The 121,896-nt window shown below is 42.6% G+C and overlaps 2 protein-coding genes across 4 annotated transcripts; one reads left to right on the top strand and one right to left on the bottom strand.

Annotated features, from left to right (window-relative positions):
- Positions 1–15,028: 15,028 nt before the first annotated feature.
- Positions 15,029–16,870, bottom strand: LOC129839586 (microtubule-associated proteins 1A/1B light chain 3C-like). Its single transcript, XM_055907120.1, has 4 exons — positions 15,961–16,870; positions 15,824–15,879; positions 15,628–15,734; positions 15,029–15,392 (listed from the first exon to the last, which is right to left on the bottom strand). The coding sequence occupies exons 1-4, from the start codon at positions 16,019–16,021 to the stop codon at positions 15,185–15,187; spliced, it is 432 nt and encodes a 143-aa protein (XP_055763095.1). The 5' UTR covers positions 16,022–16,870; the 3' UTR covers positions 15,029–15,184.
- A 37-nt stretch (positions 16,871–16,907) lies between these two features.
- On the top strand, positions 16,908–113,515 carry LOC129839585 (striatin-like). Of its 3 annotated transcripts, XM_055907117.1 has the most exons (18): positions 16,908–17,256; positions 65,607–65,710; positions 78,400–78,476; positions 83,028–83,109; positions 89,707–89,877; positions 90,383–90,518; positions 91,433–91,592; positions 93,950–94,060; positions 98,421–98,564; positions 98,879–99,015; positions 103,774–103,949; positions 104,403–104,450; positions 104,761–104,882; positions 105,262–105,429; positions 108,614–108,754; positions 109,221–109,322; positions 109,495–109,581; positions 109,868–113,515. In XM_055907117.1, exons 1-18 carry the CDS (start codon positions 17,035–17,037, stop codon positions 110,035–110,037), a joined length of 2,358 nt encoding a protein of 785 aa, XP_055763092.1. In that variant the 5' UTR covers positions 16,908–17,034; the 3' UTR covers positions 110,038–113,515. The 3 variants fall into 3 exon arrangements, with proteins under 3 accessions (XP_055763092.1, XP_055763093.1, XP_055763094.1); XM_055907118.1 differs by lacking the exon at positions 93,950–94,060; XM_055907119.1 differs by lacking the exons at positions 16,908–17,256; positions 65,607–65,710 and adding an exon at positions 75,315–75,420.
- The last annotated feature ends 8,381 nt before the right edge of the window (positions 113,516–121,896 follow it).

Below are 121,896 nucleotides of genomic sequence, written 5' to 3' on the forward strand. Positions count from 1 at the left end.
GGGGGGGGGGGGGGGGGGGCAACAACACTTGTTTGCTGAAGTGGCAGTATCTAGTTCGGCTCATTTGTAACGGGAGTCAGTGTGTGTGTGTGTGTGTGTGTGTGTGCGCGTGTGCGTGTGTGTGAATGCAAAACCCACGTGCCCCAAAGAAGGCAGCGAATTGTAATATAGGGTAGTCGCATAGAATAGTAAGCCAGAATAGTGATGTATAGTCACATACTCATGCATCCTCACAACATATGATAGTCAGGATAGTCACACAGAAGAGTAATAAGTAATATTGGATAATCGTTTGGAATTGTCGTTTAGAATAGTTAAAGTAGCCGCAAATGTTAGTCACACATAATAGTCTATAGTCGTGTAGGCTTGCCGCGTGTAATAGTCAGACTGACTCAGGCCACAGCATCTGTCACTGCTCTCCTGTAACATGCTCTCCTCTCCGATGACAACGTGGCGAGGCCTTGGCAGGTCATGCTCCGATCCGTGTAACCCTGCCCACGTGAAAAGGGATATTAACTCATTTGTTCCCCCAGTACCCGCTGTCCCTTTTCCAGTACATTCGCCCTCATTGGCAACAGAAACCCTGAAGAGGGTGGACCATTTAACTATTTTTACATTGGGCTCATATTTTTTGGGTGGGCAGCTTGGAGCCATTTCCAAAGGGCTGTTTGACAAACAGCAGCAGTGGACTGTGGGATCTAATACCAAGTCATGGAGGCTAGGAACATGGAGCCAATGAGAAGACACAGCTGTGAGATACTCCATCAAAGGACTCGGACCTACTGTATAGTGTTACTTCTGATGCTCAACCAGTCCAATATCAAAATGTGCCAATTCCTTGGTTTCTCAGTATCACACACGCATACTTGCATGAAAATATATACATACGGTCTACCTCTAGGTTGGCTGCACCATCTGTGTTTGTGACACAACGAACCAGGCCTCAAATTAGCCTAATCTCACCAAGGCGATCAGGATATGGGTTAGTCTCAGGCTAACGCTAATTGTGGTTCTCTACACAGCTGCGTATACCCCATTCTGGGAGAATAGCCAAGACTGACTGGGACTCTAAGCACAGAAAACAATGAAAGAATTTCACATTTAGCTGAAGATGAACGTTTGACTTTTGACCAAAGCGAGTACGGCTGAATACCACGGCTCAAGTTGTGGAGTCAGCGTTCTCAAAGAAGTATGTGGAAATGAAGCAACAGGGATAGAGCTAAGTTGTTTTGGAAAGGAAAATAGTGTTGCCACAAATGTTCACTCAGGAGAAGAAAGTCCAAATGCAAAAATTGTATTGACTCACCCTTGGTCTTTTAGAGCAAGGATCTGCATAGCAACAATTCTTTTTGAGTTGTATTTCTCAAAATCATCGCTCTTAAATCTAGATCATTTGGTCAAAGTCAAATAGCCTAGCTTGTCGAATACAAGGCAAGAAGATTGAATGTTTGAACGAATGTTGACCTTTGACCTCTTCTCACTACCTTGCTTCTTTGTCCTGTTACAATGTCTTCAATTCAATGCATGGAACAGAAATGCAACCTATGGCATCGACACCAAATCCACACACTACCCCACGCAATTCAAATCCCCGTCGGCTATTACTGTAACACACAAGTGGACCTTCTTACGCAATCTTCCATCCATTTTGGGAGAGAGGTGTGTGTGTGTGTGCGCGCGTGCATGTGTGTGTGTGTGTTTGAGGGGGGTGCAGTAGAGATGAACTCCGTAGAGATGAACTCCCGCAGATGTTTGAGCTCATTCAAGTCACAGAGAGAGAGAGCGGGTGGCGCTTTTACACATGCCGAGACCTCAGTCATCCGAGTCACACAACAAAGACAGAAGAACAAATAAAAGAGGAAGAAAAACAGACCCCCCCCCCCCCCCCCCCTTCTCTCGCTCTCTCTCTATTGGTGCTGTCGACATCAGACTAGGGAAGGAGGGAGGGACGGGAGAAGAGGGCAGCGAGTGCAGATTGCATCATAAGAGGGCTCGTCTCTTTCATTCGGCGGTGCCGGCCCCCAGCCATGTAAACAGGAAACAAGAAAAGGGCTGATGATGAATTTGAGAGGGATGGAGGGAGAGAGAGAGAGAGAGAGAAAAAAGGAGAGTGCCTTTCATCATCTCAGAACTTGGGCGGGAGGGATAGAGGGAAGGGAGGAGGAGGGAGTGAGGGAGAGACAAAGTAGGTGCGGTTCAGAATGTTTCCAATACCTCCCGTTCCCGAACATGCCCAGAAAACACCGCCTCGGGGCCCCCTTACGAAGTATCCCTATCCTCCGTAACATATAACAAAGACTTCAAAGCCTCCGAACACGATATCTACTTTACGTGCTCAGTTTTTTTTTAAACACGATACTTGGGCATTTTATTGCCAAATACTGCATACATAATGTATCGGAAAGGAGTTTCGCCCACCACCCAAGTCCTGTGTTTTTTGCAACACCTCAAGGCTATGAAATATGAGATACTAATGAATGCGTTTTGATTTCAATTTTCCTCAATAGGGGTTTGGTTACCTGAGGAAGTAAAGTGCGGTTTACATAGGAACAAGCCCTTAGCTTTGCCTTCACCCCCCTCAAGGCTGTCTGCTAACGCTAGTTAGCATGTGTCTGGAGGATGAAAAGCCAGATGGGTTACATGGCAAGACAGCACAAACAGATTTCCGACCAGACTAGGTTACATATGGATGTGGACACTAACAAGGCTGACCAATGCACTTGGTAATGCTGTAGAAGACTACAGGGTTGCTTAAATAACAGCAACATTTGTAGGAACATTTGATAAAAACTGATCTCAGATCATCATTTAGGGGCAACTTGTTTTTCCACCTCAGCTTCAGTTGCAAGAGTCTAGTGAAATCGGATATTGTGGATCTTAACTGTTGTTAAGGAGGTAGTGAAATGCTGGAGGAAACATCTGATTTCCAGAGTGCACTTTTTCAGCCTGGAGCAACAGTGCCCCCTGGGGCTGGTGTACGGTACTATCGTCTGACCTACAAGGGCCTCAAATCAGGTTTATAAGCAGAAATAATGAGTGAAACGATTTTGCACCTAAAGATGGGTATACTTTCTGAACAATTACATGTTTATATAAATGTTTGCATGTGTATCTATGTGTGAGCTTGCATGCAGAATTGGTGGATTTGTGTGTGTGTGTGTGTGTGTGTGTGTGTGTGTGTGTGTGTGTGTGTGTGTGTGTGTGTGTGTGTGTGTGTGTGTGTGTGTGTGTGTGTGTGTGTGTGTGTGTGTGTGTGTGTGTGTGTGTGTGTGTGTGTGTGTGTGTGTCAGCCTGTGTTTCAGCAGAGAGCAGATTGAGGACTGGGATGGAGGGGTGCTTCATCTCTTCTTCCTCTCTTATTCCCTCTTCTCTTTGTTCTTCCAATCTATCACACCTCTCAGAAGACTATCCCTTACAAGGTCGTATTCATGAGGACACACGATGCAAAACATTTTAAAAACGGAAAACAAAAATGTCTTATTGGACAAATCCAGAAAGTCCCTCCCTGTTTCAGTCAGTTTTCTTCCGTCTGGCCCAGGTCGGCTGTCAGATATTCTCCTCAAATGACAAAATTGGAATCCTATGAAGGGCACAGTTGTGAAGTTTAGCACCCATAGGCATTATCCACCCATATCATGAATGTATGGTGTCCATATTAAGACAGCCTCACACTAACACATGTCCTGCTGAGACTGAGACCGTCCTTATATGGGCATGCAAAGAAAATATGAGTAAAGGACGTTGGTTAATGGGATTTGATGTAATTCCTGTGTTTAACATTTGTATTGTCCATGTTTTGTTTTAATTGTGTTGCTGTGTTTTTGCCTCTTGGCTGTTATTGTAAATGAGCACTGGTTCTCGGTTGACTGGCCTGTTTAAGGAATGAAAATGCACAGATTAACCCTTTATAGTCCAATGTGACATACTGTATATGTAACATTTCATAACTTTTGATTAGGAGGTTAAAAAAAAATCTGCTTCATTTTCATGGTTTCTAGAGGTTAAAGTATCAATATTTTACAGGGTAAGATGCTAATTATGTAATATCTTGACCCTCCTTGGACTAACCCTTCACTGCCACTGACACACTGTTGAAGTACAGGTCTTCACGGTTACCATGATTGCATAAGATCCAGCTGATTGCACTATTTGCATTTGAGGCACGACATTATCAGTCGAAGACCTCCTTAAAGGAATATGAGGACCGGGTACGTGAGGTGTATCTTCATTTACAGTGCCTTCAGAAAGTATTCATACCCCTTGAATTATTCCACATTTTGTATTACAGCCTGCATCTCAACCCCATCCATACACAATACCCCATAATGACAGAGCGAAAACATGTTTTAAGATGTTTTCGCTAATTTATTGAGAATGAAATACAGAAATATCTCATTTACATAAGTATTCACACCCCTGAGTTAATACATGTTAGAATCACCCTTGGCAGTGTTAAAGTTGTGAGTCTTTCTGGGTCAGTCTCTAAGATCTTTGCACATCTGGATTGTGCAAGCAGATTTAAGTCAAAACTGCAATTTGCCCACTTAGGAACATTCAATGTCTTCTTGGTAAGCAACTCCAGTGTAGATTTGGCCTTGTGTTTTAGGTTATTGTCCTGCTGAAAGGTGAGTTAATCTCCCGGTGTATGGTGGAATGCAGACTGAACCAGGTTTTCCTCTAGCATTTTGCCTGTTTTCTTATCCTGAAAAACTCCCCTGTCTTAACGATTACAAACATACCCATAACATGACACAGCCTCCACTATGCTTGAAAATATAAAGTGGTACTCATTAATGTGTTGCATTGGATTTGCCCCAAACTTTGTCATCAGGACAAAAAGTTAATTGCTTTGCCACATTTTTTGCAGTATTACTTTAGTGCCTTGTTACAAACAAAATGCATGTTTTGGAATATTTCTATTCTGTACAGGCATCCTTCTTTTCACTCTGTCAATTAGGTTATGTGAGAGGTCAGCCAGATCAAGTGGTCCGACTGGGCCCTCTCCTACTACTGATGAGCTCAACTGCGGCCAATTGACTGATTACTGTTTGTGCTCTCTTAAGGACCTGACTGAATGGGCAGAGGGGGGAGAGTGGTTATGAGCTAGAAACTATGGTGAACTCCAGGACACACTGTTATAGGTTCGGCTCAAGCTGTTGGATTGGTGTTTGGTATCAACTGTTCGTTTAAATTTTTGGGGCTAGCCATTGGCCTTTGTTTGTATGGCCCCGGAGAGAGTTGAAAGAAGAACTCCCAATACCGTTTCCTTTTTGCTGAAGTCATGTCTCCACGTCTCATTTCGTGCTGTCCCGCCAAGGATTTCATCAGTGAATAGGTACGGGCTTTCACATTTAGTATTGTGGAGTAACTACAATGTTGTTGATCCATCTTCAGTTTTCTTCTATCACAGCCATTAAACTCTGTAACTGTTTTAAATTCAGCGTCGGCTTTATGGTGAAATCCCTGAGCGGTTTCCTTCCTCTCTGGCAACTGAGTTAGGAAGGATGCCTGTGTCTTTTGTAGTGACTGGGTGTATTGATACACCATCCAAAGTGCAAAAACTTCACCATCCTCAAAGGGATATTCAATGTCTGATTTTTATTTTTGTTTTGTACCCATCTATCAATAGGTGCCCTTCTTTGTAAGACATTGGAAAACCTCCCTGGTCTTTCTGTGTTTGAAATTCACTGCTTGAATGAGGGATCTTACAGATAGTTGTATGTGTGGGGTACAGAGATCATAAAAAATCATGTTAAATACTATTATTGCTTTTCTAAATGTTTACAAATGTATTAAAAATGCAAAGCTGAAATGGCTTGGGTCAATAAATAGTCAACCCCTTTGTTAGTCCATGCAACATATGTGACTTGTTAAGCATATTTTTACTCCTGAATGTATTTAGGCATGACCTAACAAAGGGGTTGACTATTTATTGACCCAAGCCATTTCAGCTTTGCATTTTAATACATTTGTAAACATTTAGAAAAGCATAATTCTATTTTGACATTATGGGGTATTTTATGTAGGCCAGAGACAAAATCTCTATTGAATCCATTTTAAATTCAGGCTGTAACACAACAACATGTGGAAAAAGTCAAGGGGTATGAATAAGGCACTGTACTTCCCTCTCCTCTGACACACACATTGATATACTGTGTGTAAACACTCACGCACACACATGTGCAGGTACACACAAACACACACACCACTTTAACATGGTGTTTACAACCCAGGGCGTCACTTCTTTGGTTACAATAAAAATCTCTTCATTACTTATCTTTCTGATATTGATCTCTTGGGACCCACAAACAATAGGAAACAACTGCACAAAACCTCAAGGGATAATCTGCTTACAGTGTAATGTGTTTGTGTTGCGATGGGCTGATTTTCTGTTGTGTATTTGAAATATGTGTTTTAATTACTTCCGAGTATTTGTATTACACTGGGCAGAACTACACTCTGTGTTTTGTTACAAGATACTTTCGAGAGCTGTGATTTGTATTTACAAAATACTTTTCTATACCATTTTTTATTTGTTTTTATAGCGGTTCACATTTTGTGGCCCCCTTTCACCCTGCATTGGAATCAGAAGTCTGATGGCACTATGGTGTGATAAGAGTGTCTGCTAAATGAACTAAAAATAAAGGTACATTGATTGTACAAAACACATTTGCCCTCAGAACAGCCTCAATTTGTCGAAGCATGGACTCTAAGGTGTCGAAAACCTTCCACAGGGATGCTGGCCCATGTTGACTCCAATGCTTCCCATAGTTGTGTCAAGTTGGCTGGATGTCCTTTGGATGGTGGACCATTCTTGATACACATGGGAAACTGTTGAGCGTTTAAAAACCCAGCAGCGTTGCAGTTCTTGACACAAACTGGTGTGCCTGGCACCCACTACCATACCCTGTTCAAAGGCACGTCTTGCCCATTCACCCTCAGAATGGCACACATACACAATCCATGTCTCAATTGTCTCAAGGCTTAACAATCCTTCTTTAATATGTCTCCTCCCCTTCATCTACACTGATTGAAGTGGATTTAACAAATTACATCAGTAAGGGATCATCGCTTTCATCTGTATTCACCTGGTCAGTCTATATCTGGGGTGGCAGGTAGCCTAGTGGTTAGAGTGTTGGACCAGTAACTGAAAGGCTGGTGGATCAAATCCCTGAGCTGACAAGGTAAAAATCTGTTGTTCTGCCCTGAACAAGGCAGTTAACCGACTAGGCCTAGGCCATCATTGTAAATAAGAATTTGTTCTTAACTGACTTGCCTAGTTAAATAAAAAAAATATATAATGGAAAGAGCAGGTGTTCATAATGTTTTCTACGCTGCTCCGCCCCTAAACAAGGCCAATAATAATACCCAGTGTGCATTGCAGTTCATTTTGGTATGTTTATTTTGATACATTAATCTGGTATTTTGTCATTTTTGCCCGTGTGTGTGTGTGCGTGTGCGTGTGCATGTGCGCGTGCGTGTGTGTGTGTGTGTGATGCCTCACTCTACCTTATTGCTATTCACCAAACATTTAGCCATCCGTCGATGAACCATTTATAGACAACAACAACAAAAAATCACATGGCAGTGGTTGATATTGAAGTCACATATGGATAGGTGGAGTTTTCTGAAGAGAGTTTAGGAAAGAATAGCCAAACTGATGCAGTGGCTGATGTTTTGGATATAAGAGAGAGGTATTGTTTTGAGTAGCTGGATTTGTAGTTTGGAGAAGTTTGTAGAGTTTGGAGAAGAATACACAAGACAAACTGAAACATTACTGTGGTATGTTGTGTTTGTTTACTCAGATAATAAGACATGTTACAAGTATGGAAGCAAAAATTCTATATTTGAGATGATCGACTCTACAGTCGTGGCCAAAAGTTTTGAGAATGACACGAATATACATTTTCACAAAGTCTGCTGCCTCAGTTTGTATGATGGCAATTTGCATATACTCCAGAATGTTATGAAGAGTGATCAGATAAATTGCAATTAATTGCAAAGTCCCTCTTTACCATGCAAATGAACTGGATCCCCCAAAAACATTTCCACTGCATTTCAGCCCTGCCACAAAAGGACCAGCTGACATCATGTCAGTGATTCTCTCGTTAACATAGGTGTGTATTGCTGCCAGTAAGATTGCACCTAAATCAACCATTTATCAGATCATCAAGAACTTCAAGGAGAGCGGTTCAATTGTTGTGAAGAAGGCTTCAGGGCGCCCAAGAAAGTCCAGCAAGCGCCAAGACCGTCTCCTAAAGTTGATTCAACTGCGGGATCGGAGCACCACCAGTACAGTGCTTGCTCAGGAATGAAAACAGGCAGGTGTGAGTGCATCTGCACGCACAGTGAGGCGAAGACTTTTGGAGGATGGCCTGGTGTCAAGAAGGTCAGCAAAGAAGCCACTTCTCTCCAGGAAAAACATCAGAGACAGACTGATATTCTGCAAAAGGTACAGGGATTGTACTGCTGAGGACTGGGGTAAAGTCATTTTCTCTGATGAATCCCCTTTCCGATTGTTTGGGGCATCCTGAAAAAAGCTTGTCCGGAGAAGACAAGGTGAGCGCTACCATCAGTCCTGTGTCATGCCAACAGTAAAGCATCCTGAGACCATTCATGTCTGGGGTTGCTTCTCAGCCAAAGGAGTGGGCTCACTCACAATTTTACCTAACACAGCCATGAATAAAGAATGGTACCAGCACATCCTCCGAGAGCAACTTCTCCCAACCATCCAGGAACAGTTGGTGACGAACAATGCCTTTCCAGCATGATGGAGCACCTTGCCATAAGGCTAAGTGATAACTAAGTGGCTCGGGGAACAAAACACCAATATTTTGGGTCCATGGCCAGGAAACTCCCCAGACCTTAATCCCTTTGAGAACTTGTGGTCAATCCTGGAGGCGGGTGGAAAAACAAAACCCCACAAATTCTGACAAACTCCAAGCATTGATTATGCAAGAATGGGCTGCCATCAGTCAGGATGTGGCCTAGAAGTTAATTGACAGCATGCCAGGGCGGATTGCAAAGGTCTTGAAAAAGAAGGGTCAACATTGCAAATATTGACTCTTTGCATCAACTTCATGTAATTGTCAATAAAAGCCTTTGACACTTTTAAATGCTTGTAATTCTTCAGTATTCCATAGTAGCATCTGATAAAAATATCTAAAGACACGAAAGCAGCAAACTTTGTGGAAATTAATGTTTGTGTCATTCTCAAAACTTTTGGCCAAGACTGCTTATAGCACAATATACTGTACAGGTTGAATCCCAAATGGCACCCTATTCTCTTCATAGGGAACTACTATTGACCAGAGCTGGTCAAGAGTAGTGCACTATATAGGGGATAGGGTGCCATTTGGGACATACCCTTAGCCCAACTGGCCTGACCTGTATGATGTCATGGTGCAGTAGTAATTCATCGCTTCCTGGCCAGAGGGCAGATTTGCTTGGTTATGTTGTCATCCTTCTGATCGATCATACTTGGGACTAAAAATCAGAGCCAGCAAGACTCTAGACAGACATCACATGAAGTAATAATGCACGGCTAGAAGCAATGCAGCAGAGTTTAGGATTGCATCTCAACTGGCACCCTTTTCCCGAGATAGTGTATAACTTTTGACTAGGGCTCTGGCCAAAAGTAGTGCACTATGTAGGGAATAGGGTACTTAGGCAACTTAGTAGACAGTCTGTGGGAACGTCTGGACTTAAATGGATGTCTACATAGCTTGCCTTCAGGAGAGACACATGATGAATGCACTCACTTTAGGACACACCCGTGCGCACATTTATGCATAGACCCACACTCGCACGTACACACAATGTATAAATGTCAACAACTACAGGTTGGGAATTCCACTGTGCACCACTGAGAATGCCAACCTGCCCTTGTTGATGTTCAAGTAGAGCGAATATTCTTATGCATATCATTCAAAAAACTGAGCGTTTTGCAGAAAACATTCTCAAACATTCTCAATCAGTTCAAATGTTCACCGTTTGAAAAAGCAGAACATTAATAGTCCTAATAAGTTCATTTTGTCATTGAGTGAAGTCATATAATTTTAATTAGACTCAGCAAACAAATGTATTAACTCATAAATCTTATTCTGGGGTTTGGACAGGTAATTTACACTTAGTGGGGAAAAAATGGGTCATAAATACTAACCTCACATTGATTTTTGAACTTTTATTTGGTGTTTTAGCAGTATGGCTCATACTTCATCATTGCCATATGGCCCTGTAGTCACCGAGTCAGTCTACATTGGGCCCCTATCCCCTCTTTGTAGCTCTAAGACTAAAACAACCACAAAAACTCAATTACAATGATGCATGGTGTATTTGGTCTTTGGCTTGATTACATTCATGAAGTGAAGTCAAGGCATTTTATGTTCCTGCCAAAAAGTGGTCCGTTAAGATCATACCTTGATGACACGTCAGGTTTTCCTGAAGACAGATTATGATCGTGACAGCGTAGTAATTATTGAAGCACTTAGAGACCTTGTGAAACACTTTTTCATGCAGCTAATTAAACTAGCATATTAATTAGCTTAGATTATATTGTGTTTTATTAAAAAGTGCTGGGTGCACTGTACATGAGTGATGCAAAAAAATAATAATTATAGAATGACATTGGGCAAATATAAAGAAATGTTCCTGGAGTCCTCTCCCCTGAATAGATTCCACAAGAGTACACAGTACATGGATCTGGGTATAATCATATTTCTTACACCCACTGTTTCAAGCCTATTTAGATCAGCGATCAGACAGAAGAGAAGACAATGAAAATATTGACTGTTTTGTTACACCCTATAGATCGAGGATCTTAATCCTGCAGCAACAGAAAATGTGAATGTTTATGTGGATTATAATTAATGGACATTTTTTTTGTAGGGGTTGATACATTGTTTAATGGCAAATCAAGTCTGAAATGTTAAAGTGGAAATCACAAACTAACACACTACAAGTTTGCATTTCCTGCCGTGCAGGAAAATTCTGAGCAACAAAAGAGTGATCAAATGAAGACCCTACATCTGTAAGTAATATGACGCAACACAAACAGAGTCTGCACAACAACAGCCTAAAGAGGTAGAGGCAAAGCCCTGATCACAAAGTTTGCTAAATGTTTGTATGACTTTTCCAACCTTGAGAAGCGACCATTTTCTCTCCTCCAGATGCTGCTTTGCCTACTTTCTCCACACACAGCAGGCTCCCTTTGGCCTGCTGAAGGGTTGCTATTACTGCTATGGCAGCTTGCTAATTACAGTTAGGTGTGTGTGTGTGTGTGTGTGTGTGTGTGTGTGTGTGTGTGTGTGTGTGTGTGTGTGTGTGTGTGTGTGTGTGTGTGTGTGTGTGTGTGTGTGTGTGTGTGTCAGGAGCTCCTGGGCAACCTGGCACTTAGGACAATTAAACACACACACCAGCAGGATGCCTGTCACAGTTCTCTCTATGACCTGTCTGCTGTGCTAGATCATAACCAAACAGCTGTATAAAGGGTCTGGAGGACATGGGATAACTGATCCCAATATCCTGAAATCCTACCGTGCTTCTAGATGGTACAACTAGTATTTTGTATATATATTTTATAGCCCTCTAACAACTCAAAAGATGATGACGGACAGACAGTACGACAGATAGACAGACTGGGTGCGTGTACGTGCATATGGCAATGTATGTAACGATCCTTTGACTGCGCTTAGTGAGGCACACTGCTTTTTATCTGATGACTAATAAAACCGGAACACTTACGTTAAAACCTTTGCCAGAGCAATGGGCCTGGCCACTCCGACGAATGAGACTTTGCAAAGTTAGTTTGGAACATTAAAGCTCTTTAGTTGAACAACAGGCCCCATTAACTTTCAGCATTGGCGCTCCAAAGGTCTGTGGCTGCTTTCTTGCTGATTGCTATGGCACATTAAGCCAGGATCTTTATGCCATTAAACAAATAGGTCTGAACGTCTCCCTCACCTCCTCCTTCAAAGTGGAAAAGGTTATACTCGCTTCCCTAGTCACCGATAAAAAGGCAGGCATTGGAAAAGGGGGTTTGTGGCGAACAGTGTGGGCGCGTGCGTGCGTGTGTGTGTGAGTGAGTGTGTTCATTGTCCCCTAACGAACCAAGGTAATTTGATCATGTAAACAAAAGCACCACTTGAATCAACAATGAGAATCATAATATAGTGTGGTCCTGATTGCAGAGAATCAAGTGGTTCTCTCGCTTTCTCTCTCTATGCCCCCCCCCCCCCCTCCTCTATATCCGTTCACCATGGTTCTCCCTCTCTCAAATATCGTACCCCGGTTCCTCGTTTCCTCTCTTCGACCTCAACACGCATTGTAGGAGAAGGTCAGAGGGAAGGAACCTTGGATCCTCTCTTCCAATGCATTTTGCAAGGGAGGCCAGGAGAGGATACGAGGAAAGACAATTGAGAAAGTACGATTGTCTGTCTCTCCAACTACTGTATTTGTTGAATGCTCCACTTTTGAGTTCTTTTAGATTATATTCCACAGAGCTTTGTCTCTATTTTTTAATCACCGTCCTCTCAACACTTGGTAGCATCCATGGCTAAACGTCACGAGATGTTTTTAATGTTGCAAAGAAAAGCCATTCAATACAGTCATGGACATGACTAAGCAAAATGAAAACAAACTGCTGTTTCCCAGTCAGGATGAGATGGTTGATATCGTTAGGACGTAATACATTTGGTTAATCCCATTTTGGTTAATGGACAATGCAGCACTGGGAGGAGAGTTCTCCACAGTCTTCAAAGGTGAAAGCAATAATGTAATGTGGTCTGATTCAAGTGTGAAAGCCAACAGGGCTGTACATTTAGAAAAATAAGAAAAACAATTCTTTACACATTTTGGGACTAAAATATCAGGTGTGCTGCAGTGCTGACTGATATTTTACTTCTTTAACCATCACAACAGCTCAACATATTCTATGGACCTTGGGCTCTCCCTTGTGGTCAGTGATATAGTCACTAAATAAAAGTCTCCCTGCAGAAGAAGCACATCCGTTTCTGTATTGTCGAGCAGCCCCCGAAGTGACTCTTATCAACTGTATGCAAGAATTTCCTGTGTTGTCATAGGGATTCAAGCATTCTCGGCGTTGACGTCTCCAACCCCCATTGTCCAGAGTTGACATCATGTAGGTCTGACATCTGATCGGAGGTTAACTTCACAGTGATACTATTGGTCAATAACTCAGATTTTGAAGCCAAACAACCCAGATGCTTATAAAGGGGTCTTAAAGCCATTGTTCTTTCTCTTTTTTTGTTCCTGAACTACTGTGGAGAGATCGTCTTTTTCTACACCCCATGGACTTTCAGGGTATGATTTCTCTCTCTGACCATGCTTAGGACAATGCCTTGTAATGCTTGTTAATGCTTTTAACTTAAGCTTCGTACCTTGTAATGTGAATCCATTCATTGTACAATGTTAATTAAATATCTGCCTTCTATAGACAATTCTCAGGCATTTTTTTATTGCCCATTACTGTAACAACTATGGTGTTCTTGGATATTGCTAAAATAATCTTTATGGAGTCAGACATTTCACAACTAGCTACAGAACACATTTTAATTGCTGCCTCACAACCTTGAAATCAATATTCACTAATATCCAGAAATATAAATGTACCTAAAATAAGCAGCTTTTAAATAGCTTTATTCTAAAAGGAAAACGTACTTGATCATGTCACTAGGACCCTTTTGGAAATGTGTTTCAAGTGATAGGCCTACACTCTTGGATCACATGGATAGATTATTTATCCCCAAAATAAAATGCAAATCAATCAGTTTAGATTTACTGGACTTAGTAAGGGCTGATTTCAAATTCAGAAAGTGATGAACATATTTCTGGGTTAACCCATCTCCCTGCCCTGATAAGGAAAGTGTCCAGTCCCTTGCAATGCAGACCTGCGACCACATGCTGCAACAATTAGGCTGAGCTTAAGAGCAATAAGACCTCAGTGAGTCAGTGAAGGTGCTACTGGGTCCAAACAATCCTGTTTGAAATACATCAGTCCAGTCAAATAGGCTAATTTACACTACCAAAACTTTTCTAGAAGTAGGAATGGTTCTCTTGTTTGTATACATTTGAGCCTCTAAACTAAAGAGCCTTCAAGTACTCCAGCCTTACAAGATCCAAAATCTCCAAACTCAAACCATGGTGTAGTCATACAGATTTAACCTGGTTGAACAATACTGCCACCTTCAGGAGGATTGTTCCTATTCATGAATACCACTGAATGCAGTCCCCTAACACTTCAATCTTCATCAGCCCTTGGTTCAAATACTTTGTTGTATAGCCTGCCGGGAGTGCCAGATAGGAGAGGGTTGTGGTTTTGGGGCTATTATATTGGTTCATTAAGCCAAGCACAGATCAAGTAGTACTTAAACAGAGGTCTGATCCCCAATAGGGCAAAAATGGACCGATATTGGATTGAATAGTTATGCGTTGACACAGGCAGACCAATTCTGAGCTTTCATCATCTGGTCTTTTGACCAGATATGTACAAGAACTTAGAGTATAGAAGTCGATGGAGGAATTGGGCAACAGGTCCTTCCTTGATAACCGATGCCTCAGAGTCCTTATTGAAGGCAAAGGCCAAGTCTACACATTTTGGGGAAAATAAATGAAGGAGCATGAGTGACAAAAGTGCAATATGCTGAAATCGCTGCACCATGTTTGCTAAAGTGCTAAGTTAGCCCAATTTGAGTTTGTGACCAAATATTGTACAGTGTACCACTGAAGTGTTCGCAGTTGCAGATGAGAACTTGTTCTCAACTAGCCTACCTGGTTAAATGTTAAATTAAAAAAGTCCCTTTTCAATAATGAAACATTTTCTCAGCTGCTTTAGGCTGGCATACAAACCAAAAAAGGAAGCAAAACCTCTAAAATAAAACACAGATCTACACTTCTTAAACATGTTTAACAAGAAAAACCTACACCTCCCATTTCTATGCGAATTCTTTTTTTTAGCCCAAAATGTTACATATTGCCGCTTTAAGCAATGTAATACAGAGCATGGGCGTCAAAAGTTTGAAACATTTATTACCTTAAAAACAATATACAAAAACATTGAGTAATATTAAATATCCATATATTGCATTTTATATCTACACACGAAGTTCAGTTATTGGGCCTGCCAAAAGCCGAGGCCTCACATTATCCAATCGTGCAATTTGTCTTCTCAAACATATCCAGCAATTGGCAATGACTCCTCATGGATTTCAACACAATTACCAAACATTTCTTGAGAAGCATAGGTCATGTAGAGAAAGCCATCGTCATCTTTATGGTCCTTGTAGACTTGCGCCATGGTAAGAGACATGCTGGCCAGGCCACTATTATTGATAAGCAGGTAGAACGCTTGACTCTGCATCAGAGACATACGATTTCTGAAACGAGAACGTGCAGAAAGTATTGACAGGACGTAATCAAATATAGAAATGATCTTGCACAAACTCAAGTAATGACAGTCGCGCGCGGCACTCTAGGCTGATTCATAGCAGGTGATAACCAAGTTTGAAATTGTGCACGAGTTCAACCAAACATTGAAGACATGATTTAAGTCATGTTAAGCCACGTTAAATAATCACATTTTCAGCAAAACGTTTCTCAAATGAGACAAACCTTATAATGGTGACAAACTGAGTCATGGAAAGTTCTTGGGGGACCAGGAATTTCGTTTTATCAAGAGGCGGCAAGTACTTCTCCCGTTGATACCTTTCAATTATCACCTGTGTGTAGGTGGACAGATCACTTTTAGAAGGTGCAAATTCAATGGAACTTCAGGGTAGAATACGGTTTTAGAAATAAGCGAACTTACCGGAATTTTTGTTGGAAACTTTGTTCGGATCCCCGCGACCTCCTGTTTTCTCGTGGCTGTTTGGGATGGAAAACGTGGATGAGATTATAAAGCAACGCATAGCCTAACACACGCAAAGCAATACATTCAATAATCACCAAAGCTTTTTCTCTGCTTGAAGGACTTGGGGTGCTGTGGTTTCTCAAATGGAGGCATCATGTGGGCAAGTGGCTCCTCTCTTCAATTCCTGCTGTCTGATCTAGGCTATAACATTTAACCATGTAGATCAGCCAACAGAAATTAAATAGTGTGGTTGCAGTGACGTATCACCTGATTACCAATGGGGTTGTGTCAGCACGCTTCATATGGCTAATGAATTGACCGTGCGTAATGACTCGGCTGTGTGTAAAACCAATCCAAATGGTTAAGATCTAATAAATGACCTGATTGTAATGTTTCATGTAATTGATGTTTGAAATAAGTCTGTTTGAATTACTAAACATTATATAGAGGTAATTTAGTAATTAAAATATCTTACACACAAATCATATATAGAGGCCTTGTAATCTTCCCACACTAAAGTAGGCCCTACATCATGTGTGGGCAACATTTTGTTTAATGTATTTTCGTGGATTTCAAAGGACGTGAAATTCAGTCAGGGGGTCGTGGATGATAGGCTTGGGTGTGTGTGCTATGTAAACAACTCGATGAATGGCTCTATGGAATGCATAGATACATTAATGGAATGTGCTATAATATATGAAATATGGCTACCACAGACACACTTCTGTAGCATACATTATGACATTTTCAATTTAAGTTACAAAAAAGTATACTCCGTAGGCCAATTAAAGAAAATGACAGTAAAAAAAAGAGAACAAGCGCATTTTAGGTTGAAAATGCAGCTATATCTTCTTTGAACTTCAAATTCCATCATACGTAGGATACAACAGTTGTCAACAGCGCATTTATATCCGGTTGGCTTATTCCAGTGTGAATCGTGTAAATCGACCAATGGGTAAAGAAAACACTGGATGTGGGTGGGAGCTGAGTGTGAACGTCATCAATTGACAGCTGGCTGCTCAGACATGAATGTGCCTGCCCAGTAGAGAGAGCTGTAGGTAGCTATTTCCTTTCCATTTCATATCACAGGGACGGTTAAAGGAAAACCCATCCGTCTGAGCACAGTCGTGCCAGCTTGTGCGAACTGAACCCACACACCTGGCCTGGGCATGGACGAACAGGCAGGGCCCGGCGTGTTCTTTAACAACAACAACAACAACTCGGGTTTGCCAGGCGCTGGCAAAGGACCGCAGCAGCCGAGCGACGTCGGTGGCGGAGAGGCGGCCAGGGCTCATTACAACATTCCGGGGATATTGCACTTTCTGCAACACGAATGGGCCCGCTTCGAGGTGGATAGAGCGCAATGGGAGGTGGAGCGAGCCGAATTGCAGGTAAACCACGTCAAAATGCCCTGCTTATTTTTGGTGGGGGGGTTACGGTGTTGAGTCCGCCCTAGGAAGATTGAAATTTGTGTCAGGAAGCTTACTCGCGCGCTACGGTCTTTGTGGCGAGAACTGCTCGAGCTACGTAGCTACTAGAGTAGTCTTGGTCGGATGACGTTTGTCGCTATAGCACAGGTTTCCCAACCTCGGTCATGGGAAACCCTGTGCTAAGTCGGTTGAATAATATAAAAAGGATTCTGATTAACAGTGAAGTTGATTCATGCACTCAATAGTCAGTGACATGAGTCTTTATTGTGCCTTACGACTTCTCTTAAATGCCATGTCGTAAATATATCAGAGGTAAGGCTTTTAGCATAATGTGATGTGCAGGCCTTGATTGAGTTGTAGCTTGCAGTGTAACAAAATAAATATAAACGCAACAATTTCAAACAATTTACTGAGTTACAGTTAATATAAGGAAATCAGTCAATTGAAATAAATTCATCAGGCACTAATCTTTGGATTTCGCATGACTGGTAATACAGATATGCATCTGTTGGTCACAGATACCTTAAAAACAAAAAGGTAGGGGCGTGGATCAGAACCAGTCAGTATGTGGTGTGACCACCATTTGCCTCATGCAGTGTGACATCTCCTTTGCATATAGTTGATCAGGCTGTTGATTGTGTTGATTGGCGGGAACTGGAACATACTGTCGTACACGTCGATCCAGAGCATCTCAAACATGCTCAATGGGTGACGTTTCTGGTGAGTGTGCAGGCCATGGAAGACCAGGGACATTTTATAGATTCCAGGAATTGTGTACAAATCCTTCCGACATGGCCGTGTATTATCATGCTAAAACATGAGGTGATGGAGGCGGATGAATGGCATGACATTGGGCCTCAGGATCTCGTCACGGTATCTCTGTGCATTCCAATTGCCATAACCCCACCGCCACCATGGGACACTGTTCACAATGTTGACATCACCAAACCACTCGCCATCACGTGGTCTGCGGTTGTGAGGCCTGCCAAATTCTCTTAAATGACATTGGAGGAGGCTTATGGTAGAGAAATGAACATTCAATTATCTGGCAACAGCTCTGGTGGACATTCCTTTAGTCAGCATGCCAATCGCATGCTCCCTCAACTTGAGACATCTGTGGCATTGTGTTGTGACAATTGCACATTTTTATTGTGACAAGTGGCCTTTTATTGTCCCCAGCACAAGGTGCACCTGTGTAATTATCATGCTGTTTAATCAGCTTCTTGATATGCCACACCTGTCAGGTGGATGGATTATCTTGGCAAAGGAGAAATGCTCACTAACAGGGAGGTAAACAATTTTGTGCACAATTTGAGAGAACATTTCTGGGATCTTTTATTTCAGCTCATGAAACATGGGACCAACACTTTTCGTGTTGCGTTTATATTTTTGTTCAGTGTATGTGAGCGCCTCCAAACATTGCTAACCAAGGCCAGTGCCAAGCTAAGTGCTAGCCTACGCAGCCAATAGTGCGTGGGCGCTAGATCTGCACAATTGTCTAGGCTTGATGTGCATTCCTGATAATACACTTGTGTCCACTGTAGACCGGCTCGTACATAAGGTATCCTTTATTCAGGCTGCGAAGGTATAGCTTTCCTACTTAACTAGCTTAAATGGAAAGAAGGTGGGGAATAAACAGGGAAAATATGCATACCTTAGTTATGAAACACAATTTTCCACCAACATTTTTGGATTTTATGACAATTTAGGATGTTGTACACCGTGTTCAGCCAAGGGTGTGCAACATCCAAAATTGTCAAAAAATGTTTCATAAAGAAAGTATGCTTATTTTCCAGTTTTATTCTACCTTCAGGCCATTAAAGCTAGATGATAGTGCATTGGCGCTAGATCTGCACAATCGGCTGCCTAGGCTAGCTAATTGCGCTCTCCAGAATGACTCAAGATTTCTCTGCTGCTCTAACCTATTACATAATTTACAGCACAACTTATGGCTTTTATGACGGTGCATTCATAAATTTCAATAGGCATTTTTTAAATTTTAAAGGGCAATGCTTCATCAGATTATAAATTAATTATGTGTAACTGTACGTGGCATTTGTGCATCATTTACTTTGAGAATGTTCTGCCTCAATCAAAGCAGGCTTTCATTTCTTTCTTATTGTGCCTTTATGAAGAAGAGCGAATAGGCCTAGATGTCGAAGTTGTATTATCGGTATTGCAGATACCCGCCTGATTCTGGAGTAGGTTTTTTAAATTTTCCTTCCCATTTACTTCAAGTGCTTATCAGTAGTAGAGGGAGCTCATTGGCAAGCGACAAATGAGTGTCAGAACTGCTCAACTGGCATTGAGCAGAAACCAATTTCATATCTTAATGCATTTGTTCTGCTACCATTCCATTATATAGTGTAGTAGTGACCCCGCATTCCATTAAAGTCTTAGCTGAGCAAATGTAAAAATCTAATAGGCAGGATATACAGTGCCTTTGGAAGGTATTCACACCCCTTGACCTTTTCCGCATGTTGTTGCAGCCTGATTTTTAAAGTGGAATTTTGTTTTCAGACATTTTTACAAAAATGTAATTAATAAAAAATGAAACACGGAAATGTCTTGAGTCAATAAGTATTCAACCCCTTTGTTATGGCAAGCCTAAATGTGTTCAGGTCAAAAGAAATGTGCTTAACCAGTACCCTAATAAGTTGCATGTACTCACTTTGTGCAATAATATACTGAACAAAAATGTAAACGTAACATGCAACAATTACAAAGATTTTGCTGAGTTACAGTTCAGACAAGGAAGACATGTCATTTGAAATAAATTCATTAGGCCCTAATCTATGGATTTCACATGACTGTGTGGGCCTGGGAGGGCATAGGCCCACCCACTGGGGAGCCAGGCTTAGCCAATCAGAATTCTTTTTTCCCCCACAAAAGGGCTTTATTACAGACAGAAAGACTCCTCGGCACCAAAATGCTCACTAACAGGAATGTAAACAAATTTGTGCAGAACATTTGAGAGAAATAAGCTTTTAGTTCGTATGGAACATTTCTGGGATCTTTTATTTCGGCCCGTGAAACATGGGACCAGCACTTTACATGTTTTTGTTCAGTGTAGTTCGTAACACTTATTTGAATGATTATCCAATCTCTGGTTTTACCCAACGCATACAATTATCTGTAAGGTCCCTCAGTTGAGTAGTGAATTTCGAGCACAGATTCAACCACAAAGACCAGGGAGCTTTTCAAATGCCTCGCAAAGAAGGGCACTTATTGGTAGATTAGTAACAAACAGAAAATAGCAGACACTGAATATCTCCTTCAGCAAGGTGAAGATATTAATTACACTTTGGATGGTGTCTCAATACACCCAGTCACTACAAAGATACAGGTGTACTTCCTAACTCCGTTCCCAGAGAGTACGGAACCACTTAGGGATTTCACCATGAGGCCAATGGTGACTTTAAAACAGTTACAGAGTTCCATGGCTGTGATAGGTGAAAACTGAGAATGGATCAACAACATTGTAGTTACTGCACAATACTAACCTAAATGACAAAGTGAAAAGAAGGAAGTCGGTACAGAATAAAAAATTGTCCAAAACATGCGTCCTGTTTGCAATAAAGCACTAAAGTAATACTGCAACAAATGTTGCAAAGAAACTCCCTTTTTTTCCTGAATACAAAGCTGAGTACCACTCGGTCATATTTTCAAGCATGGTGTTGGCTGCATCATGTTATGGGTATGCTCATCACCTGAAGGACTAGGGTGTTTTTTTGGATAAAAAGAAACCCGAATAGAGTTAAGCACAAAATCCTAGAGGAAAACCTGGTTCAGACTGCTTTCCAACAGACACTGGGAGACTAATTCACCTTTCAGCAGGATAATACTCTAAAACACAAGGCCAAATCTACACTGGAGTTGCTTACAAAGATGATATTGAATGTTCTTGAGTGGCCTAGTTACAGTTTTGATTTAAATCAGCTTGTAAATCTATGGCAAGTCTTGGTCAACAACCAATGACAGAGCAAGAGTTGACAAAATAATAATTGGCAAATATTGTAAAATCCAGGTGTGCAAAGGTCATAGACCCAAAAAGACTCACAGCTGTAATCGCTGCCAAAAGTGATTCTAACACGTATTGACTCAGTGGGGGGGGGGTTTGACTACTTATCTAGGGGTTGAATACTTATCTAATCAAAGTCTTTAAATCATATTTTGAAATGTTCTTTCTCATTGACAGAGTATTTTGTGTAGACCGTAAATATTTTATTTTTTATAATAAAAAAAGACAATGAAATTAGTCCCAATTTCTAACACAACTAAGTGTGGAAAAGGTCAAGGGGTGTGACGAAAGCGTTTTGCTTCTAGAAACTACTGGAGAATAATTGAATTGGACAGAGCAGATGGAGATGTTTCTGAACCTTCGTTAGGGCCCTACTCAAAAAGCTGACCTGGAAGTGCCTGTGTTAAAACGTGGGCGGGGAATGCCCACCACAGAGCCCTCAACAATGACTGCACTGAGAGCTTTTTAAAAATGTTTTTTAACGTTAGTTAGTCACTAGTATGTGGACACCGGTGGTCACCCAACTCTCTGTTTCCATGTCCTTGTGCTAGAGTGTTGTGACACACCAACCTGGTCGTATTATTTCGTATTCTTCTGTAAGTAAATCCTAGACACTATATTTAGTGTTATATATTCCGTTTTGTATGGTTTGTATTATTTTGTTGATGTGAATCACCCATTTCGTATGACACTACATGACCAAAAGTGTATGTGAACACCTGCTTGTAGAACATCTCATTCCAAAATTATGGGCATTAATATGGAGTTAATCCCCCCCCCCCCCTCCCCTTCGCTCCTATAACAGCCACTCTTCTGGCAAGGCTTTCCCCTAGATGTTGGAACATTGCTGCGGGGACTTGCCTCCATTCAGCCACAAGAGCATTAGTGAGGTTGGGCACTGGTGTTGGGAGATTAGGCCTGACTCGCAGTAGGAGTTCCAATTCATCCCGAAGGTGTTCGATGGGGTTGAGGTCCGGGCTCTGTGCAGGCTAGTCAAATTATTCCACACCAATCTAGACAACCCATTTCTGTATGGACCTCACGTTGTGCATGGGGGCATTGTCATGTTGAAACAGGAAAGGCTGTTCCCCAAACTGTTGCCACAAAGTTGGAAGCACAGAACAGTCTAGAACGTCATTGTATGCTGTATCATTAAGATTTCCCTTCATTAAAACTAAGAGGCCTAGCCCAAACCATGAAAAACAGCCACAGACCATTATTCCTCCTCCACCAAACTTTACAGTTGGCACTTCATTGGGGCAGGCAGCATTCTCCTGGCGTCCGCCAAACCCAGACTCGTCCTCAGTGTGCCAGATGGTGAAGCGTGATTCATCACTCCAGAGAACACGTTTCCACTGCTCCAGAGTCCAATGGTGGCGAGCTTTACACCACTCCAGCCAACGCTTGGCATTGTGCATGGTGATCTCACAATAACAGCGCTTACAGTTGACCGGGGCAGCTCTAGCAGGGCAGAAATTTGACAAAATGACTTATTGGAAAGGTGCCATCCTATGACGGTGACATTTTGAAAGTCACTGAGCTCTTCAGTAAGGCCATTCTACTGCCAATGTTTGTCTATGGAGATTGCATGGCTGTGTGCTTGATTTTATATACCTGTCAGCAACGCGTGTTGCTGAAATACCCAAAGCCACTAATTTGAAGGGGTGTCCACATACTTTTTCTTGCCACTGTATATATATACACAAAAGTATGTGAACCCTTTGGAATTACATAGATTTCTGCATAAATTGGTCATCAAATTTGATCTGATCTTCATCTAAGTCACAACAATAGAAAAACATAGTGTGCTTAAACTAATAACACACAAATGATTGTATTTTTCTTGTTTATATTGAATACATCATTTAAACATTCACAGTGTAGGTTGGAAAAAGTGTGTGAACCCCTAGGCTAATGACTTCGCCGAAAGCTAATTGGAGTCAGGAGTCAGCTAACCTGGAGTCCAATCAATGAGACAAGAATGGAGATGTTGGTTAGAGCTGCCTTGTCCTATAAAAAACCCCCACACAATGTGAGTTTGCTATTCACAAGAAACATTGCCTGATGTGAACTATGCCTTGAACGAAAGAGATCTCAGAAGACATAAGATTAAGAATTGTTGACTTGCATAAAGCTGGAAAGGGTTACAAAACAATCTCTAAAAGCTTTGATGTTCATCAGTCCACGGTAAGACAAATTGTCTATAAATGGAGTAAATTCAGCATTGTTGCTACTCTCCCTATGAGTGGCTGTCCTGCAAAGATGACTGCAAGAGCACAGCGCAGAATGCTCAATGAGGTTAAGAAGAATCTGAGAGTGTCAGCTAAAGTCTTACAGAAATGTCCGGAACATGCTAACATCTCTGTTGCCGAGTCTCCGATATGTAAAACACTAAACAAGAATGGTGTTCATGTGAGGACACTACGGAAGAAGCCACTGCGGTCCAAAAAAACCCATTGCTGTACATCTGAAGTTTTGCAAAGTTGCACCTGGATGTTTTGCAGGAGAATGTAAGGCTATATGTCCGCCAATTGAAGCTCAACAGAAGTTGGGTGACGCAACAGGACAGCGACCCAAAACACAGAAGTAAATCAACAACAGAATGGCTTCAACAGAAGAAAATACGCCTTCTGGAGTTGCCTAGTCAGAGTCCTGACCTCAATCCGATTTGCGATGTTGTGGCATGACCTCGAGAGCAGTTCACACCAGACATCCCAAGAATGTTGCTGAAGTGAAACAGTTCCGCAACTACAGAAAACATTTGAGTTTATTGCTGCAAAGGAGGGTCAACCAGTTATTACATACATTTACATTTACATTTACATTTAAGTCATTTAGCAGACGCTCTTATCCAGAGCGACTTACAAATTGGATCCAAGGGTTCACATACCTTTTCCATCCTCCACTGTGAATGTTTACACAGTGTGTTCAATAAAGACATGAAAACGTGTTATTAGTTTAAGCAGACTGTGTTTGTCTGTTGTTGTGACTTAGATGAAGATCAGATTAAATTGTATGACCAATTTATGCAGAAATCCTGGTATTTCCAAAGGGTTCGCGTACTTTTTCTTGCCACTGTGTGTGTGTGTGTGTTTTTCTCTGGGCTGGGTCCTATTCGAAATGGCTGCCTTTGTGACCTTTGCTGTCGGAGTTGGACAATAACATCCGACGATCACCGACAGGCACTGACTGGCCTAGCGTTTTGACCCCGAAGTACTGCTGTTGCACAACACTGGGAATCCAAGACATCACATGGAGTGTGTGTGTAAGAGCGGGTTAAAGAATCACTATGAGCTTCTCTCTGCCTTTGCTCCTCCTTTGCCCCAGAGGATGTCTGGCATCATCACCACTTTTCCTTCTCTATTCCCCACACTATAAATACGTTGCAGAGAAGGCTGAAGACGCGAGTTGGTGCAGAAAGAAACAACCAATGGGAGAAAGAACCGATCAATGTTCACCAGCTCCTGTTGGGAGATCTCACTGTTTTTTTTTTTCTTCTTTTCTACATAACCCACACTTCATGTAAGTGCTGGGTCTGAGGAAGACAATACATCGACCTGTTCAGCCTATTTCTTTGCCTTTGCGTGCACTAAGCAGCCCCCCCCCCCCCCCCCCTCCATCTGAGATGCCTGTCAGCATTTGGTACTCAACTCCCTCAGATATAGTCCTTTTCCTCGTTCCAGAGACTGCCTGCGTTGTTGGGATCTTTCTGATCTCACGGCTTGTCGTCTTCCGCGTGTTCTTCAACGACCCATTTTAAAAACCAGTTTGAGTTTGTTTTTAAGTGACCCATGCCACAGAGCTGACACTGCGAATGTCGTGGCTCCCTGCCCCATCGTTAAAACAGAGCCCTGTGTTTTTCACAGGAGCAAGCTCCCGACTGCCCAGGCTGAATCTCAGGCAGCTATTACCCAGTGCTGGTGAGGTGTGGGAGAGGGTGCCATCCAGTCAGGCATTTCAAACACACACATTCTTGAAATGCTGCCTCCCCAGCATTTTTTTTGTGTGTACATACTCCACCACACTGACTAGTATACTAGTTGGCGTGTTACGCCTTTTCTGGGTCATCACATTTTGTAATTTCCCCACAAGTGTTTATTCCAATGACTCCCTTCGACCGCCCGGGTACAGTATGTCCATTTGAGAATGTGTGAAAAAGTTCTCTCCTGAAGGAGAGTGTGTGTCTCCAATGGCACTCATTCACTATTTAGTGCACTACTTTTTGTCCAGATACGTATGGGTGCTGGTCAAAAGAATTGCACTTTTCAAGGGAATTAGGGTGCCATTTGGGATGTGGTCAGAGAGTGTTCTCTCAGGCGGTTGGGTTTACAGTAGCCCAGCACCTCCAGCCTATGAGTAATCATGTCTGGTATTCTAACGAGAGGCCCACCCTGCTAGCACTATGAACACCATCGGTGTGTTTTGCAGGTGTTTATATCGGAAGGTTCTGTCTGGCACCGTGAACAACTGCAGTTTTCATACTTGTTTTGCGGTGTTATTTCTTAGCATTTTATTCCACAATGCGTTGGCCTTCAGATTTTAAAGATTGCACTTCATGAGTTGTTTCACAACATGAATCATTTTTTACTTCAGAATCACTTTATTTTTTGTCTTTGGACGTTCAGTTTTATATGCTGTACACAACACAGTGCCAAAGCCAATGCCGGACCTCCCTCAGTGCGTGGATACTCAATCAGACTGAGCCATTTATTCAAAATGGCAAGAGGTCACAGGCCAATAGTTAGAACAGGTGGCATCAACCAACTCTGCAATCTCAATTATAATTCTGCATAATGTACCTTTCTTTTTCCAAATAACACCTTCTACTTCATGATTTGCAGACCACCGTGCTTTCAGTGTGTTTGCCGTCATATCATGCCACTTAAATTATGCAAAGTTATGTAAATGGTGATAGGCTACGGGGGGAATAAGGCCCGCAGGCTACTATTAAAGTATCACTGCTTTGGCGTGTAATTCCATTGCCCCTTTATCTTTTAAGTATTATTTTTCAGACTTTCATCTCACTAACTAAATGATTTCGTCAAGAGACCGCTGTGCAATAGCCTTTGCTGTGTGTAGACATGGTATGCCTAGGATTATGCATAACTGACTGCATGTCAAGGCAAAATCTGGACCTTGCTGTCATAGCGCATACTTCAAATTCCAGATCGCTGGTTTTACGGCTTTCCATCCATTATCCCATGTAATGAGGTAGTATATTATAAGACCAGACTATTATCATTCTGCTGTCTGAGGTATGTGTATCTGCTCAGACTTTGCACATTTCCCACCATGTGATGATGACAAGACACGGTGTACTCGCCATACATTCAGGAGATCAATTGACACCAGGCAGCAATTTGTCCACTCTGGGGAGAAGGTGTGGAGTCCATCAGACTGGGACTAGTGCATCTATAAGCAGTCTCTTGACCTCTGGATCGGTGGCGGAGGGGGAGAATTGAGACAGAGAGCGCCCCAGAGGCTGACGGCCTACTCCAGTGGAACTCATCTAGCAGCTCCAGAAATAATTTTGGCCCGCCACAACATGTCAGGTGTAAATATATCTCATAAACCAATTAGAATTTGGAAATATATTCTCCTGCAATTTGTGTAGTAAAAGTGTGACAGTACGAAGGGTACCTCACCTCAAAGCATGAGAGAATAGAAATAATCCAAATTAGCTAGGTTTCCATCCAAATGGCGACAGATTTTCATGTGAATATGATCTGCATCAAATAAATATGCGCATATTCCCACCAGAGGTGTGTTTCCATCAAACTGACTTGTTGCGGATAGAAGGCTAGGAGTTATGTAGTGCACATAAAAAGCTTTTTTTTCGCTTAAGTTTTCATGTACCGACTTTTTGTATTTTTTTTTACTCTGCCGATGGTTTTCTTACAAAAACGAATTTGATAAATAGCAAACTTGCCCAAGCTGGTTTTGGTGCATGCTCTCTAGACCAGTGGATACCAAACTGTACTGCATGTGGTCTGCAAATTGAGTTTTTTGTTTAGTTTTTTTTCTTCCAAAAAGAATAACAGTTGGGAATATTAATGGTATTATAAGCATTATTAGCATTACTTTTCACAATCTTAATTGTTTATTAATAGGCCTTTTAATTTGTTACATTCACTGCTATAATTTACAAGATATTTTGTTTTAAAATGTGAATGCAAATGGGGTCCTCGAGCTTTGAACAATGATTTGGTGGCCCCCGGAACGGTAAAAGGTTGGGAAGCACTGCTCTAGACAACAGTTCGCTGGTAAAGTGGACAAGGTATGTTGTATGATGAGACATGGATAAGATGTTTATTTTATTTTATAGTAGTCAGCCAAGCACCGATCATCGTGTCTTCAGCCAACAAATAATACCCTGGATATCTTTGAAATTTGCATTAATCATCACCGTGCACTAAACCACCATGTGAAGTTCATCACAATGATCCAAGATGGCGTAGCAGTGCAGACGTGTTTTGTCATTGTCCCGTGTAAATCCTGTGTAAAAAAAAAGAAAAAAAAAAAAAAAAAAAGAATAAATAAATAATAATAATTCTAACAAATCTTATTTTTTTGTATATTTTTCAGTCTCTTTTTCCATTTTTTTAATTAAATATACCTTCCAGCAACCCGCCTCACCCAATGTGATACGGATCTGCTATTTTTCGACCTTATAGCTAGAACTTCCATCAGATGCTAACCAGCTAATTAGCTACTAGCTATTTAGTCATTGTTAGCCACTGCTAGCGTCCTTTACCTTTTAGCCTGAATAATACCCACCAGTCTGCACAGCGCGATATCAACCCTGAGCATATCAGACTGCTTTTCTTCACGACATCACCAGATTCCTGCCGTAAGCTCTGGACCATTACCCCAGATCATCGCAGCTAGCTAGCTGCTACCGAGTGGCCCAACCGCGAAGCTAGTCCTGAGCCAAGCCCATCTCCCGGCCTGCTCAGTGGACCCTATGATCACTCGGCTACTCAGCTGATGCCTCCCGGACTCTTCACTAACACGACTAGAAGCCACTACATCTACGGGATTCCTGCCGTAAGCTCTGGACCTTTGCATCGATGTAATTCCGTCCGATGTACCCTCAACTGGCCTTTGTCGGACGTCGGTGAAGACGCTTCTGCTAGCCCCGGCCTGCTAACTTTATGAATCGCCGTGTCTCCCGCTTGTTAGCATATTAATGACTACCTAACGGCTTCCCTATTTCATCTAAAGCTGTTCACTGGACCCTATGATCACCTGGCTACATAGCTGACGCCTGCTGGACTCCATTAATCACTGTACTCCATTTTTTGTTTGTTTATTTTGGCCCCAGCCTCGAATTCAGGCCCTGTGTGTGGTTAACTGACCCTCTCTGCCCATTCATCGCCATTTTACCTGTTGTTGTCGTCTTAGCTGATTAGCTGTTGTTGTCTTAGCTAGCTCTCCCAATCAACACCTGTGATTGATTTATGCCTCACTTTATGTCTCTCTGTCAATATGCCATGTATACTGTTTAGGGTAGTTATCATTGTTTTATTTTACTGCAGAGCCCCTAGCCCCACTCAACATGCCTCAGATACCTCTTTTGTCCCACCTCCCACACATGCGGTAAACTCACCTAACATAACTAGTGCCTCCAGAGATGCAACGTCACTCAATGCCTAGGTTTACCTCCACTGTACCAGCACCCTACCATACCCGTCTGTACATTATGCCCTGAATCTATCCTACCACGCTCAGAAATCTGCTCCTTTTATTCTCTGCCCCCAACGCACTAGACAACCAGTTTTGATAGCTGTAAGCCTTATTCATGCTTTTCCACGTCATGGTGGGAGGACAACACAACTTATGCTCTCGTGGCGCCAAGTTTACCTCGACATGTTTATTATATCAATATTCGCTTCCAACGCAATTGTCGAATCGATTTCACCAGCCAGAAAAGTATCTTGTGACTTGGGAAGGTTGAAAACCAGGCGGGCTGCAGCGTTCTAGAGTAAATTTGTGTCAGGTATTTCATCCAAATGAATATGGTTGGATGGAAACCTGGTTATTGTCTAACATTTATTGGTGGATAGGTTCCTACCATGCACAGGAGGCTTTCTGATATGAGTGTCAGTTTATGTCTTTAAATTATTATTTTTTTTCCAGTAAACCTTTTTGTTAAAAAAAATGTAAATCCCTCTTGCTCTTTTTGGAGAGTGCTGGTGGCTATTGTTTTTAACCCTTTCTTTGAAGATATGCCCACACCAAAAAGGCTTTCAAGAGTTTTTTACAGAGCGCCTTGGAATTTGTTTAGCTTTTCTTGATCCACTTGCTGTTCTAATGGAGTATCTCTGACCTAATGTTCTCGCATCACCTTTGTGTCTTCGCTATAGTGGCGGAGCTGAAGAAATGACAATGTCGGGTATAATATTCCTGCAGCAGTGTGATCACGGAAGAGCCCTGCCAGCAGTTAGTGTCACATTCCCGTAGATGAGTCTCCCAACATCTCTTGGAGATGGAGGGGGTGCAGGCTTCCTCACGTGTCTGGACAGGTGAGCGAATGTCGCAGGGAATGCACAGCGCTCTCGTCATGTGGAAATCACAACAGACTCCACGCGTCATTTGACAGTTGCCATTAGCAATACCACCCAGTCTGTGGCAGTAATGCTGCTGGCTGGGGTTTTTAGGTTTTGGATTTATACCCTATGATGCGTTGTTTAAATAATGTAACTTATATTTTAGTCAATTTAGCAGAGTGACTTAAAGTAGTGAGTGCATGATTTTTGTGCCGGTATCCCGTGGGAATCGAACCCATAACCCTGGCGTTGCAAGCGCCTTGCCATGCCAACTGAGCCACACAGCACCACTTGTTGGGGGTAATCTGGGTGGATACGTGGGATAGACACAATACATGCTTCTTCAGTAATGATGCGTCACTCCCATGCATCGGCAACACAGGCCAAAGCAAAGCCCAGGTTTACACCTCTTCCCTTTGACCTCATTCAGAGGCTCCCTTGTAAGGAATGGTATGCACACCTGCTTGTTTTGCCATGTAATGCAAACTACGGAGCCAAATGCACCACACCCTGGGTCACGCATAAGCACTCGACCATTGTTGTCAACAACAGGAGGTGCCTGGCAGACATAACGCCCTGGAGAGTGGGATTGAGGTATCAACCTCGTCCATCTTACAATGTGTTCCGGGTCAGTGCAAAATTGATTGTGCCTCTCAAATGTTCACCTTTTTGTGCTATGAAATGAAAACTCAGGGAACCATGAGTGTGTAAGTGTGACTTTGGGTTTGTGCATCCCGGTGCGGTGTAAACCTGATGTAGGCCTAATGAATATATACAGATGCAGTATTTCTCTTACTGTAAACACTGTACTCATTTTATATGAATCACATAGGAATTACAGGTCACCAGTACAACTGATTTACCGTGTAAGTATAGTAATGTTTCTGCCCCACAGTTTTTGACCACTATAATCAGTTGATTCTTATAACCTGGATCATGTGACGATGACACATTAGTGATGGATGCGATTGGAACGGTGACCTGATTTTCAAGTTTCAGTTAGTACTAACTGAGAAGTAACTGATTGCTCAGTAGCAGTGTTGGACAAAATCATGCATACAGGTCCTGGGTGTTTCTGGGGGGCTTGCTGTTTCTTTAAGAAAGGGCCTTGGGACTAGTGGGGGGTGTTTACAAAATTAAAACTCACGGAGGAAAACCCCCTACCACCACTGCAGTCCATAGCAAGGACAACTGACATGGTCGAAGAAAAGGATGTGGATACAAGAGAGACCAAAAAAAACTTCACTTCACATGGAGTCGTCAGTTCTTACTAGTCGGCACTGTTGACTTCTTCTTTCTGGCCCTTGTGATGTTATCCATGGGTTACAACTCATGGCAGTTGTCATCTGGTCCTCAAGCATGTGGGCCAGATGACGACAGGCTGAGAGCGAGGCGTAGAGAGGGAGGAGGGTGAGATGTCGGCAGGATCGCACCACAGAGCGAGATGGAAGAGAGGGCCCTGTGGCGTTCTCCAGAGAGAAAGTACTTCCTTCCTACTCCCTCCTTCGTGCCCCTCGGGGGAAACCGAAAACCAAACAGGGATTATGAATCCTGTGATTCACATTTTGATGTAAGGAAGAGGAATAAAAACAAACACCCGTCTCCCCAAAAATCTCCTCAGTTTGTCAAAGCCCCCGGTTGGTCCTTCTCCTTTGGAATTGTTTTGATCGATTTTTGTTTGTCTTTTAAAGTGTCTACTGGTTTTTATAAAGAAAATATTTACATAATTTCATAATTTCTAGAGACGGTCATGAAATCTAAAATGGATGTGGGTATATTGAAATATCCATACACTTAAACAAATGTTTCCTTTTTGAGTTAAGTAATCACACAGGCGTATGCACAGGCTCTGTTCTCCATGTCGGTTGCCAGATTAATAGGAATCTGAGCAGACAACCTGTTTGTGCCTCAGAGAGACCACCTACTCTTGTGGTCCGTACTCTCCACACACAGCGTTTGTGTGCGCTGCCATCAATTCAGACAGAGCCAGGGGACTGCTCCAGCCGTTTCAGTATTAAGGTTCAGCACTGGAGAGAGACCGTGCCGACGTCAATCTCGGCAGTATGTTTTTACTAAAGTGTTGAACACCAGTATCCAGGATACCGCTTTGGCAACAACCCGTTGGCCTGCTGTTAGCTGTCATGTTGTTTATTGTTTCGTATTGGGAAAGTCTCCGTGCTCTCAAGACCTTTTCTAGCAGGCTACCTATAAAGGGATTTTTCACACTACTGAGCCAAACTGCACTGCGCTTACCTGGTTACGTATCCAGCATAGCTGCTGTAACCGTGCTTAAAAGGACAATGTGAACATAAAATATCCGAGCCAGCACAGTTTGCTTCGGATCATCGCGATAGTTCATAAACTAGCAACTACAGCCGGGAAGAACTATTGGATATTAGAGCGTAACTCACCAGAACTTCCAGGATTTCGTCTTCCCTGGAGCAGATCCTTTGTTTGCTCTCCCCAGAGCAATTTAACTTATTCCAGAGGCTGACCCAAAACAACACTGTCGGAGGAGAGGTACTCGGGATGGTCTTCTGATCCGACTTAGGAAGCGTGCACACCACCCACTGCTCCTGAGTATTTTACTCGCTAATGTCCAATCTCTGGCTAATAAAGTTGATGAGTTCAAGGTGAGTTGCTTTTCAGAGAGACACCAGGGATTGTAACATACTCTGCTTCACGGGTTGGGTTTTCAGTATATCGCGCCGACAGGAACAAACATCTCTCCGGGAAGCAGAATCAAATCAAGTTTATTTTATATAGCCCTTCGTACATCAGCTAATATCTCGAAGTCCTGTACAGAAACCCAGCCTAAAACCCCAAACAGCAAGCAATGCAGGTGTAGAAGCACGGAAGGGTGGAGGAATATGTTTTATGATTAACGACTTATGGTGTAACTGTGATAACATACAGGAACTGAAGACCACCCGACCTAGAATGTCTCACAATCAAATGCCGACTATCTCCCGAGGTGATAATTTTCGTAATAGCCACAGCAGTCTATATCTCCCCCCCCCCCCCCAAGCCGATACCATGACGGCCCTCAAAGAACTTCACTGGACTTTATGCCAACTGGAAATCACATTCATTGTAACAAATCAAATTTGAGGAAAAGGCTCCCGAAATTCTATCAACATATTGATTGTGGTACTCGCGCTGCTAAAACTCTCGTCCATTGTTATACTACCTTCCAGAATGCATATAAGGCCCTCCCTTGCCCTCCATTCGGCAAATCGGACCACGATTCCATCTTGCTCCTCCCCTCCTAATAGGCAGAAACTCAAACGGGAGGCACCCGTGGTAAGGATTGTTCAACGCTGGTCTGACCAATCGGAATCCACGCTTCAAGATTGTTTTGATCACGCGGACTGGGATATGTTCAGAGTTACTTCAGAAAATAAGATCGACGCACATACCGGTACGATGAAAGAGTTTATCAGGAAGTGCATAGGAGATGTACCCACTGACCATTAAAACCTACCCCAACCAGAAACTGTTGATAGATGAGAGCATTGGTGCAAAACTGAAAGCTCAAACCACCGCATTTAACCAGGGCAAGAAGACTGGGAATATGGAAGAGTACAAACAGTGTAGTTTTTCCCTCCGCAAAGCAATCAAACAAGCTAAATGTTGGTATAGGGAGAAAGTTGAGTCCCAGTTCAACGGCTGACACAAGACGTATGTGGCAGGGTCTACAGCACAGGTGTCAAACTCATTCCACGGGGGGCCGACTGTCTGCGGGTTTTCGCTCCTCCCTTGTACTTGATTGATGAATTAACATCACTAATTAGTTAGGAACTCCCCACACCTGGTTGTCTAGGGCTTTATTGAAAGGAAAAACCAAAAACCTGCAGACACTAGGCCCTCCGTGGAATGAGTTTGACACCCCTGGTCTACAGACAATCACATATCATAAAAGGAAAACCAGCCATGTCGCAGACACCGACGTCTTGCTTCCGGACAGGCTGAACACCTTCATCCCTCGCAAGGCTGCTGACCCAGATGGTATCCATAGCCACATCCTCAGAGCATGCACAGACCAGCTGGCTGGTGTGTTTACAGATATATTCAATCTTTCCCTATTCCAGTCTGTTGTCCCCACATGTTTCAAGATGGCCACCATTGTCTCTGTACCAAAAGTAATTGAACTAAATGACTATCACAACGTAGCACTCACCTCTGTCATCATGAAGTGCTTTGAGAAAATAGTCAAGGATCATATCACCTCCACCTTACCTGCCAAGCACTTCAATTTGCTTACCGCCCCAATAGATCCACAGACGACGCAATCGCCTGCACACTGCCATGTCCCATCTGGACAAGAGGCATACCTATGTAAGAATGCTGTTCATTGCCTACAGCTCAGCATTCAACACCATAGTACCCTCCAAGCTCATCATTAAGCTTGAGACCCTCGGTCTCGACCCCGCCCTGTGCAACTGGGTCCTGGACTTCCTGACGGGTCACGTCCAGGTGGTGAAGGTAGGAAACAACATCTCCACTTCACTGACCCTCAACACTGGGGCTCCACAAGGGTGCGTTCTCAGCCCTCTCCTGTTCTCCCTGTACACCCACGACTACGTGGCCAAGCACACCTCCAACTCATTCATCAAGTTTGCAGACGATACAACAGTAGTAGTCTTGAATACCAACAATGACGGGACATCCTACAGGGAGGAGGTGAGGGCTCTGGGAGTGTGGCACCAGGAAAATAACCTCACTCAACATCAACAAAACTAAGGAGATGATTGTGGACTTCAGGAACCAGCAGAGGGAGCACCCCCCTGTCCACATCGATAGGACTGCAGTGGAGAAGGTGGACAGCTTCAAGTTCCTCGGCGTACACATCACTGAAATGGTCCACCCTCACAGACAGTACACAGACAGTGTGGTGAAGGTGCAACATCGCCTCTTCAACCTCAGGAGGCTAAAGAAATGTTGGCTTTACACCTAAAACCCTCACAAACGTTTACTGATACACAGTTGAGAGCATCCTGTTGGGCTGTTTCACCGCCTGGTATGGCAACTGCACCGCCCACAACCGCAAGGCTTTCCAGAGGGTGTCAGTCTGCCCAACACATTGCCGGGGACAAACTTCCCGCCCTCCTGGACACCTACAGCACCCGACGTCACAAACACCAAAAAGATCATAAAGGACATCAATCACCCGAGCCACTGCCTGTTCACCCCGCTATCATCCAGAAGGCGATGTCAGTACAGGTGTGTCAAAGCTGGGACCGAAAGACTGGAAAAAACGTCTTCTATCTCAAGGCCATCAGACCGTTAAACAGCCATCACTAGCACATCAGAGGCGGCTGCCTATAGACATAGATTAGGAATCACTGGCCACTTTAAGGAAATGAAACACTAGCCACTTTAATGTTTCCGCATCTAGCATTACTCATCTCATATTTATAAACTGCACTCCACACTTCTACGGTATCTTAAGTCACTTACATTTTTTACATATTGCATCACCCATCTCATATGTATATACTGCATTGTATTATATACTACACCGCTGACTGTTAAACAGCCATCTTCAGCACGTCAGAGGCTGCTGCCAATAGACATAGATTAGGAATCACTGTCCACTTTAACCTGTCTAGGATCAGCGTGCCGCTAGCGGCACCCCCCCCCCCCCCCCCCCACTGAAAAACCAGTGCCGCGAAATTCAAAAAAAATATATTTTTAAAATATTTAACTTTCACACATTAAAGTCCAATACAGCTAATGAAAGACACAGATCTTGTGAATCCAGTCAACATGTCCGATTTTTAAAATGTTTTACAGGGAAGACACAATATGTAAAGATGTACATCTATTACCTAAAAACACATTAGCATAATCCACCATCTTTTATTTGTCCACCAACACCAGTAGCCATCACCAATTTGGCTAAACTAAGATATTTATAGCCCCTAACCAACAAAAAAACTCATCAGATGACAGTCTGATAACATATTTATGGTATGGGATAGGTTTTGTTAGAAAAAAGTGCATATTTCAGGTAGATGGCATAGGTTACAATTGCACCCACCGTCACAAATGGAATAGAAAAACTACTTAGAGCAACGTGTTTACCTACTTACTAATCATCAAACATTTCGTAAAAATACACAGCATACACGAATCGAAAGACACAGATCCTGTGAATACAGACAATATTTCAGATTTTCTACGTGTCTTACAGCGAAAACACAATAAATCGTTATATTAGCATAGCACATAGAACATAGCAGCCCAGCATTGATTCTAGCCAAAGTGAGCGATAACGTCAACATCGCCAAAAATGTATTAATTTTTTCACTAACCTTCTCAGAATTCTTCAGATGACACTCCTGTAACATCATATTACACAATCCATATAGAGTTTGATCGAAAACGTTTACATTTAGCCACCAAAATCATGCTTAGACAATGTGAAATGTAGCTCAGCTGGTCAGAAAATGTCCTTGCGCCACTTAGACAGTGATCTACTCTTATACATAAATACTCATAAACGTGACTAAAAAATATAGGGTGGACAGGGATTGATAGACAATTTAATTCTTAATACAATTGCGGAATTACATTTTTTAATTTATCCTTACTTTTCAATACAGTTTGCGCCAAGCGAAGCTACGTCAAAAAACATGGCGTCCTAAGCCACTAAAATGTTTCGACAAACACGATTTATCATAATAAAAATGTCCTACTTTGAGCTGTTCTTCCATCAGTATCTTGGGCAAAGGATCCTTTCTTGGGAGTAATCGTCTTTTGGTGGAAAGCTGTCCTCTTGCCATGTGGAAATGCCAACTGCGTTCGGGATGAACTGAAAAGCGTGCCCAGCTATTCACATCGTTTCAAAAATAAATGTCCCAAAATCGCACTAAACGGATATAAATTGCTATAAAACGCTTTAAATTAACTACCTTATGATGTTTTTAACTCCCATAACGAGTAGAAACATGACCCGAGTAATATTACCCCCTTCACTAATGCTTGGAACAGGTGCGGGCCGGTGTCCTCTAGGCGCATGACGCAGCTCCAAAATAATGACTAGCCTCAGGGTTTTTTCATTTGTAGTGCCTGTGAACGCGCAATCGACCCCATTGAAATCGTCATCACGTAAAGGCATCCAGGGGAAGACGTAAGCAGTGTCTGTATAGTCATAGCAATAACAGTGCCCTTTTAACTGACTTCAGAACAGTGGCCAACATTTCTGAAATCTGACTCCATGTCAGGGAAATTGCTGTAGAATGGGCTCTGTTCCACTTAGAGACAAAATTTCAACTCCTATAGAAACTATAGACTGTTTTCTATCCAATAATAATAATAATATGCATATTGTACGATCAAGGATTTTGTGGGAAGCCGTTTCAAAAATTACCCAATTAGCATAAATAGTCTCAACATCCTCAACAGGTTAAGGAAATGAAACACTAGCCGCTTTAATAAAGTCTCCATATTTTGCATTAGTCATCTCATATATATATAAACTGTACTCTATACTATTCTATGGTATCTTAGTCACTTTAATTTTGGCTAAATATTGCATCACCCATCTCATATGTATAAACTATATTCTATACTATGCCACTATCTTAGTACAATGCTGCTCTGATATATGTATATATTGTTAATCCATTCCTTACTTAGAGTTATGTGTATTTTGAGTATATGTTGTGAAACTGTTAGATATTACTGCACTGTCAGAGCTAGAAGCACAAGTATTTCGCTGCGTCCGCAATAACATCTGCTAAACACATGTAGCAACACATTTGATTTGAAATGACACATGACTACATTGCAGTCGACCACTGCAGACCGACCGATCTACAGGTCACACGGAGTAGTCCTTTAGGATGCCAGGTGATTTGTAGATCAGTCTGCAGTTGCCAAATGCACTTTAACTACCCCCTAAGATGGTGCACTGTTAAGAGCGTGACTCCGTAAGGATCCTTGGCTGTTACTCCTCACCCTGTTGGCATTGTTGTCTCCAATTGTCGCCGCGTGGCACAGAAATGGCCCGCGGGCTGCTCTTATCCAGGTTATTAAACAAAATCAATTGAGACACTTTGTCGCCGTGGCTGGTCAATTAGCGTCCGCTTCGTTAAGCTGTGATGAAGGACCAGAGAGGAGCATTCAGGATCGCCTTGTGCCAGGGAGGTGAGATACAGTAACAGTAAAACCCTGTTCAGGTCCCGTATGTATTAAGTGTCTCTGAGTAGGAGTGCTGATTTTAGGATCGATTTTGCCTGTTAGTCCACAATGAATAAGATTGCATGGATGGGGGCAGCTGATCCTAGACCAGCACTCCTACTCAATTTGGCCTTTTAGTCCACAATGAATAAGATTGCATGGATGGGGGCAGCTGATCCTAGATCAGCACTCCTACTCAATTTGGCCTTTTAGTCCACAATGAATAAGATTGCATGGATGGGGGCAGCTGATCCTAGACCAGCACTCCCGCTCTGAGGCGCTTGATACATACGGCCCTTGGTATCTTTAAAGCTGTCGGGCTATGTTTGTTAGTCATCTAAATACAGCCACTCTGAGTGACTGCTTTGTGTTTGCCTTACAGCACCTCTTCTCTGTCAAAGGTGTGTGTGTGTGTGTGTGTGTGTGTGTGTGTGTGTGTGTGTGTGTGTGTGTGTGTGTGTGTGTGTGTGTGTGTGTGTGTGTCACACACCCTCTCCTGATCCCTAACCTCATTGCTCCCCGCTACTGTATTGCGATATGGAGGGCAATACTGATTTGGCACAGTGTAGCCATGGCGACTTTGGCCGGGCCCTCTATGTATAGTCTCACCAAGGCCCGCGTTCTGTCAAGTCATGTTGTCACATTCAGTATTCTGCGAAGGTCTTTCGTCGTTGAAATGGATCATTGTTTTGAATTGAGCTATAGCTTGACAACTCCATCGTCCTTATGTAGTATTATGTTACTTCCAGATGAGTTTAGCCTCTTACTGAAACCAAGTGTTACATTTTATACTAAGGATATATCAGTCAACATAATGTTGGTGTCTTTGTTTGAACTTAGCAGCTCTGAAACCTTTTTTAAGGATGAAATACATTTTGTGGCTTGTGTACTGGAATCGGGAACGGTGTATGGACCGTGTACATAAATGTGGCACGAGTTAAATGCAGCAGTTTCCTTGGCCTCCTGTTCAACTGACACTAGAGAAGCTTTTTGGACTTCACAATACCTCACCGTTGATTGGCTGATCGTTTTTGGCGGCATAATCGGACTGCTTCCACAAACGCCGCCACTTTTTATTTGTTTTCAACACACCCTGTGCAAGACTTCACTGTAGAGCTAACCCCCGGTTGGCTGTCTATGATCAGCTAACCACTCTAACCACAGCTTTCCTCTTCTCGTTCTTACTCACTTAACCACCAGGTAATGGTTGCTGGGTAGCCAAATGCCCACGCTGTTGCCTCGTAATCCTTGGGAGTTGACTTTGGTGAAACGCTGGTTAAGCTCGCACGCGTACCATCCACAGCCACTTCCTGTGTTAGCATAGCGTGCTAGCATAGCAACGTTGCGTTCAACCTGTGAGTCCTGGCTGCGCTGTCAGGCAGAAAGACCACAGTGAGTTTTTGGTGCCTCACTCCAAGGTCAGCAGTGTGTAATCTCAATTTCCGGCCAGGTTTAGCCTAGTGTATGAATGTATTATGGAGTCTGTTGGAATCAGAATTTAGCAATTGCTTTGATTCTTCTGCCATGAGCTGCAGAGGTTACTGAACGTGGAAGAAAATGAAGTGGCAGTCAATACAAGGCAGCCCTTCAACACTTCATTTTGGGTGTTGTCGTTCTGTGTTAAGGTAACGGAAGAATAATTATCTGACAGTGTGTTGATTTCCTCCTTTTACTGCTGCGCCGTATGTTGTAACACCTTACATTCTTTGTAGGAGCCTAAATCATAGTCTTTCCTCAAACTCTGTCCGCTTGTATTGTAGTTAATGAATGTACTTAACATTGACTTATTTTGGAAATGCCAAAGACACCAATTCGAAGGCATAGCTCGTAAAAGCCCTACAGGATAGGCTATGTCAGCTACCTATATTAGGTGTGTTTGTTTTTGTGCATTCCAGGCATACACTCCGCTGAGCTTCTCAAGCATCAAGGAGAAAAACAGAACGTACTGCTTTAACAAGCATTCAGTTCCTTACGTCAGCATAGCAGCTCCTTTCCCCAAGGGCCTTATTGTTTTCGCTCATCGAAAAGGGGAGTATTTGAATACACGTGTTTTGCAAGTGCGGCCGGGCCCAATTTAACGTTAATATGGCGGTGCCTGCTAAGCTGAGCGAACTGGCCAGGGAGCGGGGGCTTTAGTCCCGCAAACATCATGGTCCCGCTGAGCCAGACCTTACGTCATGTCTCCACGTCTCAGTAAACCCCCCTCCCCTCCCTGCAGCTTAGTTGGACAGCGAGGATCAGAAATGAAAGACCCTGACTTACATGTAATTGGGGCTTCACGATCCCCACAACCCCTAGCCCACCTCGACCCCCTTGACATTGCCTCCATGCTCCATCCACAGCATAGTGGAGCAGCGGGTGTTTACAATTACAGACCTTCCCTGCTTTCCAAATTCTCTAGTAACTGTATACTCGTGCACTCCTCCCCATGCATTGAGTTGGCATCAGCATGGGCTAGAGGGAGTTTACCGTGTATTTCTTCCACCTTTTCAAATCTATGTAGGAAGCAAGTGCACACTTGGGCAGAAGCGTAGAGGATTGGGACTTAACCGACTTGCATGTAATGGGGTTACACACTTTCTACACTGTCATGATTATTGGTTCCCGCTTGTCGGATGGTCCTTCTGTTCTGTGCAATACAGTACTGTACAATACAGCAGCCCTCTTGTGTAAGGCAGAGGGAACAAGCGACGCGTGAGCTTAAAAGGTCAGGCCATCAGTGGGCGCAGACTGTCTGGCATCAGTTCAGTGTAGTCAGTTCCTCCTTTCACTTGTCTACTTACCTTCAGCTCAGATAGTCCACTCCAATAAAACTCTACAGCCAAAGAATGTCAGCAAACGAAAAGCTTCCTGGATTTATTTAGTTTGTTCTGTGAGCGGCATGGAAGTTGTGCATCTTTGCTCTTTACACTCTACCTAAGCTCCAACACACACAATCTGCAAGGGCTCTTCCTTTTCTTCCTCCTCCTCTTTCCCCCCTCTCCCTGCACTATGCTCTGAGCTCTGCCCTCAGAAGTGCGCGCATGTCAGTGCTCACCAACCCCTCCCCGCTGAGTCACTCCGTTGTTCCTGCCATTCCAGAAGCCTCTCTCTTACGCTCTCGCTGAGCTAAACGCAAAAGGCCTCGTTTGAGTTTACACTCCACTCCTCCCTTCCTCCTCTTAGCGGTTACTGTGGAGCTGAGGAATTTGGGTACATCACAATGCCAGTGCTGTGGGTATCCAACTGAAGGTAGTCCCCTCAGGCACTGCTGTGTGTGTGTTTGAGGAGAGAGAGAGAGAGAGGAAGAGAGTGAAAGATTGTTGAGAATGTAAAGTGATTATTTGTCAGAGGCAGGAGATTTATTTATTTAATTTTTTCCCCGGAAGGTTTCTGTGTCCTCTGACGCTCCAACATTAGCATAGAGATTCTTTGCATCACTCCGGTGTAACCACGTATGGTTTACGGGAATGCAGACCACCCACACTGTCTAGAGCTGAGATCTGGATCTAGTCAGGCAGACCTCATGAAACAAATCTGTGATTACAAAACAAACCCGTACAGGAAAGTACTGAAGACATGCGTTCCCTCCCCATTTGAGTTACCAGAGGTTTTGGTGTCGGTGTGTTAAGGTTACCACGGTTACCTAGGTTTTGCATTTCTATCAAAGGAGCCACAAGTACAAATGTGAAGTTCATAGGAGCATATCAATTTGAGTGTCAAATGAAAGCTAAGAGTCTATATTTTGAGGAAATAAAGCCATAGATACATGTATCTTAAAAATCAGGCTTAAGTAAAGGATTTGATTTCTGGATAAACAGATGGAAAATGGGCCTTAGAAAACATCACCAGAAAAAGTATTAAGTATCAGAAATACATCAAAACATAATGTTGACGTAAAGACCTCTGCCAACTGATAACAACACTTATTTTTAGTTTTGGAGAAATTGTTTAAGAAATGCTGTCTTGTGCCTAATAATTCCGTTAACAAAAACCCACACATCTTTAAGATATTTTCAATGTTCTCTTCCTCATGAGGGAGGATGTTGGTAATGGTAGACCTACCAATTAATTATATTGATTTTACTGATTTTATGAATTGTTAGGTGATTTAAAACTTGTAATTCCATTACCAAATTGGTAACAGAATTGACAAATCTATAACGGAATTACTTAAGCTGAGTTGTCTACAATGGGAAATCATCATTGTTTTTTACTGCTATGTTCGGCTCGTAACTTTTTTTCTTTGTCTTTCTGTTGTCTGGTGGTGAAACGAAGAGTGTTAAAACAATCTGAGTCTGGACAAGCCCATCCTGTCTCTCTCTGCTTCTCTTTCTCACTCTCCAGTTAGTGTCACCACTCCCGGGTCTCATTGACGCCGACCTAAGAGTCCACTCTTTCCATCTACTGTAACAAACATCCTCACCCACTGAGCACCGACCGACACCGGACGTCCACCGATGTTGAAATTTGGTCAGTCCTCACTTGATGTTAATGTCTACAGACGGACTGGACTGGAACAAATCTGAAACTATCAGAGACGTGTGTTTCACAAGTTTGGATAGTACAGTGAGTAGAGCAGAGTAGAGTACAGTACTGAGTACTAGTGATGGGGGGGGGAAATCAATACATTTACATATCGGGATATTATTTGTGACGATATATCATTTTCACAATATTGCAATATTATTTTGTGCTAGTTTGCTGTACCTGCACCAAAACTCCAGTATTTTTCCTTCATAGACAATTTGTTTTCTTATCTGTCTCTCTTGTTCCTCTGCAGCAGGCTGATGGTGAGCAATATGTTTGGAACGCAGTAAAATCACAGTACATATAGAATCGTGAGAATCGCAATACATATTGGCTCCGAAGTATTGTGAGGTCCCTGGCAATTCCCAGCCCTACAGTACATTATACTGTACTCTACTCAGTAGGGCTAGGACTTGCCAGGGACCTCACAATATGATACTATTACGATACTTCCGTGCCAATATACACTACCATTAAATATTTTGGGGTCCTTGTTTTTGAAAGAAAAGCAAACATTTTTTGTCCATATAAAATAACATCAAATTGATCAGAAATACAGTGTAGAAACTGTTAATGTTGTACATGACTATTGTAGCTGGAAACGGCTGTTTTTTTTAATGGAATGTCTACGTAGGCGTACAGAGGCCCATTATCAGCAGCCATCACTCCTGTGTTACAATGGCTGATTCTGATCAATGTTAGCTAATCCAAGTTTATCATTTTAAAAGGCGAATTGATCATTAGAAAACCATTTTGCAATTATGTTAGCACAGCTGAAAACTGTTGTCCTGATTTAAAGAAGCAATAAAACTGGCCTTCTTTAAACTAGTTGAGTATCTGGAGCATCAGCATTTGTGGGTTCGTTTACAGGCTCAAAATAGCCAGAAACAAAGAGATTTCTTCTGAAACTCTATTATTGTTCTGAGAAATGAAGGCTATTCCATGCGAGACATTGCCAAGAAACTGAAGATCTCGTACAACGCTGTGTACTACTCCCTTCACTGAACAGCGCAAACTGACTCTAACCAGAATAGAGAGAGTGGGAGGCCCCGGTGCACAACTGAGGAAGAGGACAAGTACATTAGAGTGTCTAGTTTGATAAACAGACACCTCACAAGTCTTCAACTGGCAGCTTCATTAAATAGTACCCGCAAAACACTAGTCTCAACGTCAACAGTGAAGAGGTGATTCCGGGATGCTGGCCTTTTTAGGCAGAGTTGTGAAGAAAAAGCCACATCTCAGACTGGCCAATAAAAAGAAAAGATTAAGCAAAAAGAAAAAACACACACTGGCCAGAGTCGCCTCTTCAATGTTGACGTTGAGACTGGTGTTTTTGTTTTTTATGTATTATTTCTTGCGTTGTTAGCCCAGAAAACCTTAAGTGTTATTACATACAGCCAGGAAGAACTATTGGATATCAGAGAGACGTCAACTTACCAGCACTACGACCAGGAATATGACTTTCCCAAAGTGGATTCTTTGTCTGCACCTCCCAGGGCATTTGAACTGATTCCAGAGGCCGACCCAAAACAACACCATTGGAGGGTGCTGGAGCGGTCTTATAGTGAGGCTTCGGATGTGCGCACATCACCCACCGCTTCCAAATATATTACTCGCTAATGTCCAGTCCCTAGTTAACAAAGTCAACAAAATTAGGGCAAGAGTTGCTTTCCAAAGAGATATCCGGGATTGTAACATAGCCATGTCACTGTGAAACAGTGTAACTGGGGACATGCTGTCGGAATCCGTACAGCCAACGGGATTTTCAGTGCATCCATTGGACTGCTGAGGAAAGTAATTTTCTCTGATGAATCCCCTTTCTGATTGTTTGGGGCATCCTGAAAAAAGCTTGTCCGGAGAAGACAAGGTGAGCGCTACCATCAGTCCTGTGTCATGCCAAAGGGTAAAGCATCCTGAGACCATTCATGTGTGGGGTTGCTTCTCAGCCAATGGAGTGGGCTCACTCACAATTTTGCCTAAGAACACAGCCATGAATTAAGAATGGTGCCAACACATCCTCCGAGAGCAACTTCTCCCAACCATCCAGGAACAGTTTGGTGATGAACAATGCCTTTTCCAGCATGATGGAGTACCGTGGCAAAAGTGATAACTAAGTGGCTCGGGGAACAAAACATTGATATTTTGGGTCCATGGCCGGCCAGGAAACTCCCCAGACCTTAATCCCGTTGAGAACTTGTGGTCAATCCTGAAGAGGCGGGTGGACAAACAAAACCCCACAAACTCCAAGCATTGATTATGCTAGAATGGGCTGCCATCATGCACATTTGTGGCCTGCTAGAGGTCATTTTGCAGGGCTCTGGCAGTGCACCTCCTTGCACAAAGGCGGAGGTAGCGGTCCTGCTGCTGGGTTGTTGCCCTCCGACGGCCTCCTCCACATCTCGTGATGTACTGGCCTGTCTCCTGGTAGCGCCTCCATGCTCTGGACACTACGCTAACAGACACAGCAAACCTTTTTGCCACAGCTCGCATTGATGTGCCATCCTGGGTGAACTGCACTACCTGAGCCACTTGTGTGGGTTGTAGACTCCGTCTCATGCTACCACTAGAGTGAGAGCACCGCCAGCATTCAAAAGTGACCAAACATCAGCCAGGAAGCATAGGAACTGAGAAGTTGTCTGTGGTCACCACCTGCAGAATCACTCATTTTTTGGGGGTGTCTTGCTAATTGCCTATAATTTCCACCTTTTGTCTATTCCATTTGCACAACAGCATGTGAAATTAATTGTCAATCAGTGTTGCTTCCTAAGTGGACAGTTTGATTTCACAGAAGTGTGATTGACTTGGAGTTACATTGTGTTGTTTAAGTGTTCCCTTTATTTTTTTGAGCAGTGTATTTTTTTTAACTCAAGGTGCCATGTCATTCGGAGCAGATATCTAAGAGTGTACAGTTCTTCCGCTAAATTAGTTTTTGTAAATTCTTCAATTTAAATTGTTAAAAGTAGTCATTCTGCATAGAGTTGTATGATTGGTTAACCTTTTTTGAAATGTTTTTTGTTTGGCATACATTTTAAAGTAGAAAAAACCGAGTCAAAGCGTATTTCCCCTACCCTGGAAATGCCCTAAGGTTACTGGTCCTCAGCTCACTGCCAAATGGTTTAATTAAAATTCTAGTTTGTACTGATCACATGTAGGCCTATAGATATGACTTTGTATACGAACTGTACAAATTTAGGCATGGTCTTTTTGGGGTAAGCTTTTTGTACCCGCTGCAATACTTAAAACTGAATGTGATGGCTTTGCCTCCGAGCTAGAGCTGATGCTCTGAGTAAGCTACTGTTTGTCACGCACCGTTTCCTCTCTCGCGCAGCACATCCTTTTGTTCCCCTCAAGTTCTCTTTTCTTCCCTCCTTCCCCACTCTCTCGATTTAATCATCTGCTCCAGATTTTGATGAGGGGACCCCACCCCCCAAGGAATCTGTTGCAGCTCACTTTATATCCTGAAAATCCCTGACTTTCCGGAATAGACATGTGGCGGAGGGGTTACTCATTGCCACCAGTTTGAAGTTTGGTTACGGAATAATTGAGGTTTGGATGACTTATGTCGTGTTAGGCAAACGGCATTATAGGGCTGCCTTGGACTGCCTCTGCACCTGATTCAACCTGAAGTCTTGCACGCCACACACAGGAGGTGGGGCTGACATGCTGGTTATGACAGGTTACGACAGGTGCTCAGCTGGAAATTACCCCAGGGATATTTCGTAACCTATACGGCAGTGGAAATGTCATAATTATTCTGGGATTCATTCTATATGTCTGGTGATGATCATAAGAATGTAACTAGTCTGTGCCCATTTACTCAATATGTGTCCTCCGTCATCAACTATGCATCCAGCCCCAATCCACTATGCTTCCTGCTTTGGGCTATTTTCCAATGAATGTAGGTCAGCATTTAGACATGTTCACAAATCTCCTTACGATGAATAACGCCTAAAGAAGCACGTCAAGTAGAAACTTGAACACTGCTCTGCGGAGTAGCCACAGTCTGTCAGTCTTTTCATTTAAATGAAAGGTCAAAAGGCACAAAGACTCTGTTGGAAGGATATGAATCAGACTGTCATTCACATTTTTTGCTACTTCCGTCCCTTCATGTAGAGCAGCAACTCCTAGAGACAAGACGAAGGGAATTTTTAACAAGTGGGTTACCCAGTTTTCCTGCATGTAGGCGAAGGCACCTCCACACGAAGGCCCCACTGCCAGCATACTCTTTGTTTTTTGTTTCTTTTAGGACCAGACAGCCTGTGCAAGTACCCTAGGGCCAAGAGATTTTTCAGTAATCCATTTTCCTACTTTAAGGGCACAGCTATATGCTTTTACACATGGGTGTGGGGAGATGTGCCCCTTTCTGTCCAATGTGGTAATTTATGGACAATATCTTTGTCCATTTAGGGGACCCTCTTTTGGTAGAGCCCCACAGGTAAACGTTTAATATAACACCTTTTAGGAGCAGCTAACCATAGTTCTTAATTTAAGTGTTATGTAGGCCTAATTAATCAAGAAGAGGAGGGCCTTAGGATGGCTTTCTCTAGTCACTTTAAAATAACTAGAATACTAAGTCCTCAACAAATGGGCTTCCTGAATCCATACAGAGCAGGAGCATGTGCCCAAGGCTTTTATTTTCTGGGTTACTGTTTTCTAGCAAAGTCGTCTAACTAGATCAGTGACTCAACTATGACATGATGAGAGATTTTTGTCTCTGTTGCTGTTTTGAGAAGTTCCTAGAGCAGCGGTGATCGAGAGACGGTGGCTTATCATTGGAAGACCTGCTCGTCTGCCTTGTGCCTCTGCCTCCACAAAAAAAAAAAAATGTGTCAGTTGCCTTGGTAACCTTGCACATTAGATTGCCACGGAGGCAGGCTTAGTATCATCATGTGGGTGAAGTTGAATGCTGGGACGCTTTTTTTCTATTAGTGGATGTAACATCATACACCAAGAACATTAGGAACACCTGCTCTTTCCGTGACTCTTTTGCAGACTGACCAGGTGATTCCAGGTGAAAGCTATGCTCCCTTATTGATGTCACTTGTTAAATCCGCTTCAATAAGTGTAGATGAAGGGGAGGAGACTGGTTCAATAAGGATTTTTAAGCGTTGAGGCAATTGAGCCATGGATTGTGTATGTGTGCCATTCAGAGGGTGAATGAGCAAGATAAAATATGTAAGTGCCTTTTGAACGGGTATGGTAGAAGGTGCCAGGAGCACTGGTTTGAGTTTGTCAAGAGCTGCAACACTGCTGGGTTTTTCACTCTCAACAGTTTCCCTGTGTGTATCAAGAATGGTCCACCACCCAAAGGAAATCCAGCCAACTTGACTCAACTCTGGTAAGCATTGGAAAACATGGGCTGGCATTCCGGTTGAATGCTTTTGATACCTTGTGGAGTCCATGCCCTGACGCATCGAGGCTGTTCTGAGGGCAAAAGAGGGTGCAACTCAATATTAGGGAGGTGTTCCTAATGTTTTGTACACTGTGTATAAGAACATTTCTATATACTGGGGCATGATCAGAATTAGCTGTGTTGTATTTCCGAGCAGCCATGGTAACTGGCAAGAAGCGGCAACATCACGACTCACGAACTGGATCATGACTATAGGATATTGTTTTATTTCTCACAGTAGTTGGTTAATACAATGTTGAGAGCTCAGTTTTCCTGAAAGTAATGTGCCGCTCATTACTGTCTTTTTGACATCATTTGGAATTCTCTATGCCTAAATAGTCTTTGGGCTACTTGTTTATAAAGTTTGCTCCCAAATAATTTGTGCACTTAGCGTTTTTCAGTCGAAGCACGTAATTGCCTGCAAATGCACTTTGACAACGGATCAGTGTGCTCAAAGGCACAGCAGATTCGCTCTAGTTAAATCACTGCTGGATAATCAGGGCACAAGCTTAGAATTAAGAAGTCTGAGCAAACACACATTTGCACTAGCACACGCAAACATGTATGCATGCGCGCACACAGGCTCGCTTTCTCTCACTCACATACTCAAACCACGTCAGCTGGCAGTAATTTTCCCGTACACAAACAAATACAAGGAGCCAAGTATAAGGAAAAGGGGGAAAATTATGAGAAATGAGCCTTAAGACAAGGCCTACTGTGACATCACTCCAGAGGCCTCTGCTTGGGTCAGCCTCCTACCTAACTGCGCTAACCGCTGTGGCCCATGCATGCTCTTACTGAGTTGTTGGCCCTCGCTGTGTAGCTTCAAACCATGCTGAGGTAAACAAAACGAGAAAGCTCCTGTCTTGAGCAATGATGGTTCGGGAAGAATGATCAAAACAAGGAGATGCGCTATTGTTAGAAGGGATGAAAGTAACTCCTTCTCCTGACTTCAACTGCGATGCTAACTACATAATAATTCATTATAATTGGTTGGATTTATATAGTGCTTCTCCAGAGCTGAAAGCACTTTACATAGTAATGGGGGAAACTCCCATCCCTCCCACACAGAAAATAAATGAGTTAAGTTGAAACGTTGCCTTGAAATGAGAGTGGGTAATGCAGCTAAGTTACCGTGGAGGGGCTAGCGCTGTGTCTTGAGTTGTTTTAAGAGGGGAAATTGACAGTGACTGCTTGGAGAGAGGAAAAGAGGGCATTGTTGCATTCTGGGCCGTGTCCCCAGGGCTACGGAGGGAGGGTGGATGGTGGGTCGGGGTGGCGTTCCCCGCTGCGATTGTGTTTGGATGCGTGTGAGCTGGCCACATCATACCGCTCCATTTGGAAACGGTGGTTGTCTCGCAAACAAAAACTGGCAGCAAGAGAGAGAAGCTTAAGGCAATGGAAGATGAGAGGAAACTGGATGAGAGATGCGTAGGAGCAGATGTTGGGGAACGGGAGCAAGGAATTTGGGGGGGAATAAATTCTGCAAAAGCTGAATCGCAATGCCTACTGCAGGTACAGTACTTTTACCCACCGGGACACCTCAGTATGTCATGTTGACACAGCATCATCACTTTGTAATGTGTTATTGCCCCATGTGCGCCAACCATTCCAGCCTCTCCTTACTATCTGGTCCAGTGTGGCTCAGTTGGGAGAGAATGGCGCTTGCAATGCCAGGATTATGGGTTCGATTCCCGGGGCCACCAATACGTCAAATGTATGCACACATGACTGAAAGTGTCTGCTAAATGGCATATATTACTAGAATGTGTTCACTGGCGCAGAATTGCATCACTTGAGCGTCGGCACTTAAGAAGTCCCTTTTAGCCGCTATATTAAGATCATTCACCTTTTTTTTCCCCTCTCTTTCCCACAGCTAAGCTAGTATCGTACGTCACATCACAGTCAGTGAACACCATTTTGAAATGTCGCTTTTGGCGTTAAATCGGATTAACAGATGGAGCAGTTTTAAGACATCTCTCATTAACGAGTCACGAGTGCACAGTCTGCGCATGTCCTCGTTGAGGGGAGCCAGCCTGGGTTTTATATGCGTGGAATCCCCCCCTCCCTTTTCCCAGGTGGCTTGTGCTATCTGGGATGCCTAGAATCAGGCCAGAAGGCTTAAAGCGAGAGATGGAGAGGCTGAGAGACGGTGAAAGATCAAGAGAAAGAGATTGAGGAAGAGAGTTAGGGAAAGAGACCGAGGGAGATGGGGAGAGACTGAGTGAGAGCGGCGGATAGAGAAAGATAGAAACGGAAAGGCTAAAGAGTGAGAGACAGAGGGAATGCGAGCAGGAGAGGGCGGCATCCAGAGACCCACTGGGAGACCGAGAGAGCTGGGGACAGAGAGTGACATAGGGGTAGAGAGAAAGAGGAAAGCCCAGTCTGGCTTGACACTGACCAGGGCAGACATTTATCACCTAATTAACAAGCGTCTCGTCTGCATTCTCAAAACCATGCCAGCAAAGCCAGGGGTATGGGGGGGCTCAGCCGCCCAGGCTAAATGTACACTAGCCTCAGTGCCTTAGAGGCATGACCCTTAGAGCCTGCCACAAATATAGCCTGGTCCCAAAACCGTTTGTTCCAATTTGGCCAGACAGCACAAACAAATATCTGGGATCAGGCTAGTGTGAACAGGGCTCTACTCAGGATATGATTCATGGCATGTTAAAGCATAACATTGAGTTGAAGGTAAAATTTAAGTTAGAAATAAAATAAAATGAAATGTTATTTGTCACATGCGCCGAATACAACAGGTGTAGACCTTACCGTGAAATGCTTTCTAACAAGTCCTTAACCTAGCTAGGACTCGGGTTCGCCAACAGCCAATGAAATTGCAGGGCGCCAAATTCAATCAACAGAAATCTCATAATTCAAATTTCTCAAACATACAAGTATTAGACACCATTTTAAAGATCAAATTCTTGTTAATCCAACCACAGTGTCCGATTTCAAAAAAAGGTTTTCAGCGAAAGCAGAACATATCATTATGTTAGGTCAGCAACTAGTCACAGAAAGCATCCAGCGATTTTCCAAACAAAGAGAGGAGTCACAAAAAGCAGAAATAGAGATAAAATGTATCACTAACCTTTGATGTTCTTCATTAGATGACACTCATGGGACAACATGTTACACAATACATGTATGTTTTGTTCGATCAAGTTCATATTTATATCCAAAAACCTCAGTTTACATTTGGCTTTGCCTCCAAAACATCCCTTGAATTTGCAGAGCCACATCAATTTACAGAAATACTCATAATAAGCATTGATAAAAGATACAAGTGTTATTCACAGATTTAAAGATATACTTCTCCTTAATGCAACCGCTGTGTCAGATTTTAGAAAACTTTACGGAAAAAGCAAACCATGCAATAATCTGAGTACGGCGCTCAGACGAGTCAACATAAATCAGAAATAGCATTATAAATATTCACTTACCTTTGATCTTCATCAGAATGCACTCCTAGGAATCCCAGTTCCACAATAAATGTTTGATTTGTTCCATAAAGTCCATAATTTATGTTCAAATAACTCCTTTTGGTTCGCGGGTTCAGTACACAATCTAAACTCACGACGCGTGGGCAGGTCCAGGCAAAAGTTCAGACGAAAAGTCATATTACAGTTCGTAGAAACATGTCAAACGAAGTATAGAATCAACCCTTAGGATGTTTTTAACGTAAATCTTCAATAATGTTCCAACCGGAGAATTCCTTTGTCTTCAGAAATGCTATGGAACGCAAGCTACCTCTCATGTGAATGCGCATGACCAGCTCATGCAGCTCGGCTCATGACCAGCTCGACTCTCTGACTCAATCCCCTCTCATTCCCCCCTCCTTTATAGTAGAAGCATCAAACAAGGTTCAAAAGACTGTTGACATCTAGTGGAAGCCTTAGGAAGTGCAAAATGACCCCATAGACACTGTGTATTCAATAGGCCAAGAGTTGAAAAACTACAAACCTCAGATTTCCCACTTCCTGGTTGGGTTTTTCTCAAGTTTTCGCCTGCCATATGAGTTCTGTTATACTCAGAGACATCATTCAAACAGTTTTAGAAACTTCAGAGTGTTTTCTATCCAAATATCCTAATAATATGCATATATTACCAACTGGGACTGAGTAGCAGGCAGTTTACTCTGGGCACGCTTTTCATCCAAACGTGAAAATGCTGCCCCCTAGCCATAAGAAGTTCATCAACAATGCAGTTCAAGAAATAGAGTTAAGAAAATATTTACAAAATATACTCACTTCAAATAAAGAAGTAACAAGAAAATTACTATAATAATGAGGCTATATACAGGGGGTAGCGGTACCAAATCAATGTGTACAGGATAGTCAAGGTAATTTGTATCTGTGGGTAGGGGTAAAGTGACAATGGATAGATAAATAGCGAGTAGCAGCAGTGTAAAAACAAAGGGGGGAGTGAATGTAAATAGTCACACTACCTTCTAGCGCCTTACGGTCGGAGGCCGAGCAGTTGCCAAACCAGGCTTAATGACGGTGTTGGAGTCGTGGGTGAACGAGGAGTAGAGGGGTCTAAGCACGCACCCCTGAGGGGCCCCCCGTGTTGAGTATCAGCGTGGCAGATGTGTTGTTGCCTACCCTTACCACCTGGGGGCGGGCCTTCAGGAAGTCCAGGATCCAGTTGCAGAGGGAGGTGTTTAGTCCCAGGGTCCTTAGCTTAGTGATGAGCTTTGAGGGCACTTTGGTGTTGAATGCTGAGCTGTAGTCCATGAACAGCATTCTCACATAGGTGTTCTGTTTGTCCAGGTGGCAAAGAGCAGTGTGGCTTGCATTGAGATTTCGTATTCTTTAGATCTGTTGGGGCGGTATGCGAATTGGAGTGGGTCTAGGGTTTCCGGGATGATGGTGTTGATGTAAGCCATGACCAGCCTTTCAAAGCACTTCATGGCTACCGACGTGAGTGCTACAGGTCGGTAGTCATTTAGGTAGGTTACATTTGCTTTCTTGGGCACATGGACTACGGTGGTCCGCTTGAAACATGTAGGTATTACAGACTCGGTAAGGGAGAGGTTGAAAATGTCAGTGAAGACACTTGCCAGTTGGTCGGCGCATGCTCAGAGTATACGTCCTGGTAATCCGTCTGCGGTCTTGTGAATGTTGACCTGTTTTAAGGTCTGGCTCACATCGGCTACGGAGAGCGTGATCACACAGTCGTCCGAAAGAGCTGGTGTTCTCATGCATGCTTCAGGGTTGCTTGCTTTTAAGCTTGTATAGAAGGCATGAAGCTCATCTGGTAGGCTTACCTCACTGGGCAGCTCGATGCTGGGTTTCCCTTTTGTAGTCCATAATGGTTTGCAAGCCCTGCCACATTCGACGACCGTCAGATACAGTGAAGTAGGATTCAATCTTAGTCTTGTATTGATGCTTTGCCTGTTTGATGGTTCGTCTTTGGGCATAGCGGGATTTCTTATAAGAGTCCGGATTAGTGTCTCCCTCCTTGAAAGCGGCAGCTCTCATATTCCAGCCTGTGCTAGCAAAACAGTCCTGTGGCATAGCTTCCGCGTCATATGACCCCTTCCGAATTGAGCGAGTCACTGTTACTTAGGTCTTGATTACTAAACATTGGTTTGTTGTATGCACACCCACACACAGGCTTCAATTGCCCTGTTAATTGAAGGTGTACCCAGCCACCGGAGCCACGGCCATCTAGAAGGCGGAGACAGTACAGGTGCATACACCTCTATCTCCAGGCCATCAGACTGTTAAACAGTCACCACTAGCCGGCCTCTGCCCAGTACCCTGCCCTGAATCTTAGTCATTGTTTCTAGGTGGCTACTGCCCGCTTACTCTACCCTGCACCTTAGAGACTGCTGCTCTATATACATAGTCATGGAAGGCTGGTCACTTTAATAATGGTTACACACTTTTACCCACTTTATATGTATAATGCATTCGCAAAGTGTTCAGACCCCTTGACTTTTTCCAGATTTTGATATATTACAGCCGTATTCGAAAAATACATAAAAAAAAATGATCATCCTCAATCTACACACAATACTCCATAATGACAAAGTGAAAATAGGTTTTTATAAATTTTTGCTAGTTTATGAATGATAAAGTATTCAGACCCTTTGCTATGAGACTCGAAATTGAGCTCCGGTGCATACTGTTTCTATTGATCATCCTTGAGATGTTTCTACAACTTGATTGGAGTCCACCTGTGGTAAATTCAATTGATTGGACATGATTTGGAAAGGCACACACCTGTCTAGATAACGTCCCACAGTTGACAGTGCATGTCAGAGCAAAAACCAAGCCATGATGACGAAGGAATTGTTCGTAGAGCTCCAGGACAGGATTGTGTTGAGGCACAGATCTGGGGATGGGTACCAAAATGTCTGCAGCATTGAAGGCATCCAAGAACACAGTGGCCTCCATTCTTAAATGGAAGAAGTTTGGAACTACCAAGACTCTTCCTAGAGCTGGCCCCCCGGACAAACTGGGCAATCAGGGGAGAAGGGCCTTGTTCAGGGAAGTGACCAAGCGCCCAGTGGTCACTCTGACAGAGTTCCTCTGTGGAGATGGGAGAACCTTCCAGAATGACGACCATCTTCGCAGCAATCTACCAATTAGGCCTTTATGGTAGAGTGGCCAGATAGAAAGCAACTCCTCAGTAAAAGGCACATGACAGCCCACTTGGAGTTTGCCAAAAGGCACCTAAAGACTCTCAGACCATGAGAAACAAGATTCTCTGGTCTGATGGAACCAAGATTTGACTCTTTGGCCTGAATGCCAAGCGTCACGTCTGGAAGAAACCTGGCACCATCCCTACGGTGAAACATGGGGGTGGCAGAATCATGCTGTGGGGATGTTTTTCAGCGTCAGGGACTGGGAGACTAGTCAGGATCGAGAGAGAGATTAATGAAGCAAAGTACAGAGATCCTTGATGAAAACCTGCTGCAGAGTGCTCAGGACCTCAGATTGAAGTGAAGGTTCACCTTCCAACAGGATAATGACCCTAAGCACATCAACGCAGGAGTCGCTTCCACTAGTCTCAATGTCCTTGAGTGGCCCAGCTAGAGCCCGGACTTGAACCCGATCAAACATCTTTGGAGAGACCTGTAAATAGCTGTGCTGCGACGCTCCCCATCCAACCTGACAGAACTTGAGAGGATCTGCAGAGAAGAATAGGAGAAACTCCCCAAATACAGGTATGGCAAGCTTGTAGCATCATACCCAAGAAGACTTGAGGCTGTAATCGCTGACAAAGGTGCTTCAACAAAATATTGAGTAAAGGGTCTGAATACTTATGTAATTTATATTTTTGTGTTTGTATTTTTAATACATTTGCAAAAATGTGCTTTGTCATTGTGTAGATTGATGAGGGGGGAGGGGACAATTTAATCAATTTTAGAATCAATCAGTCAATCAAATGTATTTATAAATCCCTTCTTACTTCAGCTGATGTCAAAGTGCTGTACAGAAACCCAGCCTAAAACCCCAAACAGCAAGCAATGCAGGTGTAGAAGCACAGTGGATAGGAAAAACTCCCTAGAAAGGCCTGAACCTAGGATGAAACCTGTATAGGAATCCGGCTATGAGGGGTGGCCAGTCCTCTTCTGGCTGTGCCGGGTGGAGATTAGTACAGAACATGGCCAAGATGTTCAAATGTTCATATATGACCAGCAGGGTCAAATAATAATAATCAGTGGTTTTAGAGGATGCAACAGGTCAGCACCTCAGGAGTAAATGTCAGTTGCCTTTTCATAGCCGATCATTCAGAGGATCTCTATCGCTCCTGCTGTCTCTAGAGAGTTGAAAACAGCAGGTCTGGGACAGGTATTACGTCCAGTGAACAGGTCAGGGTTCCATAGCCGCAGGCAGAACAGTTGAAACTGGAGCAGCAGCACGACCAGGTGGACTAGGGACAGCAAGGAGTCATCAGGCCAGTTAGTCCTGGGGCATGGACCTAGGGCTCAGGTCCTCTGAGAAAGGGAGAAAGAGATAGAATTAGAGAGAGCATTCTTAAATTCACACAGGACACCGGATAAGACAGGATAAATACTCCAGATATACAGACTGACCCTAGCCCCCCAACACAAACTATTGCAGCATAAATACTGGAGGCTGAGACCGGAGGGGTCGGGACACACTGTGACCCCATCCGACGATACCCCCGGTTTGGCCGGTGTAGGCCGTCATTGTAAATAAGAATTTGTTCTTAACTGACTTGCCTAGTTAAATATATATTTTTTTTTTATTGACTGTTGGAAATGCATTGTAGGTGAAGCTGGTTGAGAGAATGCCAAGTGTGCAAAGCTGTCATCAAGGCAAAGACTGGCTACTTTGAAGAATCTAAAATATATTTTGACACTTTCTTTTGGTTACTACATGATTCCGTATGTGTAATTTCATAGTTTTGATGTCTTCACTATTATTCTACAATGTAGAAAGTAGTACAAATAAAGAAAAATCCTGGAATGAGTAGGTGTGTCAACTTTGACTGATAGTGTACATCTATTTTTTTAAACAATAAACAATCCATAAATATAAAGAAATGTAAGAAATATATCAGAACTAGCAATGTCAGAGACCGGAATATAAACAAACAAACATCTGCAAATCTGTTTTTGACCCATAAACATTGATTTGAATGTACAGCGTAACTTTTGAGTTGGCTAAACTAATATGTGCCTGAAGTCCGGTTAGGTCACTGATCTGAGCATATGTTTTAGTACACAAATTTGCTAAATTTGCTCTATTAGCTGAACGTGTTTCTTGTTACTGATTTGTAGCATGTTAACTCATTTTGAGTACGTTTTTAAATCAGATCAGGCCATTGATGACACTAAGTGTCTGTTTACTGGCTACACAAGCTAGGCCTACATTTATACTTAGTTAGTTAATGTTTTTAGCTAATGTTCAGACAATTGACTCTAGTAGTCCAGCCTGAGAACAAAGTTGCATAACTCAACTATTCAGCCCCACAAAGTTTAGTTTAAATATTTTTGCTGATACTCAAAATACATAAATGATGAGCTCTACAAAGTCTAAATGGCTTAGAGTAGAAGGACGCACCGTTTTAGCCTGGGTTGAGTTTTTGGACCAAAGGGGTCTTGTTTTGGCCGAAGTGCTTGGTATGTCAGTGCATTCCTGTATCCATGGGATACGTGGGGGTTGAAAGCCCTGCGGCTCTCTACAAAGCACCAGGCATGTGTGGAGAGCCAAATAAATGGCCATTTTGGAGATGAATAGTGCAGATAATGGTCAACCCTTGCCATCAGCAACTGGGTAACTGGAATTTCACTGTAGATGTTGGAGTGGAAAGGTCATTCTGATTTTTGGTTTGGAGTGAGGGTTTTACGAGATGGGGTTTGATCAGTGTGGGAAGTATACTGTGTGTGTTTTGTGGCCTATTATATACAGTCTCACTTCAACTCAAGTGTTTAAATAGGCCTATTCTAATTAGCCTACATGTTCTGCTATTTAAAAGTTATTAGGAATTAGTAATTGAGTATTTAAAGCAATATTCATTTTGTTGCGCGGTTGTACAATATACAGAGAAGAAAATAGGCCGTTTTTGGGGTGTGTGCGTGGGTGGAAATTATTTATTTTGCTGGTTTAGCAAAATGGCTCATCTCAATACGTCCCGATACTAGTCCTAGAAAACTGTGTGTGTGTATGTGACTCACTGTGTGTGTGTTATTGGGGAGGAAAACCAATCCTTTTTGTGTTTATCCTTAATTGGATTAGTTGAGATTTAGAGTGCTGTCCCTGTGTGGCCTGGCACAATTAGCCCGTTCACCCCAACGACAGATCCCGGATCTGTCCTTTTTAAAATGCGACTTTCCCAAACACCCACTCGGTGAGTTCATCAGTCAACCATAGCATTATGTCATGAATCGGCCGACCAGCTAAGATGCCTGGAAGCAGTTAAAATAATCCAGATCAAAATGAACAACAGGAAATGTATCGCAGTTGAGTAGCCTACGACTTGAAAGAAAACAGGTTACGGTACTGGTCTACTGTTAAAGGCACGTGTGCATCCCAAATCGCACCCTGTTCCCTATATAGTGCACTTAAGCCCTATGGGCCTTGGTCAGAAGTAGTGCACTATATAGGGAATAGGGTGCCATTTGTGTCAGACTGTTGAGATTGTGCACATTGTCAGCTTTAAAGCCACAATCAGCACAACTAAATGAGCACCTAGCTAAATGATGTGCAGTTATTTATCTTCTTTTGCTGGCCTTTGTTTCACACTGCGCCTGTGAAGGTTTGTTAGATGTGCATCCACTTTTTATTTTTACTGATGGCTTATTTCTAGGGATGTACGACATATCGGTGAACATATCGGAATCGGACGATATTACCTGAAAAATGCCAACGTCGACATTGGCCTGATGTCTAGTTCAATGAAGAGACAAATGTTTGTGCATATTTCTTTGTCAATGTTCATTTACGAAAATCGCGATTTTAGTAAGTTATGTCATAACACTAGCTAGCTAGTCACCTGAGTTTGAATTTGTTTTTGTGTTTAATCTTTTAGGGACTCCTGAGAAAACCGGGCTGTCTTGTGAAACAGTGGATGTAAAAAATCTTGCTAGCTAAAGCATTTACTGCAAATTGAATGTACACTTGTGTTTGCTTGTCTTGTATTTGCCATGCAATACAGCTGAAGTAACAAACTCAGCAAAAAAATTAACTTCCCTTTTTCAGGACCGTCTTTCAAAGATAATTTGTAAAAATCCAAATAACTTCACAGATCTTCATTGTAAAGGGTTTAAACACTGTTTCCCATGCTTGTTCAATGAACCTTAAACAATTAATGAACATGCACCTGTGGAATGGCTTACAGACGGTAGGCAATTAAGGTCACAGTTATGAAAACTTAGGACACTAAAGAGGCCTTTCTACTGATTCTGAAAAACACCAAATTAAAGGGTCCCTGCTCATCTGCGTAAACGTGCCCTAGGCATGCTGCAAGGAGGCATGAGGACTGCAGATGTGCAGTTGACAGTGAGAGGACTTTTCTTTTTTTGCTGAGTTTAGCTAGGTAACTATTTATTTGCTTATTGTGTAGTGGTGGATAAAAAATAACTGCTTATGGATGTGTAGCTAGCTACAGTATGAGGCCGATCTGTGTATGGACCCTAAAACTTTAGCTTCTGAACTAATATTCATACCAATCTATGAACCTCACCACTATGGCCTATTTATTGCCTTACCTCCTTACTTCATTTGCACACACTGTATACAGATTTTTCTATTGTGTTATTGACTGTATGTTTGTTTATCCCATGTGTAACTCTGTGCTGTTGTTTTTGTTGCACTGCTTTGCTTTATCTTGGCCAGGTCGCAGTTGTAAATGAGAACTTGTTCTCAACTGGCCTACCTGGTTAAATAAATTAAATATTTTTTTTTAACTCAGCTGTCATAGTTGTTGTATCGACTTCAAGTCTGAATGGCATTAATGAAGCCTATGGATTGAGTAGAACGTATTAGCTTTGTGCCAGGGATGCAAGTCCTTTATACATGTACTGTAGTTATTCCCACGCATGAGATCGCCACATTGTAGCCTGTACATTGAATATATTCACTGATCATGCACTCTTCCTTGGCAAATAAGGGTGCGGTTCAGGTATGAATCTCTGTGAGCCTTACGTTTTTCAGTCATATTCAGCACCAAGTGTATCAAACTCCATTCTTTGAGTGATGCTGTGTCTGCATGTACAGTTGAATTCGGAAGTTTACATACACTTAGGTTGGAGTCTTTAAAACTAGTTTTTCAACCACTCCACAAATTTCTTGTTAACAACTATTGTTTTGGCAAGTCGGTTAGGACATCTACTTTGTGCATGACACAAGTCATTTTTCCAACAGTTGTTTACAGACAGGTTATTTCACTTATAATTCACTGTATCACTATTCCAGTGGGTCAGAAGTTTACATACACTAAGTTGACTGTGCCTTTAAACAGCTTGGAAAATTGCAGAAAATTATGTCATGGCTTTAGATGCTTCTGATAGGCTAATACACATCATTTGAGTCAATTGTGGATTTTTTTTGAGGCCTACTTTCAAACTCAGTGCCTCTTTGCTTGACATCATGGGAAAATCAAAGAAAATCAGTCAAGACCTCACAAAAAGAATTGGAGACCTCCACAAGTCTGGTTGATCCTTGGGAGCAATTCCCCAATCCCTGAAGGTACCACGTTCATCTGTACAAACAATAGTACGCAAATATAAACACCATGGGATCATGCAGCTGTCATACCGCTCAGGAAGGAGACATGTTCTGTCTTCTAGAGATGAAAGCACTTTGGTGCGAAAAGTGCAAATCAATCCCAGAACAACAGCAAAGAACCTTGTGAAGATGCTTGAGGAAACCGGTACAAAAGTATCTATATCCACAGTAAAACGAGTCCATTATCGGCATAACCTGAAACGCCGCTCAGCAAGGAAGAAGCCACTTCTCCAAAACCACCGTAAAAAAGCCAGACTACGGTTTGCAACTGCACATGGGGACAAAGATTGTACTTTTTGGAGAAATGTCCTCTGGTCTGATGAAACAAAAATAGAACTGTAGAACTGGCCATAATGACCATAGTTAGGTTTAGAGGAAAATGGGGGATGCTTGCAAGCCGAAGACCACCATCCCAACCGTGAAGCACGGGGGTGGCAGCATCATGATTTGGGGGTGCTTTGCTGCAGGAGGGACTGGTGCACTTCACAAAATAGAGGCATCATGAGGGAGGAAAATTATGTGGATATATTGAAGCAACATCTCAACACATCAGTCAGGAAGTTAAAACTTGGTCGCAAATGGATAATGACCCCAAGCATACTTTGAAAGTTGTTGCAAAATGGCTTAAGGACAACAAAGTCAAGGTATTGGTATTGGAGGGCCATCACAAAGCCCTGACCTCTATCCCATAGAAAAATTGTGGGAAGAACTGAAAAAGTGTGTGCGAGCAAGGAGGCCTTGAAACCTGACTGTTACACCAGCTCTGTCAGGACGAATGGGCCAAAATTCACCCAACTTATTGTGGGAACGTTTGACCCAAGTTAAAACAATTTAAAGGCAATGCTACCAAATACTTATTGAGTGTATGTAAACTTCTGGCCCACTGGGAATGTGATGAAAGAAAAAAAACTGAAATATATCATTCTCTCTATCATTCTGGCACTTCACATTCTTAAAATAAAGTGGTGATCCTAACTGACCTAAGACAGGGTATTTTTACTGGAATTGAATGCCAGGAATTGTGAAAAACTGAGTTGAAATGTATTTAGCTAAGGTGTATGTAAACTTCTGACTTCAACTGTATGTATTACAATAATACACTTCAACAGTGTTTACCACTCCTGCGCCTGGGACGTCAATGATCACACATTGTAACAATGCAATAGACTCGAAACCTGATTTTAAGTAGAGGCTGATTTGTAATTCATATATACCGAATTACATCTATGCATATCTAACTCCCTTCATCTGCATTAATCTGAGGACACTGGATAGGTGTAGTATACCAATGAGATACTTAATTTCAACCATTGGAGAATGTGAAACGCTTTTTGAAAGTTCTTTATCCAGGTGTTGTAAATACATAATACATGCATTATAAATACAAGTTCAATCTGTACTTCAATGCACATATGGTGTGCATTATAAAAAAACAAGGAAGGAAGAGGAGGAGGGGGGAGGTGTAAAAGACAAAGGAAAATTGTAAAACAGAGGAGCAGGGAAGACGGCATATGATTTAATCAATTACAGTGCTACCCTAATATTCTCTGTTCATCACAATTACATAGTGTCTCTTGCAGTGTCTCCTAACCAGACGTAGGCTCCCAGTCGGTCCGAAGGTCTTAAGAGCGGGTGAGGTGGCGATGACGGGACTGGCTTCCTCTCTCACATCAAAACATACCTACAGATGAATAGAGAGGGAGCATGATTAAGCTTTGTTTTTTTGTTCTAACACAGTCAGTCATCATAATCATCAGGAGGTGAAATGCAGAACTGACCTTGGATCATTAACTCTGGGACTACTACTTCTCTCTCTTCCAATGTAAAGCATCTCTTTAATAATACTTCCTGTACAATATCCCTTATAACAAATCATGATAACATTGGATAGATAGATGCATGTGACAATAGCAGGATCTTATCAAGGATAGCGTCACAAATGATTACATAAATACCACTTGATGATGACTTGATCATTTAATCAGGTGTGCAGTGCTAAGGCAAAAACAAAAATGTGCACCCTTTTTAAGTCCACAGGACCAGGACTGAGAACCGCTGCTCTTCATTGGGACCTCTTAAACTGCAGACAGGCTTTCACAGCTCTGTATCTGAGGACAGAACCTCAAAATAAATAGACTACACAAAAGTACATGCTCTATCCAGAATAGCCTACTCTCTCACTTTGACAGCTGGGCCTGCTATCATTTCACCCTCCTCCAAACAATACAAATGTTTGCCATTATCAAGAATGGCACTTTGGCTAAAACAATATCCTACTTAGTGTGGGAGGACTGCACCTAAAAACGCTGGAGATAATTAAACGAAGAGCATGCATGTAAATGTCCTCACCAAAAGATGGTGCGGTGAGCATTGTGTGTTTTGTAGTGTAAATCTTAAAATTAGCAGCTGACATCTTAAGTTTTTTTTTTTTTTTTTATGAATGCATGTGAGACAGGTTCCATGTACAACAAGACAGGCAGAGAGAAAAATAACACTACAGTTTAATTACCTCTGGTTGTGGACACTTTTGCCAACAATAAAACTTCCACTGCCATGTTCCTTGTACTGTGAACATACATCTGGCAATATCTACATTTTTGACCCTTTGATCAGCTCGCACTCTGAAAGTTAAGAGAACAGCTTATTTTTTGTAGATATGAAAACAATAACCAAGATTTGACCGTTCAATCTAAAGCAGCAGATGTCATTTTCAGGATACGTCAATACAGCCCAGAAAGCTTAACACCAGACTGGTATTGTGGTTGTTCATTAGGTGATGGGAAATATGCAATATGCATACAAAATAATATACTTACCTTCCTTAAATCCATCTATACCGCCAAAGATGACAATGTTTTATCTTGAAAAAAAGCATTGGAATTAAAAGTGAAATGTTTAACCTATTAACCTGCTTCATTATTTATATATTACCAGTTGATGATGAACAACTCCAGTTTCATACACCATTGAACATTTGTCTACGAATAAGTAAGAATACAGAAGTTAGTAACTTCTTAGATTTGGAGACATTATACATCTTAGTACCTTATCAATTTATGATTGATATCAATGTGGATGAGAGACGGGAGCAGGAACAGAGTATGTTTGCCGAGCAATGCAACGAAGCTGGATCATTCTGGCAATGACACCTGCACCATCTACACGCTGCGAAGACTCCCTAACTCTTCGCCATTGTACCCGAAGGCCCATTGCTTGGTGACTTCCTATTGACCATTGACCACTTCCTTTGGGCGTCTTCGCCTTAATGGCCCTGACTTTCTGGTCTAACTCTTCATCTGACGTATCAGAATAGCATTCCCTGATAGACATATTGTGTTCTTTCATCCTTCTGTAAAAAAAAAAAAAGCTTCCCGTTACTGTCAGGAAATCCGATTATATATCGACTATGAAACACATAGGACATGGCCTGCTTATGAGTTGCCATGAAAGAAAGTTAGATGAATTCAACTGAAAATGGCGTGAACAGGCATTCGTAGCGAAATGTTTTTTGTTTAGCTTGAGAATACTAATTGCATGATTTATCGTTCTACGGTATGTATATCTATGTAATATAGTAGAATGTTATGAACCGACACTGAATCGTAGGAGCTATGTAGAAGCTGGACTGAAGAACACTCAGTGCTGCTTACCTGAGATACCATAATTACACAGTCCTTCGTAGGTGTTTGTTATGACTTCCTTGAGTGTCGGAAAGATAGGCTGAACAGTATTTTCAAATATATTTTTTGTTCTCTAAATATTTTTTGTGAATAAAATGCATAAAGCTTTGCGCTCCATTACAACATATTTGATAGCTTTGTTTTTGCTTTCAGAAAAAATATTTTTGGTTAATAAGACATCCATTTGTTGGGGAGGGGGGGGCTAATAGCTGAACAATAGACTATTCAACCGTTACTAAAGAATAGTCCAATAACTGAACTAGGTGTGAGGGGAAAAAAACGTCCTATCACAGACCAGATTTGCCCTAACGACCAAGGGGGAGTTAGAGCACTGAATATGCTTTTGGGTCCAAATGCACTACGGTGTTTCTAACTGGCAATGAATGGGCAATATAAAATAAATAATAAACTGATAATTGTGCACGACTTCAAATGAAACAAGCAGGGAGCAGGTTTCGAACCCGTTGAATATGGCCGGTGTCAGTAAACATTAAAAAAAGTAATTAAATTGTTTCCAGCAGCACAATTAGTCACCAACGCTCTGGTTAACACACACACTGCCTAACCAGCTCTGTTAGGGTGAGTAAAATGGTCAGAGTCGTCTCATTTGGGTCTGGAAGTAGCTAGCAAGCTAGCCAATGTTCGCTTGGGTGCTTGTCTGCCGTTGTAAGGCCAGAACGCTCAAATCAACCCTGCTCCTCGGCCCGAACGTCCAGTGTGCGCTCCAAGAGTGAAACGGTCTGAATTTACTCTAGGGTTTTTCATTTGTCATGGAATGAAACACCATAATATTAATCAAATTAATTAAGCAAGTACCAGTCAAAGGTTTGGACACACCTACTCATACCAGGTTTTTATTTATTTTTACTATTTTCTACATTGTAGAATAATAGTGAAGACGTCACAACTATGAAATAACACATATGGAATCAGTTAAGAAAAAAATCTTATTTACACATACAGCCTACTCCTTCCTCCCCGTCGGGGGATTGAACCCCAGTCTCCCGCATGCCTGCAATAGGGAAGACTATCAGATGCTTCTCTAACATGCCCTTCGGTGGTCAAACTAGCATTAACAGAAAAAAATGACTGTCAATTAGATAACGTGCCACAGAATGCTCCAGCAGCCCGTAAGGTGTGCCGCAGTATGATGCAACTTTTAAAGGGGGAACCACTGTACGTCAATGCCAACAAAATAACTTTTTTGTGTGTGTGTAACCTTTAGCTAGGCAAGTCAGTTAAGAACAAAGTATTATTTACAGTGACGGCCTACCCCGGCCAAACCGGGACGACGTTGGACCAATTGTGCGCCGCCCTATGGGACTCCCAATCACGGCCGGATGTGATACAGCCTGGATTCGAACCAGGGACTGTAGTGACCCCTCTTGCACTGAGATGCAGTGCCTTAGACTGCTGTGTGTGTGTGTGCTAACTATTTAACTGTACTAGAATGCTTAAAAGGCTGCTAAAATTGTAAATATTGGTTATCGGTATAGTTTTTTTTGGGCAAGGAAAATGTTGTGTATCGGTGCATCACTACTTACATGCATACATTCTTTTGTCTCTCCTGGTCTAATGTTCACCTTGAATTAAACGCTTACAGTCACTACTACTGGTACTACTGGTACTGGTACTACTGCCGGTACTACTACTATTGCAATCACTACTATCACTACAACTTACACTGCCATAAAAAGATAGCTCAGCTGAAGCAAACACACACATTTTTCTTCAGGAAATTGACCTTTTCGGTCTTCTCTCCTCCAGGCCCAGATAGCCTTCCTGCAGGGTGAGAGGAAGGGCCAGGAGAACCTGAAGAAGGACCTGGTCAGGAGGATCAAGATGCTGGAGTACGCTCTCAAACAGGAGAGGTGAGGACCACATTACACTCAACTACACCACACATTCAGTCTTTATGGGGGGGGGGGGGGGCTTTGGTTCTAGGGGGGCTGAGTGAGTGTCTACTGGTTGATTTTTCTGTTTTGCGCATACTTGTACCCTTTTCACACTATCATGCTGAACTGTACTGTGCTGGCTTGAGTATTTTCCTTTCAAACTGTCCTGTGCAGTAGTGTTCTAGAACTACGGCGGATGTGTAACCAGGCCAGCGCAGAACGGGTCAACTTGGCTGGATTCAGCTCGGGAGTACCAGTTTCCCAGATCTAAATCAGGCAAAAGCCAGCAGACACTCGGAAGGCCTCCAGGACTGGAGTCACCAATCCCTGCTAAATACTGTCCGGATTATGTCAATATCTCTATACATCACAATCTGCATGCCGAACATAACTGTAGACGCTCTGTCATTTTTTAAGCATGTAGCAGCGGTGTGCTGGCTATGATCAATACATTTTCATAGACCCGATATCCCAAGGGGGACTCATCTCTCAAAATTTTTCCCCACAACAACAGGCTGCTACAGTGGTTCTTCCTTTAAAAGTTATGAGCTTATGCCGCGACCGTTAGTGGTAGATGGTGTCATTCTGTCATTGCACCACACTATCACAAGGGGGAGTTAGAACCCTGATCTATCGGTAGTCTAAACTGTGGAAATTAATGGAGGCGTTTTCAGTCTGAGAGTCTCTCCTCTGGCACGAGTCCTGCATCAGGCAACAACAACAAAAAATGTTGGTCCTGGAGTTAACTTCTCTGGGGCAGGTGGAACGCAACACCGGCCAATAGCCAGGGAAAATACAGCGAGCCATATTCAAATAACATGATATAAAAATCAAACTTTCATTAAATCACACATGTAAGATACCAAATTAAAACTACACTCGTTGTGAATCCAGCCAACATGTCAGATTTCGAAAAAGCTTTTCGGCGAAAGTATAAGATGCTATTATCTGATGATAGCACATCAGTAAACAACAGAGTAGCATATTTCAACACTGCAAGCACGACACAAAACGCAGAAATAAAATATAAATCATGCCTTACCTTTGACAAAATTATTTTGTTGGCACTCCAATATGTCCCATATACATCACAAATGGTCCTTTTGTTCGATTAATTACGTTGATTATATATCCTAAATGTCAATTTATTTGGACCGTTTCATCCAGAAAAACACAGCTTCCAACTTTCGCCAAGTCACTACAAAATATATCAAAAGTTACATGTAAATTTACCAAAACATTTCAAACTACTTTTGTCATACAACGTTAGGTATTTTTAAACGTTAATAATCGATCAATTTGAAGACGGGATGATCTGTGTTCAATACAAAACCAAACCAAACTGACGCAACTTTTTTCATAACGTGATTCTCTCCAAAAATGTACTTCATGTGACCCTCATTTACGATAGCCCTACTTCTTCAGTACACAAAGGAATAACCTCAACCGATTTCCAAGGACTGGTGACATCCAGTGGAAGCGGTAGGAACTGCAAGCAAGTCCATTAGAAATCTAGTGTCTCTAAAAAAAATAATTGAAAAGACAGTGACATCAAAAGAATACAAATTCTGAATGGTTTGTCCTCAGGGTTTTGCCTGCTACATAAGTTCTGTTATTCTCACAGACATGATTCAAACAGTTTTAGAAACTTCAGAGCGTTTTCTATCCAAATCTACTACTAATATGCATATCTTATATTCTGGGGATGAGTAGCAAGCAGTTGAATTTTGGCATGCAATTTTTCCCGAAAGTGAAAAAGCTGCCCCCTGCCCTCAAGAAATTAAGAGAGAACTTGGGTAAATACAATGGGGGAATTTCACTTAACTTATGGACTGACAATTTTCTAAAAACAGGCACAGTGGGCTTTGGTTTCTCTCCCTCTAAAAACGGAAAAAAAATTAACAAACTGGCTTTATTTACAAATTAGTACGAATGTCTCACCCCGTGTTCAAGCATGGCCTTTTTCCTTTTATTCAGATTACAATTGCTTACTTTCGGTTATTTAAAATGAAGTCCTCTTCAAAATATATTAATTTTAAAAGCCATAGAAAGTTGGTTGCAATTTCAGTAAAAAAAAGAAAAAAGTAAGGAACTTGTCTGTCAGGCCCTGCATTAAAGACAAAAATTGGTTAAAGAAAATTGTTATAAATAAAAATACATACCTGTTATTAAGGACCAAATAATTGACAGCTGTGCCATATAGATTGCAAAATAGTTGAGAAGAGATTTTTGATGTACCGATTCCATGGCACATGGTTTATGAATTGACACGCAATTTTCCGTTCCTCCTGAAAGGTCTAATATATTAAAAACAGTCATGCATTCTCTCCGTCGCCCACACGCCTTTAAACTTTTTGGATAAAAAAGTACATTTGGATAATAAAGCAAAGCTGACATTGGTTGATTTTAATACTTCTGACAGCCAAAATTCTAACTCCACCCATAACTTTTGGACTTTTAAACATTCCCAGAAGGCATAGATTATTATAACCTACTGCTAAAACCTATGGGTGCAAACAACGTTTCCATTATGGGCTATCAGCAGGGCAATAGACTCTTCAACCTTTACAAAAGTATAGCTTGGGCTAGGTGTGAAGAATCCCCCCAACTTGCAATGTATTAACCTTTCTAGCTCAGAACACCCACAACATTTCGCTGAAAAGGCAGCGCGCGAAATTCCTTTTTTTTTTTTATGAAATATGTAACTTTCACACATTAACAAGTCCAATACAGCAAATGAAAGATACACATCTTGTTAATCTACCCATGGTGTCCGATTTCAAAAATGATTTACAGCGAAAGCACAACATATGATTATGTTAGGTCAGAGCCAAGTCACAAACACACACAGCCATTTCTTCAGGCAACGATAGGAGTCACAAAAAGCAGAAATATAGATAAAATTAATCACTAACCTTTGATGATCTTCATCAGATGACACTCATAGGACATCATGTTACACAATACATGTATGTTTTGTTCGATAATGTGCATATTTATATAAAAAAATCTCAGTTTACATTGGTGCGTTACGTGCAGTAATGTTTTGATTCCAAAACATCCGGTGATTTTGCAGAAATACTCATAATAAACATTGATAAAAGATGCAAGTGTTATTCACAGAATTAAAGATAAACTTATCCTCTATGCAACCGCTGTGTCAGATTTAAAAAAATAAAATAAAAAAAACTTTACGGAAAAATAATAATCTGAGAACGGCGCTCAGAACGCAAAATAGCCAAAGAAATAGCCGTCATCATGGCGTCAACAGAATATTCACTTACCTTTGATCTACATCAGAAAGCACTCCCAGGAATCCCAGTTTGACAATACATGACTTAAAAGTTCCATAAAGCCCATCATTTAGCCACTTGTTGTTAGCATGTTCAGCCCAGTAATCCATCTTCATGAGGCGCGAGAACTTCCTCCAGACAAACTCAAAAAGTTCCGTTACAGATCGTAGAAACAAATCAATTGATGTATGCAATCCATATTTAGGATGTTTTTAACATTAATCATCAATAAGGTTCCAACCGGAGAATTTCATTGTCTGAAGAAAAGCATTGGAATGAGAGCATACTCTCTCGTGACCGCGCATCATGAGCCTGAGGCTCTCTGCCAGACCACTCAGTAAAAGAGCTCCTATGAGCCCCTCCTTTATAGTAGAATCCTAAAACCAGTATCTAAAGACGGTGACATCTAGTGGAAGCCCTAGGAAGTGCATGCACATCCATAACTAACAGGGATTTCAATTGGCACTGTTTTGAAAATCGATTTCTCACTTCCCGTTTGGATTTCTTCTCAGGTTTTTGTCTGCCATATGAGTTCTTCTACACTCACAGACATCATTCAAACAGTTTTAGAAACTTCCGAGTGTTTTCTATCCAATAGTACTAATAATATGCATATATTAGCATCTGGGACAGAGTAGGAGGCAGTTCAGTTTGGGCACGCAATTCATCCAAAAGTGAAAATGCTGCCCCCTATCCCAAAATGTTTTTTAAGTACTCTGAAGTTTTACATTTCTAACTACAAACATCATGCAATTGCAAAATATCGGGTAAAGCATATACTGTACAGTATTTCTTCATCAACATCTTCATGCTTTCGTTAATAAAATAGTGGTAAAAATGCTCTTTCAAAATGTAGATGTTTATTTCAACTATCAGCAGGACAATAGATTCTTGCCGAGTTTAGGGACTTAAAATACACTGCTCAAAAAAATAAAGGGAACACTTAAACAACACAATGTAACTCCAAGTCAATCACACTTCTGTGAAATCAAACTGTCCACTTAAGAAGCAACACTGATTGACAATAAATTTCACATGCTGTTGTGCAAATGGTATAGACAAAAGGTGGAAATTATAGGCAATTAGCAAGACACCCCCCAAAACAGGAGTGATTCTGCAGGTGGTGACCACAGACCACTTCTCAGTTCCTATGCTTCCTGGCTGATGTTTTGGTCACTTTTGAATGCTGGCGGTGCTCTCACTCTAGTGGTAGCATGAGACGGAGTCTACAACCCACACAAGTGGCTCAGGTAGTGCAGTTCATCCAGGATGGCACATCAATGCGAACTGTGGCAAAAAGGTTTGCTGTGTCTGTCAGCGTAGTGTCCAGAGCATGCAGGCGCTACCAGGAGACAGGCCAGTACATCAGGAGACGTGGAGGAGGCCGTAGGAGGGCAACAACCCAGCAGCAGGACCGGTACCTCCGCCTTAGTGCAAGGAGGTGCACTGCCAGAGCCCTGCAAAATGACCTCCAGCAGGCCAAGTGTTCCCTTTATTTTTTTGAGCAGTGTATTTTATTTTCAATACATTCCTATAAACATGTATTTAATTGTCATTTTGGGCTATTGTGTTTCGATGGGTAAGAAATATTATATTTAATCAATTTTGAATTCAGGTTATAACACAACAAAATATGGAATAAGTCAAGGGGTATGAATACTTTCTGAAGGCACTATACCACACATATAGGATAACCTGCTGCTCATGTACACACACTTAAACACAAACACACACTCACGCCATGTTGTGCCATATCGTAACCTCTTGTCCCCTACACAGGATTATGTCACATGTTAAACATGCATTGTGGGAAAACACAGCACCGAGGCAGCGCCGTGTCCCCTTTAACCACGTTCCCACAGTCATGTGCTGCTCACACCTTGTCATGGGTAATGCAGCACGGCGTCACGTCCCTCTTCCACCATAGAATTGCATAATGGACATCTAGAATAATTGAATAGGATCTTTCTCTGCTACACACTACTAGGCAACCGGCGGATTAGACTAGACTGGCTACATGGGAGACTGTGACTGGTCATGTGGTTTGGATAGTTAAAACCTACAGTTGAAGTCGGAAGTTTACATACACTTAGGTTGGAGTCATTAAAACTCGTTTTTCAACCGCTCCACAAATTTCTTGTTAACAAGCTATAGTTTTGGCAAGTCGGTTAGGACATCTACTTTGTGCATGACACAAGTAATTTTTCTAACAATTGTTTACAGACAGATTATTTCACTTATAATTCACTGTATCACAATTCCAGTGGGTCAGAAGTTTACATACACTAAGTTGACTATGCCTTTAAACAGTTTGGAAAATTCCAGAAAATTATGTCATGGCGTTAGAAGTTTCTGATAGGCTAATTGACATAATTTAAGTAAATTGGAGGTGTTCCTGTGGGTGTATTTCAAGGCCTACCTTTAAACTCAGTGCCTCTTTGCTTGACATCATGGGGAAATCAAAAGACATCAGCCAAGATTTCAGAAAAAATATTGTAGACCTCCACAAGTCTGGTTCATCCTTGGGAGCAATTTCCAAATGCCTGAAGGTACCACTTTCATCTGTACAATAGTACGCAAATATAAACACCATGGGACCATGCAGCCACCATACCGCTCAGGAAGGAGACGCATTCTATCTCCTAGAGATGAACATACTTTGGTGCGAAAAGTGCAAATCAATCCCATAACAACAGCGAAGGACCTTGTGAAGATGCTGGAGGAAACAGGTACAAAAGTATCGATATCCACAGTAAAACGAGTCCTATATCGACATAACCTGAAAGGCCGCTCAGCAAGGAAGAAGCCACTGCTCCTAAACAGCCATAAAAAAGCCAGAGTACGGTTTGCATCTGCACATGGGGACAAAGATTTTACTTTTTGGAGAAATGTCCTCTGGTCTGATGAAACCAAAATAGAACTGTTTGGCCATAATGACTATTGTTATGTTTGGAGGGGGAGGCTTGCAAGCCAAAGAACACCATCCCAACCAATGAAGCACGGGTGTGGCAGCATCATGTTGTGGTGGTGCTTTGCTACAGGAGGGACTGGTGCACTTCACAAAATAGATGGCATCATGGAGAAAGAAAATGATGTGGATATGTTGAAGCAACATCTTAAGACATCAGACAGGAAGTTAAAGCTTGGTAGCAAATGGGTCTTCCAAATCGACAATGACCCCAAGCATACTTACAAAGTTGTGGCAAAATGGTTTAAGGACAACAAAGCCAAGGTATTGGAGTGGCCATCACAAAGCCCTGACCGCAATCCTATAGAACATGTGTGGGCAGAACTGAAAAAGCGTTTGCGAACAAAGGGGCCTAGAAACCTGACTCCGTTACACCAGCTCTGTCAGGAGGAATTGGCCAAAATTCACCCAACTTATTGTGGGAAGCTTGTGGAAGGCTACCTGAAAGTTTGACCCAAGTTAAACAATTTAAAGGCAGTTCAACCAAATACTAATTGAGTGTATGTAAACTTCTGACCCACTGGGAATCTGATGAAAGAAAGAAAAAATTCTCTGCTATTATTCTGACATTTCACATTCTTAAAATAAAGTGGTGATCCTAACCAACCTAAGACAGGGAATTTTTACTAGGATTAAACGTCAGGAATTGTGAAAAACGGAGTTTAAATATATTTGGCTAAGGTGTATGTAAACTTCCGACTTCAACTGTAGCCTGGAATCCAAACTCTAATATGCTCCGTTTTCATTTTCAATTCCAGGCTAGGTAGGAATCACGGGTGAAATGGAGCATACCAGTTTGGATTCCAAGCTTTAGCCATCCCAACCACATGTCCAGTCTCCTATTATCAGTTTTGATTCCAGGCTAGCTAGAGCCTCACTCTGAGTCTTAAACCTACGGAGTCTGGTAGGGTGGATGAAGAAATTAAGAGAACCTGAATGGCATGGTCTTTCTGAGAACCTCCGCCACTCGCCCGCCATGTGATTATAGAAATTTCCCCGCCTACTCCACGTCACCCACCCACCCACCCTTTTCTTGCTCTCTCGTTCACGGTCTTGTTCTCTCTTGGTCTCCTTTGCCCTCTTGTTCTCATGCTGTTTCTCTTTCTCTCTGTCGTCACTCTTTCTGTCCTTATCACACTCTCCTTGTCCATCCTTCCCCCTCTCTTTGACCCATCCCGTCTCCCATCCCTGTTTCACTTTTTCTGCCCTCGTCGCCTCGACTTTCTGTTCTCCATTTCTTCCCCTTTGCGCACTTTCCTTTTCTCTCCCTTGCTCCCACTCTCTCCTTCTCTCCCTTGCTCCCATTCTCTCCTTCTCTCCCTTGCTCCCACTCTCTCCCCTGCTCCCACTCTCTCCCCTTCTCTCCCCTGCTCCCACTCTCTCCTTCTCTCCCTTGCTCCCACTCTCTCCTTCTCTCCCTTGCTCCCACTCTCTCCCCTTCTCTCCCTTGCTCCCACTCTCTCCCCTTCTCTCCCTTGCTCCCACTCTCTCCCACTCTCTCCCTTGCTCCCACTCTCTCCCTTGCTCCCACTCTCTCCCTTGCTCCCACTCTCTCCCTTGCTCCCACTCTCTCCCTTGCTCCCACTCTCTCCCTTGCTCCCACTCTCTTTCTCTCGCTTGCTCCCACACAATTGAGCATGAGTCATTCTGCATCATTCTGAGTTTTGACTGGTATTATACTCTCTCTCTCTGCCTTTACATGTAAGAGAAACCTTGAGCATCCAACCTACAGTTTATTTAAAGTCGGTCGGTACAGATGCACAATGCAAGCTAACATTGCATTGTGCGTCTGTATAAGTTTGCACCTACTGTACGTAGTGTTGTCATTTTTTGATTTATGCCGAAGTACTTCTTCAGTTCCTTCATCTGCATTCTGCACTAAAATGAAAACTAGAGAGTAAACATATTGACTAGTTTGAGAGAAGCATCCACAATATTACATTCACCTGTTCCCTGTGTACAAATCAGTGCAGATGAATGAGAGGAGATGATTCGAGGAAACTACATTAGACTACTAAGATCCACCCCTGTAGCCCGGTTCAAGCTCTGTTTGTGTGGTTTTGCCAACTCCTTTGGTCACTGTCATGTCGGGCTCCCGGGTGGTGCAGCGGTCTAAAGCACTGCATCTCAGTGCCTGAGGCATCACTACAGACCCTGGATCGATTCCAGGCTGTATCACAACCGGCCGTGATTGGGAGTCTCCTAGGGCGGCGCACAATTGGCCCGGCGTCGTCCGGGTTTGGCTGGGGTAGGCCGTCATAAATACAAAAAATAAACATGTCAATTCATTGGAGTTGGCAAGACTGATCTGGGACCCGGGCTGTAACTCTTGGAATGTGTCAAAGTCATGGGCTGCGTCCCAAATTGCCCCCTATTCCCAACCATTGTGCATTACTATTGACCAGAATCCTAATGGCCCAGAATTCTGGGGGTAGGGTGCCATTTGGGATGCAGACAAGGTCACCCCCATGGTTAGCACGAAGGGTTCATTATTAGTTTCCCCCATAATGAAATCGGGGAGGGGACTGTGGACGTGTGTCCGTCCGTTAGTCACATGCGATATCCCAGACAGCATTTAACCCGATTTTGACGAAACGGTAACGATCCGTCTTGCCATAGAGATCCAGCATTTACAAAATTACACTGATTGGCCAGATGGTGGCGCTTTAAGATATTGAAAATGCTAACTTTGAAAGGTCACGCCCCTCAGCCCATTTCACATAGTCATGAAATTCAGTACATTGGTCCCTCTCCTTACAAGGAATAAATTTGCCAGAAGGTCCTCAATGACGGATGTTCCACCATTTTTAATTTAGTGATAAACACTTAAAACGCTACTCTTCTGGCACGATCTGCATGAAACTTGATATGTGGCGTCTATGGACAAAGGCTTGTCAATGCATTGAATATATGTTTTGTAGTGCTTAGGTTATGAGTGTACTGATATAAGTTTTTTATCGGCGTTGTGCCTGTTGTTCACGCACGTATCTGCCCTCCTCATTGGCTAGAATGGTCCCACACCTGATCTTGCCTCTTCCCGACTCTCTTCTAGTCTGAATGCCAGTCTCTTTAGCTAACGTTCCACTTCATACCACTCCTTGTCATTGCCAAAAAGACTGCCCGTTCTGCAATCTCAATGTTCAATATGTGCTGGATTTACGGCGGAGTTGCTCATTGGTTGTTGTTCACTCCACATGTTGTCATTTTCCATGAGATGACCTTTACACCCGATGGCACGAGATGACCTTTACACCCGATGACGTGTTTCTGTGCATGAGCTTAGCTAGCCAACATCGCCATGACATCACCTACAAGTGTGATCGGGGATTTCTATTGGAGAAACAGTTTTATCCTGTCTTCATACTCTACCGTCTTTGACCACTTTTTTTGACCTCTGGTGCTCTCCGGGGTGAAGTTTCTCCAAGGTAAAGATCTAGGTTAACTTCTTGAGAATACAGGGGGTGCTGTTTCGCATTAGCATAATTGCCTCTACAGACTAAACTGCCTCTTATTCAATTATTGCTGTTACTATATGCATATAACCATATAGCATTGGATAGAAAACAAGCTATGGTTTCTAAAACCGTTCCAATTGAGTCTCTGAGTCAAACACAGGTCATTTCACAGCACTTTCCCTGAGCCAGAAAAAGATTGCAAGATGTGTATGCTCGCTTCAAAGCTCTGCCTATATATGGTCACGCGACCTATGACCCGAATGACACTTCCTTCTTCTTCCTCTGGGTGTCTGGAAGACGTCAGAGGAGAAATTTTTTGTTTATCTTGTACTGACGTGAAATAAGACCTATTTCTTTAGCGTGACCGACAACTTCCGGTTTCTGAGATGCGCGTTTTCAGAGGTGGCATTGTCTTTTGTTATGCTGACGTTACGGATGAAAACTATCTCCGTGTCGAAGTTTGTTTGATACATGTGACCATATCACCGTAATGTATGTTTTTTCAATATAGTTTAATCAGATTATTAGAATTTTTTCGGGAGTTTTGCCGTGTTCCGTTCTTTGAGTTTTTTAACTTTGGACATGGACCGTGCCAGTCGACCAGTACCCAGGCTAAATGAAGAGGGGAAGTTGCCATTGTGAATGGATTGAACGACTCATCAGGACTAAGGACACCTTGATCAACATTCTGATGAAAGACCAGCAATAGTAAGACCCAATTTACGATGTTATTTCATATATCTGTCGTGCATGTGAACTGGTCGCGCGCGTCCAGCTGGTTTTGGCTGGCCTGGTTATGCTAATTAGCTAGTTATGCTAATTTCGCTATAAAACATTTAAAAAATCTGAAATATTGTTTGGATTCACCAGATGTTGGGCTTTCAATGTCTGTACGCTGTGTATTTTTTCTGAAATGTTTTAAGACAAGTAATTAGTTATATAACGTTGGTCTCTGTAATTGTTCTAGCTGCATCAGCACTATATCAGATTGCAGCTGCAATGTAGAACTGTGATTTATACCTGAAAAATGCACATTTAAAAAAAAAAAACTATGCTATACCATAAATATGTTATCAGACTGTCATCTTAAGAATTTTTTTGTTGGTTAGTGGCTATCAATATCTTAGTTTAGCCGAATTGGTGATAGCACCTGATGGAGTAAGAAACTGTTGGAGTAAGAAAATGGTGTCATTTTGCTAACGTGTTTAGCTAATAGATTTACATATTGTGTCTTCCCTGTAAAACATTTAAAAAATCTGAAATGGTGGTTTTATTCACAAGATCTGTGTCTTTCATTGGGTGTCTTGGACTTGTGATTTAATGATATTTAGATGCTACTATTTAATTGTGACGCTATGCTAGCGATGCTAATCAGTGTGGGGGGTGCTCCCGGATCCGGGTTAGGTACTCTGTAGAGGTTAAGCTTCCCCTCCCCCAATCCGTACCTTAACCATTAGTGGGGGAAGTGCAAAAGTGATCCAAGATTGTTTTTGAATGACCTCCTGGTAATACTGTTATTGACAAAAAGAGACCTTTTTAGTTTTTGGGGCTGTAAATAAGTGATGATGATATTGATGATCGTATTGAGGATAATGATGCAAAGAATCACTCGAAATTAGCATAAGCAAGGGTGTGATGGTGCAATGCACTTAACTGTTTTGCCAAATCAAATCACATTTATTTGTCACATACACATGGTTAGCAGATGTTAATGCGAGTGTAGTGAAATGCTTGTGCTTCTAGTTCCGACCATGCAGTAATATCTAACAAGTAATATAACCTAACAATTTCACAACAACTACCTTATACACACACGTGTAAAGGAATGAATACGAATATGTACATAAAAATATATGAATGAGTGATGCCCGAACGGCATTGGCAAAATGCAGTAGATGGTACAGTATATACATATGAGATGAGTAATGTAGGGTATGAAAACATTATATAAAGTGGCATTATATAAAGTGGCTAGTGATACATTTAATTACATCAAGATGCAGTAGATGGTATAGCGTACCGTATATACATATGAGATGAGTAATGTAGGGTAGGTAAGCATTATATTAAATGTCTAGTAATAAATTGATTGCATCAATTTTTCCATTATTTCCATTCAATGTGTCAATGTTTTGATTATAAATCCCTATGTAAACGATTTGAAAAACAAATGAGTTAAATTACCATGATATTGATGAGGACGATGATGGTGGTGATGGTATTTTTAAAGTAATCCATCATCCCCTCAGTGTCTTATCCTCTTATAGAATTAACAGCACTCCACTCACCTAATCCTCTCACCTCATGGCCTTTGTTTGTAGGGATTCAATGTTTGAGTGACACCAAGTCAAGTCGCAGTCTAGCTAACCAAGTAGAAGTTCTCATATAAGCCCATCTTCACAAGAGGGGGGACCTGATCCTAGATCAGCACTCGTACTCTGAGAAGCTTTATGAATACAGGCCAAGATGTCACACACTCCTCTGGCCGACCTATAATATATATATACTTTTTTTTTTTTACCTTTTATTTAAATATATAATTTTTTTACCTTTATTTAAATATATAGTATAGTTTCCGTGCTATCTGGGCATGGAAGCAATCTTGTGCAAAAAAACAACTAAAATGGATTAATATCCACCATTAAGTTTAGATTAATATCAACCCAGTGAATGAACAAATTAATTTCTTTCCTCTGCGTAGCATCCCTCCCACATGTTCTTAATATAATATATGCCATTTACAAGACAGTTCTTCAAATGTATGTGTGAAGCCAGTTAATTTACAGATACCATCAACAGTGAGATGGTTATCTTCTGTTAGATCATTAATGAGCTGTTAAATCACTATGGCTGTCTTATCATTAAAGCTTTTTATTTCTTCTCTCGTTCTTTCTCCCTTTCCCTCTCTCTTTTTCTCTCTTCCTTTCTCTCTTTTCCTTTCACCCTCAGGTCAAAATACCACAAGCTCAAATATGGAACAGAGTTGAACCAAGGAGACATGAAACCTCCCAGCTACGATGATTCCGGTAAGTTCCCGAGTGGCGCAGCGGTCTAAGGCACTGCATCTCAGTGCTAGAGGCGTCACTACAGACACCCTGGTTCGAATCCAAGCTGTATTACAAACGGCCGTGATTGGGAGTCTCATAGGGCTGCGCACAATTGGCCGAGCGTCGTCCGGGTTTGGCCTGAGTATGCTATCATTGTAAATAAATTAAGTTAAATTAAGGTTAAAAAAAAGTTACACCTCCTGTACTCTTAGTACCAACTGGTGCAGGTGACACTACTCTGAGTCCTACATCGTAAAGCTATCTTTAATGCTCCAATTAAAATGACAAATTAAATATTTGTATGGCGCCTTTCTCAGGCCCCAAGTGCTTTACATATTCAAGATTACACAATGTGTTCACACACACTGTAGACATAGATGGAATAAATTAAAACCAAAAATACCGAAAACAAAGCGCAACCAAATAGGGGGCGCATAAGTTAGTGGTTGTAAATGAAAGCATGACTTTGCAGATCTCAGCAGTCATCACTCATGATAGATGACATTTGGGACCTACCGCCTCAATTCGGTCTTATGTAGCTAATTATGTAGCTAATTTTAAAGTTGTGTTTTTTGACGTTGAATCTAAGTAGAGACTCACAGCAAGAAAATTGTAAATGATACAGTCGAGAAACAATGGGAAAGTAATTATGCTTTGAAAGTTGACAAACTTGTAACCCCACTTTTGAGAAAATGGCCCTTGAATGTTTTGGTACACCTACTGGAGAGCTGTTCTTTGTCTAAACCCATTCAGCATCATTCACACCCTCTTAAGCCTTAGCCCCACACATCGCTTTAAGGATTCACATGTGAGGCCATGTGCTAAACAGAGTGAGTAATTTAGTAAACAACCAATGATTTCAAGACTAAAAGTAGTAGCCTACAATAAGGTAAAAATACACTTTATCTAGTCCTTGTCTATATCATAATCTGACTTTGGTGCAGGTTATGTTGTTCTTCACATTACTGCAAATGTTTCTTTCAGATGCACTGGATGCAGAATGTGTCAACAGTACAGTAAAAATAGTTACTAGCATAGCAGCAATATCAAAAACATTAAAGTGTCCAGATAAAAATATTTGATCATTATTAGATGACGTTTACCTGACATACATGTCGAAATTCATGGATTATGTGAAGGAAATGCTATAACCACCTCGCAGCAACATCCAGCTAGGTGGATGGGTCACTGTTGTCTAGACATGTACACATGTTCATGAAATACAATAGATGGCTGTAATCATCCCCCAGACACACCTGGCTAGCTTGATGGGTCCTGTAATCATCTGTTGAAGTGGAGTCTTTTGTTTAGACATGTAGGTAGCTAGCTAAACAATGAACCGGCATAATCCCAACTCGTACTACTACCAATATAAACATTGTCATAGCTGTAGTATGAATCTGCAGGTAGCTAAAGGGCTAATCAACTAGGTTCAATGTTAGCTAGCTAACATTAGGCTATAACTAGCAACGCAAATGGATTTCTGATTTGAAAAATATTACTACACAGATCATGCACGCAACGTTAGATAGCGAGCCAGCAAGCTAATGTTCGCTAACTAGCGAACAGTATGCTATAACAATTAGTATAATATCTGAAAATGTAGTTAGACTCTTACCCGAATACATGGTTAAACGCTTCACAGCAGACTGAAACCATTTAACCTGTCTAGGATGAGGGTGCCGCTAGCGGCACTCCCCCCCCACCCCCACTGAAAAACCAGTGCCGCGAAATTCAAAAAAAATATTTTTTTAAAATATTTAACTTTCACACATTAAAGTCCAATACAGCTAATGAAAGACACAGATCTTGTGAATCCAGCCAACATGTCCGATTTTTAAAATGTTTTACAGGGAAGACACAATATGTAAAGATGTACATCTATTACCTAAAAACACATTAGCATAATCCACCATCTTTTATTTGTCCACCAACACCAGTAGCTATCACCAATTCGGCTAAACTAAGATATTTATAGCCCCTAACCAAGAAAAAAACTCATCAGATGACAGTCTGATAACATATTTATGGTATGGGATAGGTTTTGTTAGAAAAAAGTGCATATTTCAGGTAGATGGCATAGGTTACAATTGCACCCACCGTCACAAATGGACTAGAAAAACTACATAGAGCAACGTGTTTACCTACTTACTAATCATCAAACATTTCGTAAAAATACACAGCATACACTAATCGAAAGACGCAGATCCTGTGAATACAGACAATATTTCAGATTTTCTAAGTGTCTTACAGCGAAAACACAATAAATCGTTATATTAGCATAGCACATAGCAGCCCAGCATTGATTCTAGCCAAAGTGAGCTATAACGTCAACATCGCCAAAATAAATTAATTTTTTCACTAACCTTCTCAGAATTCTTCAGATGACACTCCTGTAACATCATATTACACAATCCATATGGAGTTTGATCGAAAATGTTTATATTTAGCCACCAAAATCATGGTTAGACAATGTGAAATGTAGCCCAGCTGGTGAGAAAATGTCCGTGCACCATATTAGACAGTGATCTACTCTTATACATAAATACTCATAAACGTGACTAAAAAATATAGGGTGGACAGGGATTGATAGACAATTTAATTCTTAATACAATCGCGGAATTACATTTTTTAAATTATCCTTACTTTTCAATACAGTTTGCGCCAAGCGAAGCTACGTCAAAAACATGGCGTCCTAAGCCACTAACATTTTTCGACAGAAACACGATTTATCATAATAAAAATGTCCTACTTTGAGCTGTTCTTCCATCAGTATCTTGGGCAAAGGATCCTTTCTTGGGTCTAATCGTCTTTTGGTGGAAAGCTGTCCTCTTGCCATGTGGAAATGCCAACTGCGTTCAGGATGAACTGGAAGCGTGCCCAGCAATTCACAGCGTTTCAGAAATAAATGTCCCAAAATCGCACTAAACGGATATAAATTGCTATAAAACGCTTTAAATTAACTACCTTATGATGTTTTTAACTCCCATAACGAGTAGAAACATGACCAGAGTAATATTACTCCCTCCACTAATGCTTGGAACAAGTGCGGGTCGATGTCCTCCAGGCGCATTACGCAGCAAGAAAAGAGTTCCTATCTACAGGTTTTTTTAATTTGTAGTGCCTGTGAACGCGCAATCGACCCCATTCAAATCGTCATCACGTAAAGGCATCCAGGGGAAGACGTAAGCAGTGTCCGTATACTCATAGCAATAACTGTGACCTTTTAACTGACTCCAGATCAGGGGCCAAAATTTCTGAAATCTGACTCCATGTCAGGGAAATTGCTGTAGAATGGGTTCTGTTCCACTTAGAGACAAAATTTCAACTCCTATAGAAACTATAGACTGTTTTCTATCCAATAATAATAATATGCATATTCTACGATCAAGAATTTTGTGGGAAGCCGTTTCAAAAATTACACGATTAGCATAAATAGTGACAACAGCGCCCCCATCCTCAACAGGTTAACTCCGTTTTGTTTGTAGCTATATTTTGTTTGGCCAGCGTTGTCAGGACACTCCGGTTCACATTGACCGTGGCGTGTGCAGAAAGTAGCCCATCACTTTTTCCAACTGACCTGTCGATAGCGCCTGCTAAATTCAGGGCATCAATGTTGTTGAGAAAAGTAGCAAAACTTTTGTAGTTCTCAATGGCTAACGTTATATCTTTCAAAGATAGCGCAGTAGAAATGACTATCAACACATACTGAGCAGTTCATGTTATAGACAGAAGCATGCTGCATGGCAGACCAATCCAAACTCGGCATGTCCAGCCCATGCATTATCTTATTTTTTAGTTTTGTATTGCTGGTAACTGCTTCGGATAATGCATGTTTTTGTGCTTTTAGGGTACAACCTATGTGTAAATGTAATCTGCTGCTGTATTTTTTGTGTTATCTGTGATCGTTTTGTTTGTCATGTTTAGTTTCTTAATCATTGTACCGAAACTGTAGGTGTAAACATGTTTACGCAGGGCCCAGCTGTAAAAGAGACCGTGTTCTCAGTCTGTGTTCCTTGTTGAAATAAAGGTATAATAATAATCTCAGCCAATCATATCTTGCGGGAACGTTCCTGTCATTTTCTGTGGCAAAACCAACTGGGCTCGTAATTTAACAATTGTATTCGTATTTACAGATGGAATACAAGTTTGTTATTAAAGCACATGAAAGTTCATGTTCCAGAATGCATTTCTGCCAAAAAACGCATTTTGATAAATAAATAAAATGTTTATGTTCAAATGCCTCCTGTGAAGTAGTGACGTGCGACATACGCCTAGTTTCCTGAAACGAGTAACATTTGTGCATGTCAAATGTCACAATACTGACATGTTTCGTTCAGATGTACTGTATGCATTCTGACATTCTAACCTGGCCTGACCTGACCTGTTTTCAATTGGAATTTTGGGTTGAAATTGAATGTAGCACAAATACTGTAAGTATTTAAGTCCATGCTTCAAGATTGTGAGCGAAGCCTTAATAACATGGTGCGTCTGTCTGTCTCATTCTTGTCTCCCCTCTCTCTCCATCAGATGAAGGGAATGAAAACGAGGTCCCGAGCCCCGCCAACAGTAGTCAGCTGGGTTGGAAACAGGGACGGCAGCTGCTCAGACAGTGAGTGCAACACACACACATTTTTTTGTCTTAATGGTGCCCTATGGCTGTACACTTTTAAGTGTTTTAAGACCTGGTGGCCTTCTGAACAGAAGGTTTGCAAGGGCGGGAGTTTCGGCTTTCCACGGTGACATCACCATGTGGAATATTGGTTAATAGACCAATAACAAAGAGCGTTCCAAATCTCTCTGCCAAAAACAGTTTGTTTTTTTTTCCCTCCCCACTCAGAACCTTCCCAGACAGTCCTAGCAAAATTCTATGACAGTCTACTACAGGTACTTACACTGAACAAAAATATAAACGCAACATGTCAAGTGTTGGTCCCATTTTCATGAGCTGAAATAAAAGATCCCTACATTTTCCATATACAGAAAAAGCGTATTTTGCAAAAATGTTGTGAACAAATTTATTAACATCCCTGTCAGTGAACATTTCTCCTTTGCCAAGATAATCCATCCACCTGACAGGAGTGGCATATCAAGAAGCTGATTTAAACAGCATGATCATTACACAGGTGCATCTTGTGTTGGGGACAATTAAAAAAAGGCCGCTTTTAAAATGTGCAGTTTTGTCACACAACACAATGCCACAGATGTCTCAAGTTTTGAGGGAGCATGCAATTGTCATGCTGATTGCAGGACTGTCCACCAGAGCTGTTGACAGATAATTGAATGTTCATTTCTCTACAACGTTGTTTTAAAGAATATGGAAGTACGTCCAACCGGCCCTACAATTGCAGACCACGTGTATAATGTCAACGTTGTGAACAGAGTGCCCCATGGTGGCTGTGGGTTATGGTATGGGCAGGCATAACAACGAACACAATTGCATTTTATCGTTGCCAATTTGAATGCGCAGAGATACCGTGACGAGATCCTGAGGCCCATTGTCGTGCCATTCATCTGCCGCCGTCACTTCATGTGTCAGCATGATAATGCACGGGGCCCTATGTTGCAAGGATCTGTACACAAGTTCTGGATGCTGAAAATGTCCCAGTTCTTCCATGGCCTGCATATTCACCAGACATGTCACCCATTTGAGCATGTTTGGTATGCTCTGGATTGACGTGTATGACGGCGTGTTCCTGATCCTGCCAATTTCCAGCAACTTCGCATAGCCATTGAAGAGTGGGACAACATTCCACAGGCCACAATCAACAGCCTGGTCGACTCTATGCGAAGGAGATGTGTTGCGCCGCATGAGGCAAATAGTGGTCGTGTTGCTGCGTGTTGCGTTTATATTTTTGTTCAGTTTAATTGTTACCCAGCAACAATTTGATATTGATATAGAAACGGTTGCATTGGGCCTTTTTTAAATGCAATCCTTTTATAAACTATTTAGCAGTGTGTTTTTATCTCTGTGCAGCTGTGAGAAACTCTCCAGCACCCAATTTCTGTCTGGACGTTGTGTGGCGATGTGGACAATCAATATTATCCTGCATCTGGGTTGTTACAACAACCACTGACTCAATAGGGAAGGCCTCTTGGAGTTGGTGACTGTACGTCACCGGACTGTCTGTGTGTGCTCGTGTTTTCCCCCCCCGTGTGTGTGTCTGTAACCATAGGGCACCACCATCAGCTGCAAGTGTCTGTCTTAAGACAAAAAGCCATCAAAGGGAGGCAAATCTTCCGAATGGAGTTTAAGAGCTTCGGTATGAATAGAGTAATGGAGTAATCCCCCTGAGACTGGTGGGACGTGTGGATTGTTAGACACATACACACACATTGTGTTACTCCTAGCATGTGAGTGCAAAGGGCTGTGAAAGTTCTTAAAAGGTTTGTACTTTGGTGCCCTCTGGGTGTCAAAAGTTGTCAGGACATAGAATGAGCGGAAGGGGATACTGAGAGAGTGTGCTTGTGCGTCTATGTGCGCGTGCTTGTGTGTGCTTGCTTGCTTGTGTGTGTGCATGTCTGTGTGTGTGTGTGTGTGTGTGTGGTATAGTGGTGCTTGTGTACGTGCTTGCTTGCTTGCGTGCTTGCTTGCTTGCGTGCTTGCTTGCGTGTGCGTGCTTGCGTGTGCGTGCTTGCTTGCGTGTGCGGGCTTGCTTTTCGTGTGCGGGCTTGCTCGTGTATTTGTGTGCGCGCGCTTGTGTGTGTCTGTGCGTGCTTGTATGCATTTGTGTGTGCATGCCTGTTTGTGTGCTTGTGTGTGTGTGTGCATGCTTGCGTAGGTGAGAGACCTATAGAGAAAAATAAATAGACAGAGAATACTGTGATGGAGCAATGAGAAAAGTGTGTGTGTCTCATCCATTGCAGAGTCATCCACTTGTATTATCCCAGCCACCCACTCTCAGTACAATCTATGGAAGTACAGACTAGGGTTAACACTGCAACTCCCAACACAGAGTGAATACACACACACACACACACACAATCTTTCTCTCGCTCTCTCTGCTATGCATTCTCATGATCCACACAACTCCTAGAGCACTCCGACAGCAGCACACATGGCATGGCCACATCTCGATTCCACAGAGTGGTCTTTGATTTCACTTGTCAGAGCACAGTTACACACTGCACAGTAGATTGTCCACATATCCCCAACCCTAATGTCATCTCGCCAGCCCACACTATGGAACAAGGTTCTTCTTGTCGATATTACTCCGGTCTCACTGACACGGGCTACAGAGCATACAGTATATTTATCTCAGTGCTTGTATATGTGTCAGCGTGTTTTAAAAGAAAGTACGTGTGTGTGAGTGTGTTTCAAAATGGCACCCAAGCCTTCAAATGTGATAAGGGAGAGGGTGTGTGTGTGTGTGTGTGTGTGTGTGTATATATACAGTATATCATAAAAGTGAGTACACCCCTCACATTTTTGTAAATATTTGAGTATATATTTTCATGTGACAACACTGAAGAAATGACACTTTGCTACAATGTAAAGTAGTGAGTGTACAGCTTGTATAACAGTGTAAATTTTCTGTCCCCTCAAAATAACTCAACACACAGCCATTAATGTCTAAACCGCTGGCAACAAAAGTGAGTACACCCCTAAGTGAAAATGTCCAAATTGGGCCCAATTAGCCATTTTCCCTCCCCGGTGTCATGTGACTCGTTAGTGTTACAAGGTCTCAGGTGTGAATGGGGAGCAGGTGTGTTAAATTTGGTGTCATCGCTCTCACACTCCCTCATACTGACTGGTCACTGGAAGTTCCACATGGCACCTCATGGTAAGGATCTGAAAGGATCTGAAAAAAAGAATTGTTGCTCTACATAAAGATGGCCTGGGCTATAAGAATATTGCCAAGACCCTGAAACTGAGCTGCAGCACGGTGGCCAAGACCATACAGCGGTTTAACTGGACAGGTTCCACTCAGAACAGGCCTCGCCATGGTCGACCAAAGAAGTTGAGTGCACGTGCTCAGGGTCATATCCAGAGGTTGTCTTTGGGAAATAGACGTATGAGTGCTGCCAGCATTGCTGCAGAGGTTGAAGGGGTGGGGGGTCAGCCTGTCAGTGCTCAGGCCATACGCCGTACACTGCATCAAATTGGTCTTCATGGCTGTCGTCCCAGAAGGAAGCCTCTTCTAAAGATGATGCACAAGAAAGCCCCCAAACAGTTTGCTGAAGACAAGCAGACTAAAGACATGGATTACTGGAACCATGTCATGTGGTCTGATGAGACCAAGATAAACTTATTTGGTTTAGATGGTGTCAAGCGTGAGTGGCGGCAACCAGGTGAGGAGTACAAAGACAAGTGTGTCTTGCCTACAGTCAAGCATGGTGGTGGGAGTGTCATGGTCTGGGGCTGCATGAGTGCTGCCGGCACTGGGGAGCTACAGTGCATTGAGGGAACCATGAATGCCAACATGTACTGTGACATACTGAAGCAGATCATGATCCCCTCCCTTCGGAGACTGGGCCGCAGGGCAGTATTCCAACATGATAACGGTCTCAAACACACCTCCAAGACGACCACTGCCTTGCTAAAGAAGCTGAGGGTAAAGGTGATGGACTGGCCAAGCATGTCTCCAGACCTAAACCCTATTGAGCATCTGTGGAGCATCCTCAAACGGAAGGTGGAGGAGTGCAAGGTCTCTAACATCCACCAGCTCTGTGATGTCGTCATGGAGGAGTGGAAGAGGACTCCAGTGGCAACCTGTGAAGCTCTGGTGAACTCCATGCCCAAGAGGGTTAAGGCAGTGCTGGAAAATGATGGTGGCCACACAAAATATTGACACTTTGGGCCCAATTTGGACATTTTCACTTAGGGGTGTACTCACTTTTGTTGCCAGCGGTTTATACATTAATGGCTGTGTGTTGAGTTATTTTTAGGGGACAGCAAATTTACACTGTTATACAAGCTGTACACTCAATACTGTACATTATAGCAAGGTGTCATTTCTTCAGTGTTGTCACATGAAAAGATATACCCAAATATTTACAAAAATGTGAGGGGTGTACTCACTTTTGTGATACAACATATACTGTATATATATATATATATATATATATATATATATATATATATATATATATATATATATATATATATATATATTTGTGTGTATATATATATTTGTGTGTATCTGTCTACTTGTGTATAGCGGGAGCTACAGGCACCGAACCACCCAAGGGAAAGGTCCCTCCCCCCATCAGAACCATGAACTCACTGAACCGGACCTGACAAAGAGAGAGAGAAAAGTGAATGGGGGGGGGGGGAGAGGGAGATGGGAAGAGAGCAGAGCAGAGAATCGTGGAATGCAGCTGGTCTAAAGACCATTTGAAAAGAAAACCTGAAAAGTTCAACAGACACTTGATCAGAGTCCAACATTCATTGTTACACCTATTTTTGACTTCTAATTCTAAAACACTTGACCTTTTCGCAACAATTGACGTTAAACTTGTTTTATATATAAATACTAGGTATTGGCTAATTTGTGCATGTTATGAGCAGTTTTGCCTATTTGAAGTTAAGAACTCAACATTTTAGTGTTGCAGGTAGCTCCAATAACCACAGCATACAAGGCCTTATGTCATGCAGAATATGTACGTGTTGCCAAAATAGATCAAGCAATAAATCTGGGCACTAAATTGTATTATCCTTGGATGACGTCCTTGGATGAAGGAATGCGAATTCAGCATCTCATTAAGAGGAAACAGGTGTGTTCATCTGTTTGTGTGTGTGTATTGTCTCTGGTGTGTGTGTGTGTCTGTGTAACGAAGCACAGACTCTGAGATGGTGTTAGCCCATGAATGGAGGATTGTGTCTGGGCATTCAGGGCCCCTGCGACTGTAGAGGCTGGTACAGCAAGAGACGTAGAGGAACTGTTTTATATATTATTTTTTTCTCCCTTCCCTCGTTCTGTTAAAGCTTTGCACAAGATGCGGTTTTATCAAAACCTCCGACCATGGAGCATCAGAACTTAAGCGCGTCTTGAAGGAATAAGGATAGCATCATTTTGGTTTTGCCTACCGAGTGAGGTATGTTGTGGTTTTGGAGGGCTTTAGTGAAATTTTGCATTCGGTCTCGTTAAGTAGTTTGTAAATCGGCGTAAGATTTGTATTCATGTGTGCTTTTAATTGGTTCAGTTATGCAATAGTGTATACATAGTTTGTGTTGTTTCATTCCCTTGTTGTACAGTGACTGAACTGATGTTTTCTGCTCTGAGAGAAATAGTTTTTCACACAATTGCTTTCTTTGGACCCTATGGTATATAAAGGAACATGTTTGTTTTCCTCAGAAACAGTATCCTATAGAGTAGGCCATATTTAATATTTATAGCTTTGATAGTACTTTGTCTTTGGTTTCTAATCCAGTACATCTTGCTCCTGAAATGGTCAACGTCCTGCTCTATCCTGTCAGACTAACACACCAGGAACTCCACTTAAATACAATTAACTCCAAAGACCTCTGCTTAAATATAAATCGGTTAATAGCCCACCCAATTTACCTACCTCACCCCCCATACTGCTTTTATTTATTTACTTTTCTGCTCTTTTGCACACCAGTATCTCTACTTGCACATGATCATCTGATGATTTATCACTCCAGTGTTAATCTGCTAAATTGTAATTATTCGATTTATTGCCTACCTCATGCCTTTTGCACACATTGTATATAGATTCTCTTTTTTTTCTACCATTGTTTATTGTTTACTCCATGTGTAACTCTGTGTTGTCTGTTCACACTGCTATGCTTTATCTTGGCCAGGTCGCAGTTGCAAATGAGAACTTGTTCTCAACTAGCCTACCTGGTTAAATAAAGGTGAAAAAAAAATTATACTAATTTTAAAAAAATGGCAATGGTTTTAGAATCACTTTCAAGTGTAATTTTAATCGTCTCTTTTGAAACCTAATTTACACTGTGATTAGCGTGACACACCAAATATCATAAGCTGTCTTAAAAATATGACTAATATATAGTCATGTCGCTTCTGCAATGTTATGATGTAAAAACAGGAGTAGATGGAAGTTGCACCTAGACCCCCCCCCCCCCCTTCCCCCTTATGGTTACGGTTAGGATTGGGGGATTAGGTTAAGATTTAGAGCTGATCCTAGATCAGTGCTTAAAGACACTTCTCACTCTACGTATAAAATCTTGAAATTATTAGGCGATCTATCCCGTAACATTCAATCGGGCCTTACTTTCCAGGTACCTTCAGGAGGTGGGCTACACGGACACCATCTTGGATGTGAAGTCCCAGAGGGTCAGGGCGCTGCTGGGCCTGGCTGGAGACTCTGGAGAGAGGCCTTCGGTCAGGAAACCGGAACCCATGGTCAACGGCACCGAGCCATCTTTTCAGAAGGACAGCGGCATGATCAGGTGAGCTACCGCTAACTGCTAAGAACTATTGCTGCTGTTATGGTTATTGCTGTGATAAATGCTGTTGTTGTGGTTGGCGCTAAAGCTATTGCTATGGTTAAGGCTAAATCCTATTGTTATTGCTATCATTAATGCTAATGCTGCTGTTGTAGCTAATGCTATTGTTGTAGCTAATGCTATTGTTGTAGCTAATGCTATTGTTGTAGCTAATGCTATTGTTGTAGCTAATGCTATTGTTGTAGCTAATGCTATTGTTGTAGCTAATGCTATTGATGTAGCTAATGCTATTGATGTAGCTATTGCTAATGCTATTGCTAATGCTATTGAATATTGCCATCGCTAATGCTATTGTTGTAGCCATTGCTAATGCTATCACTAATGGATAACTAGCATTCGTCAAGGAAGTCCAGTGACAAACAGTGTAGGGTTGCATGTGTAGGAGCCCTGCATTGTTTTTGTCTTGTCACTAACATCTATCTCGTTTTTGCTCTCTTCTGTCCGTCAGTAAACCTGACATGTCTGACTCGGCCACTGTCCTTGAGGCCTTCAAGTTCATAGAAAGTGCCGCCGCCGAGTTTAGCGACGAGGAGGACGATGAAGACAGCGACGGGAGGGACAAGACCATTATGAACTTGGCCACTGTAAGCAAGGACACACACACACACATTCATGATCTGACTTGGGCTTCTTCATGGCGCAATAGCTACAACAATAGAGTAACAGCAGTAACAGATTGAATTAGCGACAGGCAGCAATAACACTGAAGGAGAACCAGTACCAGTCACAAGCCATGTTACCAAATTCCTCATACTTCATTCTAGGGTGGTGATAAGTGAATAACTTAATTTTATGTTACAAAATACATTTTACCAAGAGAAATATGATTATTCATGTTCTGTATCATTCAGTGGGGTCTTTCTCTAACATATCATTAACATTATATTTAAAAAGTCCGATTTTGTAACCGAGTGCATCCGATAATAAGCACCAATCGGTGTTGACATAGTGATGCAATCCTCAACTTTTGAGGATTTTACATTGTGTGGTCGTCGTCTCAAGTTGTTTCCGTGGGTCACAAAAAGCGAAATTAGCATGACACGAGGTGAATTAAATGTAAAAAGGCTTTTAACATAGAACGCTTGGTATACGCTCAGTGCTCTGTTGACATTTCAGAGAAGTTTGTTTTTGTGAGAAATCTTTGAAAAAGAACAGGAGTTTTTAATTAATATGAAAGTGTATAATACAATATTAAAATACTACATGTCATGTCTCAAAATCGATATCATCTTACCTATATATTGTTTTATATCCTGTGGATTCAAGAAGAAAGATGACGAGTTCAACGGGTAAGTGAGCCTGTCAGGTAGCCGATAGCCTTCATTCTTGCACAGAATCCAGCCTAGTTTACGCAATGCAATTTTCCCTATTTATTAATTCTTATTTTTACCACGTTTTTGATTGGACCACCCTACTCATTCAGACCTACAGTTTAACTCTCAACTCATTCAGTCACTCAGACCCCCTCTCTGTCTCTTCAACCCTCTGTCTTCCACAGATGGTGAGGAAGAAGACATCTTCGTCCCCCTCCTCATCCTCGGACATGAGTGACGACCTGGACACAGAGGAGGCCCTGAAGGGCTTTGACTTCCTGGCCAGCCCAGATGAGATGGAAGGATCGCCCGATGTCCGGAGTGTCGAAGACAGCGGTGACTGGGGTGAGGGAGGGAGGGGCGTTGGTTGGTTGATGAACACTCAAACTAGAATAGTAAAAGTTTACATGTGGACCAAAGTGGGTCTACTAGTAGGCCTAGTCAACAGTGAAGGGGACATTTTGACCGCGGATCATAATTGGGACAGTGGCCAAGTAAGTGGGTACAGTCATGTATTCTCAAGACACTAGAGCATAAAAGGAACAGGAGGGCCATAGACAGAGGACAGTAGACCAAAGGGAGGACCAGTGGGCCACAGTAGCGCCACAGAACAGTCCCCACTGAGAGGACCAACCCTTTCCTCAGTCGCCCACTCACACAGAATCCTGTATTCTCTAACCTAGTCTTCACACAAAGACACAGCTGGCCACCTGCCTACTGTAGCTCCCTTATCCCCTTCAGCTAACAGAGAACCCCCTTCACTCCCGTCACCTAGCAACGCCGTGTGTTTATCTCGCCTCAATGACAAAGGGCATTCCCACGCAATCCGTGAGTCAGCGTGTTACAGGTCAGGCAGCAGTCAGTTGTCAGCCAATGAGGAAGGATGCTGTGGCGTCACTGGTTGTGTGACAGAGGAAGCCAGAGGGATCCAGTTGAAGACAGCCTATGTTCAAAGTAAATACTAAGTAGTATGCTAGTGTAGACATTAGAACACAGCAAATGACAAATTGTCTATGATGCATTGACAATCCAGTTATTTTTATGAATACTTTAATTCAATAGTAGTTCATATAAATAATGGTGACTATTTAAGAAGGAAAAAAAAGACAAATCTTGTATTATTGGGATAATTAGGTCAACTTGCGTGGGAAACTGAGTTGTTCCCATTTCTTTGTTAACAATAATTGAAGACGCCATGAGCTGAACACACAGCAAAGGAAGGATAGATGGATGGATGGATGGTATTAAAGGTCCAGGGGCAGCGAGGCGCTTCGCCGATCAGTTATGAAACAGAGTTGTCATCAGCAGCTCCTCTTGATCCCGCACTGCTGCTACAGACCAATAATGTGTACCAAATGGCACCCTATTCCCTATATAGTGCACTATTTTTTTTTTAGACCTGAGCCCTATGGACCCTGGTCAAAAGTAGTGCACTATATAGGGAATAGGGTGCCATTTTGGATAGAACCAGAGACATCTGTCGCTGAGGGCTGCAATGGGGAAAGAATATCCGTTCTGTTTACCATATATTGTATGATCATGCCTGCATCTGAAATTAGAAATATGAATATGCTAATAGGTATAGATACAGATAACTCCCCCGCATTAGACTTTTTTGTTGTTGAAATTCCTTATTTGATTTTTTTGTTCTTTAGCCAGCTTACACTATAAAACCTACATGGTTGCTGCTTTTGACACATAGAACATTTCAAAACATGACAGAGTTATTGAATGGCATTGCATTTTGGGGGGGTATTGAATGTTATTTGCATGATCTTAACATTAGCATGTCGTTGGTATGCTGTTTGCTGCTATTGATGTTGCGGCATAGAACAAAGCCTCGCAGAGACTGAGTGAGGCATGGCGGCTGTTCCACCATATGCTTTGTTGTCACCTAATTTGGCAGGACACAGCTTTCTTTGACATTTAATATTTTTGAATACATTAACGCAAACATTTTCAGGATTGCTGCCAGCCATCAAATGAAACAGTTGATGTCAGCTGTATTTTTTTTTTGGTCGGAAGCCAATCTGGCTTTTTACAACTTTTTTTACCTCCCAAACCCTTTGTTTAATGGCAATTTTTTTGTGTTTTGTACTTTTGTGTTTTTATGTTTCCATGTCGAGTGGTGCAAAAACTGTAACCCTCAGGCATGACTCAATTCTCCCGTTCCATCCCTGTCTGTTGTCGTATGAGAAGAGAATTTGACCGGTTCTCTTCCTGGCGGACCCCAATGTGTTGACATCATCAAACCCCCTATAGTTGCTTCGAGAGAGGCCCAAATGCCTGTAGAAAACATGAACTTGGGGCTCTCGGTGGGAGAAAAAAAGTGTATCAGGAAGAATTTCCATCACACACTTTTTTTTTACATACTGCAGCAAATGGCGATAATGCAACATACTGTATATTGCGGGTCTCAAACCAAGATCTCCCAGCCCGTAGGCAAACTCGCTAACCACTGCTCCGATAGGGGTAACACACTTGGAGGGGGGGGATCTTAGGCAAGTGTCTCTGCAATACATTTTACAGGCTATATATATTAGGATTAAAGAAGCCATCTTCACTTGAACCACCTTTAATTTCATTACACTTTGGATTTGAGTTTCGTTTGGTCTGGTTCAGATGAAAGTTCTGGACACTGACCGGCTTCTCGGTTTCTGTCCCCCCCCCCCCTTACCCCCAACCCCTTCCCTCGGGTGTAGAGAAGGAAGAGCAGTGCCCCATGCCTGAGGCCTGGGACGTGGATCAGGGCCTCATAGCCCAACTCAAGGAGCAGTACAGGAAGGAGCGCAAGGGCAAAAAGGGGGTGAAGAGTAAGTCTATCAGGCCTCCCCTTCTCTTTCTTTCTCTCCATTGCGTTCTATCTTTCATTCTTTCTCCTTGTTCTGGCGATAAGAGCTTCTCTCTCCTCTCTCTCTCTCAGGTTGAGGTGAACTATGTCATGCAAAAATTATATTTAACGGACACGTTACGCACGTTAGAGACACTCTCTTCCTCCCATCGCTTCGTTTTGGCGCTCCTTTTCGGCCATCTAGTACCCCTTCTCCATGTTTGTCTTTGCTTCTGTGTGTGGCTCTGTGCGTACGTGTGTGTGTTAACATTTCAATGGGATTGCAATACACTGCCTCCCCTCAGTGATCAGACCCGTGCAGGACAATTTGATCACTATTGTAAGTGGTCGATCACTATAACCCCATTCACTGTAAGAAAAGTGCACCGTACTGCATTCCTAACCCACTCACTGTATCGACATTACTCATTGCTGTTTTAAGTTGCACCCATAGAAATAGAATTATTAAAAAGGGCATAGCCCATCAGACCACAGCGATTTGACTGCACCCTCGTGGGTACACTCCGTATGGGTGACATGGCTCACCCATGTTGGCCTCATTGTCTTGGAATAGGCGCGGCCCTTCGAGTAATTCTATGTCTATGGTTGCACCATCCTACTTTTGAGACATTCCATCCCCGCTTCGTCATGTTTGTACCTGTCTTTATTATGTCGTAGGTTATCAGCTGCACCTGTGTCTTTGTGTGTGTGCTGGTTCCTTTTTTATTTCTCTGTATTTTTCAACCATTCCAACTTCTTCTTCTTCTTTTCTGTGAAAGTATGTCAGTGTCAGTGACTTAACTCTCCTTTCCTCCCAACTTAAATTGCTTTCATTTTTCTATGAGTTATTTCTATGTTCTAGCTACGAAGTCCTCCTTCACCAAGCATCAGCCATGGACCTGCTGTTCAATCTGCTTTTAACGTCAGATCAGATTTGAGCGCTGATCTGGAGATTGTCTGGCTGGATATCTGCCTTCCCAAAACCAAGCCGATTTTGTCGGGGGTGTGTTATAGGCCGCCCAAGCAGAATGCATTCTATGAAGGTCTTGAAATTGTGTTGTCAAACTGTAATGATTCCCTGTTGATGGAAATCATTTTGTTAGGGGATTTCAATACTGATGTCTGCAAAAAGAATAGCCCAACCTATTTATGCACTTTTGTAGATCACTTGCTCTGACCCAAATGATAAAAGATCCCACCAGGATATGTGAAACAGTGCAAAGTATGATTGACTTAATATTGGTGTCTGATATATCTAAAATATCACAGAGTGGAGTAATAGTATATGGAATCAGTGATCATGTTATTGCATTTTGCACAAGGAGGATTTTTAAAGATATATATTTAAGTGTCACAAAACCGTTAGAATCAGAGGTCTCAAAAAATACTGTGTTGAAAAGTTTAGGAAGGAAGTGGGTAAAATTGACTGGTCACCTGTGCTAGATAGTGCCTGGGAAGTCTTTAAATGTAGATTCCTTGATGTGGTGAATGTGATGGCTCCCATTAGACGGGTCAGGGTAAAGCAGAGATCTAGCCCTTGGTTTAATCATGAGATTCTACAATCTATCCAAGCAAGGAATAAGGCCTTTAAAAAAAATTAAGAACTCTCAAGAGCAGCATGATTTTGTCCTGTATAAACGTCACATAAATGAAGTACAGAGCAGGATGGATGAAGCTAAGAGGGGTTACTTTGCTGAGAAAATAATTGAGAACAAAAATGACCCTAAAAAACTTTGGAAATAATTTAAGGAACTAGGCTATAGTAGTACTACCATAAACAAACTAAACAATATTGGACTGAACATCAGGGGGGGAGATGGTATATGAAAAAGCAGAGGTTGCCAATGAATTCAACTCTTTTTATTTTTACTTCTGCAAGCTGCTTAGCAAGCTGTCACCAGTTCTGGTTTGTATGGAAGCAACCAAGTCCAGAAGTATTATGTAGAGTTAGGGGTTCAGCCAAACTCTTTTTCTTTTGCTAAGGTAGCAACAGCCAACATAGTCAGTGTGCTGGCAGAGCTTTAAATGCTCCAAAGCCACAGGCCTGGATAATATTCCTGCAAGGTTTCTTATAGATTCTGCTGAGCAAATTGGCCCTTGTATTACATATATCGTTAATCTCTCTGTTGAACACGGTACCTTTCCCAGGGACATGAAACAAGCTAAAGTTATACCTCTGTAGAAGAAGGGGATAATGTCTGACCCTGGGAATTATAGGCCTGTATCTATCCTCTGTGTAACATCAAAGATCCTGGAGAGAGTTGTACATGGGCAAATGTATGAATATGTTAACAAACAGGGTCTAATGTATGATTTTCAGTCGGGTTTTAGAAAAAAATACTCCAATAATTCATGTCTACTTTACTTGACTGACTTCATCGGGAAAGCGATTGATGAGGGATATCTCTGTGGAATGGTACTGCTTGACCTACAGAAGGCCTTTGATACAGTTAACCACTGTCTCCTAATCTCCAAACTGGAAGCACTGGGGTTAAGCAGTATCCCTCTAGGCTGGGTTAAGTCCTATTTATCAGGAAGGGAGCAAGCAGTAGAGGTTAATGGTTCACTGTCTCATGCAAGTTGTGGCGTTCCGCAGGGGAGCGTGCTTGGGCCTCTGCTGTTTTTATTGTATATTAACAATATGAAAGATGCTTGTTCTTGCTGTATTTTTCTTTATGCGGATGACTGGTGTCTCACAAAAGTAAAACTATGTTGGAGAGCATACTTAGCACAGAGTTTACTAACATTAGCAAATGGCTTGGAGATAATCAGCTGACTTAGCTTACATTTACATTTAAGTCATTTATCTCTGCACTTAGGGAAAACTGAAGCAATTATTTTTTGATCCAGACCTAAATTGAGTAGGTCCTCTGAAATCCTCTGAAAGTGTGGAATTAGGGGGTGAGGTGCTGACTACTAAAACCTCTGTTAGCTACTTGGGATGTATCCTTGATGGAAGCTTGGGAGGTGTGAGCATGGCCAATAAAGTGCTAGGGAATGTTAATGACAGGACTAAGTTTTTGTCTAGAAAGTCCAAGCTGCTTGATAAGGACTCCATGAAAGTGCTAGCTACTGCCCTCATTTAATGCCATTTTGACTATGCTAGTACTTCCTGGTTTGGGGGCTTATCTAAACTTATGAAGGGGAAGCTCCAGATAGCCCAGAATAAGCTGATCACGGTAGTATTGAAGGTGAGTCCACATACTCACGTAGGCGGGAGCTGCTTTCAGGAACTAAACTGGCTGCCTATTAAGGCTATGGTGTCCCAGATTAGACTAGGTTTGGTTTACAGGAGTATTTATGGTCCTGCGCCCAGATATCTAAGTGAGTTTTTACTTTCCTCGTGTTAGGGATGCACATAATCACAGCACCAGATCAGGTGTTGCTGATGTGTGTTTATACAGGTTCAGGAGTAATGCTGGGAAAGGTACTTTCTTGTATACTGGAGCCTCAGAATGGAATGAGTTGCCTCTGCCCATAAAAACAACGTCCTCTCTGGGCAGCTTTGCAAATAAAGTAAAAATATGTTTGATGTCCTCTGTGCCCATATGAATAACCCCTATGATGTAACTGGAATGATGAGATGGATGTTCTTCTCCGTTTTTGTTTTATTATTTCACTGCCATACTGTGTTCGATATTGTCTATCCATCTTGTCTCGAGGACCACAATGGAAACCATTTTTTAAAATGGTTGAATTAATAAACTAAACTAAACTTCAATCTTATAAAGTTTCTCAGTTTCTTCCTGATCCTCTCTGTACACTACTACTTCTCCTCTTCCTCCCTCTCCTTTCCTTCTTTGTCTCTACTCCTCCATGATCCTCTTCTCCTTCCTCCCTCTCCTTTCCTTCTTTGTCTCTACTCCTCCATGATCCTCTTCTCCTCTTCCTCCCTCTCCTTTCCTTCTTTGTCTCTACTCCTCCATGATCCTCTTCTCCTCTTCCTCCCTCTCCTTTCCTTCTTTGTCTCTACTCCTCCATGATCCTCTTCTCCTCTTCCTCCCTCTCCTTTCCTTCTTTGTCTCTACTCCTCCATGATCCTCGTCTCCTCTTCCTCCCTCTCCTTTCCTTCTTTGTCTCTACTCCTCCATGATCCTCTTCTCCTCTTCCTCCCTCTCCTTTCCTTCTTTGTCTCTACTCCTCCACGATCCTCTTCTCCTCTTCCTCCCTCTCCTTTCCTTCTTTCTCTACTCCTCCATGATCCTCTTCTCCTCTTCCTCCCTCTCCTTTCCTTCTTTGTCTCTACTCCTCCATGATCCTCTTCTCCTCTTCCTCCCTCTCCTTTCCTTCTTTGTCTCTACTCCTCCATGATCCTCTTATCTTCCTCCTGCTCCTCATCCCAGGGCCTAATCGGTCCAAACTGCAGGATATGCTGGCCAACCTGCGAGACGCCGAGGATCTCCCCTCCATGCAGCCCCCCGTGACACCGCCATCCCGGCCCAGCGTCCCCAGGCTCAACGAGCATGAAGTGGGGCACCCCGAAGAAGGTAAGACGAGAGCTTAATTGTCCCCAAAGGGTTTGAATTTACAGAATGCACAGTTTCCAAATATATATAATTGACTGTAAATAATTGAATTTACAAATTGACACAACAATATCTAATAGGCCCAAATACCAATGATGGTTACGTTTCAGTAGAAGTCGTTTAGTGTTTTGACTCCCTTTTGTCCGTCTGTAAATGTTTCCCTACTTACTTGTCTGGTATGTTTGCCTGTCTAATTTGTTTGTCTGGCTCTGTCCCTCTGCCTGGTGTGTCTGTCCATCTGTCCGTCTATCTCACTGTCCATACATCCATCCCAGTGGAGGCCATGACGTTTCCGCCCACGTCAGGGAAGTCGTTCATCATGGGGCCGGACGAGGCGGCGGAGAGCGAGCTAGGCCTGGGTGAGCTGGCCGGCCTCACTGTGGCCAACGAGGCGGACAGCCTGGCCTACGACGTAAGCACCTCTGGGGGGGATTATGGGAGGATGGGGAGGTTGAGGGGTGGAATGGGGGGAGAGTGAGCTGAGGCTGGGCAAGCTGGCGGACCTCACTGTGACCAACGAGGCAGACAGCCTGGCCTACGACATGATTACCTACCTCTGCGGGGAACGGAGGATAAGGAAGGGAGGGTAAGGGGGGCGAGCTGTCAGCATGACCGTGGCCAACAAAGCCGACAGCCTGGTCTGCCATGTGTGGCGTCAGTCCTTCCTTACACGGGCCACCAACCACTGCCAGATGCAATGGCAAGACAGCTAGTAATGAATGAAAACTTTTATTATTACAAAAACAACACACAATTTTATTTACATATCATGACCACAGCAATCATAAAAAATTAAGTAAAATGGACATAGCAATCAACAACATTCAGCTAATCACATCAAAGGGCATCACCATCAAACAGTGGGCAGCAGCAATCACATATGACATTTTCTGCTGTATGTGCAGCAGCATTCACATATGACATTTTCTGCTGTATGTGTATGTATGTATGTATATATATATATATATATATATCTATATATATCTATAGCAAGGTATGTGTGTGTGTGTATATATATATTTACAGATTTTAGGTCATGTGTGTGTGTGTGTATATATAAAGCATTATGGCTTTGCAGGCAATCAGTGCGTTGTGTTTTAAATGTTGCTTGTAAATGTATTTGCAATTCTTATAGAATGTACTACTTATATATCCAAGCCTTTTGCCAGCTTTACGTGATTAATTTGTTGAATTTCCATTGAATTGTTTGCTTTATTGTTCAATTTCAATATATATATATATACACACACATAGCTATATATACATTACCTAAAATCTGTAAATATATATATATAGCTATGTATCTACATGACCTAAAACCTGTGGAGCCCCATGGACAACTCTTTCAGCACTTAGATCCCTTGGGGCAGCAAACATCTACTGCTTTACATTGCCGAATAGCAGAAGATTGATTTAGAAACTTTGAGCTTCCAAACTGGAACACAGAGTAGAAAGACATATACAATGCATTCGGAAAGTATTCAGACACCTTGACTTTATACACATTTTGTTACATTACAGCCTTTTTCTAATATGGATTAAATAACTTGTCCTCATTAATCTACACAGTACCCCATAATAACAAAGCGAAAACAGGTTTTTAGACATTTTTGCATCATGTGGCAGGGACTGGGAGACTCTTCAAGATCAAGGGAAAGATGAACGGTGCAAAGTACAGAGAGATCCTTGATGAAAACCTTCTCCAGAGTGCTTAGGACCTCAGACTGGGGCATAGGTTCACCTTCCAACAGGACAACGACCTTACGCACACAGCCAAGACAATGCAGGGGTGGCTTCGAGACAAGTCTCAATGTCCTTGAGTGGCCCAGCCAGAGCCCGGACTTAAACTCGATCGAACATCTCTGGAGAGACCTGAAAATAGATGTGCAGCGATGCTCCGCATCCATTTTGACAGAGCTAAAGAGGATCTGCAGAGAAGAATGGGAGAAACTCCCCAAATACAGGTATGCCAAGCTTGTAGCGTCACACCCAAGAAGACTCAAGGCTGTAATCGCTGTCGAAGGTGCTTCAAGTAAAGGGTTTGAATGCTTACGTAAATGTCTATTTCGTTTTTTTATTTTAATACATTTGCTAAAATGTGCTTTGTCATTATGGGCTATTGTGTGTAGATTGATGAGGGAATGAAAAAAATAAAACATTTAGAATAAGGTTGTAACGTAACAAAATGTGGAAAAGTCAAGAGGTCTGAATACACTGTATTTATCTAAAGGTCCAACCTATTTTTCAAAGCCTTAGTCAGTTATTCACAGACAAGACTTTTCTCACAGTGTACACTGTGAGAAAACAATGGGTTTATTGTATTGTATGTACCCCAGGTGAGCGAGTAGGAGGAGAGAGAAGTTTATGCTGATCTTGGTTCAGTTTAGTATTTTCCCTGGTCATGATAAAGGTTAGGATTGGAAAGAGAAACTGATCCTAGGGAACTTCACCCCGGAGCGCCGGAATATGCGTAAGAATTGGGATCAAGCTGATTGGTTGTGTAGGTTTATGAGCAGAATAAATTCTCCTACTTTATTAACTCTGTGCTTCTATACATAGGCTTTGAGCTAGTGAGTGTAACTGCAAACAGAAGCCTTGAAATCAATAGTAATCCACAGAATTGAACCAAGCTTATGTAAGAGGCTGGTCTCCAGCTTTCAAAATGTCAATATTTAAACAGGCTAGTCTGATTAGATTGCTTTGACTTACGCTCTTATTGACACACACACAAACACGCGCCTAGACGCATACACATTAATGCGAACGTGCACACACAGAGACACACACACACACACACAGAGGCACATGCGTGCACATACACACACTCCAGATCAATTGAATGCGAAATGAACTCTGCTGTTGTATGGCTGTAGAGAGCTAGCATGCAGATTGAGGTTGGGATTGAAGAGACTGAGTGTTATATTGCTCAGTTGGACCCAGTGTGGGAGGACACCGTAGTGTTCTAATTATATTTCTATGATGGGCACTCATCTCAAAATAGGCATGGATTTGTGTGCATTAGATAACATTAAAGTTTGTATGGTAACTTTCATGCTAAAGATATTGCAGCTCTAACAAGCAGGAAATGAAAAGGATATGCAGTGACTATCAACTGTGGTCAAGCACAAGGGGCACATTGCATACATACAGTTGAAGTCGGAAGTTTACATACACTTGGTTTGGAGTCATTAAAACTTGTTTTTCAACCACTCCACAAATTTCTTGTTAACAAACTATAGTTTTGGCAAGTCTGTGAGGACATCTACTTTGTGCATGATACAAGTAATTTTTCCAACAATTGTTTACAGACAGGTTATTTCACTTATAATTCACTGTATCACAATTCCAGTGCGTCAGAAGTTTGCATACGCTAGGTTGACTGTGCCTTTAAACAGCTTGGAAAGTTCCTGAAAATGATCGCTTTAGAAGGTTCTGATAGGCTAATTGACATCATTTGAGTCAATTGGAGGTGTACCTGTGGATGTATTTCAAGGCCTACCTTCAAACTCAGTGCCTCTTTGCTTGACATCATGGGAAAATCAAAAGAAATCAGCCAGAAATTGTAGATCTCCACAAGTCTGGTTCATCCTTGGGAGCAATTTCCAAACGCCTGAAGGTACCACATTCATCTGTACAAACAATAGTACCCAAGTATAAACACCATGGGACCACGCAGCCGTCATACCGCTCAGGAAGGAGTTGTTCTGTCTCTCCTAGAGATGAATATACTTTGGTGCAAAAAATGCAAATCAATCCCAGAACAACAAAGGACCTTGTGAAGATGCTGGAGAAAACAGGTACAAAAGTATCTATATCCACAGTAAAACAAGTCCTATATCAACATAACCTGAAAGGCCGCTCAGCAAGGAAGAAGCCACTGCTCCAAAACCGCTATAAAAAAGCCAGACTATGGTTTGCAAATGCACATAGGGACAAAGATCGTACTTTTTGGAGAAATGTCCTCTGATCCGATGAATAATAAATATAGAACTGTTTGGCTATAATGACCATCGTTATGTTTGGAGGAAAAAGGGGACGGCTTGCAAGCCGAAGAACACCATCCCAATCGTGAAGCACGGGGGTGGCAGCATCATGTTGTTGGGGTGCTTTGCTACAGGAGGGACTGGTGCACTTCACAAAATAGATGGCATCATAAAGCAGGGAAGTTATGTGGATATATTGAAGCAACATCTCAAGACATCAGTCAGGAAGTTAAAACTTGGTCGCAAATGGGTCTTCCAAATGGACAATGACCCCAAGCATACTTCCAAAGTTGTGGAAAAATGGCTTAAGAACAACAAAGCCAAGGTATTTGAGTGGCCATCACAAAGCCCTGACCTCAATCCTATAGTAAATTTGTGGGCATAACTAAAAAAGCGTGTGCAAGCAAGGGGGCCTAGAAACCTGACTCAGTTACACCAGCTCTGTTAGGAGGAATGGGCCAAAATTCACCCAACTTTTTGTGGGAAGCTTGGAAGGCAATGCTACCAAATACTAATTGAGTGTATGTAAACTTCTGACTCACTGGAAATGTGATGAAAGAAATAAAAGCTGAAATAAATCATTTTCTCTACTATTATTCTGACATTTCACGTTCTTAAAATGTGGTGATCCTAACTGACCTAAGACGGGGGATGTTTACGAGGATTAAATGTCAGGAATTGTGAAAAACTGAGTTTAAATTTATTTGGCTAAGGTGTATGTAAATTTGCGACTTCAACTGTATTTAGAGGCTTGGTAAAGAGCATAGCACCACTGAACTTGCTTAACAAACAGGAACCAACCTTAAGTCAGGTGTGACTACGTAAGTTACTTTTTGTAAATTGAAATAAATAAGACAAAACTAGTGACTCCTAGCTTGCTATACATTCTGAAACATTGTACAGGACTAAGGCTTGAATCCTAATAATAATAATAATAATATTTTTCAGAACTTCTATATTGCTTGCTTGAAAAAGCTAAAGAAAAACAATCAAATAACAGCTATATGACGTAGTAGGTCTGGACTGCGATTTCCAGCCAGAGTTTTGAGGCTTTCAAGCATCCAACAGAGGAAGCGACAATCAAGAGGGAACCACATGGCTTGAGCAGAGGGAGGAGGTGGTTAGAAGGGGGCCATCTGTCTGCAAATCTCCAACTGACATCAAATACTCTTTGCCATTTTACTCAGGTGACCAACAGTCAGGATGCGCTGCGGAAGACGTGGAACCCCAAGTTCACGCTGCGGAGCCACTTTGACTCCATCCGGGGCCTGGCCTTCCACCCCGTGGAGCCCATCCTGGTCACTGCCTCCGAGGACCACACCCTCAAACTGTGGAACCTCCAGAAGACCGCCCCCGCCAAGAAGTAAGAGTTCACATAGGCTACCCTGCTGTCAGTCAAACACCTGGATCGTATTTACTAGACCCCAAACAATTAAAATGTTTGCTTTCATTTAACCAGGTAAATAATTGAGAACACATTCTCTTTTACAATAACGACCTGACTAAGATAAGAGCGATGCATAGTAATAAAGAAACTCTCGGTGCGCACTAATGAATATGACCCAGTCAAAGACAATTATGCTTTTCAGCAGGTACTTAAGTAGTGCAAGTGGCTAACTGGGTCACTTTCAATGGGGTAAGAGTCATGTGGAATTGTTAATTAAGAGCACTATAGTGAAAAGACAATCGATAGCTAAATTATGCCTTTTTCTTATACATCTCTGAATGGGACATTATGGGACATTTGGTTTCAGTTCGTGTATGCTCGTTGAATATGTACATCGAAGATAGTTATGTCCCCTGTCTGTCTTCCTAGGTGTGCTGCCCTAGATGTGGAACCCATCTATACTTTCAGGGCCCATCGGTGAGTAACCCTCCTTATCCACTATAACCCAACCTTTTTAATAACTGGACAGCTGGACTCATACTCTTGTATACATGAATCATTTGTTCTATCAAATGTATTCCATACAAACCATCAAATGTACATATTCACATACTTTGTACCTTTTGCATAAGTAAAACACTACTAAAGTGCAATGAGAAAAAAGCAAGTGTTGAATTTTGTAGTAACAGGTATTGCCACTTTCTCCTGTAGGAGTGCGGTCTTGTGTTTTGTCTTCCCCAAAACAAGTTGAAGTTAATAATGAGATGAGTTTCCCTGTCTTCTGTAGGGGTGCGGTGTTGTGTGTGACCATGAGCTCTACAGGGGAGCAGTGCTTCAGTGGGGGGGTGGATGGAACCATTCAGAGCTGGAACACCCCCAACCCCAATATTGACCCCTACGACTCATATGGTATTCCCCCAGTTGCCTTAGCTACACCCCTGATTATTAGTACATTTCTCTTCTTTCTCCTTTTTTCATATTCCCTTCATCTCTTCTCTCTGTTCTCATCACTTTACTCTCTCTCTCGCCACCTCTATTTTCCCTTTTCACTACATCGCTCTTCTAACTCTCGATCTGACATTCCTTTCATCCTCCTCTTTCACTCTATTCTCCTCTTTATCCAACAATTTTTTTTTCCTGTCTCCACGTGATCTTTCGTTCTCTACCATTCCCTCTCTCCTTTTCCCCTCCCTCCTTTCAACTCTTCCCACCTCTTAATTCTCGACCTCTCCCTCATAACTCTCCTTCCCTCTCTCTCCTAACTCTCCCTCTCTCTTTCCTGCCATAGAGCCCTCGGTGCTGCGGGGGGCGCTGCTGGGTCACACTGACTCAGTGTGGGGAGTGGTCTACAGCTCGGCCCATCAGCGCCTGCTCTCCTGCTCCGGGGATGGCACGGTGCGCCTGTGGAACGCTGCCAACACCTCCCCCGCACTCGCCGTCTTCAACGAGAAAGGAGGTGAGGTGCTGGACACAGATCAGATCGACGAAATGATCCCCCAATAGACTTACATTGGCTGTCCCACACAAACACTGCACTAAGATCAGTTCATAAAACAGATGTCTCACATTTTTTATGTAATGTTCCACAACGTCTGCTCTAGGATCAGCTTACAAAACACCAAATTCACCCTCTTACATGGACTGTCCCACATAACCACTGCTCTAGGATCAGCTCATAAAATATATTTGTCATTTAAAGCTATACAATGACCTAAATTCTGCCCCATAAAGAGTTACTCCAGGGTTTCCCAAACTAGTGGTCGCGACACCATGTAGGGTCGCCTGATGACGAAGATGGCACCGGAGGGGATGGCTGCCGTTTTATGGGCTCTTAACCAACCGTGCTATTTTATTTATTTATTTATTTTCCACATTGTTTGTAACTTATTTTGTACCTAATGTTGCTGCTGCCGTCTCTTATGACTGGAAAGAGCTTCTGGACACCAGAACAGTGATTACTCACCTTGTACTGGACAAATAATTTTTCTTGAATGAGTCGGACAAGAGGGATTTACTCCAGACACCCGACAAGGCCCTCATCCCCGTCATTCACAGGAGAAGGAGACGGAGATATCGCAGAAGGAGATCGGGGTGCCTTGTAAGGATCTGGCGACGAGTAGCTAATCTGCCTTTGCCATTGGTACTATTGGCCGGATAATAAAGAGGACGAACTACAAGCACGTATATCCTACCAACAGGACATTATAAACTGTAATATCTTATATTTCACCGAGTCGTGGCTGAACGACGACATGAATAACATATAGCTGGCGGGTTATACAGTGTATCAGCAGGATAGAACAGCAGCCTCTGGTAAGACAAGGGGTGGCGGTCTATGTATATTTGTAAACAACAGCTGGTGCACGATATCAACAGCTGGTGCATGATATCTCAAGGTTTTGCTCGCCTGAGGTAGAGTATTTCATGATAAGCTGTAGACCACACTATCTACCAAGAGAGTTTATCAATATTCTTCGTAGCTGTCTATTTACCACCATAAACCGATGCTGGCACTAAGACCGCACTCTATGAGCTGCATACGGCCATAAGCAAACAGGAAAATGTTCATCCAGAGGCGGCGCTCCTAGTGGCCGGGGACTTTAATGCAGGGAAACTTAAATCCATTTTACCTCATTTCTACCAGCATGTTAAATGTGCAACCAGAAGAGAAAAAAACTCTAGACCACCTTTTCTCCACACTAAGAGATGGGTACAAAGCTCTCCCTTGCCCTCCAATTGACAAATCTGACCATAATTCTATCCTTATGATTCATGCTTACAAGCAAAAACTACCAGTGACTCGGTCCGTAAGAAAGTGGTCAGATGAAGCAGATGCTAAGCTACGGGACTTTTTTGCTAGCACAGACTGGAATATGTTCCGGGATTCTTCCGATTGCATTGAGGTGTACACCACATCAGTCACAAGCTTCATCAATCAATGCATAGATGTCGTCGTCCCCACAGTGACTGTACGTACATACCCCAACCAGAAGCCATGGCTTACAGGCAACATTCGCACTGAGCTAAATGGTAGAGCTGCCGCTTTCAAGGAGCGGGACTCTAACCCGGAAACTGATAAGAACTCCCGCTATGCCCTCCGACGAATCATCAAATAGGCAAAGCATCAATGCAGGACTAAGATTGAATCGTATTACACCGGCTCCGACACTCGTCGGATGTGGCAGGGCTTGCAAACTATTACAGACTACAAACGGAAGCACAGCCGCAAACTGCCCAATGACACGAGCCTACCAGATAAGCTAAATTACTTCTACGCTTGCTTCGAGGAAAGTAACCTTTAAACATGCATGAGAGCATCAGCTGTTCTGGACGACTGTGTGACCATTCACACCGTAGCCGATGTAAGACCTTTAAACAGGTCAACATTCACAAGGCCGCAGGTCCAGACGGATTTCCAGGACTTGTACTCCGAGCATGCGCTGACCAACTGGCAAGTATCTTCACTAACATTTTCAACCTCACCCTGACTGAGTCTGTAAAACCTACATGTTTCAAGCAGACCACCATAGTCCCTGTGCCCAAGAACACTAAGGTAACCTGCCTAAATGACTACCGACCTGTAGCACTCACATCTGTAGCCATGAAGTGCTTTGAAAGGCTGGTCATGGCTCACATCAACACCATTATCCCTAGACACACTCCAATTTGCATTCCGCCCCAACAGATCCACAGATGATGCAATCTCTATTGCACTCCACACTGCCCTTTCACACCTGGACAAAAGGAACATCTATGTAAGAATGCTATTCATTGACTACAGCTCACCGTTCAACACCATAGTGCACTTAAAGTTCATCACTAAGCTAAGGACCCTGGGACTATACACCTGCCTCTGCAACTAGATCCTGGACTTCCTGACGGGCCGCCCCCAGGTGGTAAGGGTAGGTAACAACACATCCTCCACGCTGATCCTCAACACCTCAGTGGTGCGTGCTCAGTCCCCTCCTGTACTCCCTGTTCAGTCATGACTGCATGGCCAGGCACGACTCCAACACCATCATTTGCCATCATTTGCCGATGATACAACAGTGGTAGGCCTGATCACCGACAACGATGAGAGCCTATAGGGAGGAGGTCAGAGACCTTTCTACACAGAAGATCATACAACATTATTGCCTGATGGTCTTCTGAACTTCCCAATACCTTTCTGATGCATTTCAGTCACGTCAAACCATACTGTCTTCATATTGAAATACTGTCAAAAATACTGTGACTGATTTGTAATAGACTGTCATAGTCCCAATTTAAAAAAGTAAGCATTGGCCGTTGATTGCATAACTTTTTTTTACATGGTGGGGGTTGCAAAACATTTTTGATATCAATATGGGGTCGTGGGTCAATAAAGTTTGGGAACCTCTGAGTCAATTCAGAACACTACCTGCCCCAAAAAGAAGTCTGACCTAGTACAAACCAGGTCCCTACAGCAAACCCTAACCTCTCCACCTCTACCTTTATCGGATTCAGAGGTAAAACTGATCAAGAATTAGCTCCATAAAGAGTTACTCAATGCAAAAAAAGGTCTGACCTAGGACCAGGTCACCACAAGCAAATCCTGCCCCATACAGCAGAACCACTGCTCTAGGATTAGCTCATAAGCTTTTCAACTCTGTCGGTTTCAGAGCTGGGCGTCCCCACGTCAGTGGACCTGGTGTGCAGTGAGCCGGCCCACATGGTGACGTCGTTCAGCACGGGGGAGATCGGACTCTTCAACATGGAGACGCGGCAGCTGATCCTCAAGCTGGACCAGACTGGAGAGCCCGGTAAGTTCCGCTGCCTTTTCTACACAGTGACTATATAGACTTGTAACTCGAAAGAGAGTATTTGCATGCAATATGCGCTCACTACCTATTTTCTTGCGCTCTCCCTGTTAACTCCCTTTACCCCTCTTGTCACAACATAAATGTTTTATGTTTATGCATTAAAAGTCATACTCTTATTTTGTTGGTGTACTCGCTTCAGAAAGTATCCTTAGCATGTTTCTTTGTTTTATTAGCAACAGGGCAGAGCAGCTGGTATATCAGCACAGTCTGCAATATAACCCTAGTACCCACCAATTATATTATAGCTCTGTGGATGTTCAACTCCCTACTTTTGAATCATTTTGTCTTGAGTTATAACTCCCGTTTATCCTGTTGTTCTGACAAATGACTACATGTAAATGAGAAAGGCTAATCGGCAATGTTCAGTTGAATTTCCTGTCTTTTCACGTCCACCCCGAACACACAGAAGCCCCGTGCAAGATCAACAAGGTGCTGAGTCACCCCACTCTGCCCATCACCATCACGGCCCAGGAGGACCGACACATCCAGTTCTTCGACAACAACACGGGTGAGATAGACAGCGGACAGTTTGAACCAACATTCCAGCTAGAATGAAAATAAAATGTACACATAGTAAGACAAAACACATTTTGTCACAGTATAAAGTGTACTTATAACAGTTGGTATAAATACAACATTGAGGACATTGATTTTGTACTCATTCTGGGATCCTATTACAGGGAAATGTATTCACTCCATGGTAGCCCACCTGGACGCAGTCACCAGTTTAGCTGTGGATCCCAATGGCTTGTACCTGATGTCTGGCAGTAAGTATTTATCTGGAAACAGTTTTGTTGGTTAGCGTTTCATGTAATTACAGCAATATCGTTACTTGCATAACTGGAGATACAAACTGACAGTGTTGCAAATATGATATCTGAGCACAGAAACAGAAGCCTCCTTGGATCTTTCTTGTGGCAACTTTCACTAAAAGGCAGTTGTATAATTGTAACATCTCTCCATCTTTCTCTCTGTCTCACTCTACCTCCCTATTTCTTTATACTTGTGTTCCTATTTCTTTATTTTTATTCTCGCCATCCTCTGCCATGTTAGGCCACGACTGCTCCATCCGCCTGTGGAACATGGAGAGCAAGACGTGCATCCAGGAGTTCACAGCGCACCGCAAGAAGTCGGACGAGGCCATCCACGACGTGGCGTTCCACCCCACCAAGTGCTACATCGGCAGCGCGGGGGCCGACGCGCTCGCCAAGGTCTTCGTATGACTGCAAATCCCAATGGCTAACAGCTGCGTCCGGCTCGAAGGACCATAAAAAAGGGGATTAGGTGTGGTGTAACTGAAGGGAGAGATGGGAGTTGGAGCCCAACTCAAAGGCAGTGTGGAAGGAAATGTAGTGAGGTGATTGGCTAACTAGCCACTGGTGTCTGAGTCTCAACTAGTGGCAGTCGAGAGTGATGGTTAGACACCTGATGGTTTGAAGGCTGAAAGGGGTGAACGTGAGAGAGTTTTGAGAGAAGGCGGCTACTATCCTTCCACCGTATACTTCCTGTCCTACACACACACTCCCCAGCTAACCCGGGCGGGCCTGGGTGCTACAGCCAAACCAGGAGGAGACCAGTGGTCAAACATCACACAAAGACCAAGCGGATATCCAGGAAATTCTCAAGACCTGTACTCTCATTTAGAAACATTGCATTTGTTTCCTAACTAACAGAAACACAAGAATCGTATTCCGCACACCCCCACCCCAGCCACCCCTAAGACTGCCTGTGTCTTCAATGTCGTCATTTTCAAAGATTTCATGAAAATGTGCCTTTTTCGTCAGTCTTGCAAACAACGTTATTTTACAGTTTGTGTGCAGCGTAGGAGATTTTACAGTTTGTGTGCAATGTAGGAGTGGGCAGGGCGTTCAACAACAAGTTATAATTTATTGTCCAACAGCACTGGACATTATCTATTCCATTTGATCCATAAAACTACTTTTGAAAATAATTATTTTCATCGGATGTACACAGTATATGTATGGCTAGTGGTCAATGTCACAGTACTGTTTCAATTATTGAACAAGGGAGTTGGGATCCACAATGCCCTCCAATCCACTGAAATATACAGTAGCGTGCAGAACTGGAGTCCCCCTAAAAAATAAAAATTGTAAAGAAGTTTAAAGTAACCTGAAAGTCAGTTTTACGTTGAAGTAAAGGCCAAGAGGCTGCATTTCCTTGATGTGTGATTTATTATAGCCTTTTTTATATGTCAATGTGGTTTTGTATGTAATCACAACAAATTGGACATGACTCCATTAATTCATCTCTTAAACAAGTAAAAAACAAGTAAAAAATGTTTTTAAGTAGTGCTTATTGTCCACACACTTGTTTTTGCTTGAAAAGCCAACTTCATGAAAATAATTTAATTGTTTAATGAAACTTTGCTAACAGAATTCCTACATATTAGCCCATATGAATCTGTCTCCTAAGTGAGAAGCTGTCCTTGTATTCCAGCTTGCTTTGCTTCACTGTTGAATCAGTGTCCAAATCTAAATTGCCTGTGCACAGCCAAAACACTGACTTAGCCAGGCCACATCCTTTCTTCAACTTAATTTAGTTTCCAATTAAATTGTAAATGTTTTTATGCTTCAGTTCTCCTAGGTACAAGGAGTGCCTATTTGGTGTTTGGATGTTCCATTCTTTACATAAATCGGACAGCAACATTGTAATATACTGTAGCAACATAAGTAGAAGCGTTAACTCTTAACCAGATCTGTCCTGTGACAATTTGCTAGCAGTAGATCAATTACTCAAACTTTGTTTCACAATTTAACATAATTGATTGATCAATGTTGTGGTTTGACCTAATTTGAATACATGCTGCTTTATCATGCATTAATAGTTGAACAACCAGACAAACTGCACTGAAAATGGTTTGCAGTGAAACAATTTATTCATTTGATTGTTTTTTTTTCATTTGAGCTGTGTATTTATTTATGCCTCTGTGTCATTTAAGCCAAAAGAATCAACCAAGTATTGTCTTACAATGACAAGATGCTTCACAGAGCCCGCAGATGTGACGTTTCCTGCGACTGCTAAATTGGCTCTTTCAGCTTATAATGCTAAGTTAGCTCTTTTGCTAACGCTAAATGAATTGCTAATGCCAAGTTAGCTATGACTGCTAAGGTAGATTCTTCATAGATATCCTGCTTGCCACTGTGCTGATTTAGTCACATTTTGACTGCAGAACTGAGGTCTCTTAGTACTCAACTGCACACAAGCTACGCTCCTGTGTTTAGGCGATATGACCAGCTCTGGTCAGAAAGCAGGGTAAATGCTTTATGTAATAACTGTTTGAAAATAGAATTTTGTCAAATTATTTTGAGCAATTACTCGTTTTTTTATTTACTATACACGGTTGGTGAAAAAGGTAAATCCTTGTTAAATACAGGTAGATATTTTTTTAAAGAATATTTTCTGTTTTACTTGAACATTTAGGAGTTATTCCTTAGGGGATTTGTGTACTTTGTTTCTTTTGTAGTGGAATGGTTGGAGATTTGCCGGTCTTATCAAAAGTTATGCCTTTGGTTGTGAGCACTACAGAACAAGACAGGTTTTGTAATTTATTCTCCAAGTTGTCTCATCTGCAGTTGAACAGTGAGAGATTAGGATTTCGCCCTTCTACCAAATGCTTTGGTCTCTAAAATAAGGACTGTTGAATGACGAGGGTGGATCAAAATCTGTGGGGAATTCGGTGTGCTTGCGTTGTACAAAGATATTTTTTCTTTTTTCTTTACTTTGGTGTCAGGTAATTTTAGACAATGTAAGGGCGAGAACAAAAACGTGTACAGTTTTAAAGTATAAAAAAAAAGATATTTATTAACACAGTATATTGAGTGGCTAAACATGGTGATGTGAAATGGAGTCAGTATGTATGGTGCCCTTGTCGTGGTAAACGTACAGTAGTCTCATCACAACACTGAGTAGTTGAACAAAAGAGGAGTTAGTATAGGGCCCCCTGCTGCTCACAATGTGGAAGAACCATACTTCAGCAGGTTGGCTCTCATTTCATGTCTTTTAATAGGCTGTATGTCCATGACAGAATAATGAGGGCTGACCCATAGGCTAGTGTTTTGTTTGTGTGTTTTTGGTCGTAGAGAACAACTTTAAATGCTAGTCTTCTCCAAATCAGTTTGATTGAGCTGTCGTATTTGAGACAGTTAGTGTGTCTATCATGACTGCGTACGGTCGTCAATTGGAATAACCAAGCAAACAGTGGTCCTCCAGAACCAGGAGTCGGACAAGAACTAGGATTTGAACAAAGAATTATCGTACTGCGATAGACTAGATCATTCTGCTTTAACACTGCCTAAGTAGTGACTCATATATGCTTCTGAAATTCACTTGTCCATTCTGAGCAGCAGGGGGTGTTGCTTACAAGCAATACAAAGTGTATGAGAAGAGATCACACAAAACAAAGAACCTATTAATAACCAATGGAAAAACACAAAGTCCTGGGCGAAGCCAAGTTTGCCTATTGTAAATCAAAAAGTCATTCTCCTTTTAACCTCCAGTTGTATAGAGAATTCTTTTAAGATGATGTGAATTTGATAAATATGCTAATTGGACTGTACATACAGTACATATAATTATTGTCATTATAGTTTCATTCTTTTTTCATTATGTATTGTATTTTTTCTCAGATGGGAGATTGACAGATTTATCAATAACAACAATAAAGGAATATGTTGTATATCATACTGGTAATGTAGTATTTGCTTCCCACCTTTAGAATAATGCATTTCATTGATTTAACATTATCACACATTTTCCATTCAAGTGTATACCTACCTAAAGGAAAATATATTTGTATTCGATTCATATTTTAAAGTACCCCATATTACATATTAATTGTAATCCAATTGCAATGTTTATACCTTGCAAAAGTCCTAACAATATTTTTTTGAACATACAGTATTTTATAAATAAATCTAAGATGTATATTATTTAAATACATAAACTGGTATGTGCATAAGTATCATTTGTTGACAATGTAGTACTTCTCTGCCCTGCTACAATTATTTTCCACCCCCCATTGTTCCCTCTTAGCCAATCACCTCTTTATCCTCCCTCCCCACCTTGCTTACCTAACTGTTGAGTGGCCAGAGCAGGGGACGTGACGTTGTCATATGAACGCCGTCAGTGATAACTACCATGACCTTCTGCTTACTCCCGTTCAATTGGCCGGAAACTTTCCCATGTGATGAACGCAATGGCAACCCCTGTGCTGGTCCCCCCCCTGCTCCAGTAGCTTATCCCCAAAATGGCGTCCAACAGCTTCTCCTTTCCACCATATGCTCCAAGGCCTATCTCTAACCTCTGCTCATATGTGTACTGTACTAACGCCACACTTGTGTCCATGGTAGAGATGTCGAACGTCGACGCAACATTGGTGACAATCTTGAGTAGGGTGTCGGGAGTGGGTGGTGCCCATACTGCTGGAGTCATCCAATAGGAGATGAGGTCGTGGGCATTGAGGCAGGTGTGGCTGCTCACCAGGCAGGGTGTGGAACACGCATTCCATTAGGGGCAGCGCGGTGGAGACTAAGGATAACCAACTGACAACGGGCAGGGAGAAGACACTGGGCTGACACAACACCTGAGGAAGGGATAAAATATAAAGTAGGATAAAGGAGAACACGGAGGTTGTCAGTTAAAGTGTGCTTAACTGATGTTTGAAATCATGAACTGAAAGAAAACTGAAAATTGTCCAATACACAATAAGGAATTGTGTAGAGATTAATGGAGTGCACAGTTCGATTGGTGAAAGCAATGACGCTGTTGCCTTGCTTCATTGACCCAACCCTATATAGATCAATGGCAACCTCAAAAAGGTTTAGGAAGTTATGAAAGTATTGGAACAGAGCCTGTGACCCATTCGTTCCTCTTTCAGAGCCAATTTGGACCTCTTACCTTGTCCTGAAAGTCAGCCTCTGCCATGTCCGGTCTCTCGCCGTCGTCCAGCCCCTCGACGGTTGCCAGGAACACATTGACACCTGACTCCCAGGCAAGCCTTAATTAAAGCTTCCTCCACGTGGTCCGAGGGCCAACCATCCACCAGGACCACGTCAACGCGTGTCCCCGATTACCTTTGCTGTAAGTAAAGTAGCGCTGGTTAATGTGGGCCAAGGCCTTGCCTGGGACAACAGGGACTTGTTTATTAGGATACGATAAAACATAGTTTTTTATCTACGGGAAAATGAAAATGTGTGTTTCTTATTGAACAAATCCAGGTAGTCCCTCCCTGTTTCAGGTAGTCCCAGGAACAGTCAATGAGTGAGTATTCTGTTAATATTGGTAATTTATTGGACAACGTGCAATCACTGGAGAATAAACTGGATGATCTCCATTTGAGACTATCCTACCGATGGAGCATTAAACACTGTAATATCGTATGTTTCCACCTTAGTCGTGGCTGAACGACGACACGGAATATATACATCGGCAGGACAGAACAGCTACGTCTGGTAAAACTAGGGCTGGGATGTGTGTCTTTGTAAATAACAGCTGGTACGCAATGTCTAATATTAAGAAAGTCTTGAGGTATTGCTCACCTAAGGTAGAGTACCTCATGATAAGCTGTAAACCACACTATCTACCAAGAGAGTTTTCATCTATACTTTTCGTAGCCGTCTATTTACCACCACAAACCGATGCTGGCACTAAGACCACACTCAATTAGCTGTATAAGGACAAAAGCAAACAAGAAAATCCACATCCAGAAGTGGCGCTCCTAGTGGCCTGGGATTTTAATGCAGGAAAACTTAAATCCGTTTTACCTCATTTCTACCAGCCTGTCACGTGCAACCAGAGGGAAATTTTTTTTTACCACCTTTACTCCACACACAGAGACACATACAAAGCTCTCCCTCACCCTCCATTTGGCAAATCTGACCATAATTATTTTCTCCAGATTCCTGCTTACAAGCAAAAACTAAACCAGGAAGAACAAGTGACTCACTCAATACGGAAGTGGTCAGATGACGAGGATTCTATGCAACACGACTCCATGCTCAATGGGTGACATGTCTGGTGAATATGCAGGCCATGGAAGAACTGGGCCATTTTCAAATTCCAGGAATTGTGTACAGATCCTTGCGACATGAGGCTGTGCATTATCATGCTGAAAAATCAGGTGATGGCAGCAGATGAATGGCACAACAATGGGCCTCAGGATCTCGTCATGGTATCTCTGTGCATTTAAATTGCCATCAATAAAATGCAATTGTGTTTGTTGTCCGTAGCTTATGCCTGCCCATACCATAATCCCACCGCCACCATGGGACACTATTCACAATGTTGACATCAGCAAACCGCTCGCCCACATGACGCCATCAGCCCAGTACAGTTGAAACTGTGATTCATCCACGAAGAGCACACTTCTCCAGCGTGCCAGTGGCCATCAAAGGTGAGAATTTGCCCACCGAAGTCGGTTACGACGCCGAACAGCAGTCAAGTCAAGACCCTTGTGAGGACGATGAGCACGCAGATGAGCTACCCTGAGACGGTTTCTGACAGTTTGTGCAGAAATTCTTTGGTTGTGCAAACCCACAGTTTTATCAGCTGTCCTGGAGGCTGGTCTCAGACGATCCCGCAGGTGAAGAAACTGGATGTGGAGGTCCTGGGTTGGCATGGTTACACGTGGTATGCGGTTGTGGGGCTGGTTGGACGTACTGCCAAATTCTCAAAAACGACGTTGGAGGCAGCTTATGGTAAAGAAATAAACATAAAATTCTCTGGCAACAGCTCTGGTGGACCTTCCTGTAGTCAGCATGCCAATGGCACGCTCCCTCAACTTGAGACATCTGTGGCATTGTGTTGTGTGACAAAACTGCACATTTTAGGGACCTTTTATTGTCCCCAGCACAAGGCACACTTGTGTAATAGGAATAATAGGAATAAACTTTTCTGTAATCTTTTATTTCAGCACATGAAACATGGGACCAACACTTTACATATTGCGTTTATATTTTTGTTCAGTATAGTTAATCCACAATAATAAACTCATTGACAGAGTTAAAAGAAGGAAACCTGTACATAATAAAAATATTCCACAACATGCATCCTGTTTGCAACAACTTAACAACTAAAATAACACTGCAAAACATTTGGCAAAGCAATTCACTTTTTGTCCTGAATACAAACTTATGTTTGTGGCAAATCCAATACAACACATTACAGTGTACCACTCTCCATATTTTCAAGTATAGTGGTGGCTGCATCACGTTATGTGTATGCTTGTCATCGTTAAGGACTGGGGAGTATGTCAGGATAAAAAAGGAACGGAATGGAGCTAAGCACAGGCAAAATCCTACAGGAAAACTTGGTTGTCTGCTTTCCACCATACACAGTGAATGTTCCTGAGTGATCCAGTTTTCACTTAAAACTTCTTGAAAATCTATGGCATGACCTGAAAAGGGTTGTCTAGCAATGATCAACAACCAATTTGATAGAGCTTGAAGAATAATAAAAAAAGAATAATGGGCAAATATTGCACAATCCATGTGTGGAAAACTCTTAGAGATTTACCCAGAAAGACTCACAGCTGTAATCTCTGCCAACGGTGATTCTAACATGTATTGACTCAGGGTGTTGAATACTCATCTAATCAAGATTAGTATTAGACATGACTTTCATTAATCTGATGACTGTTATGTACCGAATCAACTATGTTTAATTGTTACTCAATTTAATTAACCATGTAACAATTAACTCATTAGGATTTGGGGCACCACGGAATAAGTTGTTTAACGAGTTACCATCTCCCGAATTAAACTCTAGATGATATATAAGTTATACATCGATTACAGTCATTTATTAATCATTACCTCATATCAGTCTCATAATTCTGAATGTCGCACACTCCTTGCATCTGCACAAACCCAGCTTTACTGATCATTCCGTACCACACAATTTTATTTAATTGTTTTTTTTGCTAACTAACTAAATGATAACACAGGATACACACACACGGTATAGGTTATTGATTAGAAACTTAATACGATGGAAACAGGTCCTTAGTGGACTAACGACAACATGACTGCTTGTTTATCAAAAGAGGGTGGAGTAGAGAGGGGAAAAGGGAGAAAGAAAGAGACACGAACTTATACACTTGGAACTACGCTCACAGTAATCATAATACTTTGCTCCGAACCGCCGCCCGTTTGGAGTAAAGAAATAATGAATGCATTTATGTGTTTGAATGTCTTCCTTTGTTATGTATCTCTGTTGGACCCAGGTCTTTATGAAAAGGGTTCCGTTGGGCCTTCTCCTGAATTAAGTGTAAGGCTCTGATTGTCCACAAGAGGTCACAATGTCCTTCTTACATTTACATTTACATTTAAGTCATTTAGCAGACGCTCTTATCCAGAGCGACTTACAAATTGGTGCATTCACCTTATGACATCCAGTGGAACAGCCACTTTACAACAGTGCATCTAAATCTTTTAAGGGGGGGGGGGTCAGAAGGATTACTTTATCCTATCCTAGGTATTCCTTAAAGAGGTGGGGTTTCAGGTGTCTCCGGAAGGTGGTGATTGACTCCGCTGTCCTGGCGTCGTGAGGGAGTTTGTTCCACCATTGGGGGGCCAGAGCAGCGAACAGTTTTGACTGGGCTGAGCGGGAACTGTACTTCCTCAGTGGTAGAGAGGCGAGCAGGCCAGAGGTGGATGAACGCAGTGCCCTTGTTTGGGTGTAGGGCCTGATCAGAGCCTGGAGGTATTGATGTGCCGTTCCCCTCACAGCTCCGTATGCAAGCACCATGGTCTTGTAGCGGATGCGAGCTTCAACTGGAAGCCAGTGGAGAGAGCGGAGGAGCGGGGTGACGTGAGAGAACTTGGGAAGGTTGAACACCAGACGGGCTGCGGCGTTCTGGATGAGTTGTAGGGGTTTAATGGCACAGGCAGGGAGCCCAGCCAACAGCGAGTTGCAGTAATCCAGACGGGAGATGACAAGTGCCTGGATTAGGACCTGCGCCGCTTCCTGTGTGAGGCAGGGTCGTACTCTGCGGATGTTGTAGAGCATGAACCTACAGGAACGGGCCACCGCCTTGATGTTAGTTGAGAACGACAGGGTGTTGTCCAGGATCACGCCAAGGTTCTTAGCGCTCTGGGAGGAGGACACAATGGAGTTGTCAACCGTGATGGCGAGATCATGGAACGGGCAGTCCTTCCCCGGGAGGAAGAGCAGCTCCGTCTTGCCGAGGTTCAGCTTGAGGTGGTGATCCGTCATCCACACTGATATGTCTGCCAGACATGCAGAGATGCGATTCGCCACCTGGTCATCAGAAGGGGGAAAGGAGAAGATTAATTGTGTGTCGTCTGCATAGCAATGATAGGAGAGACCATGTGAGGTTATGACAGAGCCAAGTGACTTGGTGTATAGCGAGAATAGGAGAGGGCCTAGAACAGAGCCCTGGGGGACACCAGTGGTGAGAGCGCGTGGTGAGGAGACAGATTCTCGCCACGCCACCTGGTAGGAGCGACCTGTCAGGTAGGACGCAATCCAAGCGTGGGCCGCGCCGGAGATGCCCAACTCGGAGAGGGTGGAGAGGAGGATCTGATGGTTCACACTATCAAAGGCAGCCGATAGGTCTAGAAGGATGAGAGCAGAGGAGAGAGAGTTAGCTTTAGCAGTGCGGAGCGCCTCCGTGATACAGAGAAGAGCAGTCTCAGTTGAATGACTAGTCTTGAAACCTGACTGATTTGGATCAAGAAGGTCATTCTGAGAGAGATAGCAGGAGAGCTGGCCAAGGACGGCACGTTCAAGAGTTTTGGAGAGAAAAGAAAGAAGGGATACTGGTCTGTAGTTATTGACATCGGAGGGATCGAGTGTAGGTTTTTTCAGAAGGGGTGCAACTCTCGCTCTCTTGAAGACGGAAGGGACGTAGCCAGCGGTCAGGGATGAGTTGATGAGCGAGGTGAGGTAAGGGAGAAGGTCTCCGGAAATGGTCTGGAGAAGAGAGGAGGGGATAGGGTCAAGCGGGCAGGTTGTTGGGCGGCCGGCCGTCACAAGACGCGAGATTTCATCTGGAGAGAGAGGGGAGAAAGAGGTCAGAGCACAGGGTAGGGCAGTGTGAGCAGAACCAGCGATGTCGTTTGACTTAGCAAACGAGGATCGGATGTCGTCGACCTTCTTTTCAAAATGGTTGACGAAGTCATCTGCAGAGAGGGAGGAGGGGGGAGGGGGAGGAGGATTCAGGAGGGAGGAGAAGGTGGCAAAGAGCTTCCTAGGGTTAGAGGCAGATGCTTGGAATTTAGAGTGGTAGAAAGTGGCTTTAGCAGCAGAGACAGAATAGGAAAATGTAGAGAGGAGGGAGTGAAAGGATGCCAGGTCCGCAGGGAGGCGAGTTTTCCTTCATTTCCGCTCGGCTGCCCGGAGCCCTGTTCTGTGAGCTCGCAATGAGTCGTCGAGCCACGGAGCGGGAGGGGAGGACCGAGCCGGCCTGGAGGATAGGGGACATAGAGAGTCAAAGGATGCAGAAAGGGAGGAGAGGAGGGTTGAGGAGGCAGAATCAGGAGATAGGTTGGAGAAGGTTTGAGCAGAGGGGAGAGATGATAGGATGGAAGAGGAGAGAGTAGCGGGGGAGAGAGAGCGAAGGTTGGGACGGCGCGATACCATCCGAGTAGGGGCAGTGTGGGAAGTGTTGGATGAGAGCGAGAGGGAAAAGGATACAAGGTAGTGGTCGGAGACTTGGAGGGGAGTTGCAATGTGGTTAGTGGAAGAACAGCATCTAGTAAAGATGTGGTCAAGCGTATTGCCTGCCTTGTGAGTAGGGGGTGAAGGTGAGAGGGTGAGGTCAAAAGAGGAGAGGAGTGGAAAGAAGGAGGCAGAGAGGAAGGAGTCAAAGGTAGACGTGGGGAGGTTAAAGTCGCCCAGAACTGTGAGAGGTGAGCCGTCCTCAGGAAAGGAGCTTATCAAGGCATCAAGCTCATTGATGAACTCTCCGAGGGAACCTGGAGGGCGATAAATGATAAGGATGTTAAGCTTGAAAGGGCTGGTAACTGTGACAGCATGGAATTCAAAGGAGGCGATAGACAGATGGGTAAGGGGAGAAAGAGAGAATGACCACTTGGGAGAGATGAGGATCCCGGTGCCACCACCCCGCTGACCAGCTGCTCTCGGGGTGTGCGAGAACACGTTGGCGGACGAAGAGAGAGCAGTAGGAGTAGCAGTGTTATCTGTGGTGATCCATGTTTCCGTCAGTGCCAAGAAGTCGAGGGACTGGAGGGAGGCATAGGCTGAGATGAACTCTGCCTTGTTGGCCGCAGATCGGCAGTTCCAGAGGCTACCGGAGACCTGGAACTCCACGTGGGTCGTGCGCGCTGGGACCACCAGATTAGGGTGGCCGCGGCCACGCGGTGTGAAGCGTTTGTATGGTCTGTGCAGAGAGGAGAGAACAGGGATAGACAGACACATAGTTGACAGGCTACAGGAGAGGCTACGCTAATGCAAAGGAGATTGGAATGACAAGTGGACTACACGTCTCGAATGTTCAGAAAGTTAAGCTTACGTAGCAAGAATCTTATTGACTAAAATGATTAAACTGATACAGTACTGCTGAAGTAGGCTAGTTGGCAGTGGCTGCGTTGTTGACACTACACTAATCAAGTCGTTCCGTTGAGTGTAATAGTTTCTACAGTGCTGCTACAGTGCTGCTATTCGGTGGCTAGCTGGCTAGCTAGCAGTGTTGATTACGTTACGTTGCGTTAAAAGAACGACAATAGCTGGCTAGCTAACTTAGAAAATCGCTCTAGACTACACAATTATCTTTGATACAAAGACGGCTATGTAGCTAGCTACGATCAAACAACTCAAACCGTTGTACTGTAATGAAATGAAATGAAAATGTGATACTACCTGTGGAGCGAAGCGGAATGCGACCGGGTTGTTGAGTGCGGAAGTTCTATTCGGTAGACGTTGGATAGCTGTTGGCTAGCTAGCAGTGTTTCCTACGTTAAGGACGACAAATAGCTGGCTAGCTAACCTCGGTAAATTAAGATAATCACTCTAAAACTACACACTCTGAACTACCCAATTATCTTGGATACGAAGACAGCAAAGACAACTATGTAGCTAGC

This window comes from Salvelinus fontinalis, chromosome 40 (genome assembly GCF_029448725.1).
Source record: "Salvelinus fontinalis isolate EN_2023a chromosome 40, ASM2944872v1, whole genome shotgun sequence".
NCBI lineage: Eukaryota > Metazoa > Chordata > Actinopteri > Salmoniformes > Salmonidae > Salvelinus > Salvelinus fontinalis.

Bases quoted from the DNA above. Each gene is read 5' to 3' on its own strand.
- LOC129839585 (XM_055907117.1), top strand. From the start codon at position 17,035: ATGGACGAACAGGCAGGGCCCGGCGTGTTCTTTAACAACAACAACAAC. The intron at 89,878-90,382 runs GTGAGCTACCGC...TCTGTCCGTCAG, and splicing joins AAGGACAGCGGCATGATCAG to TAAACCTGACATGTCTGACT. The intron at 104,883-105,261 runs GTATTCCCCCAG...TTCCTGCCATAG, and splicing joins TGACCCCTACGACTCATATG to AGCCCTCGGTGCTGCGGGGG.
- LOC129839586 (XM_055907120.1), bottom strand. From the start codon at position 16,021: ATGATGCCTCCATTTGAGAAACCACAGCACCCCAAGTCCTTCAAGCAG. The intron at 15,880-15,960 runs GTGATTATTGAA...CATCCCAAACAG, and splicing joins CAAGCAGAGAAAAAGCTTTG to CCACGAGAAAACAGGAGGTC. The intron at 15,735-15,823 runs GTAAGTTCGCTT...ACCTACACACAG, and splicing joins AGTTTCCAACAAAAATTCCG to GTGATAATTGAAAGGTATCA.